Genomic DNA, 126,502 nt, shown 5'->3' with positions numbered 1-126,502 from the left:
CCAGAATAAGGTTCAAGAAGTCGCCCATGTGAAAAGTGGTCCAATTTTTTTTAACAATTTCCTTTTAATCAAATTGCAAACATCAATGTTTTTGGACCGTTTTTTGTTAGGTTTTTTGGACCATTCTGGATAAAAAAGGTCTCTTGTAATTTTTCTCTAAAGTTGATTGTTTTCAAGTTATAAACAATTTAATATTGAAAAAAACGAAAAATGGCGATTTTCAAGGCTTAATAAATTGGTTAAAAGTTATTATTATGAAAGTCAGAAAGTGACTAAATCAAAGTTTAAAGCCCCCCCCCTACAAGATTCTGCAGAAATTTTTGTCATAATTTCATTACTAAGCTGTTATTTTTAAGTAATAATAATGAGCGCCAGCACGTATTAGGCGGCCGTCTATGGTGAGTGCCGGAGAGGCCATTCCGGCAGTCCAATCGGGCATCTTATTCGCACTCACATTTACAGCCGCGTCAATACGCTCTTACGGCTTATTGTTAATAATTAAAAATAACAGCTTAGTAATAAATTGATGACACAAATTTCTTCAGGATCATGTGGGGGGGGGGGGGCTTTAAACTTTGATTTAGCCTCTTTGTGACTTTCATAATAATAATTTTTAACCGAGTTATTAAGTCTTCAAAATGGCCATTTTTGCGTTTTTCAAATTTTAAATTGCTTATAACTCCAAAACCGTCAACTTTAGAGAAAAATTACAAGAGGCCTTTTTTGTCCAGAATAGTCTAAAAAACTTAAAAAAATTGTCCAAACCACAAATAATAATTTTTGCAATTTGAAAAAAAAAATTGTTAAAAATTTGGACCACTTTTCTCGTGGACGACTTCTTGAACCTTATTCTGGGGTGTATTACAAATGTGATTATGCAAAAAAATCTCATAGGAATATTTTTTCCAACGAACCCGCCGTTTTCGCCTTGTCTAGAACTCGTTTCATTACAGTTGTCCGCGAGTCTTTACCCGTGCGTCATTAATACCTGGCGAGATAAAACACATACTTTTTATCTAGCATCATTCTCTTCCACGCATGAAACTCATGACAAACCAGCTGCCGTTTGTTATTAAGTAAAAACACATGTTATAATACTTTTATGAACCATCTACACTCAGTGCATTGAAAAGAGATAGGTACAAGAAAAGACGATTCGTTATGTTTTCATATTTTAAGCACAATTTATTTGACGTTTCTGCTTTGTTTACTTTTGTGGCTGTCAGTCAGTTAACTTTTTTGCGGTTTTTGTCAAATTTTTGCGTTTTGAAGTTTCTTTATATTACACAAACAGTTATTTTCACAACTAATTTTATATTAGGCTTTGAAATTTTAAGGTAAATAATTATATTTTGGCAATTAATATTTAAAACATACAAAGCTAATAGGTCTGGATCCCGCGTATGAAAAAAAAGTTGATTAATAGCAAGCTGAAAATTTGTTAATAGCTTAAGGGTGTCTAATCAGACAAACTTTGATATATGGGAACACGGGAACAGGGGTAGTTTTAATTGTGGAACAGGTTAAAAATTTGGAACGGTCACACCACGACAACGGCACATTCATTTTGTCCGACAGAACAAACTTAAACTCTTCGAACAGAGATTAAACTCTCATGCAAAAATCAGACCACTATTTATCACCGAATGGGCGTTTTAATGCGTGGAACATGTAGGATATTTCAAATGACAGGAATTATGACAGGTGATAAATAGCGGTCTGATTTTTGCATGAGAGTTTAATCTCTGTTCGAAGAGTTTAAGTCTGTTCTGTCGGACAAAATGAATGTGCCGTTTTCGTGGTGTGACCGTTCCAAATTTTTAACCTGTTCCACAGTTAAAACTGCCCCTGTTCCAGTTTTCCCATATATCAAAGTTTATCTGACTAGACACTCTTAAACTATTAACAAATTTTCAGCTTGCTATCAGTGGCGGCTAGTCCTATGAGGCAGGTGAGGCAGTGGCTCACCGGTATATCAATCGACTCTTTACGTTATTTCGTTATTGCATCATCAATTCTTTAAATACAATTTAACTATTTGAAATTTGCTAAATAACTTTATTTTCGTTATTTCATCATCAATTATTTAAATACAATTTAACTTTTTGAAACCTGCTAAATAACTTAATTTTTATTATAAAACTTAATAACTTTATTTTTATGATAAAAAATTAAATAGGTAGGTACGGCCCTGACCCCGTATCTTTGTAGTTAAAGGCTGATTCACATTATAGCTCAGGTCACGGTCCGCTCACGCTCAGCTCAAGGTTCGGTCAACTATTCTTACACGCATCTTAATCATGCTATCCGCACTAAACACGACGGTCAAGTTCCGTCCCTTTTTTTTGACTGCGTGGTTTCTCCGAGAGAATATTTTGATCGTGGCTTGAGCTGACCGTGAGCGGAGCGTGACCTGAGCTATTATGTGAATCAGCCTTAAGCGTTCTTCATAAATACATCGGTAGGTACCTACCCTACGTGGGAGTATATATGCGTCTCATTCTCACTTTCTCAAATTATAGCAGAAGCACTGCCTCAGATGGGTCCTTGTCTAGCATATTACGAAGCCGGCGGTGATCGGTCGGCCGCAATAAAATTTAAACTGAGAATAATTTTTGGAGCCGGGATTAAATATCCTTTCAGAGGCTGGCAAAAATATGCCTCTAGCGTGGTTTTGCAGTTTTAGTTAGGTAGTTTGTTCTGGTTACGTGTACTTGGCCTTCTTACACTCTGGTTACTTACTATTAGTATAATTAGATGTTTAGAATATGTTATCATGCTGTTGCTAGCTGTATGCCATTTTGCAAATATCAATTAAATAAGTAAATTAATAAAAAAATTAGAAATTATGATTTCTTTCCTAATAATTTTACTTTTAAGCACGCTGTTTAATAAAAAATATAAAAAGCCAAAAAAATAAAATTTAACCCTTAGTTTATTTAACATAAAAAATCAATCTTATAATATAACAGTAATTTGCTAATATAAGATTGGTTCCAAATGAAATTATCACGTGTTTGAAGGTATATTGTTTGCGCACAATAATTTCATTTTGGCAAGTGATTAATAAAAGAATCAGTCAACAGCGTAACCAGGATGATCCTAAGGGGGTATGGGTCTCTGGGGGTATGGAATTAAGGAGGATGTTAAGGGTATGGGGCGCTTATAACCCCTAAAAACCCCTGGTTACGCCACTGAAATCAGTTGTCCGTTCTTGTCATGTAGTATATAATGTAAATTTTGTTTAATATGACTGTACAACGCTGATGAGACCAAAAAATGACGAAACATATGACTCACACTGTTTTGATATGTGGTATCATATTAATTATTTTTAGCTAAAAAACAGCTAATAAGAGTATGAATGATGTTATAGACTTAGAACTTTCGACTTTCTTTTGCGAATAAAATAATTGTTATTTAATATCATTTGCAAGCCTTAAAATAAATACGGTGCCGTTTTGTGACGTTATGACGCCACAAAATCGACCCTCCGGCTATTAAACAAAAGCTAACCATAATAATACAGTAAACTCCCTCTATAACGAGAACTGAAATGGCGTACTAATTACCTCGTTATAAGCGGATCTCGTTATATCAGACAACAATATTATGTAATATATTATGTTTAGGATGTAAAAGAAGAAGACCAACGACAGACAGATGTCAGCGACGTAACGCCATCCGGATAGCGTCATGTAACTTGTAAGTTGTAGCTTCTTGATTGCTAATAAATATTTGTATGAACAATACTGTTTAATATTTGATTTACATGACGAAAGGAACTTAAAACAGTGCATATCACCACTACCGAAATGTTTTGAAGCCTCCTACATAGTTTATTAGGTGTCGATCATCGACTTCAACAATGAAACTTGGCCATCGCAAATTGTAAATTTCCTACGATATTCAATATCGGTCGACAGATAAATAGGAAGGAAGTTACAGGCGGTGGAATTTATTAAAGCACTGGACTCGGTAAGCATACAGCTGTTGGACATACCTCGTTATAAGCGAAACTTCGTAATACCCGTGTTCGTTATAGAGAGAGTCTACTGTAATATTCCTCAAGTGTAGTGTGCCTCACCATCTTGTTCTACCACGAGCCGCCCCTGCTTGCTATTAATCAACTTTTTTTTCATACGCCGGATCCAGACCTATAACGTCATTCACACAGTAAAGAAATGATTGTGTTTAGATTTCCGTCAAAGTGAATAAAATAACCCAAATAAAATATGTTATTAAATTTTTTTATAAATTGTTTATTTATTTATTAATCAATAATAATAAAAGAATTTATTAAGCTACTTCAAATGTAGCTGTAATTCTGCACAAAAATTGTGAAGCAAAACTTACATTTGACATTCTATATATTTGATAACGTCAAATTTTATAATAAAACCCGTAATCGGAACATTAGCTACTTTCTGTCAGTTGTTGTTGCGTGAAATAGATTTCCGACTTATTTCGTATGCTTTAAATGATGACGCACGGGTAAAGACTCGCGGACTCAACTGTAACTATGGGTGATTCAGTTACTCGTTTTTTATTACCTACATTCCCCGTCTCCTGAATTTTGTGTACTAACTTCAAAACATACTCCCTATGAACATGTTTATCTTTATGTCATTTATTAAATTGCTGAGCTGTCATATTGGTAAATTTATTGTTATTCAAATACAAAAAAAATTATACTCTTTCCGAAATGCATTAACCCATGGTAATAAATTTTCTACAAACTATTGCTCACAACTGATATTCACAAGATTTGCACATTTTTTTCTTATTAGATAATAATGTTCAGTTGGGTCTCGGTGAATTCGTAACTATTTTAATCCCCCATCCTAATTACAGGCCAACTCGTCTGGCGCGCAGGTAATTCTTCGATAACCCACTAACTACCGGTGAATTAGTAACTTTCATTTTTAAGTAATGTTGATAATTGAATACGGGTATTCCAGGTATGTACCTGTAAAAATTACTCTCTTTGAAGGTGGTGTAAAAGGTATTCATCATTTATGTATTGTCTCTTGGAACAGTTACTAGAGAAAATCCAAATAAATTTTGTGAAAATGACTGAAATTCTTGTAACAGATAACAGATTTCGTAATGAGTGCACGTGGGTAAGTTATTGGTGGTAAATAATTTTTAATTTCAATTAAAGAAAGTGCTAACAAGTGGAAAACATTTATGGTACTGTTCTGCATCTGGTTGCAAGGCAACCTGTTATACCGACGGAATCATACGGCCTGCTATCATACGGCCCCTATTTTCATTTTAAAAAATCATCGATTGAGTCATCACGCCCAGATGGATGACGTCACTGGTATGATATGTATACCAAAAAATTAGAATTTAAAAATAAAAATCGACTTATTTCAGGATTTATCTCCAGAGACGCCCATTCTCGAGAAAATGAATTTATTCCAACTCAAACGTCCTCATTATTTGTTTATAAGCCAAAAAATTGTTTATAACTTTAAAACAGTCCTGAGTCCTCTTAGATAATCCGATTTTAATTCTGTAAAGTGTATTAGATAGGCAGAGAGCCTCTTTATATGTGAAACAATTAGCAAACCTCTAAATGGTCTACTTTCTGTTCAGAAAGTTTTTAAAAAATTTGAACTTTTTAAAAAAATTTAGATTGCAAAATTATTATGCAAAATTTATCAGGTCGATTTTAATCAAATTTGGTGGACGATTTAAGTATATTATAAGGATTTTCTGTGCGAATTACGAAGGTTCTAAGTGCAACCAAAGTTGATGAAAAACATTGAATAAAAAGGGGCTTATTTTGCCCCCTCATTTTGTATTTATTGCTATTTTGCAGAAAGGGTAATAATTTAAGACATTTTTAACTAGTCGTATGTCATAAAAATTCAATTATCTTTATTTTAATTTGCTACGACTTTGCTCCAAAATGAATCGTTTTAAAGTTATAAGAAAAGAATATAGAAAAAAAATAATGTTTTTCGAAATTTTTAAATATTTTAATTTTTTTATTAATGTTCCGGGCATATTTGAGAAGGAGCATAAGTCAGTTATTGCTATTTTTTTATAGGTAGGTACATATAATACACAACATGTGTTTAAGCAAACCAAGAATCATTCGCTTACATAATAATATGCTATATGCCCCGTGTTGGCTTAATCCGTTACTGTTCAAATTTATTTCTTACCTTTTAACCTAACAACTATTAAACAATGGTTTCGAATTCACCTGTATAAAGTTGCGAGTTGGTCAGGTAGAAAAGATACGAATTGGCCGGTGTACATTTTGATTTAAAAAAGTTTGTCATTAAGAGTTACGAGTTGGCGCGTGTCCGTTCAGTTTTGTTTAAAAATGAGATTTCCAAAATTTCACGCTTCAAAAACTCGTAATAACTTAGAAATACATATTTAAAGTCTTCAGCGGTATAAAATAGTTCAAACGGCACGTGACGTAACATAGTTTTGCATTAGTTTTTATTATGGTTATATTTCGCTGTGTCTAGGTACACGCTAACGTGTACGCAAATAAAAAAGTTAGGTAGACGCGAATTAAACTTCATCAAGCAAGTGACGTCATTATTTAGCTTGCGCAGTGACTATATATTTTGGTACATGCTATTTTGATATGTTTAGTGTTTGTTTGATGGAAACATATTTGTTAAGGGAAGGGAAGCAGAACTATTCAGATGTTTCAAACTTAATTATAATAAATCAATGTGTATATATAAAAGTATATATTTAGGTTAGCAAAATAATTATATGTATTTAGTTGACATGACATGTAGGTACAAAATATTGTTAAAATAATTTTTATACGTAAGTGAATTATTATAATCAACTATTTTAAATGCAAAATAAGCCACAATTTAACTAAAATAATTATTTTATTAACGTTTAGACGTCCAAATCGGATGTCATTGTCAAAATACAAAAATTAGTCAGATTAAATAAATTATTAGAAACAATTTTTTACTAAGCATTTTTGTTTAATTTAATAATATTTTGTATTGTGACAACGACATCCGGTTTAGAAGTCGAAACGTTAATAAAATCAATTTTTTAGTTAAATTGTGGCTTAGTTCCCATTTAGAATAGTTGATTACAAAAATGCCACAAGGATAATAGCTTCAAAACAAGTTAATTATTATTGTGAAAGATTTGGGTCTTCCTTTTATTTTAATCTTTTACGGTAATACTATTTGATTTATAACTAAAAAAAATATATATTAATTTATAGTCTCTTATCTTTTGCGTACTGTTTTAAAATGTTCTTAAACTCATTAAAAGAACTAAATAATTGTCCGCACTCCGTAGTTAATTTAAAAACAAACACTAAACAAATAAAAAATAAGAAATCACTGACACTCTAACTTTTCTATTTGCGTACACGTTAGCGTATACCTAGACACAACCTTATATTTAGGTATATTCTTCTTCTCATTCTTTAGTTTATTAGCCTCCACCTACTTGGGTATTTGGCAAGCTCATCGTCGTGGAATAAGTCAAAAATATTTATATTCGAATGACATTTATCGTATGTCATTGTAATAATATATACCAGTTTGTTAAAATTGTAGTTTTATACTGTTTTTGAAGGAAAGGAACGAAGGTTTACTATTGAAAATAAAACCATTTTGTAAAAGTACAAATTTTCTATGAATAGGTCAAACGATCAAAAACACTTGTAACGTCACATAAATGTATTTTCTACTGACGTTTATAACGTCTAATTTAAAATTCTGTTTACTTTATTGGAAAAATGTAAATGTAAAACCAAGTGACGTCACGATGCGTTTTGGACCACCTGTTTTAATTTGAATTTTTAATCGTCTTTAGGGGCCAAACGAAAGACAAACAAAACTTTTTTATCTTTGATACATGTTGTAAATTATGTTCTGTTGTGATTTATAACATTAATAATAATAATAATAATAATAATAATAATAATAATAAGAAACTCAATAAAGAATAATAGACTCTAATAAACTCTAATAAAGAAACTCAACCTGACAATACAGAGCAGGAAAACAACGAGTTACGTGATAACCTAGTAAGCGAAATGGCACGTGCGGTACAGGAGTTTAATGGAACAAACCCACTTAGCAGACCACCGCTACCACGAATAAACTCTTGTAAGAAACTAGGTGCGCTGTTACAAATTGTGAACACTGAAGTCCTACCCAATTATGTCGCAGAAGCCCACACATTAGAATATTTGCACATGCTAATCTACTGTGCAGCAACAGCAATTGCTAATGTAATGGGCGTTAAGATCAGAACACGACGGGGTAATAATAACGAAAGAACTGGTAACAGAATTGCACCTTGGGAAAAAAGACTGCTCGGGAAGATTGAATTACTACGTAAGGATATTGGTATAGTCACAGAATACATACGAGGTGTAACAAGTAGAAAAGTCATCAGGAGAGCTGAAGAAATAATGCTGAGTACCGCAAGACACTCAAGATATGATCCAGAAAACAACACAGCCCATCAGTGTCTGGATACATTAAAACAAAAACTCTCCGTTTATTCAGGGCGACTAAGGAGGTACAAAGTTAGTAACAACCGCAAAAGCGACAATGCTCTTTTTGACAGTTCTGAGAAGGCGTTCTATCGAAAACTCAATTCCACTGTAGAACGTGTCGATAAGACTTACCCAAGCCAAGAAGAAATTCATGAGTTTTGGGGAAATCAACTTTCCACACCAGCTGCTCTTAACAACAATGCTGGATGGATAGAAGATACGACACAGAACTGCCAACACTACATTACTACCCTTTACGAACCCTTCACTACTGAAGAAGTCTCAAATATCATCAAAGAGCTTCATAACTGGAAATCTCCTGGGCCAGATGGAGTTCAAAACTTTTGGCTCAGGAAGTTTTGGAGTGTTCATGAATGCTTATCAACATTAATTAATCATGTTATTTCTAATCCGCAGGATATACCAGCATTCCTAACTCAGGGTACCACTTATTTAATACCGAAGGATCAAAATAACACCCAAGATCCAGCCAAATACCGCCCAATTACTTGTCTTCCAACTTTGTATAAATTGGTCACATCCTGTGTAGCCCAGCGTATCTACCAACACTGTGCTCTGAACAATATCATAGAGCCTCAACAGAAAGGATGCGCTAAGGGTTCCATGGGATGCAAAGAACAACTCATCATCGACTCAGTCATTTCTAACCAGGCATATTCCAAAAAGAGGAATCTTTTTACTGCCTTCATTGATTACAAGAAGGCCTTTGATTCAGTGCCGCATGAATGGCTTATAGATATATTGAGAATATATAAAGTCGATGATAATATAGTGACCTTTTTAGAGCATATAATGACGGAGTGGAAAACTAGAATTCACCTTCAAATACCTGGTGAAATTAACATCGAAACTAAAAATATCGCAATCAGCCGGGGCCTGTTTCAAGGAGATTCGTTGAGTTCTCTGTGGTTCTGTCTAGCCATGAACCCACTATCTCAGCTATTGAACTCCACAGACGCAGGTTTTAGCATCAAAAATAACAACAATGTTGTGGCGAAGCTTAATCATTTATTGTACATGGATGATTTGAAATTAATGGCGTCCACTCGAAACCAACTAGATGGGATGCTAAAAACTGTAGAAACTTTTTCTAATGATATTAGTATGCACTTCGGACTAGACAAGTGCCGTATTTTAAATATAGTCAGAGGAAAAGTACAGCCCGGAGGATTCGATATGCAGAATGGCCAGAACATCGAGGCCATGGGTGAAAACGATATGTATAAATATCTTGGAGTAAAGCAAGCGCGGAGAATTGACCATAAACAAATGAAAACAGAGATAACTACAGAGTTTATACGAAGGGTAAAACAGCTGCTTCGCTCACACCTTAACAGTAGAAATTTGTTTAAGGCACTAAACACCTACGCATGTTCCGCGCTTAGCTATTCGTTTGGCATTGTTAAGTGGACAAAAACGGACATAGAGAATCTTCAGCGAAAAGTAAGAACACACCTCACAAAGGCACAAAAACACCATCCTAAAAGTGCAGTAGAAAGAACAACATTACCACGGAATTTAGGAGGAAGAGGACTTATGGATATAGGTGAGCAATTAGATAAACAAATTGCTAATTTAAGAAATTATTTTCAGTTGCAAGCTGAGACATCTACTCTACATCGCGCTATTTGCGCAGTAGATGACACAACACCGATCAAACTGAGGGAACCAGAAATGCGCATAAACCACCTCACTAAAGACGAAAAAATGCGAACCTGGATGGGTAAACCTCTGCACGGGCGACATCCCAATGAGGTCAGCCAAGACTATGTCGACAATACAGCGTCGAACTATTGGTTGACATCAGGAAAGATGTTCCCTGAAACGGAGGGTTCATTACTGGCCATTCAGGATCAGGTTATACCAACCAGAAATTACCTGAAACATATCGTCAAAGACCCTCAGGTTCAAAACGACAGATGCCGATATGGATGTCAAGCCCAAGAAACCATCCAACATATTACAGGGGGCTGCCAGGCATTTGCTGCAACTGAATACAAGGAACGGCATGACGCAGTGGGAAAAATCCTTCATCAGGAGATAGCTATCAAGCTGGGACTTCTCCAAACGGACCATCTCCCGTATTATCAATACGTCCCTGAGAGTATGCTTGAGGATGGCAACTACAAGCTATACTGGGACCGCACTGTGCTCACAGACCAAACAGTGGCACATAATAGACCAGATCTCGTACTAGTTAATAAATCAACAAGACAAACAACACTAATTGATGTGGCGATACCTAACAACAATAATCTACGTAGTAAATTCACTGAAAAGATCGCCAAGTACAGAGATCTAGAAATTCAAATACGAAGGCAATGGAGAATGCAAAGTACCCAGACGATACCTATTGTTATATCTACTACTGGAGTCATTCCGAAGAACCTCCTCGAAAGCATAAAAAGGCTGGGTCTAAATGAACATCTTTACAAGACCATGCAGAAAACTGTACTACTCGCAACGGCCAGATGTGTACGAAAATTTTTGGGAGATACACCTGCATACCAAGTCACCTAGGGCTCGATAACACGGAAAGAGTCCCACCAGAGCTCAATCCTTTTGATACCGTAGGTATCTGGGATGAGTCAATTTTCCCCTTAGAGGGAGTGTGAGCCGTATGGCTAAATCTGGATAATAATAATAATAATAATAATGACTTTATTGCTTTTTTTCAAAAAAAAATACAAACTAGACAAACAGTATTAATTATAATAAAGCAAAAGGCGACGTTCGCTCTTAGATGATGTTCCTAGAAACACCAGCTAAAAAGCGCTCTTCCACGTAACCGCAATACAAATAATTACTATTCTAGTGTAACCTAAAGACCTTATTTACATGCTAAAATAAATTTATCGTATATGATAATAACACTAATTATCTATTTTTATTGAATAAATTTTTATTGAATAAACTTTGCAATCATTTAAACGAATGTAGCCAAATTTACTTGTTTATAATCTAAATTTTAATTTTATGCTATTATTAAATAGAGACTTTTTTACGTTGGATTTAAATTGAGAGATGGGTAAAGTTTTGAAATTTTCAGGGATCATATTGTACAGATTAGCAATATTGTAAGAGAAGCAAGATCGAAATAACGAGGTTTTATGTTTCGGTATATTAAGTTTATTTTTGAATCTGATATTAATATTATGTACTTCTGACCTTTTTTTAACTTTTTTATATAAATAATAGGGCTTTTTGGTTAGCATTATTTTATGAAATAATACTGATCCGTGAAGAATACGCCTGTTACTAACATTTAACCATCCTAGATCTGCAAGATGCTTAGAAGTTGGATTTCGACGTCTGATACCACAAATGAAACGGACACACATATTTTGAATTCGTTGCAAACGATTCTGATCTAGTTGTGTTAATGCTGGTCCATATATTACATCACAGTAATTAAACTGTGAAAGCACTAAACTATTGCAGAGCATAATTTTAGTGGTTCTATTAAACATTTGTCTATGTGAGAATAAAAGTTTTAAATTACAAAATGCTTTCTGAATTATTGATGAAATATGATTAGAGAACGTTAGGGAGTCATCTAATATGAGTCCCAGGTTTTTTTCACAATTAGATAGAATTAAATTTTCGTTATTGATTTTTAAATGTATTTTATTATTTACTCGATTTTTCTCTATTCTACGTCCAAACAGCATGGCTTTGGATTTTGAGGGATTTATGCTTAAGCAGAATTTGTTTGAAATGTCTGAAATAGATTTTAGTTCTTTATTAATTTTAGAACAAGCATTTTCAACTTCTGCTTCTTTAAACTCTAAGTACAATTGTGTGTCATCTGCATAATAATGAGATTTCATATAATTTAAATAACTTGAGAACTGGGAGGTGTATATCGAAAACAACAAAGGTCCCAATATAGAACCTTGCGGAACTCCTCGTGATAGGTATATTTTATTTGACGACTTTTTATTTAAAAACACGCTTTGAGATCTTTGATCTAAATATGACTTCAACATTTTTTGCGCTTGTTTATTAAAAGACATAAAATTACATAGTGAGAGAAGTAGAGGGTGGTTAATTTTATCAAATGCCTTCGAGTAATCTAATAAAACTAGTATTTCATTTGACACCTCATTTGTCATTCTACCTGGTATAATGGCAAAGGAGTTATATTTGCGGTCGGACGGGCCGATGGACAGACAGCCTAGGTCAAATACCTCATCTTTAGTATCATCCTTGGATTATTAGCTTTTATTTGACACCTCATTTGTCATTATACCTAGTATATTGAGGAGGAGTTATATTCGCGGTCGGACAGACTGACGGACAGACAGCCTAGGTCAAATATCTAACCCTTAGTACCATCCTCGGATTATAAGCTTTCATTTGACACCTCATTTGTCATTCTAGCTGGTTTATTGACGGAGAAGTTGTGATTACAGACAGACAGACAGACAGACAGACAGACAGACAGACAGACAAACAGACAGACAGACAGACAGACGAAGAGACGGACAGACGGACGTGGATAATTCAAAGTTTTCACATTTTTTTAAAATTGGGTGAAAACAACAATTTTAAAGGATATAAAACAAATGAATTTTAAATTTCAATCCTTTTCGAGTCGGTACCTACAATCGATTCCAAAATTCCTTTTATGCGCTTATTTATACTTCTTGTTTAAACTACACGGTGTTTCCATAGCGAAACCCCAGTGAAAAATGGAGACAAATTTCTCACGACGTCTTCAATGTTGCTTTTTCGTCATTGAAATATTTGGGAAATTGTATTTGAGTTTGAAAAATAGACGCAGGATTCATGTCGCCACATCAGGCCGTTGCGAAAATAGAGATTCGGAAACTCCAGACGACTCTATCCATGAAAGATAATGATATTGCCCATAATTTACCAGATTTTATATTCTTTAGCTAAAAATGCTTTTTATATACTTATTGGCCAGAGACGTACGTACTTCAAGGTTATCGTGAAAACAGTGAATTTTAAATAATATTATTAATTAAATGTAGTAGCAGAACACTTGTATGTATTATTTAAATACGATTTAATAAAATTACTGCACAATGCGTTATAGTAGGGGAGCAAAGTATGCTAAATATGCAGTCACTCGAGCGTTATGGGGAACTATTGGGTTGTGAAAAGTAGGTCCTAAAACCAAAAAAAGTTAAGTAAAGTTTTCCATTTTAGTGGGCGCTTGCCATTTTTTAATTTAATTTTCCATTTCCAACAATCGTTTTTTTTCCGATTATGAAGCCATCTATCCATAATTCGAAAAAATGTTTCGTATAAAAGTTACTTATTTTTACGTAAACAATCCAAATCTGCAATAAAATATGGATTTAAGATCTTAAAGTTACTGGAAATATCGCGGGATTCGTATTTAAAATATTAAATTTACCCCCCCACCCCTCTCCGTGGGACGCCGTGTTTGGTATCATCCGGTAGATTTTGAAAAAATATTGAGAACATATTTTTTAGTTTTTCGATCTGTCATTCATTTCGCGAAATATTCGCTTTTTTCTTGTGAAACTTTGGGACTCGCCATTTCCTTACGCCCGGCTCAAATCATCAGATTTTTGAAATATACACTCTTTTGTATGTACTTAACTTACCTTATCTTAATCTGACAATTTCGAGTTTTTTTAAGGATAGATTTTTTTTCGGGCCCCCCTTAACGAACTCCCCTGTGTTAAGAGCCAATATATGGTAGAGGTACATCTGCAGGGTACCAGGTTTCTCCCCATATGCTAATCTGATGCGCTCGAGTAACTGCAAAAATCCCCGCTTGCGCTCCCCTACCATTAGACTGTATTTCTAAATACTCCAAATATATGTTGTTCTGAAGCTATTTCCTTGTGGCATTTTTTATGATTAATTATTTATATGGGAAATAAGCCACAATTAAAATGAAAAAAATAATTTTATTAACGTTTCGTCTTATAAATTAATTATTAAATTTTCGTCTTCTACTTTGAAATGTATAATATATGTCTGAATTGCCAATATAAATGAGTGAGATTAAATAAATTATTAGAAGAATTTTTTTTGCTTAGCAACAACACTTTAGTTTATTTTAGTAATATTTTGTATTTTGACAACGGCACCCGATTTGGGCGTCGAAACGTTAATAAAATTATTTTTTTCATTTTAATTGTGGCTTATTTCCCATATAAATAATTAATCACTCCAAATATAGTGGAACAAACTAAATTCTCAAACAAATGTTGATATTAAAAATGTTCACGTAGATAATACCTATAAAAATAGTTAACTCGCATAGATAACATCCTCTAATTACTTAAATAGCAATGGATAATATGGATAACGTCCCTAAATTAAAGGACGTTATCCATTTGTTATGCTTAAGAGAGGTACCTCTATGAATAATTTAGAACGATCGAAAACCTCTACCAGAATAACACAATAAAAGTAAAAGTAGCAGATGAACTAGCTGAACCAATTAAAACTGGCAATGGGATAAGACAAGGGGACTCCGTGAATCCTTTATTGCTCAACCTGTTCATGAATGAAATAATAAAAAAAGTAAGAACTAAAAAAGGATACCAAATGGGTATCTTAAAATAATCTGCTATGCAGACGATGCAATACGAATCCCTCAAAGTGAAGATGATTTACAATGTATGGAGCACCAATTTAATATAACCGCCAGAAAATTCAACATGTTAATTTCCCCAAAGAACACAAAATGGGTTATAACAGCAAATCCAATAAATTGGAGCTGCATGGTCAGCTAATATAACAAGTGATGGAGTTTAAATACCTTCCTAGGCATCATACTATCTAACTACGGAAAGCTCGAAACAGAAGTGGAAGATGAAGTGAATAGAGCAAACAGAGCCGCAGGTTGCCCAAATGACACAATATGGAGAAATTAAAATATCGGAAGACAATAATGACATAAGCGGCAGAAACACGACCTGACAGAGAGGAAAAAAAGATTGCTCGAAACAGCGGAGATGAAAACCCTTCGAAAAATCCATTGTAAGTCACTATGTGACAAAGCTCGAAGTACATACATATATACGACGGAGATGCAAGGTGGAGAACATTAATAACTGGGTAAGAAACAGAAGAGTAGAATGGAATGACCAATAGAGTAGTAAAGGTAGAATTCCGCACCAAGCGACCGAGACAAGAGACCGCGACAGGCGACAGATAGGTCGCGATAGACGATAGGTCGCGATAGAGGATAGTTGGTCGCTGGTCTCGGTCTCGGGCTGCAAAACTACCCTGATATAATTGCATTGAGAGCAGTCGTGGGGAGACCTCGCCTATCTGTCGCCTGTCGCGGTCTCCTGTCTCGGTCGCTTGGTGCGGAATTCTACCTTAAGGACGGCAAGAGACGGTTCCATAATAGGAAGCCGATCAGTGGGAAGACCACTAACACGATGGAACGACAACTGACTGGAGACACATTGAAAAACAGACTCATGTCTATACAAAAAGAAGAAGGAGAAGAATTCCTTAAATAATAAATTTAATAAGAGGTAGTTTTATTATTTTGATTATTTAGTGTAATTTTTTTAACTTCATGACTGTATACAACTTGTAAATAAAAAAATAAAAACAGCAGAAACGAAACCGGTTGTGGACTCTGTCTCTTCTCGAAACATTCAGTCAGAAGGTGTTCCGAGAGAAACACACTCTTGGACAATTATGACTGATCTCCAGAACCCAGATCCGGAAAAAGGAAAAAATGCAGCTGCTATGTGAACTACACAAAAGTGATACAAAACTAGGGGTCGCCAACTTCTTAAAAATTTCAAAATCTTGTCTTGATCTTGTCTTGATTTCAAGATCAGACAAGAAGTAAATTTAGATTTCAAGACAAGACAAGAAATATTATGTCAATACCAAGATTTCTTGTCAAGAAAACAAGAAATCTTGAAATATGTTGACTAATAATAAAATCTAGATTTTATTTTCAATAACAAATTTAGCATATTTTTAAATCGGAATTGATAAACCATGAATTAAGGCAGATAACACTTTTTATGGAGTCAACGCCTAGCCGATTTCTTGGCTTTGTTATTGTTAAAGTTGCTCTTGAAAATAGCCTTTCCGCATGTACAGATGTTGCTGGCGTTCCGAGAAAATCCTTGGTTATTTTCGATAATCATGCCTATTCTGTAACTCATTTCGATAATAGAAGTCAGGAAAATCGAATAGAAGTGCTTAAGTCGAATAGAAATAGTCAAAATCGGTATTCCATAACTCCTCGGAATCTCTACAATCGGCATAGTGAATAGAAATGACTTCGGCACCATGTACCCTGTCGAAATTAGATTTCGATATCGGAATTGTGCTTGATATTACTACTTATTTATCATTATTTATAGTATTTTTACCTTTTGTATCTGCCTAATTTTTAGTCTGTGGTGTTATTTACTTAGGGAATTGTATATTTAATTTAGAGTATGCATTGAACGTAACCGTAAAATTTATTTGGCATCTGAATGCTGAATCAGCTGAATGTTTGCCAGTTACAGTGTTGCCAAACTTTTTTTGTTTATTTCTTATACAATTTCAATCAATGGCATAATGTACAAGAATAGATTGTACCAGAACGTTTAATATAAAGATAGACTTATAGTGTTGATTGATAAATATATTATACCAGTTTACTTGTATTTGTATCAATCAACGCTTATAGAAAAGAAAATAATTATAGAAATTATAGAAAAGACGCTGTTTTTGGGAAAAGTGGTTTATCAGTTATTTTAGCTGGAATCACATCTTAAGATTGTATATTAGTATTAATAACTTACATCATACATCTTATCTTCATTTATCTTTTTTATTTATCAGTTTATCTTCTTTTTTATAACAATATTAATTAACTTTGATTTAAAACCATTTATCATCTTTTGAGGTTTTTCTGTCCAATATTTACACTAATATTTTATTGTTTACTTTTCAAAACTTTCCTTTTGTGTTATTTCAATTACGATGTGAGTTACAGAATGCCAATCCAAACATGAAAATGACGCGATAGATATCAAACATTCTGATTTCGGCTAATTACGATTCGACTTGGTCATTTCTATTCGATTTGTTAAAAGTTACAGAATAGGGCTGAATGACGAGTAGATACCTATTTTCGTGTCTTCTCCACCAATCAAGTATAATATATTCTAAGAATCTTCTGACCTAGGCTCATTTAAGTATTTTTCAATTTCATACTTCCGAGATTGTAAGTTATCATTATCAGCTGTCTTAAACAGGTAAGTAAGTAATATCTAAATCAAATTCGTTATCTTCTCTTTTCAGACTAAGTACTGGCTCTAGTCAGAGGTGTAACCAGGATGATCCTAAAAGGGGTTACAACTACTTGATGGTTTCCGGTGAGTATGAAATAGTAATGGTGTTAAGCGTATAGAGCTCAAAGTACATCCAAATGGGGGGAGAGGTTATAACCCCCAAAACCCCGCCTGGTTACGCCTATGGCTCTGGTATTGGGTTCTGTAGATCATTCTGGGATTTATTAAAGTAGTCAGCTTTAAATATTTCTTAAAATTTTTGTACTGCCTCTGATTATAGAAGCTTTCCCCAAGATGAAGAGGCATATGCCTCTACTTTATGCCGAGGATTCAAAATAAGAACTACACAGTATATTAAATTAGTTTTAATATAGTGTTTCAGTATTTTCTCTCTCGCAGATTGAATGCAGTAAATTAATTGCTCGTCGGTAGCGTCTGTATCAATTTTATTATTAAGTTAATGACCCCATATTTCCAGTTTGTCTAAAACTAAATTTACTCCAATTACCACCAATGCGAGTGTGCAACATTTTTCCGCTTCGAGAATTGAAGAAAGTGTTTTAAAGCTTCTCAGATACTGACAAAATTTACTGATCAGAACCATTCTGTATCTAACATTTTGCAATTATTTAGATTTTGGTTGTTGTCGCAATATCATTAATTAAAGCATTTACACTTAAACCCCATGTTAGCATCTCGAAAATTGAATGCCATCTTGTAGGCAAATCTAATTTTGGCATAGTCATCTTACAATTTATGGCCTCGCAAGCACTGTTATGTTTAAGTTGCATTTGCCCTGAGTTTTTGATTTTTTTAACAAGGTATTTAAATTTATGTACTTACAAAAGCGTTGAGATCTAAAGTAGTATCATTTATATCATTTTCTACTTCGATCTCATCCTCCAAATAATCAAAATCCTTTTCGATGTCTAAACTGTTTCGATTTGGTTCAACAATTTTTATGAAATCCTGGACAGCTTAGTTTTGAATATGTGAGACAAATACAAAATGCTTATTTTAGATATGCAACTACACATTAATTTTGAGTTCGTCAGGAAACAAATGCAGATCGGGACTCACCAGTGGCAGTGGAGGCTGTGTTAGCACGCAACGCAATAAAAACGTTGCCGGGGAATTACTGGACCGCGTAATCAAGAAATTTCAAGATCTTGATATTTCTTGAGCCAAGACAGAATATAAGATGTAAAGAAAACGTCAAGAAAAGATTTTTTAAAAGTTCTTGATTTTTTTCTCAAGACAAGACAAGAAGTTGTTGTCAAGACAAGAATTCTTGTCTTGTCGATCCCTATACAAAGTCCAGAAGAAAAGGGCAGCACTGGTAAAACTATGGTATAAAGAGACCTCGATACAACACCAATAGTGATGTCATGAAAAAAATATTAAAAAAGAGACATTAATAGAAAACTACTTTCCTACGAAAATATGTTACTTAAAACGTAAGAGTACTAGTTAGCAACGTCACAAAAGTATTCAAGGTAGCACTAATAGACAGACTCTGTCGTGATATTCATCTAAATTAGCCTCAACCAAAGCTGATTCTGAACAAACTGAAACAAGCAGTAGATGAGGCTCCTAGAAGAATCAGATTCTACTAAAGTTCAATAAAACAGCGATTAGCACAGGGACATTGTAAATGAACTGTGATAACTAGTACACCACGAAATATACTGGAAAAAAGAACCTAGACGAAATATTGGTTAAATTTGGGAACAACCAGCATATCAAACGGTTTCTACCCAATTGGCACTGCATTATTTTGTGCAAAAAGTGCAGTACGTTTTGGAAATCCAACAGGTATACTGGATGAATTTCTTGATATAGAGAGATCATTTGAGAACACTTTCCACGACGAAAGTCCACGAAGAGCCCAGCTGAAATAAATAGACTAAAATAATATACAGTTCGGTAGACTTTATCCTGGGATGCCATGTAATTTGGGCAATATTACTGGAGAATACAGTCTTCTGCAGAGGTCGCAAAACACTGTCCGTAGAGGACGTCTTATATTCTCTCTAGTAGAATCTGGTCATAGGTGGGATGATAGCTAGCCTCATCAACGAGAGATATCATGTCCTGGGCTGTAAGAATGACTAGGTTATCTTAATAATCCAGGAGCCAAAGCTTTTCACCTCGAAATTTTGACAGAATGGATTGATTTGCTTAAAAATTTAAGAATAAGTATTGGATAGTCCAAGGATCAAAATCTATATGATGCTGAAAGGCGCTTTTACCATGGGGTGGTTGCCACCCCATCTCGGGGGTGGAAATTTTTTATTATGTTTAGACCGCAAAAGTTGGTAAAAACATTTATTCTAAGCAAAAAACGTTCTATACATTTTTTTGATCAAATTAATAGTTTTCATTTTATTCGCTATCGAAAATGTTAGTTTTATATGTATGTATTAAAAAATCAATGTTTTTCGATGGTATACTCATTTACGATTCACTCAATTATTGCCGTAGAACAAATTTTATCAAAACAAGTTCTTGGGAATTAAATTACCTACAATTTCATGTTTAAACATTTTTTTGTATCTCTGATGGTAATCTTTCTATTCTGAAGAAAATTGCATTTTTTACCAAATTTCATATATTCGTTATTCATTTTAAACTTTAATTTTTTAACCCATTAGCGCCCAGCGTCCTCCTTTGAGGACGGTTTGTTTAGGTGGGAATAAAACAATTTCTGGGTGAATATTTTGTGATTGCCTACCTCAGTGGATTAGTAGAAGCACTACCGTAAGCATAAGTGTATGTATTCATGCTTTATTTTTATTTGACGAAATACTAGCCCAAGGCGAAAAGTACGATTTTTAAGTTTACTGAACTATACTTACATCGGTGTGCATAAGTTTTTTATATACAAAGGTGAGTTCTAAAAATTTGTATTTTTTATTAGGTTAGATCCACAACTTGCACAAAAAAATACAAAAATGACTACCCAAAAAAAATGTTAAAAAAAGTATGAGTGTTACCTATGCGTTCTCAAATGAGGACGCTGGGCAAATTCATATATTTTGTGTAAAAAGTCTACATTGGCATTTTTAGTAACTAATTATTTTCTTCGCTTCTAGGATGAGACAAAAATATTTATTAGAGAAAATTATTATAGAAAACCGAACTGCAAAGTGTCCTACCCAACAATAAAAATACCTAGAACAGAAGCCTTGAGGTGCATATGACTGGTGCTTTGACAACAACAATACAGTAAATGTGTTTCTCTTGGAACCAATTATGATACAGTTTTCTCACCAACCAAGTTCAACAATGTAGTAAAATGGTAAATCTTCCTCTTGGGGTGAGTTTTACATAAAGTTTTTTTAATAATTTCTTACAGTCATTATATTCCATCCATATCTAGCTTCTTATAACATTTTTTCTAATATTTTTTATATCTAACCTTCAAATGTTCTACCATGTGTTTGGTTTCTACATTTATTTTCATCTATTAATATGCACGTGTAAATTAAATTTGAACTACTCTCCTCATCTAAATTCCATTTAATTTATTCTTGTCATCTGCTACTCTTTGAGACGATTAGAATGGCAGACGGCACAATTTGGTTATTAACTTCTTGATTGTTGATATGTGTGTTTTTATCTTATAGTTTTTGGGAATAAGATCTCCTCCTTCTGGGAGCTTCAACAACCCTCAATCGCCGGCGATGCAACAACGAGGACAAAATCATCCAGACTGCAATGAATTCCATCTAGACTGCAACCAACCAACACCTGTAGGCCTGGTGGCCCAGAACATCCACGTCGCCAGAGCCCGTTGCAGAACCAGCAGCAGTACCATACGACATCAAGAAGTTACCATCAGCTGCCAAAAGCCATAAGTATAATCCAGAATTGTTAGTTTTTGGCAAGAATTTGAATACATTTGTTAATGCAATTTACTAAGTCATATTTTTATTATATCTTTATGAACAATAAACATGATTAGTTAAAAATACTGTTTTATTTGCTTCCATTCTAAATTTTCAGAGTTCATATTTAAGGTTAGGACAAGACGAACACACACCTGACTAACTGAGCTAAGCTAAGGGTGTAACGATGGCTATCTTGGTTAGTTGAGGTAATATTTTCGAATACTGTTTCAATTAGCTGGGGTAGTCCATCGCTTACTCTTTTCATCATATCTAAAAATTGGACATGACGTAAGAATAAGCAAAGGTCGTCCATTTAGTCTTCCAAGTACATCAAGAAGCAATATCTCTGAAGACATTAGATATGATAGTAAAAACCACATTGTAGCAAAATGAGAAAAACAACGAATATATCAAAATCGAAACTGTACGTCAAAACCGCGAACATATTGCCAGAAATGTAATGTAACGCTTTGAGTGTCGCTTTGTTTTGAACAATTTCATAAAAAAATATAGGATTTATATAAACATTTTTTAGTTCCATAATATACAATATGAATATAATTTGAAAAACTACTAAATAAACTTATTTTGCTAAACTAAATTGTGTCTTTAATTTCATAGTAATTGAGCCCAGAGTCCTCAAATGAGGACAGTTGTTTTTTCAAAAATTTGAAAACAAAAAACAAAAAGTTTGATAGGACATCATTTTGTACCTCCAAATATATTACGAAACAAAAAATTACGTTAAAAATGCAAAAAATAATAATTTGGGCGTTAATGGGTTAAAAACTAATCATTCTATGCCAGTAAAACTTCTAGAATCTATTAATAATATGTGCATAAATAAAGAAGAATAAATAAGGCCAATGACTACAAACACCGCTAACATACATTATTATGCTTCCAATTGGATTTCTCCTTTTTTTACAAAAAAATATATTGATTTTTTAACCGTAACTTTTTCATTTTTTATCTTAGAAGTTTCGTTCAAAAAGAATTTTGTAGGTTTTTACAAGATCTATAAGGCTATTACTATTAAATCCTTTTATAATTCTGAGTCACAGAAAGACGTGGCATTGAAAGGATTGGTAAAGGTAGTTTTTACATATTACAAGTTTTAATTGTCAATAGCTCACTCAATTTTTGCATTAAAGAAATTTTTATAAACCAAGTTCTTGGGAATTAAATAAGCTACAATTTGATATTTAAATATTTTTTCTTATCTCTGATGCTAATTTTTCTATTCTGAAGAAATGGGCACTTTTACCAAACTGCAAAACTCGTTATTCGCTTTTACATCCGTTTTTTTAAACTAATCATTCTAAGCCAATCAAACTTCTAGAACCTATTAACAATACATAAGTCAAGAAAACCAAATCAGGTCAATGACAAATTTTAATTAGGGTGGTGATTAGGGGGTTGTTTACGATCATTTTTTTGCTGAAAAAAATAGGGAATGACATTCTTTTCATTATAAGTCACTTAATTTTTTTAACTAGAGATTTTTTTTATTTCTGGAGATACTATTTTTAAATACTTTAAATTAGTTTCAACAAGTTATCTTCGAAAAATGCATAGATTTCCCGTCCTTTGACATTGAAACTACAATATTTATTGTACAAGAAAATAAAAAAAAACGGTTTTGTTTATTTTTTCAGAAGGTATATTTTTGTTAAGTAAAGTTGTTTTAATAAAACGAAAACTTTTTGAGTTATTAGCAGAAAACTGATTAAAAACATTGATTTTTTCGATATAAAACCAACACTTTCGATAGCGAATAAATCGAAAACTATTAATTAAAAAAAATGTATACAACGTTTTTTGTTTATAATGAATGTTTTTACCAACTCAGGTTTTGTCCTATTTTAAGCTTCATTATTCATTACTTGGACTATAACTCGCAGCAAATTTAATGCGCTAATAAAAGATATAATACAAAAGATAGAATGCAGACGTCGTAAGTCAGGAAATTTACCAGAGTTACCAGATGGAAAGAATTGGAAAATCTATGCTCTCTAAACTGAATAGTACAGATTTAATTATGGTAAGTAAAGAAAGTGCCTTGGGGTAATATTAGACTCAAGGCTTACTTGAAATCGGCAGATAGGAAAGTGTTCAATCTCAAATTAATCCCTTAATTTGTAATCTCAAATTATTCTTAACTTCTTAAACTTTTATAATTTCACCGTGTATAATTGAAACATTGGGAAAATATATCGAGTAATATTTTAATTATTAGAGTCCAGTGAACATTTTGCAACGTAAATAAGTTGCCAAATCGTGGTATTTCCAATTGTACTTCCTATTACATGTTGCAATAGTTTCCTCAATAAACTGTAGTTGTAAACTTTCAAAAGATTTCAAAGTTCGTTGCAGTTGCCATGCAACTTATTGATGAATTGTATATTTTGACGAGATTATAAATTCGCCAAAGGGACTATTTTGGGTCGCAGTCTATTATAGAAAGTTACCTTTCTTCTTCTTAAGGTGCCGAGACCGCTTGTCGATCGTTGACTCTCATGTTGCCCAGCATATTAACAATCACTGTCTTATTTATAGCCGCACGAAATAGTTCAGTGCTAGTTTTCCCAAACCATTGGCGTAGGTTTCTAAGCCAAGAAGTCCCGAAGAAGAAGTTACGGCGGCCCAAACTTCTTTTTCCCATTATTTTACCTTGCATGAGAAGGTGAAGTATGTCATACTTTTCTGGATGACGCATTATATGACCAAAGTATTCCAATTTGCGCCTTTTACCGTGTTCACTACTTCGCAACTTTTATTCAAACGTTGCAAAACCCTTTCGTTTGTGACTCTTTCTACCCAACTGATCTTCAGAATACGGCGGTAGACCCACATCTCAAATGCTTCTAGGTTTTTTAAAAGCGATTCTGTCAGAGTCCATGCTTCAACCACGTAAAGTAGTACTGAAAATATATAACATCGAACCATTCTTATGCGAAGTTCCAAATTTAGAACATGACTGCAAAAGATTTTCTTAAATTTCATAAAACTTGTTCTTGCTTTGGCAATTCTACTTTTTATTTCTGTACTAGGGTTCCAGCTTCCAGCTTTCAGAAAGTTACCGGAACAACATATATAGTGTAAAACTCAGTAGCTGTCAATAAAACCATATTTTTACTCCACACTCAAACACCATCGTCGATCGAGCAGAATAGGACAAAGGGCATTAGAAAACAATTCGATCTTGATATTTACATCGAACTGTCCAAAAAGGAGTGTTGATTACTTTAATAATAGACTGACTTAATCACGAAAAAATGTGGCGTTTAAAATTATATTTAATTTATAACATGTAGGTAAACCCGAATATAACATGTGTATCAGTATTATCGGTAACAAAGGTGCCACAAAGAAAGGTCACCCTGAAATTAAACAAAATGCAAAAGACTGGCTTGCCTTGAATTTACATGGATGTTGTTTCTGACCATATGGTATCCAGATATAGCCCGAAATTGTTTTTCCAGGTCCACTAGATGGATGAGGTAGAACAAACACACGTTCCAGGCTGCAGAATTAGGATATGTAGACGGTCAGACGGTATAGACGGTAGTACTAAATCTGCAAAAGGGTTATATGTAATAGTCTAGGGTAATGACGGAAATGTTAAAAACTTCTGCTATTACTAGGAAAACTCTTTATTCCAGGTAGATATTTATGCCATCTTACATTATTCAAGATAAATTAACATAAGGGTTTTCAAACTTGAGGTCAAGTTTAGGTGTGATATAGTAATGTGTTATTACTTACTTAGCAGAAATCACTGTGTCATCAAAACATATCTCGTTTTGTACCTACATTCGCCATTAAACAATGGATCATCTGTTTTTGTTATTTTAACATTATTTTTCTACAACCGTGTTAAAAATGCAATTTTTAGCATTCCATAAGAGCGTTAAAAATGCTACTTTAAAGCACTCGTGCTTTAAAATTTTTAAGACACTGCAGTTAAAAGTGAATTGTCAAATTGTGAAACGACAAAATATTTATATTTCATTTATTAACATTAATATTAAATAGTACAACTTGCGTAATTTGAAAAAGGTGGTTTTAAAAGTTTTTTAAAATTTAATTTAAACTGTATTATTGCATTTTTAACACGTTTGTAGTAAAAACAAGTTTATGTAACGATACAATATTTTCGCTAAGAATTTTTAGACATTCCCCTCGAGTGTAGACAACCAGTTCTACATTTTACGGTTCATAGGTTTTATGGTTTCAGAAATTAACAAAAATATTGTATTTTATAAATTTATAAGGTTTGTAGAAAAAATATTGTATGATATACGTGTTAAAAAGTACATTTTTAAGGCACTCATGTGAATTGCGTGCCTTAAAACTTTCACATGCGTGCCTTAAAATTGTACTTTTAACACATATCATAAATAACTATTAAATAATGTCGCAATTAATTATTTGGTACATTAAAGGATTTTAGAATTATTACTCCAGGCTGTGGGTGAAAAATAGGTCGATTTCAGGATATAATTCAGGAATTTTTAAAACCTATCAGGTGTTGTAAAGGTCGATGCCAGGAATAACTTATACTAAAATGTGACCAAAAATATTGTGAGCTTTCTTTTATTGCGATTTTCATTTGTTAAATTTGCAATTTTTAAAGATTTTTAATTTTGCAGCTTAGGATATTGATTCTAGAGAAAAACTTTTTAATAGAAAGTTGTAGTAAATTAAAAAACCTACAATTTGAGCTCCGGTAAGTTTAATTTCGTTTATTAGTTATTGCAAAACAGCCTGCGAAATGTCCAAAATGGCCGTTTTTTACAATTGCGTTATTTATTGTACAAATATTTTTTTCTGTTTTAAAGCTTTACAATGAAGATCTTTCAATTCCAAACATAAAAAAAATTGTAAGGCCGGATTAACGAAATTGTTGCTTAGATATTATAAATTGATTATTCCAAGAGGTCAAATGTCGAAGGCTATAACTTTAAAAAAAAAAATTGTAGAGAGTTGGTGAAACATCCAATCTCCTCTTATAGAGTTATATTTTCATATTCTGATGTAAATAAATGCGTAAAACATTTTTAAACCTCTAATTTTTGGGTTTGAAAATAAGGGGGCAAATTTCGTTATAAATATTTAGAGCTGAAGCGGCCCTGTACATCCCATGAGTTTTTAAATTACAGATTATTGTTACTTAAGACGAAACGAAGATTCATAAAAAACTAAAAATTTTCTACAACCAACTGAAGCCGAGATAATTGTTTCTTTTTTCTTAAATTGTAGTGCCTTTATTTATAACAATTAAGAAATTATTTTACAGTCATTGACTAAAGAAAGACATATGTTATCTTAAAATGAAAATTATTATAAAATATAGTTACATTTAATTACTAAAAATTATTTTTAAAATCGGTGCTTTTGCGAGCGGCCGAATTTTGCAAATCACCCGGCTCGCTTCATAGTCCTGTCGCCAGGGGGGGTACAACGGCCTCCTTAATTCAGATGGACTTACCCAAGTTTTTTTTATGTATTTTGACCCGTAGAACACGAATTTTTTGGGTAACAGTTGATCCGGATGTCGATAATATTGTTATAAACAAAGAACTTGAGGAATTACATGGCAGCGATTTTTCGCAAAACAAAATATTTTTTTGTATTTTTTGGGTGATTCTCAGCAAAAAATGGTCTTACAAGTTTTTTCGTAGGACGCGTAGTTTTCGAGATAAACGCGGTTAAACTTTCAAAAAATCGAAAAAGTGCAATTTTTGAACCGGAATAACATTTGATTAAAAAATAAAATTGCAATTCTGATTACTGCATTTGAAAGTTAAAGTCAAATTCTATCGGTTTTGATTGTTTGCATTGCTAAAAAATAAGTTTTTATTTGTTAAATAAAGGTATAAACACATAGTGTTTCCCGGGCCCAATGCATGCGTTTTAATGGACGTAATGTACGTAGAAATTCTGTATGCGCGCCTACTCGTTCGATTTCAAATTAGAAATGCATTGAAAACATCATTCAATCACTGTGTGTTGATAGCTTTGTTTAACAATAAAAAAATTAATTTCTAGCAATGAAAATAATCAAAACCGATAGAATTTTACTTGAACTTTCAAATGCGGTAAGCAGAATTGCTATTTTATTTTTCAATCAAAAGTTATTCGGGTTCAAAAATTGCAATTTTTCGATTTTTTGAGAGTTCAACCCCGTTTATGCCGAAAACTATGCATCCTACCAAAAAACTTGTAAAATAATTTTTTACTTAGAATGACCCAAAGAATACAAAAACATGTTTTGTTTTGCGAAAAATCGCTGTTATGTGGTTCCTCAAGTTCTTTGTTTATAACAATCTTATCGACATCCGGATCGACTGTTACCCAAAAAATTCGTGTTCTACGGGTCAAAATACATAAAGAAAACTTGGGTAAGTCCATCTGAATTAAGGAGGCCGTTGTACCCCTACTGGCGACAGGACTATCAAATCCGCGCGCTCGGAAAATTTTTACGTAACTTGTATTAAATGTTGACCGAAAACAATGTAATAATATTACCATTATAATATACAGTCTACTTACCACTGTATTTGTTTTTCTTGATAAACTTTTATATGTGAAATCTACCTTTAATATGAAAAAACTATATTTTTAATTTTTTCATTGTTATATAAATAAAATAATAATGTTACTTCTTATTATACAATATAAAACTTTTTCTTCTTGTAGTGACTATCCGTTTTGGATGTTGGCGACCATCATGGCAATCTGTACTTGCACACTAAATCGGTACTGCTGCTCTAAAAAGATTTGTAGTTGTTGTGTTGAACGACGTACGTAAATTTTCTAGCAAGGTAATCCTTCGCCTTCCTGGTTCTCAGTTTCTAAATGGGGTTTGCCAAATTGCCATGATGGTCGCCAACATCCAAAACGTATAGTCACTACAAGAAGAAAAAGTTATATATTGTATAATAAGAAGTAACATTATTATTATTATATTTATATATAACAATGAAAAAATTAAAAATATCATGTATATGTATCATTTTTGTAATATTATTTCTTCAGAAACGAGATTTCACATATAAAAGATTATCAAGAAAAACAAATACAGTGGTAAATAGACTGTATATTATAATGGTAATATTATTAAATTGTTTTCGGTCAAAATTTAATACAAGTTACGTAAAAATTTTCCGAGCGCGCGGATTTGAAGCGAGCCGGGCGATTTGCAAAATTCGGCCGCTCGCAAAAGCACCGATTTTAAAAATAATTTTTAATAATTAAATGTTATTATATTTTATAATAATTTTTATTTTAAGATAATATAAGTCTTTCTTTAATCAATGACTGTAAAATAATTTCTTAATTGTTATAAATAAAGGCACTACGATTTAAGAAAAAAGAAACAATTATCTCGGCTTCAGTTGGTTGTAGAAATTTTTTATTTTTTAATCAATCTTCATTTTGTCTTCAACAACAATAATCTGTAAGTTAGAAACTCACAGGATGTACAGGGCCGCTTCAGCTCTAAATGTTTTTAACGAAATATGCCCCCTTATTTTCAAACCCAACATTTAGCTCGGCTTCAGTTGGTCGTAGATTTTTTTTATTTTTTTAAATCTTCGTTTCGTCTTCAGCAACAATAATCTGTAAGTTAAAAACTCATAGGATGTACAGGGCCGCTTCAGCTCTAAATGTTTTTAACGAAATTTGCCCCCTTATTTTCAAACCCAAAAATTAGAGGTTTAAAAATGTTTTACGCATTTATTTACATCAGAATATGAAAATATAACTCTTTAGAAGGAGATTGGATGTTTCACCAACTCTCTACGATTTTTTTTTTCAAAAAGTTATAGCCTTCGACATTTGAGCTCTTGGGATAAACAATTTATAATATCTAAGCAACAAATTCGTTAATCGGGCCTTACAATTTTTTTTATGTTTGGAATTGAAAGATCTTCATTTTAAAGCTTTAAAAAGTAAAAAAAATATTTGTACAATAAATACCGCAATTGTAAAAAACGGCCATTTTGGACCTTTCACAGGCTGTTTTGCAATAACCAATAAACGAAATTAAACTTACCATAGCTCAAATTATAGGTTTTTTAATTTACTACAACTTTTTTTTAAAAAGTTTTTCTCCAGAATCAATATCCTAAGCTGCAAAATTAAAAATCTTTAAAAATTGCAAATTTAACAAATGAAAATCGCAATAAAAAAAAGCTCACAATATTTTTGGTCACATTTTAGTAGAAGTTTTTAAAAATGTTTTACGCATTTATTTACATCAGAATATGAAAATATAACTCTTTAGAAGGAGATTGGATGTTTCACCAACTCTCTACAATTTTTTTTTAAAAGTTATAGCCTTCGACATTTGACCTCTTGGAATAATCAATTTATAATATCTAAGCAACAATTTCGTTAATCCGGCCTTACAATTTTTTTTATGTTTGGAATTGAAAGATCTTCATTGTAAAGCTTTAAAACAGAAAAAAATATTTGTACAATAAATAACGCAATTGTAAAAAACGGCCATTTTGGACATTTCGCAGGCTGTTTTGCAATAACCAATAAACGAAATTAAACTTACCGGAGCTCAAATTGTAGGTTTTTTAATTTACTACAACTTTCTATTAAAAAGTTTTTCTCTAGAATCAATATCCTAAGCTGCAAAATTAAAAATCTTTAAAAATTGCAAATTTAACAAATGAAAATCGCAATAAAAGAAAGCTCACAATATTTTTGGTCACATTTTAGTATAAGTTATTCCTGGCATCGACCTTTACAACACCTGATAGGTTTCAAAAATTCCTGAATTATATCACGTTTTTTCATCCACAGCCTGGGGTATATCTGAAATATATTCGTAAAATACTTCACGGTACTGCTCCCGTAGATATGTACAAGTTGTTCCTGTGCATGTTTCTAAAATTCTGGAATGGTTAACATTGAAAAATGGAAGATGTACAAAAATCTCATTGGTTGCAATACGACCGCTTTATAATAGACAGCTTCCAACAAAAACTCAATATCTGCAGTTACCACTTACTCTTCTAGTTCTAAGAAAGTAGCACCTAATAGCATTAAATTTGTGTTTTGGTTGGAATATCATTTTTTTCTAAAAGTTGTTAAAGTTAACTTAACAGACTACTGAGATAATACGTAAGAAAAAAATATTATAAAAATGCAGACAGCGTAAATTTAAAGAACAATAAAATAAAATTATTATATTTTTGTTTTCCAATACTAAGCGTGTTATAAAATTTTACAGTTGCAATTTAATATAAAGCTAGAATTTCGACGAAGAAATTGCTGGATTCGCTGCTACACAAGTATATTGTTCATTAGTTTATATAAAATGAAAGTCTAGGAACTAAATAATCCCACAGTAAAGGAAGACGTACATTCCAAATATTCGTCTATTTTGTGGTGAGAGAATTGAAACTGAATTGAAATTGAAATGTGTAATTGTTGGAGGAAACAAAGCGTAGACGGGAATTTTGCTGCTTCAAATGGTATAAGTATTATTACTCGTGGCGAATTAAAATTAAGGTATCTCGTACATTCAAATGCAAAACTGTTTCAATTTATGTACTTGAAAACAATTTGAATAATTGAAAAATAAAAAAACATAAATATAAATAATTGGACTTCGTAAGTCCAAGATTTTCACCCTGTAACGAGGTCGTTGCGTTGTTGCTCAGGTAACTAAATCAGTCGAAGAAAAGAGTTCGCTTTTTAAGACATTTTTATTTGGAATCAAAACATACAAAAGATAAGATAATAAGCCTTAATCACTCGTTAATAAAATATATTTATAATCTACTTTTAGTACTTTATAATTGCTTTTATTAATACGACATGAATGTATAAGAAAAGGGAAGAAAGGAAATCTCGCTCAGCTCGCCAGATGAAAAGACATATTAGGGACATACGATCACCGCTCGTATAAGGATAGGTAAAAGGATAGGTAAGAGGAAAACTGTCGGATTCGCTCAGCTCGCCAAAGCGACAGCGGAAAATGGTCGGGAAATACTACCTACATAAACTCACCTCTTATACCTTGCTGTTGTTTATTATTCTTCGATCAACGCTCCAAGAATATTAATCAACTGGGCTTTTCGATCCGACTTTTATATATTCCAGGACGGTACAAAACCACGTTTTACTTAATTCTTTGGCGTACTCTAGACGATAAAATTATATTATCATCACAACTCAACGTGACCGGAAGTAGAACCGGAAGTCGATATTTATACTAAAAGGAAAGATCAAGTGAAAAGAGCATTATGAAGCCAAAGACTATCGTGGCTAAGAAACATCGGGCAAGGGTCAGGGCTGAAATTTAAACAGCTAATAAGAACAGGTGAAGACTGAGAAGAGTTTGGAATTGTAGTAGCCAACTCCATCGAGAGAGGGCACCTTAAGACGAAGAAGCCGTTTCTAGGCTTTTATTTTATCTATTTTAACTCTTTCAGGGGCGACGGTACCCAAAATGTAGGTACCACAAAAAAATTCACTGAAATGGGCAATGGTACACATTTCGTACCGCATTTACATTGATTGTCTCGAATACGTCAAAATAAGGTAAAATTTGCTGTAGCATTTCTGCCCCTGAAAGAGTTAAAGATGATCAGAATAGAACTTGCACGAAAAAGCTTTATTAGCTGACGTTCTGTAGAGAATAAAGAGTAGTGAAATGCTACGTCTGGTTCATTTTGTTCTATGGTAGTGACACCTGGACAACAACAAAAAAAAAAGAATGTGTGTGTACTTTGTACGCACGTAAGAAGTTATACTTCTATTATAATATAATTTCAACGAAATAAATATATCTACTTAACAGTTACAATACAAAAAATTAACAATAATTACCAAAAATGAACCAAAACTTAAATAGCTTTAGCCAAATATTAAAAAAAAAGAAAAAATATGAATCGTCCGGGATTTGAACCCGCAATCTCGCGATTTTTTTATCTCTGGTCCAATGCTCTACCAACAAGGCCATCAAGCCGCATGCTACTTACCACTCACATATACATAATTATACATCACGGTGACAAGTGAAATATAAAAATATATGTTTTATTATTTTACGCCCAAGGACGACAAATCCAAAGACACAAAATTATAATAAAAAACCTTTTAAACCACCCTTTTCAAATTGCGCAAGTTGTATTATTAATATTAATGTTAATAAATGAAATATAAATATTTTGACGTTTCACAATTTGACAATTCACTTTTAACTGCAGTGCCTTAAAATTTTTAAAGCACTAGTGCCTTAAAGTAGCATTTTTAACGCTCCGATGGAGTCCTAAAAATTGCATTTTTAACACGTTTGTAGAAAAATATATTTAAAAACACTAATATATTCTTTCCAAACCTTTTTTGGACTGATACATACATAAATTAAAACATTTTGAAGTGTAACTTCAAAAATATAATATGAAAACTATTCAAAAAGGCAGTATAACTATTAACTAACCTTTGCTGTTTCTCTTCCCACAAATTTTAAAACGCAACAACTATACATAACCAAACCGTCAACCGTCCAAACCACAGCTGCGCTACAGCTGCCATATTGGATAATTTTTGACATGTCATTTGAACATCCAATCAGAACAAAGTTATAATGCGCATGCGCCGGGATCATAGGTTTTAACATATAAAAATTCACCCTCATATCGCGCGTAAAGAAGTATAACTTCAATAAAAAAATTTTAAACAGTTAGAAGCGTTCGAGTTGTGGTGATACCGTCGCATGCTCAGAATCCCGTGGACAGCACGCATATCTAACGAACGTGTGCTAGAGACCATGCACAAAGAACGAGAATTGATCAACATCATAAAATTGAGAAAGGTTGAATACTTCGTTAATATAATAAGAGGACCTAAATATTGCTTGCCTCTTTTAATCATTTAGGGCAAAATCGAAGGAAAACTCTGGGTTGGAAGAAAACAACTGTCCTGGCTGCGTAACATTCATTAGACAATGGACAGGTCGAACGGTCGAGGAACTTTTTCATATAGCTGCCGACAGAGAAACATTCCATCAGCTTGTTAATATAAGGATAGCCAACGCTTGAAAACAAGCACGGCACAAAAAGAAAAAGAAGATTTAAAATATTTTTGACTCTATAAAATCGAAATAATTGTATACGGTTGAACTGGTATTGAAGTGGAAAATTCAATAAAGGTACAATATATAAATATCTATCCAGACAATCCCAGAAAATCCAGAATCCCAGAAAAATTAGGGTATATGTTAACAGTGAGCCTAAAGAATACCACAGCAAAGATCAGCTTCAACGGAACAACTTCTAACGAAATCAATATAAACAAAGGCGTAAAACAAGGCGACTCTATCGCACCGTTAACCTGATGTTGGAAGTAATAATAAGGAGGACAAACTTTTCAAACAAAAACATTATTACAGTAGTCTGGGCTGATTATCGGAGAATAGGCCATTTTTGGGAAAAGTTATTTACCAGCAATTTTATTGCTGGAATCGAATCTTATGATTGTATACATTAATAACATAGGTATGCAAAGTCCGCAGATAGTGTGCTACTTTTTTATAAACAAAATGGCGCCCGAAAATCGTGTTTATTTCAATTTTTGCTCTATAACTCCAAAGATTTTAACTTAAGACCAAAAACACCCAAATAAAAATTCACCGCAATTAAATTCTGCATAGAGACGTGTTTTTTCCGATTTACTTCGACGAAAACTTTCCCTGAAAAAAGCGGGTTTTCCAACAAAATCTTTAATTTTCAACTAAATTTTTAGATAAGTAGTTGTTAATCAATAATTAAATAACTTGGTAACGTAAAAGCCCTTTCCATATATATTATAATTCCAGAAGCCGATGGAAATTGAATGAACAGTTTAGCAACAATTGAAATGTTAATTAAAAATTTACGGTCGCTATAATAACGACAGTAATTAAAATGCATAAGAATAACTATGATTTTTTCATAAAAAGACACTATACCTATCTAATGTACTTTAGTGTAGGAAACAAAGGTTGAACCTTGCAAAATGGACACAAGTCCGGTTTTATTTTTTTTCTGGTATATCAAGGGGTGCTTATTATAAGACTAACTTTTTCTGAAAAAATTTCGCCCCGGAACCTCCCTTTTCACCCCTTTAAAGGGGGTAATTTGTGGTTTTTGCGGAACGTAGCCCTTTCTGTAACTTTTACAAAAAATTTCTTTTATAGAAATATGAAGAGGACTATATTTTCTACGATTTATTTCCGACACCATCTCTCTATCATCCACCGTTTAGCGGGGGTGGCGCCCTAAATTTGACAAGTTTTTAAAAAAGATGTTTTAAAAAAAAATATGTTTTTCCCTAACTGTAACGGAAATTAAGAAGAAATCCTGCGGCAATTATTCACAAATAATTGACTGATTTTTTGGTATAGGTTTCACTTAAGGGTAATTGCTCTTTTTTTAATTACAGGGTGTTACATTTTAAAAAACCCCTTTTTATACCATCTGAACCGTTTATGCTAGAGTAAAAAGACTTTCAGCGATTACCCATGTACTGGTGCTATTTACAAATTTGTATAATGCACCCCCATTTTTTCCCCGGAACCACCCCAAAAAAAAGAAGAATTAATAAACAAATTGATTTTCTTGGAATCCTTCACACACAATGCCCTTTATTAATATGCTTCATATATCATTTTGTGCACGTTATTATTACCCATGCATGGACACCAAAAGCAATTTCCTAGTGCAACCTTTGTAGCAAAAAAAAATAAATAAAATGGGGGGTTGAAAATTTTTTTTTTGTTTTTTGCTTTTTGATCCATATGGGCATATGCTTCATCAACAGTGCTTTTCAAAAATATATATGGTTATTGCAACATCTCTGCGGAAACCACCCCTATCCTTGAAAATATACTGCAGAAACTACCCCTATCCCTTGGCGAGCATGTTTTTACGATTTTCTCATTACCTATGTATTCTTTTTAAACAAAACTTATACAAGGTTAAAGACCACTATTTACTCTAAAAATTATGTCCTATTCATTTTTTCGTATAAGCAACCGTTACGGCACAGTGGCGCCGTAAACCTCATATATGCTTTGACGGGCTCCAGTTTTTGTTTTCTTTTCGTCATCTGTTCGTTTTATTGATAAAGTACTTATGCAAAATAAAACAACATAGTGTAACCTACAAATTATGACTTATGCACATTTTACATTCTTTGCTCCCCAAAGCCACAGTGGTGGCCCAAAATAAATTTTTGCATATTTTCGCCACCTACATGCATTTTATTGCATTAATGCTACCTTAACAGCACAATATTTACCCTTAGGTGGTCGCTACGCAGTGGCGGATCCAGGGAGGGGTGATGGGGGTGATCACCTCCCCCCCCTTTCAAACCAAGTGATATTATATTCAAAGGTTATAAAAATATTCATTTATTTTTATAGAGATTTAACCAATTGGCACTCCCCTCTTAACGATTCTGGATCCGCCACTGTCGCTAAAGCATAAAAAGTCATTCTTACAAAAATAATATTAATATAATATAAGTATTTCTATAAAAATAAATGAATATTTTTATAATCTTCAAATATAATATCACTTGGTTTGAGAGGGGTGGGGGTGATCGCCCCCATCACCCCTCCCTGGATCCGCCACTGCTTAGCGACCACTTAGGGGTGAATATTGTGCTATTAAGGTAGCATTAACGCAATAAAATGTGTGTAGGTGGCAAAATATGAAAAAATTTATTTTGGGCCACCACTGTAGCTTTGGGGAGCAAAGAATGTAAAATGTGCATAGGTCATGATTTGTAGTTTACACTGTGTTGCTTTATTTTACATAAGTACTTTATCAATAAAACAAACAGATGACGAAAAAATAAACAAAAACTGGAGCCCGTCAAAGCATATATGAGGTTTACGGCGCCACTGTGCCGTAACGGTTGCTTAAACGAAAAAAATTAATAGGACCTAATTTTTAGATTAAATAGTGGTCTTTAATCTTGTGTAAGTTTTGTTTAAAAAAAATGAATAGGTAATGAGAAAATCGTAAAAACATTCTGGATAAGGTATAGGGGTAGTTTCTGCAGTATATTTTCAAGGATAGGGGTGGTTTGCGCAGGGATGTTGCAATAACCATATATATTTTTGAAAAGCACTATTGATGAAGCATATGCCCATATGGATCAAAAAGCAAAAAACAAAAAAAAAATTTCAACCCCCCATTTTATTTATTGTTTTTGGCTACAGGGGTTGTACTAGGAAATCGCTTTTAGTGTCCATGCATGGGTAATAATAACTTGCACAAAATGATATATGAAGCATATTAATGAAGGGCATTGTGTGTGAACGATTCCAAGAAAATCACTTTATTTATTAATTCTTCTTTTTTTTTTGGGTGGTTCCGGGGAAAAAATGGGGGTGCATTATACAAATTTGTAAATAACACCAGTACATGGGTAATCGCTGAAAGTCTTTTTACTCTAGCATAAACGGTTCAGATGGAATAAAAAGGGGTTTTTTAAAATGTAACACCCTGTAATTAAAAAAAGGGCAATTACCCTAAAGTGAAACCTATACCAAAAAATCAATCATCTATTTGAGAATAATTTCCGCAGCATTTCTTTTTAATTTCCGTTACAGTTAGGGAAAAATATATTTTTTTTTAAAACATATTTTTTAAAAACTTGTCAACTTTGGGGCGCCACCCTTGCTAAACGGTGGATAATAGAGAGATGCTGTCGGAAATAAATCGTAGAAAATATAGTCCTCTTCATATTTCTATAAAAGAAATTTTTTGTAAAAGGTACAGGAAGGGCTACGTTCTGCAAAAACCATAAATTACCCCCTTTAAAGGGGTGAAAAAGGGGGTTCCGGGGCGAAGTTTTTTCAGAAAAAGTTAGTCTTATAATAAGCACCCCTTGATATGCCAGAAAAAAAATAAAACCGGACTTGTGTCCATTTTGCAAGGTTCAACCTCTGTTTCCTACACTACTTTACAAAAATGAAATTGGACTATTTAAGCGGCCTCAGGAATATATTATAAACAATTTTTTGGCTTATAAACAAATAGAATATCTCGGGAAATATTAAACTAAATTAAATTGTGAAAACGGTATTCGAAAGACAGCGGCAGTACGCTTTTTTAAAAGAAAAAACGTTTAATTATGATGAGTGGTTCCTGAGATACAACCGGTCAAAATTGACAGAAATTTACGGCAAAGATATAAACAATAGGATCATAATTTTCAAACCACCACCTTTTTGTTTTTGTCCTCTTTCTCCACACCAATTTTCATATCTTTAAAATCCTCATAACATATATTATTATAATAAAAACTATCGATAATACGTGTGAAAATTGCCAAAAATAGCAAAATTTCAATCAAAAATTAGGTTGGAGAAAATGTAACCCTCAAAGTTCAAAATCGGTATACGTTAAAAAAAATGCATTTTCTCGGTTTCCCATGGAGCAAATTCCTTCATTCTTTTTTTGTTCCCAAGTAACTCGATTAGAGCCATCGAACTAACGCATTATTAAATGTGAAACTTGCTTTTGTTTTGTTATAATAAATTAATTTATTTATTATAACACAATTTTTTAATTTGTTTAAATAAAAATTGTTTAAATAATTATACAGCTTTCAAATGAAATATTTATGTTTTTAACTTTAAAAGGTACACTTGTAGTAAGTTTATCTAAAAAAAGCCTACAACTGGAAAAAATATGTAATTTTCTGTTCTTATAAATAAATTAATCTATTATAACAAAACAAAAGCAAGTTTGACATTTAATAATGCGTTAGTTCGATGGCTCTACTCGAGTTATTAGGAAAACAAAAAAAGAATGAAGGAAATTGCTCCATGGGAAGCCGAGAAAACGCATTTTGATAACGTATACCGATTTTGAACTTTGAGGGTTACATTTTCTCCAACCTAATTTTTGATTGGAATTTTGCTATTTTTGGAAATTTTCACACGTATTATCGATAGTTTTTATTATAGTAATATATGTTATGAGGATTTTAAAGATATAAAAATTGGTGTAAAGAAAGAGGACAAAAATAAAAAGGTGATGGTTTGAAAATTATGATCCTATTGTTTATATCTTTGCCGTAAATTCCGGTCAACTTTGACCGGTTGTATCTCAGGAACCACTCATCATAATTAAACGTTTTTTCTTTTAAAAAAAGCGTCCTGCCGCTGTCTTTTGAATACCGTTTTCACAATTTAATTTAGTTTAATATTTCCCGAGATATTCTATTTGGTTATAAGCCAAAAAATTGTTTATAATTTTAAAATATTCCTGAGGCCGCTTAAATAGTCCAATTTCAATTCTGTAAAGTAGATTAGATAGGTATATAGTCTTTTTATGAAAAAATCATAGTTATTCTTATGCATCATAATTATTGTCGTTATTATAGCGACCGTCAATTTTTAATTAACATTTTAATTGTTGCTAAACTGTTCATTCAATTTCCATAAACTACTGGAATTATAATACATACGAAAAGGGCTTTTACGTTACCAAGTTATTTAATTATTGATTAATAACTACTTATCTAAAAGTTTAGTTGAAAATTAAAGATTTTGTTGGAAAAAGCCGCTTTTTCCGGGGAAAGTTTTCGTCGAAGTAAATCGGAAAAAACACGTCTCTATGCAGAATTTAATTGCGGTGAATTTTTAGTTGGGTGTTTTTGGTCTAAAGTTAAAATCTTTGGAGTTATAGAGCAAAAATTGAAAAAAAAACACGATTTTCGGGCGCCATTTTGTTTATAAAAAAAGTAGCGCACTATCTGCGGACTTTTCATATCTATATTATTAATACATACAATCATGCCTATTCTGTAACTCATTTCGATGATAGAAGTCAGTAAAATCGAATAGAAGTGACCAAGTCGAATAGAAATAGTCCAAGTCCGTATTCCATAACTACTTCGGAATCTCTACAATCGTAATGTGAATAGAAATCACTTCGACAGCATTTACCCTGTCGAGATGAGATTTCGATTATCGGAATTGTGGTTGACGCAAGCGCATTTTGTTTTGTTTTGACGTTTATATTTTATATATAAAAATAATTAATTACATACTACTTATTTATAATTATTTATAGTATTTGTACCTTTTTTTAGCTGCTTAATTTTTAGTCTGTGGTGTTATTTGTTTAGAGAACTATATATATTTCATTTAGACATGTTGTACGAGTATGAATAATTGGACCTAACCTTATTTATTTGCTACTTGGCGTCTGAATGTTTCCCATTCACATTGTTGCCATATTTTGTTCGCATATTTCTTGTACAATTGCAATCAATGGTATAATGCACAAGAATAGCATACGATAGACTTCTTATGCGTTAATTGATAAATAAATATTATACCAGTATACTTGTATATTTATCAGTCAACGCTCATAGTCTGAACAAATTATAGAAAAGATGTCATTTTTGGGAAAAGCTGTTTAGCAGTTATTTCAACTGGAATCGAATCTTAAAGATTGCATATTATTAGTAATATCAATTTTAAATAATTTATTAATAATAATGAATTAATAACATCAATTTAAATATCTTTGATTTAAAAGCATTTATACTTCTTATCTTCACTTATCTTTTTTATTTATCAGTTTATCTTCTTTTTTATATCAATTTTAATTAACTTTAATTTAAAACCATTTATCCTCTTTTGAGCTTTTTGCATCCAGTATTTACACGAATATTTTATTTACTTCTCAAAACTTTGAGGATAGTATGAAGAAAGTATGAAAACATTGAGGAAATGGCAACGGTGTCATATTTCAAGTAACAAAATAGGTCACAGAACACAATTTCGCTGGTTACTGCGCGGTTGCCACCTCCTCAGAACCGCGTGAAATAGAAGTCAGAGATTTCGATTACGATATGAGTTACAGAATACCGATCCAAACACAAAAATGACGCGATAGATATCAAACATTCCGATTTTGGGTAATTACGATTCGACTTGGTCATTTCTATTCGATTTGTTAAAAGTTACAGAATAGGGCTGAATAATAAGATTCGATTCCAGCAACAAAATTGCTGGTAAATAACTTTTCCTTGTATTTTGCTAATTAGCCCAGAGTACATATCGACTTCAACTAGTAGCATATGCAGATGATCTAGTCATCATAGCGAAGACGAAGATGACACTTATAAAAGCCGTTGAAAAATTAGATAAAGAATCGGGCTACAGATAAACCAGCACAAAAAAAAATATATGACGATAGGGAAGGACGACACAACAAATCAGAAACATCTTATAACACAGAACCATAAATTTAAAACTGTATCCACCTTTAGCTACTTGGGAGCAACAATAGGGAAAACCGGAAAAGAGAGAACAGAGGAAAGAATTCTGAAAGGCAAAAAAACATATGGAATGAATGGAAATCTGCTGAGAAGCAAGACCCTAAGTAAGGGATCCAAGATGAACCTATATAAGACCTTAATTAGTTCGATTGTTACATATGGAATGGAAACAACAACGATTAATAAGAAAGTAGAAGATAGTCTTCTGAAATTTGAAAGCAAAATAATGAGAAAAATACTGGGCCACAATGCAATAATAGACGGAGAAATACGAATTAAAATAAATGCCAAAATTGAAGAAGAATTAAATAGAGAAAATATAGTCAGATACATAAAATCGCTTCGCTTAGAATGGATAGGACATATACAGAGAGGCCCACAATCAGATATGTTGAGAAGGATAACTAACTGGACACCACTATGGACCAGGTGCAGAGGAAGACCCAGAAGAAGATAACTGGATGATGTAGATAAAGACATAAGAGCAATGAATGTGACAGACTGGAAAGTTCAGTGCAAGGACAGGAAGAAATGGAAAAGAATCACGAAAACAGCAAAGACACACAGCAAGCTATAAAATGACAGAGGAGTAGTCCACCTCACCCAAAAATAGGATTATAAACGCCATGACATTAGCTATAATCCCTAGGAATTGTAATGCTTAACCTTTAACTACCCGCGCATCAAGTTATAACATAACTACACGCGTGGGGTACTTTATACGCCACAAGAAAATACACTTAAAACAGCGGATTTGTTTTTTTTTTGAAAAAATACACTTTGTTGTTTGTTATATACCTTATTCGGCATCAGTAAATACTTGGAGTTCCTTCTCAGTAAGCCAATTGGGATTTATAACTGGAATCATGGAATAACTGGATTCCATGATAAATAAAATAACTAATAAAAAAATTTTTGAAATGAGATTTTTTACAGGAGAAAAAGTATTGCTTATAAAGAAAAATATATTTTGTGCCATAATGACTAAAAAACAATTGAAATATATACATACTTATAACTTATATTAATATAATCGCGGCGTATATTGTCCACCGCCGGAAACAACAAATAATAAACTGTAAATATAAATTACGATCTTCCCAGAACTCCGATTATAACGAAACTAAAACCAAATTGTAAAGCACATTCCAGTGATAGGTTAGAGTTAGAGAGATAAACAAGGTCAAAAATTAAATTTTTAAATATATTTGCAGTAGAATTCTTATATTTGGCGTACAAAATACGCCAGCGCGTGTAGTTAAAGGTTAATGAATGAATGAATGAATATAAATATAGGGTGTTTTATTTAAAAAAAAACCTAAGTCTGCTTCTTCTTCCTGCTACATATTCCATTCCGATTCCATTTTATTTTTAGTCTTTTGGTCCACATATTTATTTCTTCTATTCCACATCTCGCTCGTATTTCCTCATTTCTTACTCTGTCTCTTAGAGTTTGGTTTGTTATTTTTCGTAAGACTTTCCTTTCTGCTTTTTTCAGCAGTCTTTGTGTTTTCGACGTATCTGCTCTTGTTTCCGCTGTGTACGTCGTTATCGGTCTTATTGTTGATTTATATATCCTGGTTGTTGATTCCGTTGTGAGGTATTTATTTCTCCTAATTGTGTTTTTGAGACATTCTGCTGCCCTATTCGCCATGTTGGCGAAAAACCTAAGTGACTACTGATATGAAAAATGGTAAATCTGGCAACATTGCAAGCATCTCTATATTCCAAAATAGGCATATCTAGGTTTTTGTACAATTGATCCCATCCATTGAAGAGATAATTAAACTTTTGGCCAACTCTGTGTATTTTTGACAACGAACAAGTCTATATTATCATATCATGTAAAATTCTCTTATTAGTCCAAGTAATGAAGCTTAAAATAGGACAAAACCTCGCAATTTTTACAGAATGGATAGATTTGCTTGAAAATTTGAGAATAAGTAGGTAGTAGATAGTCCAAGCATCAAAATCTATATGATGTCGAAAGGCGCTTTTACCACGGGAGTGGTTGCCGCCCCATCTCAGGGGTGGAAATTTTTTAATATATTTTGACCGCAAAAGTTGGTAAAAACATTCATTCTAAGCAAAAAACGTTCGATATATTTTTTTTATAAAATTAATAGTTTTCGATTTATTCGCTATCGAAAGTGTTAGTTTTATACCGAAAAAATCATGTTTTTAATAAGTTTTCTGCTAATAACTCCAAAAGTTTTCGTTTTATCAAAACAACTTTACTTGACAAAAATGTTTACTTAACAAAACCGTTTTTTTTTTAATTTTCTTTAAGACCAAGAGTAATCGAGCTATACTTTATTATATGCTAGCTCTTCTTTGTCGAATGCTAAATATTGTAGTTTCAAAGTCAAAAGACGGGAAGCATATTTACAAATGCTTCTATACTACGGCACCAGAGTGCTGAAATCGGTTAGCCATTGAAATACACTCTTACGCTACAAACCCTCATTGATTTCGGCACCTATTAAATTATAAGATATCTATTAAATTATGGTGCCTAAGTTTTTGACCCTAACCTGAGAAACAAATAAAACAAAAATTAAAACAAAAAGCGCCAATGAATAAAAAACAAATTCATATTTTTTATTTTTATTTATTTGTAAGTACAGATATAATTTTGCTCGTACCTATACAGTTCGTCCATAAAGTAACGCATAAATTCATTATTAACCAAATAAACAACATTATTAGAAATTACTGAAAGAGGTCGATTTTTGATTTTAATTTATGATTTTTGCGCATATATATCAGACTAGTGACGTTATCCGTCTGGACGTGATGACATAATCGATGATTTTTTCAATAAGGATAAGGATCGTTTGACAGCCCATTTGAAAGGCAATTTAATTCTCTATTCAGTAATATAAACATTAATATAATTAATTATACAGGGTGTCCAAAAACAATGTTTTAATTAAATTGATTGACACAAAAAGAAGACTTTGCGTAGTTTATTTAATTCAAAATACATTTTACTGCTGTCAGAAAACAAAAATAAAATCCACAAGGAAAAAGTTTTCCTGTAGTTGGCTGTATACCATGTAATACAAAAAACAGTAAAATCCTTTATTAAAGGTATATTTAAAATCCCTCAAAAGGGCTGCATCAAAATCACAACATAACTAGTTTTCGACTGGTCCACCAGTCATCATCAGTGCTTACGTGCAATGTACATGCTAACCACCAATATATTATTTAACAAAAATATGTGGGTCAAAGCCCAGTAAAAGTAGTCCGTCAAGGAAACATTGATTTAAAATGCTACATTAAGCGTGGATGTTTAAAATATTTTGCTAATCTGCCCCAGGTAACATCTGCAAGTCTTGCTGTCATACTTTCACACTGTGAACAAGTCAAAATCCACAGCTCATAAGCAGTAATGATGACTGGTGAACCAGTCGAAAACTAGTTATGTTGTGATTTTGATGTAGCCCTTTTGAGGGATTTTAAATATACCTTTTATAAAGGATTTTACTGTTTTTTTTTTAAATAAAATATTTATTTCAAATATAAACATTACTCTTTGCTTAAATGTAATGTTTAAGCTGCCACCTACCTGCCTCTTGACAGTTTAAACATTTAATTTAAGCGAAAAGAAATGTTTATTTACCAAATAAAAGTTTTATTTCTGTTTTATGACAGCAGTAAAATGTATCTTGAATGTATCTCTAAAATTTAATATAAAAAAAATTGGACACTCTGTATCAATAATTATGTCAATCTTTATATTATTGAATAGAAAATTGAATTTCCTTTCAAATGAGCTAGCACACGACTCCTATTCTCCTTTAAAAAAATCATCGATTACGTCATCACGTCCAGACGGATGACGTCAAATATATAATCCGAATATCATAAATTAAAATGAAAAGTCGACCTGTTTCGGTAATTTCTTAGAATAATGTTGTTTATTTAGCTAATAATGAATTTATGCGATACTTTACGACGCACTGTATACGAGTAATTATATATGTACCTACCTATAAATGAATAAAAATAAAAAATATTTATTTCTTTTTTATTCAATGGCGTTTTTTTTATAATTTTTGTTTTATTTGTTTCTCGGGTTAGGGTAAAAAAATACATCCTTAAATATGCTAGGTTTATTGCAGTTTAGACATTTCTATTAAAAAGTTCGACATTTCTATAAATAAAATAAAAGTAAAGCAACAGAATGTACCTATGTATCTATAAAAATAATATTGTAGTACTTATGTTATGAAATAAGAAATTTATGACTATGACTCTGCAATCAATCATAAATAAGTCTTTCTAATTGGCTCAGCCAAAGAAGAAAAGACATTTCTATTCCTGTTTTTCAAGCATAAATTGAAATATAAATATATAATACTTACAATAATATTAATTGCAATAAAAACTTAGACACCAAAATTTAATAGATGTCATATAATATAATAGGTGCCGAAATCAATGAGGGTTTGAAGCGTAATATTGTTTATCAAAGGCTAACCGATTTCAGCACTCTGGTGCCGTAGTATAGGAGCATCTGTAAATATGCAGACGGGAAAACCATGTATTTTCAAGGATAACTTGTTTAAGCTAATTTAAAGTATTTAAAAATATCTATCTCCAGAAATAAAAAAATGTCTCTAGCTCAAAAATTAAGTGACTTAAAATGAAAAGAATATCAGTCCCTATTTTTTCAGCAAACAAGTGATCAGAAGCAACCCCCTAATCACCACTCTAATTAAAATTAGTCATTGCCCTTGTTCAGTCTTCTTTATTTATGTATTATTAATAGGTTCTAGAAGTTTGACCGGCTTAAAATGATTAGTATTTAAAAAAATGGAGATAAAAGCGAATAACGAATTTTTGTGGTTTGGAAATAATGTTTTTTTCTTCAGAATAGAAAGATTACCATCACAGATACGAAAAATATTTAAATATGAAATTGTAGCTTAGTTTATTTCCAAAAACCTGATTTGCAAAAATTTTTTCTAGTGCCAAAATTGAGTGAGCTATTGACAATTAAAACTTGTAATAACATGTAAAAACCACCTTTACCAACCCTTTCAATGTCACCTCTTTTTATGACTGAGGATTTTAAAAGGATTTAATATTAACAGCCTTATAGATCTTATAAAGACCTACAAAATTCTTTTCTACTAAACTTTCTAAATTAAAAAATAAAAGTCACAGTTAAAAAATCAATATATTTTTTGAAAAAATTGGAGAAATCCAATTGGAAGCATAATAATGCAAGTTGGCGGTGTTTTTAGTCATTGACTTTATTTATTCTTCTTTATTTATGTATTGTTAATAGATTTTAGAAGCTTGACTGGCTTAGAATGATTAGTTTTCAAAAAAATGGAGTTTAAAGCGAATAATGAATTTTTGTAATTTGGTAAAAAATGCCATTCTCTTCAGAATAGAAGATTATCTTCAGAGATACGAAAAAATGTTTAAATATGAAACTGTAAGCTATTTAATTCCCAAGAACTTCGTGTGAATAAATTTTTTCTACGGCAAAAATTGAGTGAATCGTAAATGTATACAATTATATAAATGAATATGTAATTGATTTTTTATATATAAAAGTAACGCTTTGTAAAAAAATTTATAGAACGTTTTTTGCTTAGAATGAATGTTTTTATCAACTTTTGCGGTCAAAACATAATAAAAAATGTCCACCCCCGAGATGGGTTGGCAACCACCCCCATGGTAAAAGCGCCTTTCGGCATCATATAGATTTTGATCCTTGAACTATCCACTACTTATTCTCAAATTTTTCAAGTAAATCGATTCATTCAGTAAAAATTGCAAGGTGAAAAGCTTCGGTTCCTGGACTATATTGCGGATAATAAGATATTAACTTCAAAAAAGCACCAAATATTCTTTTAATACATTTGCATATCCAATTAAATCTCGACAAACTATCTCGGAATCTATTACAGAGTTCCGTTATCCGGCATTTAGCGCACTCATTCTAATTCCAACCGAAAACAGTTTTCCGTTTCAATTTAAATTCATAAAGTATTCGGTCTTAGAAAATAATGCTACCAAGATGAAGAAATATCGTTATCTGGTTACTTTTTGTTTACTATTTCCACTTTTAGATTTCGTAAACTTAGAAAGTTTGCAAAACAAACTTTTATCGCGCAGAAAAAGATATTTGACTTTTCCCGAAGGCGCTAGCGTTTCGGTAAGTTTAACCAATTTTATTAGTCTTCAGTTTATATGTAAATCAAAGAATAGGGATAACTATAGAGTGGGATGGATTTGTATTACAGGAGCGAACCGACCCATGGGAATTGTCCGGTGATAGTATGCTTGTGTGGATTGTACGTCCTGAATACAAGTTCGTTATTAGGACTTGTGGGTCAAATTAAACTACAGGGGAAAATATACATGAACAGTTTCTTTTTAAATTTCATATCAACATTCTGTTATCAATTGTCTCATAATGATAGTAACTAAGAGATTTATTTTTGGCAGCCAATACTCTTTTATATTTACATTTATGTGTTATGGTCCTTTTCATGGGCATTTTTCAGTGCGTCACAAATGATAGAAAAAAAGGTAAGTCAGTGATAATATACATTTATAACATTTATTCTAACATGACATTTTAGTTAAATCAGACAGTTGTCACATTTTATTTGCAATTTGGTATAAAAACAAATCAATTGTGTTTATTGCATTTATAAAATGGTATTTTCTTTGATTTGTATAGTCTTATAAATTGTACAGATTATATTCGTAGATACATTATATAATTCGTAAATAAATTTGTTTCGATTATAGCGCCATCTATCGACAACTAGAATAAATGTTATAAATGTCTGTAATCACAGATGTACCTTTTTTTCTTTTTCTGTCACATACAATTTAATGCGTTAGAAAGAAATCGAAAAACTGTGACGCACTGAAAGATGCCTATGAGGAAAAGAATACTATTGTTCAATTGGTTGCATGTGAGAGTTCATTTTGAATAAAGTAAAAAAACAGACTTACTCTCAATCCTTTATTGTAACTTCCGACGACCGGTTTCGCTCTCTAAAGTATGTAGATCATCTTCAGGTCAACGGTTACAAGTCACTAAAGGCTACAAATAAAAAACCAGAGTTAGAACAATGTCTGGTTTTAAAAGATGCTAAAGATCCATAAGATCAAGCCAATATTGAACAACATACATAAAAGTAGTTAGGAGAGCAGACAAATACATATGCATGTACACTCGGGGGCGGTAACAAACGTCCCCAAGCTCACAAATACATGCAGATGTATACCGACTGTAATCATGCAATGATAACGTGTCGTACTTACATTCGGTTACAAGGAGCTACTTCCTGAGTATTCATTAACATGATATCTTGCCTAAGTTATGCTAACGGGATATGGTGGAACAGACGGAAAATGTTGTAAAGGTTAACAAGTTTATGGAAATTGGAAATTCTTGAGGGTGATGAGATAGTTGGTGAAAGACAACCAACAAATCTATGCCTGTTATTTTGTTTGTGAAGTAGACTAAAGTGAATGTCATATATATAATTTTAATATGTGATGGTTTTAAATATTTTTATTTCTATTTATTAAAAGATTTTTATTTATATTTATTAAAAGACTTCTATTTATTAATGTATGTGTTAGTGTACGGTGTAAGGTGTAAGATGAAAGTTGCATTAGCACATACATTAATAAATAGAAGTCTTTTAATAAATAGAAATAATAGTTATTTATGATATAAATGTTAAAAGTACATGTTTAAGGCACGCATGTAAAAGTTTGCAGAATGAGCGATAGCGAGTTCTGCAATTCACATGAGGACATGTGAATGTCCTACAAAAACTTCTACTTGGAATTGACTGACATTCCATTTTTATATTTTTTTGACATTACATCAAAATTGCCTATACGGTCAATACGACCTGCAGTGCCTTAAAATTTTTAAAGCACTAGTGCCTTAAAGTGACATTTTTAACGCTCGTATGGAGTGCTAAACATTGCATTTTTATCACGGTTCTAGAAAAAAAATATTTAAAACCATCACATATTAAAATTGTATATATGACATTCACTTTAGTCTACTTCACAAACAAAATAACAGGCACATATTTGTTGGTTGTCTTTCACCAACTATCTCGTCACCCTCAAGAATTTCCAATTTCCATAAACTTGTTAACTTTTACAACATTTTCCGTCTGTTCCACCATATCCCGTTAGCATAACTTAAGCAAGATATCATGTTAATGAATACTCAGGAAGTAGCTCCTTGTAACCGAATGTAAGTACGACACGTTATCATTGCATGATTACGGTCGGTATACATCTGCATGTATTTGTGAGCTTGGGGAGTGTACATGCATATGTATTTGTCAGCTGTCCTAACTACTTTTATGTATGTTGTTCAATATTGGCTTGATCTTATGGATCTTTAGCATCTTTTAAGACCAGACATTGTTCTAACTCTGGTTTTTTATTTGTAGCATTTAGTGACTTGTAACCGTTGACCTGAAGATGCTCTGCATACTTTAGAGAGCGAAACAGGTCGTCGGAAGTTACAATAAATGATTGAGAGTACGTCTGTTTTTTACTTCATTCAAGAATACTATTCTTTATGTCCCCTGCTTTTAAAAGATCGTCTTTTTGTTCTTCTTCTTACTGCTTCCCTAATAGGCTCGCACCTGTTCCATCTTCGGATGCCTCCTCATCAGATAACCAAATTGTCACCCCATCTCTTCCTTGGCCTTCCAATACTCCTTCGACCGTTTGGTGATCTGTCTCGTGCTATCTTTAACAGTCTTCCTTCTCCCATTCTGCTTAACACGGCTATACCATTCTTTTTTCTTTTTCAGAATCCAGTCATTTATGTTCTCTATATTACAGCTTTGCCTGTCAGTGCTACGTTGTCTGTCCCATAATGATTTTCCTGTGATATCTTGGACTATTTTGATTTCACTCGTTTCTATCAGATGTGTTTTGCGTCAGGTAGTGTGTTTAGACATCCTGCTATTCTGTTGGCTTTGTTTATTTGTTGGACAACTTCCGCTTCTGTATCTCCATCACTGTACATTAGTATTCCCAGGTAGCTGAGACTTCTTTCTTGCTGGATTATTTTGCTGTCCACTTCCAGCTTGTACCTTATTGGATCTTTAGAGATTACCATATTTTTTGTTTTATTTGGTGATATTGTCATATTATACTTTCCTGCTGTTATATTAAATTGATATAAAAGTCTCTGAAGATCATCTTCACTCTCTGAAATAAGAATGGCATCATCTGCATAGCATACTACAGAGATAATTTCTTCACCCATTCTGTACCCTTTACTGGTTATCAATCATAATATTTTTTTTCTTCTAAATATTTTTTACTTTACATTTACTCTACTTACTACTAGTTTTGTTGATTGTTTCATTCGTGTAAGAACTTCGACATTCGAGATTTTTCCCACATATTCCTATGTTCATAGGTTTCTATCCATTCCGTGTCCTTCTATCCTTCCATCCTTTTTCGGAAACGTTTCCGCGGTTAGTACAATTAAACCTAAAACTAAGATTAATTATTTCACTACAAAAACGAACATTATAGTCTAAGAGCTAGTGAACCCTCCGACTAACGGTCGTCCTGTAAGGCTAGAAATTTTTCTAGTGATCATTCATAGCACACCGAGGCTAAAAACCATGACCTGACAGGCATCAGCGGTGCACGTGTATCTACCAGGTGAATCGAAAAGTGCAAATTTAGGTGGTAAAATAAACTTTCTCCTGTAAGGTTTAAATTTAAGTATGTGTTTGATTAAGTCATTTAGAAGAAATGTGTACAATGACAGGAGAATCTGAAGAGCATAAGACCTTGCCAGGCGAGGGGAAAGATTAGGGGTTTTTCCTAAAATTATTCTTTTTGCATCGAACAAATTTTTTTTAGGTTTTTTGAATCATTCCAAATAGAAAAGGTGTTTAGTGATTTTTCTCTTAAGTTAATAGTTTTTGTAATATAAGCGATTGAAAATTTTGAAAATTGCGAAATCGGCCATTTTTAACCCTAAATCGGACATTTATCTAAAAATTTCAAAGTTGCCAAGTAGGCTATTGATTATATTCAAAATAAGATAGCTAAAAGGAACTACAACGTTAACGGAGTTTTATTATTTCATATGGTCAATGGATATCTATATATGTCAAAACCGCGGAGTGCTACCATTTATAGGGGTGCGTTTTTGAGAAATGGGTGAATTAGTCCCTGGGCACAGGTTACATTAGGGTGAGTCCTATGCACTTTTGGTACAAACATATCCACATAAAAATTGTTCCTGGTTAAATTTGCTATCTAAATATCACTTTTTAAAGTCAATGATACGTTTTTTTACAAAAATATATTCAAAAGAAAAAGCACAAAGAAACCCAAAAGAAAGAAATTTTGTTTTTTGTCCCATAACTTTTGTCCACGAAGATATAGGTATAGACATTGCTTTACAGAACAAAAACCTACATATTTTTTCTTTAAAATGTTGTTTAGTAGAGGTAATTAGGATTTATAGTTTTCGAAATATGATTTTTCAAAATTCGCCACTCACAGCATTTTTGGGCAATTTTCCTTGTTATTTCGCAAATATTGTTCTGTAACTTTTTTCTACGTAACTTTAGGTATATGCAATGGTACACGTAATAGGAATAGAAATTAATTACCTTTAAAATGGTGTACTGTATAACGTTGTACGACTTTTTTTAATGGTTTTTCAAGGTTTTATACTTTTAACGATTTTTTATAATATAATATAAAAATAAAATAATATTATTATACATAATAATATAATATTATATTATATATTATATAATACCAAATATAAAAAAATATTATTTTCTACATTTTTTACGATTATTTTTGAAATTTCTCATTATAACTTTTTTTTTCTTGTATATGAATATACTATATATTGCTCAATAAAGAGTGCTTACTTTCTGTTCTTTAAAATGGTGTATCATCTATATTTAAATATGTAATGGAAAGAACTAATTCCTATCTTCCTACAACCGCAGTTTTTTGTACATCCTTTGATACATTATATGCTATTTTTTCAAGCAAAGCTTGTGGTGCAGGAGGTATGACAGTAAATATTGGAATTAATCCATATTTTGAAGATTGCCCGGCCGAGTCAAGTGGATCCAAAGTATTACCTATAAAAAATAAGATTCAATCATAACACACAATCACATAAAAATGCTATAATGTGGAATTTAAAAAATAATCCTAAAATCAAAAATCGTTGCAAGTACTTATTACATTTCGAAAAAGCATATTATCTTATTCAAAAATAATCCTAGAATTTTTTTAATACACCATTTTAAAGTAAACAGAATAAGCTTTCTTTTTTTATTATATAATATATACCTAAATGAAGAAAAAAAAGTTATAATGGGAAATTTAAAAAATAATCGTAAAAAAAAAAAACTCGTTAAAAGTATAAAGTCTTGAAAAAGATAACCTCTTTAAAAGAAGTCGTACATTATACAATAGAACATTTTAAAGGTAATTGATTTCTATTCATCTTACATGTACCATTGCGTATGTCTAAAGTTACGTAGAAAAAAGTAACAGAACAATATTTGCGAAATAACAAGGAAAATTGCCCAAAATTGCTGTGAGTGGCGAAATTTGAAAAATCATATTTCGAAAACCGTACATCTTAATGACCTCTACCAAACATCATTTTAAAGAGAAAATATGTAATTTTTTTTTCTGTGAAGCAATGTCTATACCTATATCCCCGTGGATAAAAGTTATGGGACAAAAAACAAAATTTCTTTCTTTTGGGTTTCTTTGTGCTTTTTCTTTTGAATATATTTTTGTAAAAAAAAGGATCTTTGGTTTTACAAAGTTATATTTAGATAGGAAATTTAACCAGGAACAATTTTTATGTAGACGTGTTTGTACCAAAAGTGCATAGAACTCACCCTAATGTAACCTGTGCCCAGGAACTAATTCACCCATTTCTCAAAAACGCACCCCTTTAAATGGTAGCACTCCGCGGTTTTTTTATATATAGAGATTCATTGACCATATGAAATAATAAAACCCCGTTAACGTTGTAGTTCCTTTCTATAGTACATAATCAATAGCCTAAAGGTAGGTAGATATTCTTTAAACATTGATTGATGAAATTCCAAAGAGTTTTTTGCAATACAATATCGGAAACGCCTTTGTTTTTTAATTGCTAATCAATCGGTCGCGATACTGTAGTATAAATGAGGACGTTTGAGTTGGCATAAATTTATTATCTCTAGAATGGGCAAATTTCAAGAGAAATCCTTAGACGATCGATTTTTATTTTTAAATTAGGACTTTTTGGCATATATATAATACTAGTGACGTCATCCATCTGAGCGTGATGACGTAATCGATGATTTTTTAAATAAGAGTAGGGGTTGTGTGATAGCTGATTTGAAAGGTTATTTAATTCTCTATTCACTAATATAAACATTAACATAATTATTTAAACAGGGTGTAGAAATTTTTTATTAAATTAACTTTGATTAAATTTGACAAATAGAAGAAATTTTTTTTTGTACATCCTGTATAAATAATTATGTTAATGTTTATATTACTGAATAGAGAATTAAATAACCTTTCAAATGAGCTATCACACAACCCCTACTCTTATTTAAAAAAATCATCGATTACGTCATCACGCCCAGATGGATGACGTCACTCACTTATACTACAGTGTCGCGCCCGCTTGATTAGCAATTAAAAAAACAAAGGGGTTTTCGATATTTTATTGCAAAAATCTCTTCGGGATTTCATCAATCAATGTTTAAAGAATATCTACGTACCTTGGCAACATTGATATTTTTAGACAAATGTCCGATTTAGGGTCAAAAATGGCCGATTTCGCAATTTTCAAAATTTTCAATCGCTTATATAACAAAAACTGTTAATTTCAGAGAAAAATCACTAAAGACCTTTTCTGTTTGGAATGATTCAAAAAACCTAAAAAAAATTGTTCGATGCAAAAAGAATAATTTTAAGAAAAACCCCTAATCTTTCCCCTCGCCTGGCAAGGTCTTATGCTCTTCAGAATCGCCTGTCATTGTAAACATTTATTCTAAATGACTTACTCAAACACATACTTAAATTTAAACCTTACAGGAGAAAGTTTATTTTACCCCCTAAATTTGCACTTTTCGATTCACTTGGTAGATACACGTGCACCGCTGATGCCTGCCAGGTCATGGTTTTTAGCCTTGGTGTGCTATGAATTATAACTAGAAAAATTTCTAGCCTTGCAGGACGACCGTTAGTCGGAGGTATCACTAGCTCTTAGACTATTATACTCACCAATCTTCCGGGTTTTTAGTCTCAGTCTACCGAGTCCGCATACACTATTACCCTCGTTAATGCTCACTGCATTTCATGCACTACACACTACACAGTGTGAGTGGGTAATAAATATACTCTTTGCTTATGCCGATCTTCTGTAAATATCCGTGTTTTGGATTACCCATTTTATTTGGCATCACAAGTAGTCCAGAAAGCCACTGCGCATCCGCTAGAGAAAATATTCTAATTCATATTTTTTGCACAATCTTACTCAAAAAGGACTTCTTTTAACAAATTTGCATGTTGCCAGGACCAAATGGTGGTCAAAAATTTTTTAAACGTTTTTTTTTTGTTTTTTTCCTAAAATTATTTTTTTTGCATGGAAAAAAGTTTTTTTAGGTTTTTTGGATCATTCCAAACAGAAAAGGTCTTTAGTAGTCCTGTCGCCAGGGGGGGTACAACGGCCTCGTTAATTCAGATGGACTTACCCAATTTTTTTTTATGTATTTTGACCCGTAGAACACGAATTTTTTGGGTAACAGTTGATCCGGATGTCGATAAGATTGTTATAGACCAAGAACTTGAGGAATCAAATAACAGCGATTTTTGGCAAAACAAAACAATATTTTGTATTTTTTGGGTCATTTTAAGCAAAAAATATTTCTACAAGTTTTTTAGTAGGATGCACAGTTTTCGAGATAAACGCGGTTGAACTTTCAAAAAATCGAAAAACTGCAATTTTTAAACCCGAATAACTTTTGATTAAAAAATAAAATAGCAATTCTGCTTAGCGCCTTTGAAAGTTCAAGTCAAATTATGTCGGTTTTGATTATTTGCATTGCTAAAAATTTATTGTGTTATTGCTAAACAAAGCTACAAACAACTAGTGCGTGAGTGATGTTTCTATGATTTCTCATTTAAAATCGAACGAGTAGGTAGAATAGGTACTAGTGCAATCAAGACTATTTCTACGTTACATGCGTTAAAACGCATGTAAAAGCACGGGAAACCCTACGTGTTTATAGCTTTGTTAAACAATAAAAAAATAAATTTTTACCAATGCAAATAATCAAAACCGATATAATTTGACTTAAACTTTCAAATGCGGTAAGCAGACTTGCTATTTTATTTTTTAATCAAAAGTTATTCGGGTTCAAAAATTGCAATTTTTCGATATTTTTAAAGTTCAACCGCGTTTATCTCGAAAACTGTGCATCCTACGAAAAAACTTGTAGAAATATTTTTTACTTAAAATGGCCCAAAAAATACAAAATATTGTTTTGTTTTGCCAAAAATCGCTGTTATTTGATTCCTCAAGTTCTTGGTCTATAACAATCTTATCGACATCCGGATCAACTGTTACCCAAAAAATTCGTGTTCTACGGGTCAAAATACATAAAAAAAACTTGAGTAAGTCCATCTGAATTAACGAGGCCGTTGTACCCCCCCTGGCGACAGGACTATAGTGACTTTTCTCTAAAAATGATAGTTTTTGACATATAAGCGAATAAAAATTGAAAAATTGCGAAATCGGCCATTTTTAGTCCTCAAATCTATGTGAAAACCTGAAAATTTGAATGTTGCCAAGGTAGGTAGATATTCTTTAAACATCGATTGATGAAATCTCTAAGAGTTTTTTGCAATATAATATTCAAAACTTCTTTGTTTTTTAATTGCTAATCAAGCGTGCGCAACACTATTTTCCACCGACAGTATGGTGCAAATGAAAGGAATAAATTCGTTATTTCGTAAACCGGCGACTTTCAGGAAAAATCCCGAAACAGGTCGATTTTTATTTTTAAGTTCTGATATTGTGGCATATATGATATATTAGTGACGTCATCCATCTGGACCTGATGACGTAATCGATGATTTTTTTAAATGAGAATAGGGGTCGTGTGCTAGCTCATTTGAAAGGTTCTTCAATTCTCTATTCAGTAATATAAACATTTACATAATTATTTATACAGGGTGTCCAAAAAAATTTTATTAAATTAAATTATTTGACAAAAAAAGAAGTAGAAGGACACCCTGTATAAATAATTATGTAAATGTTTACATTACTGAATAGAGAATTGAAGAACCTTTCAAATGAGGTACCACACGATCCCTATTCTCATTAAAAAAAATCATCGACTACGTCATCACGCCCAGACGGATGACGTCACTAGTATACCATATACGCCATAATATCATAACTTAAAAATAAAAATCGACCTGTTTTGGGATTTTTCCTTAAAGGCGCCGGTTTACGAAATAACGAATTTATTCCTTTCATTTGCACCATACTGTCGGTGGAAAATAGTGTCGAGCACGCTTGATTAGCAATTAAAAAAAATAGGAGTTTTGAATATTGTATTGCAAAAAACTCTTCGGGATTTCATCAATCGATGTTTAAAGAATATCTTCCTACCTTGGCAACATTCAAATTTTCAGTTTTTCACATAGTTTTTGAGGGTTAAAAATGGCCGATTTCGCAATTTTTCAATTTTTAATCGCTTATATGTCAAAAACTATCATTTTTAGAGAAAAGTCACTAAAAACCTTTTCTGTTTGGAATGATCCAAAAAACCTAAAAAAACTTTTTTCCATGCAAAAAAAATAATTTTAGGAAAAAAACAAAAAAAAAAACGTTTAAAAAATTTTTGACCACCTTTTGGTCCTGGCAACATGCAAATTTGTTAAAAGGAGTCCTTTTTGAGTAAGATTGTGCAAAAAATCTGAATTAGAATATTTTTCCTAGCGGATGCGCAGTGGCTTTCTGGACTAAAGGTATATGCTCTTCTTTGAATTATCTAGTATAGAGTCGGAAAAATGAAAGATTCCCCATGAACGATCACCTATTTTGTATTTTCTGTCTTTTTCATAGTATTAAGATTACTAATAATCTATCTCTCTCGTTTGTTACTTATAGAAAAGGACAGCAAAACAAAATATGTGCTTGATATGATCGTTCATGGGTAACCTTTCATTTTTCCGACTGTAAACTACTTAGAAATCAGGAATTTCTGTAGCTTGAATTATATTGAATTGAATATAATGTAGAAAGCGGTATAATACGCATGCCATTTTATATTCTAAATTTGTGCTCTGACTATTCAACAATCACTTTCTAGTTAGTTAGTCTTTAGTAGCTTGAGATTGATTGAAACACAAAATAATATCTATGTAAAATTAAAAATTAGTAAATAATTTTTGTGATATACATACTATTGGATTATTTTGGATTCCTTGGTCCCAGCCTTTAATTTTTTTTTGACTGGCTAAAAGTTGAGCTTTGTGCTTTATAATGTTGTTTTGGTGCTATTTTCTTGTGGCATTTTTTCAACTAACTAGTTTTGATGGGAAATGAGCCACAATTTTATTAAAAAAACTATTTTATTAGGGTATCGACGCCCAAATCGGGTGTTGTTGTCAAAAAACAAAAAATAGTTTTTGTATTTTGACAACGACACCCGATTTGGGCGTCGAAACGTTAATAAAATCATTTTTTTAGTAAAGTTGTGGCTTATTTCCTATAAAACTAGTAATTTTGTGCTTCATAAGTAAGGCTGCACCTACATTGGCCCCATATTTCTCCGATCCGATCTGATCCGACCCAACGTCGGATTGAAAACAAACTCAAGGTATTAACCCTTAAACGTCCAAGGTTTAGTATTATACAATGGATCCAAAAGATGGCATAACCCAGACATCCAGTGTGAAAGTTATCCTCCAACACCAAATTGTTCTATATGGTCCACATAATGTTCAGAAAAAAGTCACACCTTTTTGAGCGTCCGGTTTGGGGTGGGGGGGGGGGAGAGTGGGGAGGAATCGGTAAATTCGTAGCTTTTTACGTTTTTCGTCAATATTTCTAAAACTATGCTGTTTGGCATGAACAACCTTCAATAAAAAAATTCTCTACTTTAAATTTAAAATAAAAAAGGCCTTATGCATAATCCTTCTAAAATGAACGGTTCCAAAGTTACGGAGGTAGTATAGTAGAATTGGTCCAAAAAAGGCCTAACCCAGACATCCAAAGCAAAAGTTTTCCTCCAACACCAAATTGTTCTATATGGTCCACATATTGTTCAGTAAAAACTTACACCATTTTGAGTGTCCGGTTTGGGGGGGGGGGGGGGGGGGAGATGGGGGAGAAATCGGTAAATTAGTAGTTTTTTTACGTTTTATGTCAATATTTCTAAAACTATGCTTTAGCGTAAACAATGTTCTATACAAAATTTTCTACATACAATTTAAAACAAAAAGGTCCTATACATAATTGTTATAAAATCACCGGTTTCAGAGTTACGGATGATGAAAAGTGGAGGTTTTCGATACTTTTTATATTTTTTGGGCAATTGATGATGATTTTGGGTGGTGAGGTTGGTCGGCCTCTGAAATAGCAAATTTTGTTTACAAAAAACACAATTCTGTTAAAGAAAATTTCTTTCATCAGTAATAATATTTAAATTGCCCAAAAGATATAAAAAGTATCGAAAACCTCTACTTTTCATTCTCCATAACTCTGGAACCGTTGATTTTACAATTTTACAACAATTATGTATAAGACCTTTTTGTTTTAAATTTTATGTAGAACATTTTTGTATAGAACATTGTTTACGCTAAAGCATAGTTTTAGAAATATTGACGAAAGACGTAAAAATACTACTAATTTACCGACTTCTTCCCCATCTTCCCCCCCCCCCCCCAAACCGGACTCTCAAAATGCTGTAACTTTTTACTGAACAATATGTGGAGCATATAGAACAATTTGGTGTTGGAGGAAACTTTTATTTTGGATATATGGGTTAGGCCTTTTTTTGGACCATATACTATACTACTTCCGTAACTTTGGAATCGTTCATTTTAGAAGGATTATGCATAGGACATTTTTAATTTCAAATTTAATGTAGAACATTTTTGTATAGAATTTTGTTCATACTAAACAGCATAGTTTTAGAAATATTGACGAAAAACGTAAAAAACTACGAATTTACTAATTTCTTCCGCCTCTCCCCCCCCCCCCTCCCAAACCCGACGCTCAAAATGGTGTGACTTTTTTCTGAACATTATGTGGACCATATAGAACAATTTGGTGTTGGAGGATAACTTTCACTTTGGATGTCTGGGTTCAGGTCTAGTTATACCATACTACACAGTTGGGTAAAAATGCGTATTCCCTTGTAACATATTTATTATGTGTTCCAAAATTTTTCAAAAATTATTTATTTTTAAACAGACGGTTCTTTATCGAATAATAATTTGGTTCTACCGATATTTTGAAAATAAAGATAATATTTTGAGTTAAATATGGGTGGGCACAAAATATCCTTATGTCCACCCTTGATAAAACGTGTTACTAAAGGTTTCTTTATAATTTCTCGTTAGTAACATAATCCACATAGTCTAAGAGCTGGGAGCGGATTTTGTGCGTGATAAGTAATATGGAAAAACTATAAGGGGATATGTTGAATTAGTTGTGTACATGGCTTTCACCAACGGCCGGAAACCAGAGTTGGGGCCGAGGGTAGTTATGGTCAAAGTCGCGGTTTTTATTATTTTTTTTTATGACGCGCATGATCGAGATAGTGCACCAAAATTTGGGAATAAGTAGGTCATGAAGTACCTAAGTAAAATCTCTAGGGGCTCAACGCTGCGTGGCCGACAAAGGGGTGGGGGTAGGGGTAAATATAAAAAATATAAGGGGTTTTTTGCGACGTTCGTGCTTGAGATAGTGCACCAAAATTTGGGTATAAGTAGACCATGACATAGATAATTAAAATACCCAGAGCCGGAAACCAGAGTGGGGAAGGAAGGTAGTTATAAGGGGTCAAATTTCCGTTTTTTATTATTTTTTTTGTGACGCTCATGATCGAGATAGCGCGCCAAAATTTGGGAATAAGTAGGTCATGACGTAACTAAGTAAAATCTCCAGGAGTGGAACGCTGCCTGGCCGACAAAGGGGTGGGACAAGGGTGAATTTAAAAAAATGTAAGTGGTTTTTTGCTACGTTCGTGATTGAGATAGTGCACCAAAATTTGGAAATAAGTAGACCATGACATAACTAAGTAATATCCCCAGAGGCGGAAACCAGAGTGGCGGACGAGGGTAGTTATAAAGGGTAAAATTCGCGGTTTTTATTATTTTTTTTTGTGGCGCTCATGATGGAGATAGTGCACCAAAATTTGGGAGTAAGTAGGTTATGACGTAACTAAGTAAAATCTTCAGGGGCGGAACGCTGCTTGGGGTACAAGGGGGTGGTAGGGAGGAGTGAGTATAAAAATATATGGGGTTTTTTTTGCCGTTCGTGATCGAGATAGTGCACCAAAATTTGGAAATAAGTAGATCATGACGTAACTAAGTAAAATCTCCAGGAGTGGAACACTGCGTGGCCGACAAAAGGGTGGGGTAGGGGTGAATTTAAAGAAATGTAAGGGATTTTTTGCTACGTTAGTGATTGAGATAGTGCACCAAAATTTGGGAACAAGTAGACCATGACCTAACTAAGTAATATCCCCAGAGGCGGAAACCAGAGTGGCAGACGAGGGTAGTTATAAGGGGTAAAAGTCGTGGTTTTTATTATTTTTTTTTTGTGGCACTCATGATGGAGATAGTGCACCAAAATTTGGGAGTAAGTAGGTTATGACATTACTAAGTAAATTCTCCAGGGGCAAAACGCTGCGTGGGGGACAAATGTTGTGCAGGGTCACAAAAAAAATAATACACACTGCGACTTTGACCCCTTAAAACTACCCTCATCCCCAACTCTGGTTTCCGGCTCTGGGAATTTTACTTAGCTAAGTCATGGTCTACTTATTCCCAAATTTTGGTGCACTATCTCAATCTAGCACGTCGCAGAAAATCCCATATATTTTTTATATTCACACCTACCCCCAGCCCTTTATCGGCCACGCAGCGTTCCACCCCTGGAGATTGTACTTAGTTACCTCATGACCTACTTATTCCCAAATTTTGGTGCATTCTCTCGATCATGAGCGTTACAAAAAAAATAATAAAAACGGCGATTTTGACCCCTTATAACTACCCTCATGCCCAACTCTGGTTTCCGGCTCTGATGATTTTACTTAGTTATGTCATGGTCTACTTATTTCCAAATTTTGGTGTACTCTCTCAATCACGAACGTCGCAAAAAACCCCTTATTTTTTTTGTATTGACCCCTGCCCCACCCCTTTGTCGGCCACGCAGCGTGCCACCCCTGGAGATTTTACTTAGTTACGTCATGACCTACTTATTCCCAAATTTTGGTGCACTCTCTCGGTCATGAACGTCACAAAAAAAATAATAAAAACGTCGATTTTGATCCCTTATAACTACCCTCATCCCCAACTCTGGTTTCCGGCTCTGGGGATTTTACTTAGTAATGTCATGGTCTACTTATTCCCAAATTTTGGTCCACTATCTCAATCACGAACGTCACAAAAAACCCTTTATATTTTTTATATTCACCCCTACCCCCACCCCTTTGTCGGCTACGCAGCGTTACGCCCCTAGATATTTAACTTAGTTACGTCATGACCTACTTATTCCCAAATTTTGGTGCACTATCTCGATCATGAGCGTCATAAAAAAATAATAAAATCTGCGACTTTGACCCCTTATAACTACCCTCGGCCCCAACTCTGGTTTCCGGCCGTTGGTGAAAGTCATGTACACAACTAATTCAACATATACCCGTATCGTTTTTCCATATTACTTATCACGCACAAAATCCGCTTCTATCTCTCCGACTAATATAATTATTGACGTATTATTATATATTATAATAGTCTGGGCTGATTTATCGGAGAATAGGCCATTTTTGGGAAAAGTTATTTATCAGCAATTTTATTGCTGGAATCGAATTATAAGATTCTATATATTAATAATATAGGTATGCAAAGTCCTCAGATAGTGTGCTACTTTTTTTATAAACAAAATGGCGCCCGAAAATCGTGTTTTTTTCAATTATTGCTCTAGAACTCCGAAGATTTTAACTTTACAACAAAAACACTCAAATAAAAATTCACCGTGATTAAATTCTGCATAGAAACGTGTTTTTCCCGATCAGCTCCGATGAAAATTTTCCTCGGAAAATGCGGGTTTTCCCAACAAAATCTTTAATTTTCAAATAAAGTTTTAGATAAGTAATTATTTACCAATAATTAAATAATTTGGTGACTTAAAATCCTTTTTGGTATAGATTATAGTTCCAGAAGCTGGTGAAAATTAAACGAATATTTTAGCAACAATTCAATTGTTAATTAATAATTTACGGTCGCAATAATAACCAAAATAATTATGATGCACTGATCAAACTTTGAAATCTTATAAAGATGAGATGCCTATTTAACATTTTGTCGACAAAATATAAATTTTTTATTTTTTTGCATAATCTTTAAATGTTAAAAAAAATAGTTATAAACAAATTAACGTTTCTCAGAAAGTTTTTATTATATTATAATTTTAAAAAATATCTGAAATGCGCATTTCAAATATCTTGAAAATGAATGCTTTAAAACCTTTTGGCAACCATTTGCAAAAAAGTTATGAAACAGCAAAGTAAACATACTATTACTACGGTGTTAATAATTTTTTTTAATTCTTTCCAAGCGTAGAAGTGAGTTTAAAGTACAAGCTAATTATTTATAAAACAATATCGATAATTAGCTTAATGGTTATATTTTAATTAAAGATTATACATATATTTTTTTGTAATTTACACGCGGGAAAGTAGAACAATACAGTACCGTAGCTACCCGCCCACATACACAACTCGCGCGAGTTTAAGCGTGTCAGTCGCTTCGAGTGAACATTTTATCTCCGGCTCTGTATCAATACTACTTTCGCGCTAAAAATTACAAAACAAAGTATTTTTAATCTTTGATTAAAATATAACCATTGCACTAATTTTTGACATTCTTTGTGAGTAATTAGATTGTACCATAGACTCACTTTTAAGCTTTGAAACAATTAAAACAAATTATAAACAATGGAGATATCGTATATTTATTTTGCTGTTTCCTAACTTTTTTGCAAATGGTTGGAAAATTTTTTTAAAGCATTAATTTTCAAACCTATGAAATACGCATTTTAAGTATTTTTAAAATTAGAATATAATAAACAATTTCTAAGAAATGTTAATTTGTTTATAACAATTTTTTTACAAATTTAAAGATTATGCAAAAAAATGAAAAATTTATATTTTGTCGACAAAATATTAAATAGGCATCACACCTTTATAATCTTTCTAAGTTTGATCAATGTCTCATGATTATTTTGGTTGTTATTGCGACTGTAAATTGTTAATTAACAATTGAATTGTTGCTAAAATATTCGTTTCATTTTAACCGGCTTCTGAATTTATAATCTATACCAAGAAAGCTTTTATTTCACCAAGCTATATAATTATTGATAAATAATTACTGGCCCAAAAAATTTATTTGAAAATTCGAGATTTTGTTGGGAAAACCCACATTTTCCGGGGAAAATTTTCGTCGGAGCAAATCGGGAAGAACATGCCTCTATGTAGAATTAAAGGGGTGAATTTTTATTAGAGTATTTTTGGTGTAAAGTTAAAATCTTCGGAGTTATAAAGCAATAATTGAAAAAAATACGATTTGTCGGCGCCATTTTGTTTATAAAAAAAGTAGCACACTATCTGTGGACTTTGCATACCTATATTAATAATATATAAGATCTTATAATTCGATTAAAGCAATAAAATTGCTGGTAAATAACCTTTCTTTGTACTTTACTAATTAGACCAACGTATTATAACTATTTTTTTTTCAAAATTTAAAGATTATGCAAAAAAAAGAAAAATTTATATTTTGTCGATAAAATGTTAAACAAGCATCTCATCTTTATAATCTTTATAAGTTTGATCAATGTATCATGATTATTCTGGTTATTATTGCGATCGTAATTTGTTAATTAACAATTGAATTGTTGCTAAAATATTCGTTTAATTTTCACCGGCTTCTGGTGATGTCACTTGTTATTTAATTATTGATTAATAATTACTTACCTAAAACTTTATTTGAAAATTATAGTTTTTGTTAGGAATACCCGCATTTTCCGAGTAAAATTTTCGTCGGAGCAAATCGTGAAAAACATATCTCTATGCAGAATTTAATTGCGGTGAATTTTTATTTGGGTGTTTTTGTTGTAAAATTAAAATCTTCGGAGTTATAGAGCAATAATTGAAAAAAATACGATTTGTAGGCGCCATTTTGTTTATAAAAAAAGTAGCACACTATCTGCGGACTTTGCATACCTATATTATTAATATATAGGATCTTATAATTCGATTCCAGCAATAAAATTGCTGGTAAATAACTTTTCCATGAATTTTGCTAATTAGCCCAGAGTATAATTACATACCTAATCGGCAATCGGCATAACAACTATCCGCCACACTAAAGAGGTGGCTGAAAGGAAGAATGTGGAAAAAATCGACAAATCTGAATTACTGACTTTTGCTGGTATTTTAGTTTTGATTTACATCGTAATTATGTTGAAGGTTTGCTTGTACATTTTATATTAATATTGTAGAAAATGCTGTGTTTACTAAGCATAAGATTCTTAAGTTTAATTGATTTCTAATATTTGAAACAACTCTCAATAAATATACTAGCTATTTTCGAGGTAGACATTTTTACCCGCCCTTGGGCATACATGGAACCTACATAAGGTTGGGCGTTTAAGGGTTAAAGCGCAGTGAGTAGTATTAAGCCGGCCACTCACGATACTGCGGTGTAGTTTCGACAAAATCGTCGATGATTTCAATTCTGCAGTACTGCAGCATAGGAACCAGTTTCTCTGTGGTAAAATTGTAACGATTTTGTTGGATGCACGGTCACACAATCTCAAAGTTTTTGTCAATTAGTAGAATTCGACAAAATTGAACGACGAAGCAGTATCGTGAGTAGCACTACGCTTTAATATCTGTTTGTTTTCAATCCGACGTCGGATCGGATCGGATCAGATCTGATCGGATCGGAGAAATACGGATCCAACGTAGATGCTCATTAAGCCAACACACGTTATCGTTAATGATTTCTCTTATCTATTTGATTATTCTGCAATATTTATATTCAACCAGTTATTAAAGTAGATAACAAAACCTAAATTTTAAGCATGGCTTTAGGTGGTCGAGATCCGAAGTTAAGTTATGATTAATTTTAACTTTAATCTGACGTATCAAATACATGCATTCATTATTTAATACTCCTGAGGTGACCTTGTGTAATGAAGCATAGGGTTAATTACATGCCCAAAAAAAGAGTTTTAGAATCTTGCTAATCTTCAGTTTATATGTAAATCAAAGAATAGGAAAACTATATAGAGTGGGATGGATTTGTATTACAGGAGCGAACTGGCCCATGTGTGGATTGTACGTCCTGAATACAAGTTCGTTATTAGGACTTGTGGGTCAAATTAAACTACAGGGAAAAATATTACAGTTTTACACAACGCGTTACAACGCATTAAAGTTTTTTTTAAGTTCAACTTTTTTTGCCTCATTGTCTCATAATCGTACCTACTATCTAATTTAGAGATCTATTTTTGGCAACCAATATTTTTTATATGTATTTAAAATTATGTATATGTTATTATCAAGTTCCTTGTTTACCTCGTTTAAAAGATTATCAGTCCTAATGCTTCCAAAGATTTTTAATATAAATCATATTTGATCTACCTACTATAGTTACCAGTTTGCTTGATTTTGACGTGAGCTTAGCTCACGTATCGCAGTCGTCAGTTAAAACACATATTAAAGAGTAAAACCGTCTAGTTTCTTTGTTACTAAAGATATCAGAGTGATTGAAAATTTAAAAGGTTCACTAAATATGAGACTATGACATAGTACCGATGCATAACGACCTATTTACCTTTTTCTCCCTACAGGGTGTCTCAAACTTTTGTTTCGGTTAAAACACATGTTAAGCTACAAACCCGTCTATTTTCTTTGTTCTTCAGGATATCAGGGAGATTCAAAAAACAAAATGTTCACCAAACATAAGACTACAATACGATTCCGATGTGTACTCATTATTGTAACTCGTCCTCCCTACAGGGTGTTTCAAACTTAACATAAGAAAAATTTATTTTTTCTTCCAGCCGGTATAAGTACAAAAAAGAAAAATAAAAATGTATACCATTTTTATTCAGTTGCAATGCGAGGCCAAAAATGTCTTAATTTTTACTTAGATTAGAGAGCGCAACCAGCACTCTTATCGACGATTTCACCTCTTGTTAGAGGCTCTTCAGAGAAGGCATAGGTTGCTTTTCTCTAATCCAGTAAACTTTTCGACATATATTAGTCCCACACTGCAACTGAGGTGAATGGAGTAGGTGACTGCGTCATCTGGCAATTGAAAGATAAAGTTTTTCAATCCTAATAGCAACATTAATAATATTGAAGAATATTAAAAATATTACTAAAAGATTTTTAAATTGAAAACTTATTGGTACATTTCCCTGGTGACACCTCCAAGGCTTCTACAATTTGCAAGCCAAATGGATGCTGTAGTGAAGACAAAAGGGAAGGAATTCTACACTATGCAATTCACAACCTGATCCATTCACCTAATCCATTCACCTCAGTTGCAGTGTGGGACTAATATATGTCGAAAAATTTACTGGATTAGAGAAAAGCAACCTATGCATTCTCTGAAGAGCCTCTAACAAGAGGTGAAATCGTCGATAAGAGTGCTGGTTGCGCTCTCTAATCTAAGTAAAAATTAAGACATTTTTGGTCTCGCATTGCAACTGAATAAAAATGGTATACATTTTTATTTTAAAGTAGTATTACTCCGTGGAGTAACTAGGTGCATTTTCCGTTGATACTTTACCAAGCTGCAGACGGGGGTTGTGAATTGCATAGTGTAGAATTCCTTCCCTTTTGTCTTCACTACCAATAAGTTTTCAATTTAAAAATCTTTTAGTAATATTTTTAATATTTTTCAATATTATTAATGGTGTTATTAGGATTGAAAAACTTTATCTTACAAAAAAGAAGTTTGAGTAAATCTTTGCACATCTGTGTAAATAAAAAAGAAATATCTAAAATAATAAAAAAAATCAGCGGAATCCGTTGATCCGTTCACGAAAAAATCAACTATGAAGATGACCATAAATTTTCTATATCCCTAACTTATGCCTCGCAGTGTATACTCACATTTGAACCTTGTCTTCCCTACAAGGTGTCTCAAACTTGACATAAGAAAAACATTTCGTTTCTTCCACTCGGTATAAGTCCAGAAACAAAATTTAAGTAAACCTTTGCCTAAGTGTGTAAAAGCCAAAGAAAGATCTTCTTTTTCTTCCTTCTTGTGTGTAGGCTTTAAATACTGTTTCTTCTTCTTCAATATTAGCCTCCTAAATTGTTTAAGTTATCGCACCATCTTTTTCTTGGTCTGCCAATACTTCTTTGTGCATTTGGTGACTTATCTGATGCTATTCGTACTATCCTATCCTCTGCCATTCTACTACACCGAGAGAAAAAAAATCTTGACATAAAGAAACTTTATTAATATTTAAGAAAGATCGACTTGGCATATTGCCTAAGAAATATATCTGTATGTAAGATATAATTTTCTAAAATATTTCAAATAAATTCTACTATAGCCCAAGAAATATATTTTAAACATGATTGAACTATCACTTTCTGGCAAACTTCAAACCCATGTATCAGAAAGAAATTACACTTAATGTTAATTAATTTTATTAGTCATAAAAATATATTTTTTACACATTAAAACTATTCTTTCTGAGCAATAATATTTCTTAGTAAGGAATATTATTATTTTACTATTAATAATTAATGTATTTAATGTTAAGAAATATATTTCGCAGAGATAAACGTATATTTAGAGTTAAGTTAATATTTCTTGAAAATAAAGTGATATTACATACGGCGAAATAAATCATTGTGTTAAGGTAAAATCATTATTTATTAATAAAACAAGACATAAAACGTTATTATTACATACAAATATTTTCTTCACTCTTAAACCACTGGCTTCTACACAACAATAAAAGGATGGAGAGGCAAATCCAACTTCCTCAAATTTTCCTTCTTTTGTTAATAGCACTTTGTATATCAGCAATTTACTAAAACAAAATCGTTATGTAGAAAGAGTAAACTTAGTTTAATAAAAATTTTTTTATAAAGATATAGATATTTATTTTGAAAAATTTAGGAAATACAAAAAAAAACAAATACACGGCCCCACATAAGAACTATTAATACTAATAATAATCAATCATATTTAGTTCAAACATGGCATTATTTAACCTACACATCTTTGTTTATTTTTTTCTTTTTGTTAATGAAATATTAATTGTTTATCTGTATAATATTAAGTCACACAATAAACATTGTTTAGCTAAAACAAGAGGGAAAATACAACCAACGTAAAACATTGAAGCAGACATAATAATATGTAATTTTCTTAATTTTTATAATCTAAAAGAGACAGCATACCTAATCATTAAGAAATTTTATTACGAGAAAGTATTATTAGTTTACATCTAAGTCATTTAATACACATTAACTAATTCACGGTTATCGGCAATAACATTTCTTAACCATAAACATATATTTCTTTTAGACTAACTGATTCAGCGGCTCAGCGTTGTACCCGCCATGTTTGATATAGCGTTGTATTGTATATTTTTATAGAAGACGATACATTCAAGAAACCTATTATAGTTGATACATAAGTATTCACATTTTTAAAAAGGTACTTACATGTATGAAGTTCTACCATTTCTGGAAGGCCCCGCAGTTGGTTAATAACTCCTTTCTTAATATTGTTCTGAAGCTATATATTATATCATTCTGTCCCAGCTTTAAATTGTGACATATTTCCCAGTTCGAATAATAAGCTCCTTTATTTCAGAGTCGTCCATCATTATACCTAAAAAGCATATAAAGATACTATTATGTTTCTTTTTTAACCATTTGGATACGCAACAATATTATTATTACATCTTAAATTACTCAATTTACTTTTATTTAATACCTATATATGTACGTACCTTCAAAATATCCGTTAATTTTTAAAGAACACCACTAAATCTAAAATCCATCTATATGAACATGAACATATCACGCCATCTTGACAAACACTGACGACTAAATCATAATTAGTTAATCTGCGCAATTCTTTTGTGGAAGAAAATCTCTTTGCAAGTAACATTTCGGCATTAATGACAAAGTTTTTATTTTATAACCACAGTTACTACAGAGGGTATTTCTGAAGAATTATTTCTTGTGGTTTAAAATATTTATTTGATTGCAAGAAAATTTCTTGTTCACAAATATAAATATGGATTAACTTAACATTGTATTTCTTATACTGCAAAATATTTGTAGTTTTCAATTTAAGAAATAAAAACTTTAGGATAAGAAAATTAAATGTAACCATTAATGCATTTCTTAGTATTGAAGAAATTATCTGTAAGAAATTATTGAGTTGTGTTTAAAAAACTCGTTTCTTTGTATGTGAACCGGTATGTTTAAGTAAATAGGATATGTTAACTTTTAAGAAATATTGCTCAAAGAAATCGGTGTTTTAGGAGAAAAGAAATTGTTCTCTCGGTGTAATGTGTTCGTTCCACTCCTGTTTCCGTTGTGTCACCCATCCATTTAATGTCTTCTACATTGCATGATCTTCTTATGTGTTCGCTTCTCTCCCTATCCAACAGATTTTTCCCTGACATTCGTCGGAGTATTTTCATCTCTGTTGTTTCTAGTAGTCGTCTCGTTTTAGATGTGTCAGGTCTTGTCTCCGCTGTGTATGTCAATATAGGTCTAATTGCTGCTTTATAGATTCTTGCTTTTGTGTCTTGTCTTAGGTGTTTGTTCTTCCAGATTGTGTGATTAAAAGAAAAATCTAAAATAATAAAAAAATTAGAGGAATCCGTTAATCTGTTCATGAAAAAATCAACTATGAAAATTAGCATAATTTTAGGTGATGCATAACTTTTGAAAGTATGTTTATCAACAACGACATCCTGAACGGAGAAATTCAAACGTTACAGCTTTTGAAAAAAATTATTGAATCGTTTTGTTCACACTGACACTGAATCAGTTGCATATAAAAAAATGAGCGAGTTATAAGTGAATAAAAGGAATATGATGTACACTTAGCTACTAGTGAGGATCCCCACATCAGCACTAGTGAAATTTGACGTCAACATGACATTAACCAAACTTCGGCGGCAAAAATCCAGCGTAAACATAAAATGCATCTCTACCGCATACAATGTTACATCGAGAATTGACAGTGGATAATCATCATCGCAGATTAGCTTTTTGTCAATTATCTCCATAGCAACTGCATAGCGACCTATTGTTTTTAGGTTATGTGCCTTTTGGAGATAAGCCTACATTTAACAAAAATGGAACAATGAATCGGCATCATTTTTGAAGTTATACTTCTTTAGGCGCGTTGGGAGTAAATTTATATGTGCGCGAAATCATCAAAAGTCTTGGTCCTGAGCGCAGCTCAAACGTTATACGGGCTCTGATTGGGTAATTACAATGACCTGTCAACAATTATTTTTCAATATGTCGGTTATGGGTAAAAAAATGTGTATATTAGTTTTTATTGTTGTGAGGACAGAGAAAAAAGCAAGTTTATAATGGTAGTGACTTCTTAAATAGTTTTTAAAAACAACAGGTACGTAATTATTGTAAATGTTTCAGTATTGTAATAAAAAATTACATAGGTACTTACCTATTTGGAACATGTATGTACCTATCTAGTAGGTAATACTTTGATTTACATAAATTGATTACAAATAAAACTTTTACCAATCTTCATCTAATATATTGTTTTCTTACTCTATGTTTTGTTGTATTTTAATATTTTATTTCCACAAAAATCAAACTAAGTAGGTAATTTGATTAAATTCAGAACTGTTAAACAGTAAAACGTTCAGTTGGCCTATCTTCACACATGACAGGTACGTGTAGGCGGCAAAATGAGTAGAGGCTTCGACTTCAAATCCAAAGCACCCGAATAAACGCGGGTTCGAATCCCAATGCAAGTTTTTATTTTTTATTTTTTTTTTATTTTTTTTTATACATTTTATGATTGCAAGTATATTTGGTATATAATTTTTATTTTCAGAAAATGCGTATTTAATTAAATTTTTTTCCAACAATTATTGTTCAGAAATCATTTCTTTGTGGCATTTTTCAATGTGTTTGTGTGTGTTTTATTCTTTTATTTTTTTAATTTTTGGTCTGGTTTTAAAAAAAGTTTTTGGGAATAGTAAGTATTAAAATTAGTTTAATATTTAAATATAATATAAATAAACTGTTTAAAGTACATATTGATTTCGTTGGAATCTATAATAAAAGCATAACTTCTTACGTGCGTACAAAGTACACACACACATTCTTTTTTATTATTGTCCATAATCTTCTTCTTCTTCTTCTTCTTCTTTTATATAGGCAGTACTGCCTGTTTTTCTTCAACGGTGCCTTTCATTCTGCCCCTAAGTTGTCATTCCATCTTTTCCTTGGGCGTCCTATACTTCTCCTGCCTAACGGTGACTTGTCCCTGGCTATTCTTACTATCCTTGATTCAGACATCCTGCTTATGTGCTCATTCCACTCTTCTTTTCTGTTCTTTACCCAGGTATTTATATTGTCTACTCCACATATGCGTCTGATTTTCTCACTTCTTACCCTATCCTGTAGTCCATAATCTATTAACCAATATTAATTGAAGGATGGGAAAAGGGCATCTCAATAAATGGTCATAAAATAAACCACCGACGTTTCGCAGATGACACAGTTGCATATAGTCCAGCAGAGCTGATTAGTCTTATATGACTGGTCGAAAACAAAAGTCAAATATTTGGTATAGTCCATGTGGTGAGACCGCTCCGGTCTGGAAAAATTTCTGATTCGGTTTCTTTGTGGATTCCTATTCAAAAATGTCCCCTTTAAACAAATCTGAAGGGTACCGGGCGGAATTTTTGGGCAGAAATTGTTTAAACAATTTTTTTAAACAAATACAAAAGATCACGTTTTTTGCTCCGGAACATATATTTTTGAGTTTTGTCGGTCATTCTGAACAAGAAAAGTAACGTGTAAATTTTCTCAAAAATTGATAGTTTTCGAGTTATAAGCGATTTTAAATTTGAAAAATGCGAAAATACGCATTTTCGAGGCTTAAAAACTCAGATACATAAATTGAAGACTAAATATTCAGATTCCAGATTCTGAAGAGTGATCGCGTCTAACTTTAATTTATACCGTTGTTTTTTAATTGTTAAATATGCGTGTTTTTCCGATTTTTTTGCCGGTGCGGCCCGCTCCGTTTAAAAAATCTCCTATCTTCCTCCGAAAAATATTTTTTCTAGATTCTTTGGGACATTCTAAATAAAATAAGTTTTTAGACATTTTTCTCAAAAGTTAATAGTTTTAAAGTTATAAGCGATTTAAAATCCGAAATGCGTATTTTTGTCATTTTTCGGATTTTAAATCGCATATAACTTACAAACTATTAACTTTTGAGAAAAATGTCAAGAAACTTATTTCATTTAGAATGTCCCAAAGAATCTAGAAAAAATATTTCTCGGATGAAAATAGGAGCTTTTTGAAATCGAGCGCGCCGCACTGGCAAAAAAATCGGATAAACACGCATATTTAACAATTAAAAAAACAACGGTATAAATTAAAGTTAGACGCGATCACTCTTCGGAATCTTGAAGCTGAATATTCAGTCTTCAATCTAAATATCTGAAAACCTCAAAAATACTAATTTAAATATGAGTTTTTTAGTCTCGAAAATGCGTATTTTCGCATTTTTCAGATTTTAAATCGCCTATAACTCCAAAACTATCAATTTCTGAGAAAAATTACAAGATACCTTTCTTGTTTAGATTGACCCAAAAAATCTAAAAATATATGTTCCAGAGCAAAAAAACATGATCTTTTGTATTTGTTTAAAAAAAAATGTTTAAACAATTTCTGCTCAAAAATTCCGCCCGGCATCCTTCAGATTTGTTTAAAGGGGACATTTTTGAATAGGAATCCACAAAGAAACCGAATCAGAAATTTTTTTCAGACGGGAGCGGTCTCACCACATGGACTAGTATGCAATTAAACATATCAAAAACAAAGATCATGATAGTGTATAGACTACTAACAATCATCCACACATAACCACAATTAACCGGTTTGAGATTGTGAGCTCATACTTATATCTGGGATCATTAACCACAAACACAGGGTCACTACAGGAAGAAATAAGAAGTAGATGTGATCTAGCAAAAGTTGCCACAGCAAAAATGATCACAATATGGAAGGACTGTCAAATATAACAGCAAACATGAGGTTGATCAACTGCTTAATATTCCCAATACTAACCTACGGATGTGAATCTTCTACCCTGAGACAATAGGAAAGAAGAAAGATAAACACCACTGAAATGTTCTGTTGGAGACGAATGTTACGAATTTCTTGGACCGACCGTAAGACAAATAATTCAATTTTAACAGATCTAAAAAGTTAGCCAACGACTATACCGTAAAGTACATCTCCACCAATTAAAATACTTTTCACATTGTATGACCGCAAACACAGCAAACATGGAAAGACTCATTATACAAGGAAAGGTGGAAGGCCGAAGATCACGAGGAATATCGTCAAGATGGATCGATTAAATTACAGGAATATGCAAAAGACCCGAGACAGATATGACCCCCAGTGGCGTGCTGGCCATATAAATGAGTCGGTGCAATCACCGAGAGGCCGCGGCCTCTTGAGGCCGGTCAGATAAGTTTTTTTCACAAAAAATTTAGATGTAACAAAATTTTTTTAATTTATAATCAAATGATACTTACAAAACAATTCAAAAATATTAAATTTTTTTAAATCGTAAAAACAGTTTAAGTAAATGAATAAAACTTGATGACTGTTACAGATAATACTTATTTTCATACATAGACCACTAACCAAATATGAGGTGCAACAAGAAATTCAATATTGAAACATTAGACAAGCTCCTGGGCTGGATAAAATAACACCCAAGATGATAAAGGAACTACCAGATAAAGCAATTACACTGATAACTCTCATCTTCAATGCCATTCTACGCTCAAACTACTGGCCAAATCTCTTTAAAACCGCTGAAATAATATTAATCCCAAAAACAGGAAAAAATCTAAACGAGGTTTCATCATATAAGCAAGTAAGCCTACTACCAATCGTATCCAAAATACTTGAAAGACTACCGTTACAAAAAATGAACTCAGACCCCAACACGGAGGAATAGATACCCAACCACCAATTTGGCTTTCGAAAAAAACATTCAACGATACAGCAGGTTCATAGAATAGTACACACGATAAATTCTGCAATGGAAAGCAAACAATACTGTACGTGCACAGCTGCCTTTCTAGATGTTAGTCAAGCCTTTAACAAGGTTTGGTACACAGGCACAGGCCTGATTTTCAGAATCAAGAAATATCTTCCCATCACCTACCTGAAGCTGTTAAGATCCTATCTAAATGGGAGAGAATTTCGAACAAGAGTGAATGAAAGTTACTCCAATAATTTTCCTATAAAATCTGGTCTCCCACAATGCAGTGTTCTTGGGCCAAATTTAAACCTGCTATACATAGAAGATCTACCCTACAATAACGGAACCATCACTGGTACGTTTGCAGATGATACTGTCATCCTTGCGACCAACGAAAATACAATTAGAGCATCTAACATTCAACAGGTATAACTGAATGAAATCTAAACATGGTCAAACAAGTGGAAAATTAAAGTTAATGAAACAAAATCAGTCCAATTGACTTTTACTTTGAGAAGAGACCAGTGTCCCCCAGTTTCACTTAATAATATCCAACTTCTTTAATCCTCCGCACCGAATACCTAGGAGTACATCTTGAGTCAAAACTCAATTGGAAATTTGGAAAGAACATATTTTTAAGGACCGAAAACAAATTGACCTAAGAATGAAATATCTAAACTGGCTAATAGGTAGGAAATCGAAAATGACCCTAGAAAATAAAGTCTTTGTCTACAAAGCTGTCATAAAACCCATCTGGACGTAGGGAATCTAACTCTGGGGATGTGTACGAGCAAGTCAAATACAGCCATAATTACGATGATTAAGCGTTAAATTAATCAAGCGTAGACCATTTTGGCTGAAATTATGGAAAAACAAAAATTATCACCATTAAGGGGCTATCTTAGTGTAAAAGTACGAAATTCATATACTTACTTTTTTTGGGAATTTATAAAATAAAAAGTACTGTTCCAATTGTTTTGAAAATTTGCATGAGCATTTATTATGAAAAGAAGTATATAGATACAAAACGATTTTCATAACAAAAAACTATTGAAAATTAAATGATTTATGAGCCATCTGCTGCAACCGTGATAAAATAAAACATAGCTCTACTGCTGTAGCGATTGGAACTGAATTGGATCCTGAAACATAAAATTTCCAGATTATTATTGAAATATAATTTATTTTCTATACCATCAACTAGGGGTTTTTTGATTGGATGAAAAATGTCAATTTGGCGGTTTTTCAAACTGAGAATGTTTTAACTAATGTTAAACATTTTTTTCAACACTTCGTCATTTTTCCAAATTTTAATATATTTCAAAAATCGTAGTTGATGATTGTCCAATATCAAACATTCATTATTCATGTCCGATATTGAACAGTATATTTTTATCACCCCGTATATGACATGAGCCAATTTGTTATGGTATAATACATGTACGGGTTTCTAATTTAGTTCACGAATTGTAAACTGTAAACAATAATTCGGGCAATTGCATTATTTAATTTGATGATCAAATATATTTCTTTGTTCTCAATATTTGTAAACATGCTCAGCGCGTGGCTTGACACCAATACTAAATGCCACCGCTGAGAAAGAATACACATTTAGAATCATTCTCAAGAATCACCTCCTGCCGTCAAGATGTAACTTTAAATTCGGTAGTCATCAGTCCTCAACTAAGCGCGTACCAGTCAGTATTCAAAGTTCTCCCGGGGTAAAAATTTATCCTAGTGTCGGTCCCATAAATAAATTACCTTTATCGCTATTTGGTGTTTCCCTTATTTTATACATGGTCCTTATCGAGAAAAAAAAAGGAGACCTACAACTACAGTCCACACCAAACGAACCCAGTAGCAGATAGACGACGCTAGGCCCGGGAGAACAGAAGCAGAAACAGGAGAGCCGGACAGTTTCCAGAGCAGAATACAGAAACAGGAGAGCCGGACAGTTTCGAGAACAGAAGCAGAAACAGAAGAGCCGGACAGTTTCCAGAGCAGAATACAGAAGCAGGAGAGCCGGACAGTTTCGAGAACAGAAGCAGAAACAGGAGAGCCGGACAGTTTCGAGAACAGAAGCAGAAACAGGAGAGCCGGACAGTTTCCAGAGCAGAATACAGAAGCAGGAGAGCCGGACAGTTTCCAGAGCAGAATCCAGAAGCGGGAGAGCCGGACAGCTTCCACATCAGAAAACAGAAGCAGGAGAGCCGGACAGCATCCAGACCGAGCCACAGGGCCAACCAGACAAGAGAGCGACTCAACGCGCAGAAACGAGAAAGAAAAAAACGTAAGTTTTTGAACGAATTACATTTTTCCAACATTGCACGTATCGTATACCGAATAAATCAAAATATAAAAGTCCAGTCTATACAATATTCTTCATTTATATCTAAATTATCTTACGTTTACATAAACTATTGAACAATTATTAATAAAAGGTATTCCTCTCTAAAAAAGAGATAACGCATTCAACAAAACATAGACAATTATTAATTAACCTTGACTTAAAATCATTATATCTTTTTCGTTCGTTGCAATTCGGGACTGCACGCTGGGGTTTGTTTTGGTTGGATCAGGGAGAGCAGCATATGTGCCTCCTGATGAGAGACTAATAAGTTTCGAAACCGGTAGAGGTGCTTGCAGCACTCTCTGATTGGACTGGAATATGGTTCGGCTGTATTTTCGTTTTGCAACGAAATTGAAAATGGTTATTCATTTTTGATTTTTCATTATATCTTGTTCAGCAAAATACGATACGCATAGTTTAAAACATAAATAGACACTTGAATTAAAATAAAATACGTAAATTTTAATATTTTTAATATTTTTATAATTCTACAAAGCAATCTTATATATTATATATTTATATTTAACGTAGCTATATACATTTACCAAACATTTTAAATAATTAGACTAAAGTCGATTTAAATAGCTGCTTGAATTAAAATTCAAAATCCTTATCCATAACAGCAGACAAGATTACAATTAGGTCAGTGTCATAGGTTGTAAATAGAAAACTTGCAGATTCCATATCGTCGACAGTTTGTTCAATTACATAAGAAAATAATAAAAATAATTAGAAATGTGCGAAATGGAACAAATTTATAAATAGGAAGCAGTATAGGAGAAACAGGCGTTAGTACTACATGAGCACTACCAAAAAATACAGTTACATATACGAGGAGGGTATCGACCGAGGAAGTAACGGCCTACCCACTCAAAACACGAACCGAGGATGGATAGTGTCAGGAGCGACACAAAGAAAGGAATCCAATCCTCAACAAACAGGACATAATACGATAACTATCGTACAATACAGTACAAATACATTACTACATGGGCGAAGAGTGACTAACCTCGTCCCAACAAAACAAAAGACTCCCGCAGGTACCGAATGAGAGTAGGTATAAGGGAGCAGAAGAAGTGTACCGTACCAAACGGACACAAATACATTACTACATGGGCGAAGAGTGACTAACCTCGTCCCAACAAAACAAAAGACTCCCGCAGGTACCGAATGAGAGTAGGTATAAGGGAGCAGAAGAAGTGTACCGTACCAAACGGACACAAATACATTACTACATGGGCGAAGAGTGACTAACCTCGTCCCAACAAAACAAAAGACTCCCGCAGGTACCGAATGAGAGTAGGTATAAGGGAGCAGAAGAAGTGTACCGTACCAAACGGACACAAATACATTACTACAAGGGCGAAGAGTGACTAACCTCGTCCCAACAAAACAAAAGACTCCCGCAGGTACCGAATGATAGTAGGTATAAGGGAGCAGAAGAAGTGTACCGTACCAAACGGACACAAATACATTACTACATGGGCGAAGAGTGACTAACCTCGTCCCAACAAAACAAAAGACTCCCGCAGGTACCGAATGAGAGTAGGTATAAGGGAGCAGAAGAGGTGTACCAAACGGACACAAATACATTACTACATGGGCGAAGAGTGACAAAACCTCGTCCCAACAAAACAAAAGAGTCCCGCAGGTACCCAATGACAGTAGGTATAAGGGAGTAGAAGAGAAATATACAGAAACAAAACTGCAACAGTACTAACGCCAAGGAAAACGTGACAAAACCAACGCAAAAGAAAATAGAAGACGTGACACGAGGACGTATCGTGGTCACAGAAATAAGAAACAGAACGAACAACACTGGTCGAAGATATACCGTGAAAAACATTACGGAAAAACAAAAGAAGAAAGACGTCGTGATACAAGGACGTACCTAGATCAAACTTATAGGAAAACAAGCGAAAACAAAAAGAAAAATTACAAGAATACTAATAAATACGAAAGAGAAAATTATACGAGGAGGTATCAATATAGAAAGGATACAAATACGAAGAAACATAAAACATATGAAAGAAGGACTTATCATAAAAATAGAAAACAGAGAAACAGAGGAGCACAGCAAGCTCAACAAGGAAGAAAAAACAAAAAATGGACTCAGGTGACTTACAACCACCGTGAGCGAAGCAGAAGAAAGAAACAATGGACTCAGGTGACTTACAACCACCGTGAGCGAAGCAGAAGAAAGAAACAATGGACTCAGGTGACTTACAACCACCGTGAGCAACAAAAGAATTCGGTGCCTGATGCAAAATTTTCGGAAATAATGCAAACTAGATAGGGATTGACTTAAAGGGTTGAAAACTAAGTCGTGTCGGATGATGCTAAGAGGTAGGTCTAGGGTGGTAGTTCGAATCCCACTCGGCTAAGAGGACCTGCATATTTAACATGAAAATAGATTGTGTACATGATGAGAAATAAGCAAACGGAACTGGGAATGATGGAATTAGGATAATTTTTATTGAAATCAGCTATAACGCTGCAGTTTGAGGAATTTTTCCCTCGCCCCAAGGAATCTAATAACTATATTAGATTATTTTACAGTTTCTACAACTCCTGTATACAACTATAGGGTTGAAAACTTAATACTTCAATTATGAAAGAAGAATACTCACAAGAAGAATAATACAAAAGGGAGACCAATATAATTAATTTATACACACTTAAACACCATGCTCTAATAATAAAATCATTAAAAACGTATTTCAAAATATTTTATTTCGCGTTATAAAAACACGACATTCATTATTAACCTACATAATATATTTACTTGAGGTAATACAACACGGAGTATGTTACAAAACATAATTATCGAGATTCAGCAAGAACAATAAATCCTAGTTGCTTGGATGACTGACATTAAATACAATTTAATATATTTACGTATCTAATAATTATAGACAGAGAGCTCGTAGTACAATTTGATAATATTAATAAAATAACTAATACTACGATTATAATAATATACAATACTAATATTATTCTTAACTAACATATTGAAACATATCCCACTCAATACCTTTATAAACTTTTATTTGAATGTTTTGATTTAAATTCTGATTCAGATTTAACCTTGATTTATTACCTAAGGTGTTGCAGTTGGAAAAGTATTATTTGTTCAAAGACTAGTGTCTTTACATCACACATTTTATTAACCTATCTTGGTAACCTAATGTATCTTGATTATTGTAAACTTTGAGCACTGACTACATTCTTTATTACTTATTTCGTCGGGCAGTACTTACTTGGCCGTCCGCAGCATGTCCAATATCAAACATTCATTATTCATATCCGATATTGAACAGTACATTTTTATCACCCCGTATATGACATGAGCCAATTTGTTATGGTATAATACATGTACGGGTTTCTAATTTAGTTCACGAATTGTAAACTGTAAACAATAATTCGGTCAATTGCATTATTTAATTTGATGATCAAATATATTTCTTTGTTCTCAATATTTGTAAACATGCTCAGCGCGTGGCTTGACACCAATACTAAATGCCACCGCTGAGAAAGAATACACATTTAGAATCATTCTCAAGAATCACCTCCTGCCGTCAAGATGTAACTTTAAATTCGGTAGTCATCAGTCCTCAACTAAACGCGTACCAGTCAGTATTCAAAGTTCTCCCGGGGTAAAAATTTATCCTAGTGTCGGTTCCATCAATAAATTACCTTTATCGCTATTTGGTGTTTCCCTTATTTTATACAATGATATAGGAAATAAATTATATTTCAATAATCACTTCGAAATTTTATATTTCAGGATCTTTATTAGTCCCAATCACTGCAGCAGTGGAGCTATGTTTTTTTTATTACGGTGCCAGCAGATGGCGCATAAATCACTTAATTTTCAATATTTTTTCTAAAAATTGTTTTGCATGTTACATGTACTTCTTTTGATAGTATATGATCATGCAAATTTTCAAAACAACTGTTACAGTGCTTTTTATTTTAGAAATTCCAAAAAAAATATATGAATTTCGTACTTATTCTTACACTAGGAAGTATCCTTACACTAGGACAGTGGCGGCCCGTGAGGTAGTGCCATAGAGCCATGGCACTACCTTGCTGACTATGCAGAAACATATATTTTTATATGTATATTATATATTCTTATCTTCAAAACTTTTTAATTCCTGTTAATTTTTTTGTGTGTATTCCTTTTGATCTTCATAAATTATATAAAATATGGCAACTATGGGCGTAATACAATCCCTGCCGACAGCGGAGAGTATTCGACAGAAGAATCTCCTTCGTGCCGAAGTCAGTACTGGCACGACTAAAGAGAGAAAGATTTTACGAGCATTCTATGTAAGCGACAGAGAAAGAGCTATATTGGACTATTAGTATTCGCTCCGAGCGTTAACAAAGTGTCAAAGCAAAATCGACCGACCTGCTCATGGTGGCGGTTTTTTGAAATTTTATAAGGACGCTTTGTGTATGTGTACATGAGACATTTAAAAAAATGCCGTGTCACGCTAGTGATATTATGTATTAATATAAACAGAAAATAAAAACGCACTTAATCTGATATAAATTCTTCACTTTCCAATATTGATTATCAGTTTGATTTTGTATACATAACCTCACTATCGCAGTTTATGTCAATAAATCTTTATTAACGAAAAAGAAAATATTTTTGTTGCACTATAAATTACAGTATAAATTAATAACTAATGAATTCTAACAATTGTATTCGGTTATTATCACTACAAAATAAAATATTCAAGTTTAACAAAATAATGCCATAAGACTCAATGTTAAAACGTCCTGACAAAATCTGACAGCGTATCACGTGACTGTAAGTAGAGGGGAGACGCACGGAGCCAATACCTTAAAATTAGAATCTCTATGCCAGGCACGAGGGTATCATGCCAGGTCTATTTATTTTGAGTTTCTTTACGTGCTGGTTTGTCGCTTTTATTATGTATATTTTCTGTTAAAAAGTTTTTGTATTTATAATAATTATCTAAACTTTTAGTGCATCATGATCGTGGGTATTTTGATAATATTTTGATTATTTCTTAAGTTTAATTTATTAATTGACAATGAACAAATATTATATCTTAAAAAAATTTTTTGGTGGTTTTTCGCTAGAAAAAAAACTACAAATGTTATAAAAGGTGTTGTGGAGCTTTCGAGTTAGCTGTAAGAGGTCACAACTAAAAAGAAAATTCAGAAAATAGAGGCATATTTAAGGAGCTGGTCAATTTTAGCGCCGAATTAGACGACTTATGCCTGGTTGCACCAACAGATCTTAAGTTCCAGATTAGCTAAGCTCTACTTATAAATAGGGCCTCTTTGAGTATCACTTACCTTTAACCATAATTTTAGATTCTTACCTTATTATCAATTATATCTATTATTATATTATGGTATTCTTATTGTAATATATTATAATTATATTATATTAATTCTTATGATATTCTCGACTTAAGCTTAAGATCTGTTGGTGCAACCGGGCATTAAAGGTTCATATTATTCAAAGTACCAGACCTTTCAAAGGTCTACCTTCTCCGGACATTTAGTTGCTTCTAATTTATTTATGTCGGAGAAGTTTTCTGCTTATAAGCATAAGTTTTTCGAATCATTTCTTAATGAAACATGGAGACAATTTTAATTTTTAAGCAAAACTCGGTTTAAAACTGAATTAGAAGTAGGTATTGTATTAGCGAGACGAATTAAGTACTACCTCTGGGGCTGTTTCGCTATCGGTTTTATTGTAGAGGGAAGGTTTAAAAAGCACATTTGAAGAAACTATTAAACTTTTAAGTATTTTAGTTACCATTGCTATATCAACATCTGAAGCAGAACGCTGTTTTTCGATGTTAAAACTTTAGGTATGCTATCTGCAGAAAAGCATTTTGTAAATTGTATTGATAATTTTAATTATAAAGTCATTGAAAACTTTGCAACCAAAAAATAGAAGAATGAACTTCATATATCGTAAACTTTAAAAGTGACATTACAAAAATTTGTGCATGTGTGTGAATAATGAAATAGTATTATTTTTATAAATTGGTAAATAGAGACTAAATCGTAATAAAAATTTTCAAGCACTATCACTATCAGCAGTAAATGCTTTTAGTAGGTTAAGAGGTTTTTATTATTAATTAATTTACGGAACTGTTTTGATCAATGTTGGACAATTGCTTGGCACATCAGATCAATAAACTTAAGATACATAAGATAAAAGTATCCGCGCATTTTTTTAGTTTTTGTTGTCAGTATACCTTTTTTTGACAATATCGTAAATCCGTCACTAAAAATTTTGGCGGCTGCCCGAGTTCTGGCACTACCTTCTTAAAGTGGTACGAGTCGCCACTGCACTAGGATAGCCCCTTAACAAACTTAGTGAAGTTATATATTTATTGTATTCTTCACATTTTAGGCTGCAGCATGTATGACTGCACAACTCTGGGTGAATCCTAGAGGTATATTTACAGAAAGTATTGCTTGGGGTTTGGCGTATGACTTGCCGAACGACACGAAATCATTGAGCAGTTTCTTGGGACCAAAATTTTTAGCGAAGCGTCGACATCGAAGAGATTTGTATGGAAAAATGGAAACACTGATGGAGTCGTAAGTTTATATTTTTCTTTTTGTGTGTGTGTGTGTGAACCAAGCTAATTAAGAAATATTTTGATTTACTATTCTAATTGGGAAATAAGCCACAATTTAACTTAAAAAATGATTTTGTTGACGTTTCGACTTCCACTTCCACTTATTCGGACGTCTTTATCCAAATACAAAATTAATATAAATTAGATATTATAAAAATCATTAGATAATGTTTTGTTTTTTGATAACGACGTCTAACGTCTGAAGTGGAAGTTGAAACGTCAATAAAATAAGTTTTTCAAGTTAAATTGTGGCTTATTCCTCAATAATTATAATAATAAATTATATAAATGCCACAAAGAAATAGAATATTTTAGAAATATAAAATAAAAAACAAAAAAGATGCGATGGCCGGGAATCGAACCCGGATCAACTGCTTGGAAGGCAACTATGCTGACCATTACACCACCATCGCACATGGAAATGATTTTATTTTTTCTTATTCATCATGTTAGGTAGGTATCTCGAGAAATACGATTTTTTTGGAAAAGAGAATTTTCTGAATTCTTTTCCGACTTTGACGTTTTACCTTACGTTCTAAATAATATTTTATTCTATTTTTTAAAACTAATTGTTTGACTGTTATTCGAAAGTGCCGAAAGCGGACGTACACTAAGCAGCAAAATTAACGCACCACCTTAAAAATGAGACATTTTTAAGTGAATTTTTCATTTTTAATGAATTTCCTAAACCTCTTGTCCGATTTTAGTGTTTTTTTTTAATAAGTATGTTATAGTATAGCTATATTCTTTAACAAAATCCCTCTAATAATATTACTGCTAGACAGGTAAGTTGTCATTGTATACCGGGCAGGGACGGATTTAAGGGAGGGCAGGCTGGGCAGCTGCCCTGGGCCCCACATAATATAATAATTTTTGTTAATAAATTAACTGTGATTTTTCGTTATATGGAAGGTTTCACTGATGTTGAAAGGTTGCTCATATGCTTGCCACATCACGGTCATAAATAAAGCAGAAAATATATTTAATTCTCGAATAGACCAGTACCTAAGGATCTGTTTTTAGGTGGATGTGAGAGGTGGCATTCAGATTTTTGCGGATAAAGTTAGGTGATAACTTCGTTAATAATAATTGACTTATGCTCCTTCTCAAATATGCCCGGAACATTAATAAAAAAAATAAAATATTTAAAAATTTCAAAAAATTTCGATTTTTTTTTCTACTTTTTTTGCTTATAACTTTAAAACGATTCATTTTGGAACAAAGTCGTATAGGAATAAAACAAAGATAATTAAATTTTCTATCAGATGAGATTGGTTAAAAATGTCTTAATTTATCACCCTTGCTGCAAAATAGCAATAAATATAAAATAAGGGGGCAAAACAAGCCTGTCCTTATTCAATGATTTTCCATCACTTAGGTTACACTTGGAACCTTTTTAATTCGCTCAGAAAATTTTTGTAATGTGCTAAAACCGTACACCAAATTTCATTAAAATTGACTTACTAGATTTTGAATAATAATTTTGCAATCTAAATTTTTTTTTAAAAATTAAATTTTTTAAAATCTTGCACAACAAAAACTAGAACATACAAAGATTTGTCAATTTTTTTACATATAAAGAAGCACTCTACCTATCTAATGCACTTTACATAATTGAAATCGGATTGTTTAAGCAGCCTCAGCAATGTTTTAAAGTTATAAACATTTTTTGGCTTATAAACAAATTAGTCCTGTGGCCAGGGAGTGCTACGGGCTCCTTTATTTAGATGGACTTACTCAAGATTTTTATGTATTTTTTGACCCGTGGAACACGATTTTTTTGGGTAACAGTTGATCCGGATGTCGATAAGATTGTTATAAACAAAGAACTAGAGGAACTACATAACATCGATTTTTCGCATAATAAAACATTTTTTTGTATTTTTTGGGTTATTCTAAGCAAAAAATGTTCTTACAAGTTTTTTCGTAGGATGCATAGTTTTCGAGATAAACGCAGTGGAACTTTCAAAAATTCGAAAAATTGCAATGTTTGAACGCGAATAACTTTTGATTAAAAAATAAAATAGCAATTCACAGCATTTGAAAGTTTAAGTCAAATTATACCGGTTTTAATTATTTGCATTGCTAAAAATTAATTTTTTTATTATTAAACAAAGGTATTTGTTTATAAGCCAAAAAAATTGTTTATGAGTTTAAAACATTGCTGAGGCCCCTTAAATAATCCTTTTAAATTCTGTAAAGTGTATTAGATAGGTAGAGCACCTCTTTATATGTAAAAAAATTAGACAACTTCTAAATGGTCTACTTTTTGTTCAGAAAGATTTTAAAAAATTTGAACTTTTTTAAAAACATTTAGATTGCAAATTTATTATGCAAAATCTATTAGGTCGATTTTAATGAAATTTGGTACACGGTTTAAGTATGTTACAAAGAATTTCCTAAGCGAATTACTAAGGTTCTAAGTGCCACCAAAGTGCACTACGTGCATTATAGCCGTATTTTGCCCCCTTATTTTGTATTTATTGCTATATTGCAGAAAAGGTAATACGTTAAGACATTTCTGACTAGTCGTATATCATACAAAATTCAATAATCTTTATTTTATTTCTTTACGACTTTGTTCCAAAACGAATCGTTTTAAAGTTGTAAGCAAAGAAAGCAGAAAAAAATCGACGTTTTTCGAAATTTTTAAATATTTTAATTCTTTTATTAATGTTCCGGGCATATTTGAGAAGGAGCATAAGTCAATTACTATTACTGAAGGTGTCACCTAACTTTATCTGCAAAAATCCGAATGCCACCTTTCACATCCAAAAATAGACGTTTTTTCACAGATCCTTACTGGTCTAGAATGACATTCTAGAATGTAATTCGAGAATTAAATATATTTTGCAAATATATTTTTAGAACACTGCATGTGTTCTGCATGCTGACACCGTAGACTTCAGATGGTAAGGTTTCTTGACCTTACCATGATCAAATATTCGTTTTATTTAAGATAATTTTTCGTGTGAAAGTCCTTTGTGCTTGTAATAGATGTTTTTAACTTTTCCGACCTTAAAACAATAGCTAGGTAGTTTGAGCATTTTTCAACAATCAGACAAGGTTTTTTCCAATTTTTTCCATCAATTAAAAAAAATGCATAAAAAATAGAAGTATGTATTTTTATATCATATATGGGATCCATCTCTCTTCATAGTGGTATTTTGAACCTTTTAACCAGGGCCCCCGCTACCATATGTGCAAAGTGTGCAATGCACACGGGCGCCATCCCTTAGGGGCGCCAAAACACGGGGTCAAAAAAAAAACGAAAAACCAAAAATAATTTTAAAATAAAAGTTGAGAAATATAAATAAGATAGGTATAAATAGGAGAAAAAGAGAAGAAAAACAGAATAGGTACTTCGGCGATGTAATTAGAGAACCTAAATACATACCATCTTCTTCACCTTACAATACAAGGAAAAGGGGAGGGAAAGAGACGAAAAGAAACTTTCATGGTGGCCTAATATTAGACAATGGTGTGGAACCACAGTAGAAGAATTATTTTGCGCAGCAGCCGATAGAGAAGGGTTTCAGGAACTTTTAAACATAATAACGACCAAGCTCTGAATACGGACACGGTACCTAAATAAGAAGAACGTATAAATACACACGAAATTTTATTAGTATAATATCATCCAGTCACTGCTGACTCTGATTCTTATGCGCTAGAACATGTCAGAAGTCAGGCATTTTAATTTATGGTCGGGGAGCAAAGTATGCTAAATGTGCAGTCACTCGAGCGTTATGGGGAGCTATTGGGTTGTGAGGAGTAGGTCCTAAAACCAAAAAAAGTTAAGTAAAGTTTTCCATTTTAGTGGGGACTTTCAATTTTTTAATTTAGTTTTCGATTTCCAACAATGGTTTTTTTAGATTATAGCGTCATCTATCCATAATTCGAAAAAATGTCCCGAATAAAAGTTACTTATTTTTAAGTAAGGAATCCAAATCTGCAATAAAAAATGGAGGCTCTTATTTAAGATTTTAAAGTAACCCCCCCCCCCCCAAAATATTGACTAAGTGTATTTTTCAGTTTTTCGATCTGATGTTCATTTCGCGAAATATCGCGGGATTCGTATTTAAAATTTTTAATTTACCCCCACCTATCTCCGTGGGAAGTCGTGTTTGGTATCATTCGGTAGATTTTTGAAAAATATTGAGCACGTATTTTTTAGTTTTTCGATATGTCATTCATTTAGCGAAATATTCGCTTTTTCCTTGTGAAATTTTGGGACTCACCCATTTCCTTACGTCCTGCTCAAATCGCCAAATTTTTGAAATATACACTGTTTTGCATGTACTCAACTTATCTTAACTTAATCTGACGATTTCGAGTTTTTCTAAGGATAGATTTTGTTTTTCGGCCGCCCCTTAACGAAATCCCCTGCATTAAAAGCTAATATATGGTAGAGGGTACATTTTCAGGGTACAAGGTTTCTCCCCATGTAATAATCTGACGCGCTCGAGTAACTGCAAAAATCCCCGCTTGGGCTCCCCTACCATTATTGTTATGATTTTGTTCTGTTTGTTACATTTTGATATTTTAGTCTACAAAGAATAATCCATTTACAAACGGTTTTTGCTGTGCATTTTAACGAACCGCTTATATTGACGTGAAATTTGGCATACACATAGCTAACATGTCAATGAAAAAAAGTGATATTGCGTCGATGTGTGCTTTTCCCCCTGGGGGTGAGTTTCACCTTTCACCCCTTCTCGTTGGTTAAAAAACATAAGTTCAAAAAAACATCCGGAATTGGATAAAATGACTAATTCTACACAACTTTGGTTCTATATAGATTTTCACCAAGTCAATACTTTTCGAGTTACTTGCGAGTGAATTATATATTTTATTCATTTTTCAACAAAAACTATGATGTATATGCCAAATTTAATGTCGATCCAAGCGGTTCTTTAAAATTCGGAAGTTTTGTAATATTTTACCGTGAGTGAATGGACTATAAATATGACTTCTAAAGTTCAATTTCTTGCTTTATTTCAAGCACCTACCTACCTTCAAAAAAATGAATAAAAAAACATGATCCAAAATGCCTTAAGGAGCGCCAAAATTCTTTTTTGCACACAGGCGCCAGCAAAGGCCCCTTACGGGGGCCCTGCTTTTGACCATAGCTCTGAAGATGGCTTTATAAGCCGAAAGCGCTCAGCAAGCAAGTATTTAATTTACACACTTCAAAAGTACACTTCTCCCTATTCACCTGTATTCATAAATGTGTACAAAACTATTTCAGTCTTTACATTTTTAGATAGATTTATATTTTATTTTATTTATTTTGAACTGTACATAGATATTACTTTGTTTTAACCTGTGTTTTACTGAGTCTGTCGTCCTAAAAGAGCTACCCGTTACATCACATGTTATTTTTTCAACTGCTTAGACATACTCGTGATTAATTTTTTATTAATTTTTTAGGATGGGTTATAATGGTCGTACCTGCATTTTAAGAACTGTTTGTGAAGCGTCGCAGCGATTTCTACCTAAAGAAGATAATCTTCTGGACCATATCCTTAAATTAATATTTAAGTAAGTTAAACATTTTGATATGTAAATAAGATTTTAATATTATTAATTGCTGTCAAAGGGTAACACCCGTTAAGATCTCACAGAATTATTTTTTTTACATTGTATGGGATTAACAAATAATAGCCAGGGAGGTAGTGTCAAATTTGACCGTAGCATTTTAGCATTGCTGGTTTCTTTTTATTTAGGTAGGTGTTCCAAAGCTTATTAACAAATGGTGTGTCAGCTGGCCCAAAACCGGGGATTTTAGACAAGAAAAGGTAAAATATGAAAGTTGATGGACAAACACTACAACTTAAATATTAAATATTTATATACGTTACTCAGAACATTTTTGATAGCCTTGCTTACTTGGCTCCTACCTTTCACTCAGGAGATCCGGGTTCAAATCCTGGCGCGGAAAATTCGTTTTGTTTTCTAAATTGATATTTTATTTTGAAAAATAATTATTTTTATAATACCATGTTTTTATTATTTATACGAGACAATATAAAAAAATCTGTATGTCTTTTATAGAATCGCAAACTATGCATTTTTGGTCATAATATTATGATTAATCTTAATAAGCAAATTTGTTGTACATGAACCCCTGAAGGTTCCTGAGTTGGTAAGACCAACAATCTAAGTGAAAAGGGAGACATTATTTGTTATTTTTTTGGACAAACTGTTTTTTCTTATTTTTATATGTTGTAGAACCGAAAGATACAACCATAAATTTTCACTTTTCTCTCACCAACCCCCATTTTTTAATAGCAATCTAAATATTTCCCTATTCTCTATAATATATAAAAATGAATGTTTGTCTGTACCTATGTTCCTAATAGAATCGTAAACTATGCATTTGGTAGAAAAAAGTATAGGTACGCAATATTTTTTAGTATTTTTTGGCTTTCTGGTAATTTTTAGGTATTAAACGTTCAAACATTATTTAGTTTTAAGGCGGTACGAAGTTTGCCGGGTCAACTAGTTAATAATAGAAAAATATTCTTGGACTAGTGTGGCAAAGATTAAAAAGTATAAATCAATAATTTATGAATTTTAGATTGTAATAAAAAAGCGTCAGCTGCATCATGTACGTTGCAAAAAATGTTAGCTGGCCAAATGGACATGCCGTGGTATAATAAAAATAATTGTTTTTCAAAATAAAATGTCAATTTAAAAAACAAAAAGAATTTTCCGCGCCAGGATTTGAATCCAGATCTCCTGAGTGAAAGGTAGGAGCCAAGTAAGCAAGGTTATCAGTTATCATATGTTCTGAGTAACGTATGTAAATATTTGACATTTAAGTTGTAGCGTTTGTCCATCAACTTTCATATTTTACCTTTTCTTGTCTAAAATCCCCGGTTTTGGGCCAGCTGACACATCATTTGTTAATAAGCTTTGGAACACCTACCTAAATAACAAGAAAACAGCCATGCTAAAATGCTCCGGTCAAATTTGACACTACCTCCCTGGCTATAAGGCTCAGCGCAACTTTAACGTGCAAACCCCTTCCTCTACCGACAAAAATGTAATTTTCCTGTTTTTATTTTTTTTTTATTTGGGATGCAATATATTTAAAAATTTTAAGAAATTCACACATAGTTAAGGCTTTAATAAAATATGTCTATTTATTATACTTGTAGGTTGAGTGTACCTACATAACCTAAAAATGCTTTTTTAGAAAAGGGAGTTACTTTTTTGGAAAGTTCTAGCAGGTCTATTTTTTTTTTATATCCACAAGGAAGAATTTCCTGTAGCTGGCTGTATACGATTAATTACAAGTAAATTTAATGAAACATTTTTCTTGGTAAAAGGTATATTTATAAAAATTATCATAAATATACATTTTACCAAGAAAAAGTTTTCATTAAATTTACTTATTTTTTATCTTTTATATTTTTGTCAAAATCTATATTTCTGATTTTTTCCATATTTTTCCAATGTTTTTAGGGATTTTTGGGGATTTTATAAACTTCAAAAAAAGATCAAATCAAGGTTTTCTTTTACAGTTTTTGCGTGGTTAATTTTATTTTTTTTGATATCCATACAACCTGAGTTAATATTTTTATTTAGTAACATTTTCTGTAATTATAAAAATAAGACTGAGCACAGTTCAAATCAACCACCCCTTCCCCTACCATCAAAACCGTTATTCTTTCGTTGTTGTTGAGTGAGCATAACGTTTTTTTTTTTCGAAAAGAGCTTATAATTTTTTTTAAAGATAGTTGCATACCTATTTTTAATTAAGTGTATTTTATCAAATGCTATATTTCTGATTTTTTTCGTAAAGTGCGCCACCTTCAAAAAATCAATAAACTGGTGTTTTATGGGTGTTTGGAATTTTATAATAAAATAGATCAAATCAAAGTTTTGTAGAGGTTTTATATAATTTGATGTAACTTAGGTACTCGTTTAGGACATTCATAAACTGGACGAAACACGTTGAAATTCCCCCAAAAACATGTATTTTCAGGCTTTTAAAGTGTTTTGCCAATTTTTTCGGGGATAATATTATTTTTGAGATCGATATATCCCGAAACAATTTTTAATTTTCTTTCGTTGTACGTGAATAAAGGTTTTAAAGTGTTTATAGTTTTTGTGTTTAAAGATAATAAAAGATGAAAAAATCTAAAAAAAAAACATTATTGTAAACCGAAACCGGTTTTCTGCATAAGAGAAGATACATAGCATATAATATGTATTTTTCCACGACTGCAAAAAAAAAACATCTCATGTTTATCAAGAATATACTTTGAAACGTGCCATTTAATGGCGCATATTAGCAAAAAATATTATTTTTCTACGACCGTTGAATAATCAGAATAATATGCTCATTATTCACTATTTTTGAATAGATAATAACACCAATTACTTTATCCGCGAGTAATAGTTCATTACTAACGGGCTGAAGTTACTAACGGGTCATTATTCACGGGCTGAAGTTAGGTTCAAGTGGTGCAAGGCACTTTGAATATATGTATTATAAGCAAATAAAATTACTAAAACTTGTTTATTTAGTAAAACAATCAGTAGTAATTGTACGAGAGCTCTAAAATTATCGATTTGTTCCCCGATCAACACTTTGACAGTTTTAATTTCACGACCCGAAGGGGAGTGAAATTATGTCAAAGTGGCACGAGGGCACAGGGGCAACAAGTCGATAATAATTTTAGGGATCGAGGATAATTCGCTGAGATTATTTCATGAATAAAACTGTCTTTTTAAATAATTTTAACTAATATGTTAATGATATCTCCACCTGAATATTTGCTAAACGTGTACTATAGTCTATGTGACAAGTTGAAAATATTAATTGTTGTTAATGTCACTAAATGTTCATTTTCGCGTAGTAACTAAGGGTATCTAACGTAATGCTTGACGACGGGATATTGTCAAAAATTATCGGGTATAATATCACAAGAGAGTGAGAATAAATTGAAAATAATGTGACAGCTTTTCGAAAATTTGTTGTCTGGCAATAGACACGAGAGCCCGCAGGGCTCGAGTGGCTATTGCCCAATGACAACAAATTTGAGTAAAAATGAAGCATTATTTTCTTATTTATTCTTACTGTCGTGTGATATTCGTAAGATTATATTTTAATACGTATATTACGGATATTTTCTTAAATGTGACAGTTGTCAAAACTAGAAAACTGGTTGCCATTAAACAGAAACAATCTACTTAAAAAAATTCTATCGGTAATTTTCTACAGTAGATAATTCTCAGTATAATTTTCATCTGATTGGACAGAATTAAACACGTGATCAAATATCTTACTATACGATCGGAAGTTAAAATCACCAAAAAATAATCACTTTAATTTTTATTTCTGTAGCTTTCCATTGGTCACAATCTCCTATGAATGAAATAATCATTGTAATTTGTATCAACAATTAATATTGAAAAATGTTTAAAGGATTTATTTAGTTATTTATTTAAGGATTTAACAATAGCTCGGTATATTCCTTACGTTTAAATTTCATCATTTGACATTTTAAGATTGACTTTATTAAAAGGTAAACATAAACGACATAAACAATAAGTACTATTTCCGTAAAAGGGTTTACGGACAGAAAATTTATATCAATTGATTATGTTTTACTTGTTGATTGTACAATAGAGTTTTATTGGGAGCAAACGTTCTTTTTCATGTAATTGTCATTTAAAAATAAGACATTTAATATGTCTTATGTTTAACAGCCACCGCCATTACAGTAATGACAACTACTGTTTCATAAGCTCAAGCAGGGTAATTCTAACAGTGTTGCCATAGTTATATAAAATATACTTTTTTATGAAAAATAAAATCTTTCGATTTTAAATAATGTTAAGTTAATATTTATATTTTTCTACTAATCAAAATAAAAAAAGGTCGTAGAAAAAGTATAGTAGTCTACTCGCATGTGACTATTACTCACTCTGATGAATTACGACACTCGCCTACGGCTCGTTTCGCAAACTTTGTCATCGTGAAGAAATAATCGCCTTCATCTATTGTTATTAAATTAATAACATTTTAGAAAACATACTGTTCATTGATAAAGGAATGTAAAAACAGTTAGGTAAATTCGGTAAAAATTTCCGAGTAATCCTAGAAAAATTGGGTTTTTCTCAAAAACGATGGCTATATTTGTTTCTGAATATAATTTTTTTCAAATATTTTCTCATAATATAAATATCTATCATTAGGTATCACTTTTGTTTATTTAGGTATCCTCTAACTACTTACCAAAAATCGTTGAAGGTTCAACGAAATCGCTGGTGAAAACCTTCAGTGACTGCACTATTAAAATAGACTTTCTTTGTGGAAACCACAATCTAAAAAAACGTATCTTTACGATTCTAATGAATTTTAAAAAGATTAAATTTTATCAATTCTCCTGTTGCTTTGCTGGTAATTCTAGAATTTCATTTATATGTAGATTTTAATGGCCTTCATGTTTCAGAATAGTATATGTATAATATGTAATTAAAGTAGCGTACAGGATCTAGCGATATACGAAAATTAACAAGATTAAGATACTGCAGCCAGCGGCTGAATATAGTTTATATTTCTTGTATTTACACCCACACTGCTTTAAAATTTCTCTGGATTCGTTATACGCATTTATTCTAGAGATATAAGAATTTTTTCGGGACACTCAAAGCTATGCTAATAAAAGATTGATGACATCGAAATTACTAGACAAAAGAACGAAAATAAATTACTATCTACAGAACATTGATTAGACCCGTAGTAACCTATGGTTGTGAAACCTGAGTAATGACGAAAACAGATGAAGCCTAACTCAGAAACTTTTAGAGAAAGATACTGAGAAAAATATATGGCCCGGTACAAGAGGAAGACTGCACATTACTCCAGGGAAATAAGCTAGAAATAGACCATGTTTGGGTCAATCAAAGATCCAGGTAGCTGACTATTTTTTAGTTTTTGTAGACATATAGGAAGAAGACCTACCTGTTTCCTGCCTAGAGTTCGCGTCCGTTTTTTAATTATTAACAATTTAGTGCAAAAATCGCAATTTTTTCGATTTTTTGCATCCCATTCAAAAGCTAAATAGTTGACATAAAATTACAAAATTTAATTTTTTAGAACATTGAAAAACCTTAAAAATTCCGATTTTTTAAAGTTAAAAAGTTAATTTGTTGTTACGCAAACTGCAAAATAAGTTAAAATCGTTACTTGTTAATAACTTTTGCTAAAACTACCTTAGAACTGTAGTGTTTCACCCAAAGTTGGGTATTATTGGGGTACATAACAAACCCAAAAATTTGAGACATATCCATTAATTAGTTTAAAAGTCCTTCTATTTGTTTATCACAGAGACCTTTATTTTGCAATAACATAAGACAGAAAATAATGAAGATAGGGTAATTCTGAGTATGCCAAATGAAAGTAGATACTATCAAAATGTACTAAAAAATTATCAAATATAGTCAAAAATCTTAATGCCAAATTTTTGAAATTTTGTAGTTTATAAACATTTAGAACTTATTTATCGTCCGTAAAAAAATCATTTTACATATTCACAATACTGGTATTTTACACAATTTTTTAAAAATGTAGTTCAATTGGTGACTAGTCGTAGTAAGTGAAGGGGAACTGGGAGCCGACAAATGCACGAGTTCAAAAACTAAAAAAGGCAATTTAAATCAATCATCATTTTCCATATCTCGGGATCTACTGAATATATTTTGATCTTTCTTTTTTTAATTTGTATGTAATTTTTCTGTACATTACAAATATTCAATTTGTCTAGACATTTATTAATTAATAAACAGTCTAATTCGTTTAAAGAATTTTTAAAAAAATAATTTTTTTCAAAAATCCATGTTTTTAATCATACTATCATCATTAATCATAGAAAAAGTTAAAGTACACTTTTATAAAAAAATTATCTTCAATAAATAATTATCTAATAAAAATAATTTATTTATTAAAGTGTACTTTAACTTTTTCTATGATCATTGATATACAGTAGCACCCCGATAAGTCGGCCTCCGATAACCCGGAAGTCCGGCTAACCCGGACTGATTTTCATCAAACAAAAGAAACATTTTTTCAGTTTGACTGAGTTTTTTAGCAAAAAATGAACAATACATACTGTATACAACTGTACGTAATTTAGATGTACTGTGCATATATTTCATGTTTTTGCAATTATAATGAAGTTTATCTGTAAGTATAGGTACTGGTTCTTATTAATTTTTACCATATTCTCCGGCTAACCTGGATTTTCGATAACCCGGATAGGTCGCAGTCCCGATTAATCCGACTTATCGAGGTTCCACTGTACTATCATTAAAAAAATAGATTTTTGTAAAAAAAAATATTTTTTCAAGAATTGTTTAAACAAATTAGATTGTTTATTAGTTAATACATTTATAAACAAATTGCATATTTGTAATGTACGTAGAAATTACATACACATTAAAAAAAGAAAGATCAAAATCCATTGAGTTGATCCGGAGATACAGAAAATTATATTAGTTTGAAATTGCTTTTTTGGTATTTTAACTCGGTGGATTTGTAGGTTCCCCCTAGTAACCGTTTGAACTACATTTTTGAAAAACGTAAAGTGTGCTGTGAAGGTACAATGTTTGTGCAAATTTTTTAACAAAAAATACAAATCCCATTCATAGCATAAATTAGATTCCTTAATTATTATAAACAAATTAGCTGTGAATTAAAAAAAGCACATTCTAACTTTGTCCCAAATGAACCCAGGCTAATTTTTTTTATTTGAAAATTCGTGTTGAAATACTAGCTTCTCGAATATATAAAAATATTTTTTCTACAGATAATATTTTTAAAGTGATTCTAAATGTTTATAATCTAGAAAATTTCAACAATTTGGCGTTAGGATTTTTGGCTATATTAATTATTTTTTTATCATTTTTTAATACATTTTGATACTACCAATCATTTCATTTATTTTTCAATTTGCGAAGCAACAAATTTACTTTTTAACATTAAAAATCGGCATTTTGAAGCTTTTTTAATGTTCTAAAAATTAAAATTTTGTAATTTTATGTCAACTATTTAGCTTTTTAATCCATCCATCCAATGGCACTACAGCCCAAATCGAGCCTTGGCCTCCTTCAATAAGCTTCTCCAATCATTTCAATTTACCGCTGTTCTTTTCCACGAACGCGTTCCCAGGAAGTTCCTGGCATCCTCATCGACTTCGTCTTCCCATCTCTTTTTAGGTCTTCCAACAGGTCTTCTTCCCTGCATTCTTGCATTCAGCAATTTTCTGGGGATTCTATTCTCATGCATGCGGACCACGTGCCCTGCCCACCGTAATCTCTGCAGTTTAGTGTGTTGTGCTAGAGTTGGTTCGCTATATTGCTCGTATATTTCTCTATTATACCTAATTCGCCAGTTGTTATTTTCACTTATTGGGCCCAGTATCCTACGTAATACTTTTCTTTCAAACCCATCTAATGCATTGGCAGATTTCTGTGTCACCACCCATGTTTCGCAGCCATAACTTACTATGGGCCTGATTATTGTTTTATATACCCGGAGTTTTGTTTTCCGGTGTACGTCTCGCGATTTGAATTATTAGCTTTTTAATGGGGTACAAAAAATCGAAAATATCGCGTTTTTTGCACTAAATTGTTAATAATTAAAAAACGGACGCGAATTCTAGACAGGAAACAGGTAGGTTTTCTTCCTATAGGTCTACAATAACTAAAAAAGTAGTCAGCTACCTGGATCTTTGAGTGTCCTGAGAAAAACCTTATTTCTCTGGACTACATGGAGAATCAGGAGAAACAACGAGGTTAATGAACTGAATGTAGGGTATGATATTGTAAGATTTGTAAAAAATGAAAAACTAGCATGGCTGGGACATTTCCAAAGATAAGAAGATACAAAAACAACAAAGAAAATATTAAAATGGAAGGCGTTAGGAAAGCGAAAAAAAGAAAGCCTAGAACGAGATGGTTGGATGACGTGGAAGACGGAAGTTTAGCGAGATGAATGTAGTATTTTTTAAGTAAAAATATTAAGAGAATGTTTGATTCAAAAAGTGTATAGAGTGGGGAATAATAAAATTGAATGTATTAAATGACCGCTGAAATACGTTTGTGGCGCCTTCTAGGTAATATATCATTTTTCGTGGTGAATTTAGATTTATCGTCCCAAAAAACCCCTGCTTACCAAACCCCGTATTGTTATCCCATGCCTCTCAGGAAATATTCAAGAATAAATAAAATAAAAGCTTAACGTTGACACCCTGTATTTCAGTTATTATCAACTTTCGTACTAAAGTAAGTAAGCTTAAATCGACCTATTTTAACCTCAGGAATCTAAGGTTAAGCTATGGCTCACTAGTTACCAAACACCCTGTATACTGGACAATATTTTTATATCTAAAGGTGGCACCTGTCCTCATCTATTATGCTCATTCACAAAAAAGGGGCAGTCAATCAAAACATAAGCGATGTGGCGATAGTATCTTCGTCACAAATTCTTCACATACGAGGACTGTCCCTGGGGAGTGTTATGATTTTCCCAAGACACTGTTTGATACGGGTGTCTAACAACTGCTTTTGGTAAACTTGGTGATAATAATATTATATAATAAACAAATTATGCAAAAGATTAAACGTCCTTTTTTACTAAGTAACAATATATAAACAATGTAAGATCGCTATTTAATTTTAAATAATAAAGATGATGACCGGTAAATTATTTGAAAAGTGGAACAATTTTACTGCCAAAGCGTAGAAAAGCATTTAAAATGACAATTTGCAAAGTTAATCTTGTTAATTTGTTGCTGAATTATTGCAAAACTAGCTTCAAACTTCTTGAAATTTTTATAATAGCTGAACACCTATGATATTGTCCTTATTGTCACACGATGTTAAAGTTGTTTGTGCATTTTAAAGCTACCATTTTTGAAGCTATTTTGCAATAATTCAGCAACAAATTAACAAAATTAAATGAATAAAAAGAGAGACACTCATATTAATTTATTGTAATACTCCGATGACCGGTTTCGCTGTCTAAAGTTTGCACAGCATCTTCAGGTCCCGATAACAGTAAAACTACACGATGTCGTTATAGTTACGTTAGTTTTACTGTAACCGGGACATGAACATGCTGTGCAAATTTTAGATAGCTAAACCGATCGTCGGAGTATTACAATACATGATTATGAGTACGTCCCTCTTTCTATTCATTTACCATGAACTCACATTTGCAACCCATTGAACATTTAATAAAATTAAAATAATTATACACCCCATGAAATAGTATATAGGTAACACACATATATACAGGGTGTTTCATTAGTAATTGTCCATATAGTAACTGGAGAAACCTTAGCACAAAATATAGAGATTTAACCTAAAACACTTAAGGGGATAGGTACGTATTTTCGGCTAAATTCAAATGAGGATCCATTTTTTTTAATCCTGAGAAAACTAATAAGTATTTTTGAAAAATTTAAACGCAGAATGAAAGATTACGTTATTATCGAGGGCCGAAAGTCCCTGAGAACTTCTATAATGTTTATTTTAATAAATTACAGGGATGAAAAACTTAGAGAAAATTTAGTGTGATTTTTAATTTCAAATATCTCATTCCAAATAAACTTTTTATTTATTCTAAGGGACTTTCGGCCCTCGGTACTAATTTAGCCTTTCTTCATTCTGCGTTTATATTTTTCAAAAATATTTATTGGTTTTTTCAGGATTCGAAAAAAATGAACACAATGTCCGTGGTAATATTTTCCAAATCTATCTTTGTCTTACAACGCACTCAGTCGAATAGAATATTGTCAGCATATTGTCAGTCAGACAGTGACAATCAGTGACAATTTTAAATATTTGACATTTTTTTTTTTTATTTAATGTTGTAATATTTACAATCTGTCCTCAACTGAGAACAATAGGTAAATTATTTGACAAAAATTGAAAATTTGACCTGTAGAGGGAGATCCAGTAATCACCCTCTTTACATAAATTAAATTAAAACAAATTAAAATAAGTTTAGTTATCACAGATTATTCGAATCTTCTTGCTAGATCCACTACTTTGAATCTCTTCAGGCGTCGTACATCATTGTGGTCATCAGTAAGGTTGCTGGCTAACTCATTTGGATGAGATTCTAGTCTCTTGGAATATTTTTTGTAATATTCCGTTATTACTGTTTTTATGGATGGCACATTGAGGTCTTGCTCTATCACATAGTTTGGCACGTACCAAGGGGCATTCAGCATTGTTCTAAGGACTTTGTTCTGGAATCTCTGCAATATTTCTAGGTTAGTTTGACTGGCTGTCCCCCAAAGTTGGATACCATAGGTCCACACTGGTTTTAATATAGTTTTATATATCAGCAGTTTGTTTTCAAGTGATAGTTGAGATTTACGACCGATGATCCAGTACATTTCTCGAAATTTTATTCCTAGTTGTTTTCTTTTTGTAAAAATGTGTTTTTGCCAAGTTAATCTCCTATCAAGATGGATTCCTAGGTACTTGACAGTATCGGTTTGTGGGAGTTGAGTTTCATTTAGTGTTACAGATGGACATGTTTGTCTTCTCATGGTGAAGGTTACATGGATGGATTTACTCTCATTCGCCTTTATCTTCCATTTTTTAAGCCATATTTGTATATTATTAAGGTCTTTCTGAAGGGTTCTGGATGCTGTATTTGGATCATGGTGAGAGGCTAGTACAGCAGTGTCATCAGCAAAAGTTGCACACGTTGTTTTGTTACTTGTGGGTAGGTCAGCAGTGTAGAGCAAGTACAATATCGGTCCCAAGACACTTCCTTGTGGTACTCCGGCTTTTATTGGTCTTAGGCTTGTGTATTCATTATCCTGCTTGACTAGGAAATGTCGGTTGGAAATATAGCTTTTTAGGATTTGATAAAAAGGATGAGGAAGGTTTTTCTTTAGTTTAAAGAGCATACCAGCATGCCATACCTTGTCGAAGGCCTGACCAATGTCCAGGAATGCAGCAGAACAATACCTTTTATTTTCTAGATCACTTCTGATGTGTTTTACCAGTCTATGTACCTGTTCTATCGTTCCGTGTTGTGTTCTGAACCCAAATTGGTGTTGGGGAATTAGTTTCCTTTCTTCTATAACTGGGGATAATTGTTTAAGGAGAAGTTTTTCCAAAATTTTTGATAGAACAGGTAGCAGGCTTATTGGTCTGTATGAAGTCACCTGAGTTTTATTTTTCCCTGGCTTAGGTATGAGAATAATTTGAGCAACTTTCCATTGTTCTGGGTAGTAACCTAGCCTAAATATTGCATTAAATACTTGCGTTATCATTTTCAGACCTTTGCATGTCAATTGCTGCAGTACTTTCCCGTTGATCAGGTCATACCCTGGAGCTTTTTTTGGACTGATTTCATGCTGGATCATATTTCTAACTTCTTTAGTGGTGATTTTTTGTATAGGTAAATCCATCTGGTAGGGCGATTCCAGGAAGTCATTTATTTCTTCCTCTGTGTCACCATCTTCCATGGGATGTGGCTGGAATACATTAGTGAGGTGATTTGCAAATGCTTCGGCTTTTTCCTTATTATTTCTACACCAGTTTCCCTCTTGGTTTCGTATTGGTGGTATTTGTTGTTTCGGGTGTTTGATTTTTCTCGTGGCCTTCCAAAGGGTATATTCACTATCTGCGTTTGCTGATAAACCTGTAAGATATTCTTGTATTTTGTTATTTTTGATATTATGCAATTGTAGTTTAATTTCCTTGGTGATTTTATTTAATTTCGCCTTGTTCTCATGTGTTCTTTTTCTTCGCCACTCTTCCTTTATTTTTCTCTTTCTAGCAATCATTTCCTTTATTACAGTTGGGCAATTCTCTTTCAATTCTGTTTGGTAGCAGTCAGGGGTAGCATACCAAGCAGCTTCTTGTATAGATTTCTGAAGATTTTCTACTGCTGCGTAGATGTCACTTTCTGTTTTCAATGGGATGTTTATGTCAATTAGTTCATCTAGTTTAGTCTTGAAAATGCTCCAGTCTGTTTTGTTACTGTATAGTGATGGTTGTTTAGTACTGTTTGTTATTTGTGCATACCATGTCGCGATTACGCTAGAGTGGTCAGAGGGTAGATCGTAACAAGATTCTACTTTTGCCAATTTAACATTAATTCCTTTAACAATATAAAAGTCGAGTAGATCAGGTATTTTTGCATTGTCGGTAGGCCAGTAAGTTGGTTCCCTTGTGGTGAGGTAATTTGCATTGGTCGCATTTATAGCTTTAAGAAGTTCTCTGCCTTTTGTGGTAATAATTCTGGATCCCCAGGTAGTATGCTTAGAATTAAAATCTCCTCCTGCTATAAATCTATTTCCTAATGTTTTAAAGAAATTTTCAAACTGTTCCGTTTTGTTATTGTGCTTTGGCGGACAGTATATAGCTGATACTGTTAGTGGGCCTAGTTGATCTTCCACAACAATGCTGGTGGCCTGTAGATAGTCGCATTCATGTTTTTGTATTTCGTAGTGCTTTAGTTTATTACTAACTATTATTGCAGTGCCTCCATGTGCTTTTTCGTTGGGATGTTGCGTATGATAAGTTGTAAATCGTGGAATATTGATGTGGTTTTTGGATGTAAAATGAGTTTCTGTAATCAGCATTATGTCAATTTTTTGTGTGTTAATAAATAGTTTTAATTCTTCTACATGTTGACTTAAGCCATTGGCGTTCCATAATACTAGCTTTAGTAACTGAGTCATTTCTGGTTGAGAATCATGGTCAGGAGGTTGAGCATAGTGCTCATTTGTTCCGTCAGTTTTTTTAACATGTCTTTCAGTTCTGACATGTCTGTGTGGTTATTAGTTTGATTTGGTATATGTTGTGTAGTAGTTTGGTTGGAGGCTTGCTGGTTAACTGCTTGCGTTGCTTGTGCGTATGTTATTCCAGGTTGCACATAGTTGACTGTTGTAGTTCTATCTTGGTTTGTCCTCGCGTTGTGTCGTCTCAAGTTAGGGAATTTAAGTTTTTGTAATTGTTTGTGAACTTCACACCCTCTATAATTTGCGGGGTGATTTTCACCACAGTTAGCACATTTAACATTACTGTCTCTGGTTTTCCTTGGACATTCTTTAGTGTAATGAGGTTCTGCGCATTTGACACAGCACGGTTGTTTATTGCAGAAGTTTTTTGTGTGGTTGTATTTTTGACATCTACTACATTGCGGAATTATTCTCTTGACATGCGGTGCTTCGAATTCTACTATGGAATGCATTACTTGTTTAATGTTATAGATGTCCTTGTTATTATCTTTTGTTTCTAGATCAATGTAGAACATAGGCAGCGATTTTTTAGTTTGGTTGTGTAGTATATTCCATATATTTATAACATTATGGTTTTTGGTTTTAAGATCTTCTTTTATCTCTTCTAAATTTGTCGTGGGGTGCATGCCTTTAAGAACCACTCGGTAGTGTCTTTCACTTTTAGGTTTATAAGTGTGGAAGTCCGTGTTTTTTGTTTTTAGAGCATTTATTATGGCGGTGTATGCTTTGTCTGATTTTGGTTGAATTTTTATTTGTTCGCTGTTGATAGCTTTAGTGATAAAATCATTTTCTGCTACTTGTTGCAATAGATCGATAAGAGGCTTGCAGATCTGCACGCCTGATACAAATATTGGAGGTGGTTTTGGTTTTGCATCTGTATTTTTAACTGTGTCTTCCAAATTGTCACTTTCATCTATTGAACTTAGTGCTTCAAATTGATTTTGTGTTGTTATAGGTTTACTTAACCAGTACTCACCAAGTTTTGTTTGTCTTTTGTTACTTCTAGGCATTTCTGGACTGCTTCTTAATCTTTTTCCGGTAACCTCATTCCATTGCTGTTCTTCAATACTGGCTGTTTGTTCATTTGTTTGGTTTATTTGTAGTGAATCATTAGGTTGTTGGGAACAAGTGGGAATTTGTATAGGATTTTGGATCATTGGAGCCATGGTTTTTACATTTTGTTCATAATTTGGTTGGGAATAAAAGCCTGTTGAAAAGTTGTTCATGTTACCTGCTCGGTTGATACGCCACTGGAATCATTGCTGACGATAACTCGCTGCTAACAGCTTTCAATGAGCCAATGTTCTTTTACTTATTAACGTTAAAAATTAAAATGTTATCAATAAAATATAAACACTCGTAAAATCCGCAATAACTAATTGCTTTGTTTAAAAACTTTAAATACATTCACGAATTTTTAGACACAATAAAATAATTGTTTTGTTTTGTTGTCGTTTCGAATAACTCATTAGCGAAACCGGGTTTGTTTTATCACAGCTTTTTCGTACATAGACAACCGTTCGCTTTGGCTGCTCATTGACGACTATAAATATTTGACATGGCATCGGGAATATTTTGAGTTGTTGATTAAATAATATTGATATACAGGGTGATTGATTAGTAGGGTAAAGCTCAATAGCTCCGCTGTAGTAATAGATAGCAATAAAAGTTAATAACAAAAATTTTAGCCACCTTTGCGCTTTACAAAATTAGTTAGAATGTTACAGGGTGTTCGATAACACAGTGGCAGACCAAACTTATGTTTTTTTAAATGAAACACCCTATATTTTATTTTAAATTCGAAATCCTGTTAACTTCTTCATCACAAAAATATAAAGGTTTGTTATGTTATACAGGGTATTTACAAAGTTATAACCAATTTTATATGAAAATCGTAACAAGTTCAACTCCCTGTATAAATAAAAATAAGCAAAACAACAATGGTTTGTTAATGCCATATTTTTTAACGTATTGTCAAAATTTTCAAGAATGGTCGATATTGCTAATTTTCTTTATATCAAATACAGGGTGAGTCAAAAGGCAAAAAAGTACCATTACCGTACTTTAATTTTTAGATAACATTCGCTATGTCTAAATTTATTAGTTTTCGAGATATTTTCATTTTTCAATGGACCAGTAGCGTGGCCACCCAAATCACCAGAATTTAATAAACTAGACTGATTTTTTTGGGGGTACGTTAATAATGAAGTTTATAAAATACCTTTAACAACAAGGGATGAGATGAAAAATAGAATACAAAGTGTATTTCGACGTGTTAATTTACAAATTATCCGTAGAGTAAGTAGCTCATTCAATGATCGTTTTTAGGCGTACATAAATGTGTTAGGAGATAATTTTGAACACCTTATGTAATTAAATATTAAAAATATTTTATTAAAAGTAGCTTCTAATTTTTTCAAACATGTTTTTTTGCAAAATGTATTACTGATAAATTATATTTCGTTCTTTATTTGTTACATTGTTACATTTACATACAAAAGTAGTGTTTAATTGTCTTCACAAAATATTGTATTTTGTGTTTGTTGCATTTACATAAAAAGATAGTTTTTAAATGTTTCAAAAATGTTGCATGTAGTGGTTGTGTTTTTGTTTGTAAAATGTATTACTAATAAATTATTTTTATTTCTTTATTTGCTACAGTGTTACATTGATTACCGGATTGATAATCGGTAATCTTCAATTGTCAATTCAGTCATGGCTTACTTAAAATTTAGATAAATTTAAACACCTAAAATAATTTGCTCTGAAAAATGAAAATATCTCGAAAACTAATAAATTTGGGCATAGGGAATGTTATATAAAAATTAAAGTACGTTAATGATATTTTCAATAATGATATAAAATACAGGGTGTTCCATTTAACATTACTGAGAAAATAATGTACTTGCGTTTTGACCCACCCTGTATTTGATATAAAGAAAATTAGCAATATCAATAATTCTTAAAAATTTTGACAATAAACAAAAAAATATGGCATTAATAAACCATTGCTGTTGTGCTTATTCTTATTTATACAGGGAGTTGAACTTGTTCATACAAAATTGGTTATAACTTTGTAAATACCCTGTATAACATTACAAACCTTTATATTTTTGTGATGGAGAAGTTACCAGGATTTCGAATATAAAATGAAGTATGGAGTGTTCCATTTAAAAAAACATAAGTTAGGTCTGCCACTGTGTTATTGAACACCCTGTAACATTCTAACTAATTTTGTAATGTGAAGCTCAAAGGTGGCTAAAATTTTTGTTATTAACTTTTATTGCTATCTATTACTATAGCGGAGCTATTGAGCTTTACCCTACTAATCAATCACCCTGTATAGTGTATTTGATAAATAATTGATTTAAGACGTGAACTTAATAAAAAGTTATTTATTGTGTATTATTTGTGGAAGATGCAAGCAGTGAATACATCAGGATAATATATTCTGTGATCCAAGTATTTTGTTGTTAAAGATGTTCAAAATTGTAAGCGTTCCATAGTAACAATATATTATTAAAAACTCACTTTAACACTTTTCCTCTTTTCTCGATTGAGTCTTAGTTTTTGTTGTACATATAAATTATTACAATCACTGAATACAAAGTTAGTGAAAAAATTATCAAATTTATTAACTGAATTAATAATTTGCAATTATACAAATAACAGTGATTCAAGAACATTCAAAAGCCATCTCTTTAAAGTTTATGATGACATTGTCAAGTAGAATGACATTCTAGTAATGTTTACATATCCATACCAGTGTGAATTTTACTACACGTAATTTGCCGTGTAAAGACAGAAAAAGTAGGGAGAGCCGTGAAATATTTGCGAATTATGTACCGACGGCGTTAAATAAAATATTCCTCCTGACGAAATACAAATCATACATACAATGTACGTATGTTTCCTGACGAGATACATTACAAGTATCCTAAAATGATTTTAGCTCATTGTTTTAACACCTTCCAGTATTTTTTGTTCAAATTTGACAAACGGTTTACACATTATAATACTTTAACTAGTGTTAAAAGATAGTTTTCCGCTGTTACCAGAGGGGTACTGTAGGGATATATACTTAATTTTCCCCCGTTTCCCCCAAAATCTACGCCACTGTCGTAATAATCATTTCAGCATGTTTTTTGATTCTTTGTTACTTTTTACAGAAATATCATCTTTTTGTCTCAATGCGATAGAGTGAGTAGTTTTGAAGTTATTTGCGTTTAAAGGTAATGGATTCAATAAGATTATGACGTATTTTAAACATTAAATCAGATTATTTGTTTAAAATACACATAATCTTATTGAATCCTTTACCTTTAAACAACTTTGTTCGACAACAATAAAACACTCTATATCTCGATAAGGAGGAATATTTTATTTAAGTGTTTTTGGTTAAATCTCTATATGTTGTGCTCCAAAGGCGTATTATAAGGTTTCTCCAGTTACTATATAGAAAATTATTACTAATGTAACACCCTGTATATTTACACACTCTGAGGATCTCTAATGGGAGTAAAACGTACCTAAGGGCGTTTATGACGCGTTCTGAATGAACTGAATTATAAGACTCTTGATTTCGTTTTGCAGCGTAATATTTTGTATTATTTTTACTACTAACTGAGGAGTATCAAGTCCAAATTCTCGTTGGAATTTGGCCATGATGAAAGACAGGTAGTAAGGTGCAATTTTTAGACTTCTCCGTGTCTTCTTTTAGTTATCATTCGCTTGGTTTTCAAGTAATAGAAACCACGAAGGCGTAACCAGAAACTTTATCTGATTAGTGGTTTTATTTCTCCGGAAATAAAAATTCGAATTGTAACAAAATTAAATTTGCAAACTGTCAATTTAAAGGCTGTTCTGTTAGTATGGGATCCGAATATAGGCTGACCTGCACCCATCTGCTTGCCGGATGAAATATTTTTTTTTTATTAAATTTCATACATAGACAAATATAGACCAGGGCCCATCTGTAAAAATATTAGTACATTTGGACGTTGAGAGGTGACTCAAATTTTTTTGCAGAAATTGCTTGAAAATGTCTCAAATAATAATATTTGAGTTATCCTCCCTCTCAAAAAGGTCCGGAACATTGTTTAAATAATCAAAATGTCAATAAATTAAGGAAACATTCGATTTTTTTCTTCGTTTTTTAAATATAACTTTAAAAGTTTTCATTTACGAGAAAATTGTATCAACGTAAAAGTTGTGTAGAATTGGTTGCAAATTTAAAAAATAGTCACCCTTGTTGCCAAATAGCAATAATTGCAAAAAAACCATACAAAAACAAGTATTTGCATTTTACGTTTTTCAACCATTTATGCTACACTTAGGACCTTCATATTTCACACTGAAAAACTTTATGATACAGTAAAACAATACTGTAAATTTCATTAAGATCGGTTCAAAAGATTTTGCAAAATAAATTTTGCAATCCAGCTTTCGCAAAAAAAATTCATTTTTTCAAAATGTTACAGGACTGAAAATAAAGCAGATATCAAGTTAAATTTTTTTTTTGCATATAGAATTGTACTGTACCTTTCATCTGCCTTTTGCAAAATTAAAATGGATTAACTACAACGGCGTCAGGATTTTTTTTAAATAAACATTAATTATTGGTGCTACGCGCAGGACAGCGGATAGTTTGCTCTGATTGGGCATTCCAATGACCTTTGATAATAATTGATACATTTTAATTTTTATTACATTTCGGTATAAATAAATAAATTTGTTTATTGCAAAATAAAAACACATACTCTATCCTTTGAACTAACACTTTTTTTAGCAAAAACTTTCTTTGTTCATATATTTTAACTTAGAGAATAAAAGTTTATTATTTTTAAATATATGCAATTGTTTAAACAATATTTCACAAACAATAATAAAATTAGTTTGATTTTTGTGGAATTAAAATATTAAAATACAACAAAATATAGAGTAAGAAAATATTATATTAGATAAAGATTAGAAGAAATTTTGGTGGAAATCAACTTATGTGAATCGAACACCACTGTCCTGCACGTATCACCAAAAATTACTGTTTATTTAAAAAAATTTCTGGCGCCGTGGTAATTAATCAATTTTAATTTTGCAAATTGCAAATGAAAGGCACAGTACACTTCTATAAGCCAAAAAAAATTTAACTTGCTCTCTGCTTTATTTTCAGTCTTGCGACATAAAAAAAAATGAATTTTTTTTGCGAAAGCTGGATTGCAAAATTTATTTTGCAAAATCTATTAAACCGATCTTAATGAAATTTACAGTGTTATTTTACTATATCATAAAGTTTTTCTGGGTAAAATATAAAGGTCCTAAATGTAGCATAGATGGTTGAAAAACGTTAAATGCGAATACTTGTTTTGTATGTTTTTTTTTTCGCAATTATTGCTATTTTGCAACAAGGGTGACTATTTTTTAAACTTTTAACTAATTCTATAAGATAGGAAATTTAATTACGCAACTTTTATGTTAGTACAACTTTTCTCGTAAATAAATAGTTTTAAAGTTATAATCAAAAAACCAATAAAAAAATCGAATTTTTCCTTCATATTTTGACATTTTGATTATTTAAACAATGTTCCGGACCATTTTTAGTGTGAGGATAACTCAAATATTATTATTTGAGTTTATTTCAAGCAATTTCTGCAAAAAAATTTGAGTCACCTCTCAACGTCCATCTCAAAACAGATGCGCCCTGGACTAATATTTCTAGCATGGATTGCCTATCAAAATCGTGTCATAGCTACCTTTAAGGGGGGATCGAAGGGGTTGAAATCAGTAAGTATGGTAGAATTATTTTATTTTTAAGTTAAACAGGCATATTCAGTACAATTCATAGATTATTCAAGAAAAAATACTGAAAAATAAGCTAAAGGTGGCAAATTTTTAAAAGACCCCTAAAAATATAATGAATTTTGCGGTGGACATCGCAACTCATCATTGGACCATGGTAAACAAAAATTTCAAAAAGATTTTATTAGCTTATGAGTTTCTCGAGGTAACGCTGTCGAGTTTTTTAGTTTTATTTAATTTTGACTTTTTGATATCACTCAGTCTAAACAATGAATTTTTTGGCAAAAAGGGTGAAAATGAACATATTTATTATTGTTAAACAAAAAATAAGCACAAAACAAAAAATACCTCGACAGCGTTACCTCAAGGAATGTCTAAAGAAAATATATTATACAAAATTTCAGGTCAGTTGGTCAAGTAGTTTTTGAGTTACAATGTTTACGGCCTGAAAAAAAAAAGATTTTGAGAAAATCGCGTTTAAAATATTGTCAACTTGTATTTTCAATTTCTTTTTTGTCTGTCAAATGTTAAAGTGATGCAAACCGGAATATGTTTTTAAATCGCTGAGTAATTTACAAAAGAAAATAAGAACAGCTGTTGACCGTTTCTCACTGCGCTCAAGCGCGCTGACGCGAACTTGCTGCAAAGTGAGTCGAAGGTAGGGAGGTAGGGAGATAGTGTCGCATAGCCCTACCTTTGACTCGATTGAGTTCGTGCCAGCGCGCTTGAGCGTAGTGAGAAACGGTCAACAGCTATTCTTATTTTCTTTTGTAAATTATTCCGCGATTAAAAAAGATATTCCGGTGTGCATCATTTTACGATTTGAGAGACAAAAAAAAAACTGAAAATAAAAGTTGACAATACTTTAAACGCGTTTTCCTCAAAACTGATTTCAAAGGCTCTAGACATTGTAACTCAAAAACTACTTGAAGGACCCACCTGGAATTTTGTAATATTTTCTTTAGACATTCCTTGAGATAACTCTATCGAGATATTTTTTGTTGTATGCTTATTTTTTGTTTAACAATAATAAATGTGTTATTTTCACACTTTTCTGCAAAAAAATCGTTGTTTTGATTTCTGAGTGATATCAAAAAGTCAAAATTAGACAAAACTAAAAAAAGTCGACAGTGTTACCTCGAGAAACTCGTAAGCTAATAAAATATTTCTGAATCTTTTGTTTACCATGATCCAATGATGAGGTCTGATGTTCACCGCAAAATTCATTATATTTTGAGGTGTCTTTTAAAAATTTGACACCGTTGGCTTATTTTTTAGTATTTTTCCTTGAATTTTTTCTTCAGTAATCTATGAATTGTACTGTAGACTACCGGCCCATGTCCAAAAATGGATGGGTCATATGAACCACCAGGTGACGTATATAGGACGATATAAGAGCATAAAATAATAATATTCAGCACTATGCCGTCACTTGTAACAGTCCAACTGAGTGCTGGTGAGAATTTAAAAGTGCAGGTAGAGTGGGTACATTTTGGTCATATATTTTTGTACGGCATTTTTGCCATCAATAGACCCATGAAAAATAATAAGAAAGCGCCCAATGCCGTACAAAAATGGTGAGCAAAAAAGTTGGTATTTTTTTTATTTTCTGACAATTTCCAGGGTAAATTTGGTCATTTCATTCTGTACGGCATTAGTTTCATACTGTTTCAATACAACTTCTAATCCATTATTCCGCAACGCCGTACAAAAATCATGCGACAAGGGGAAAAATCGAGGGTTGCAATCCCCTCTCTTTCCGTGGTCCGGGGGGTGATTTGAAACAACATAAAATTAATTTATTTTGAAAGTATTTTATGCATAGATAACATTATTTTGCATGCTATATTAGTATTATTATTTATTTTATGCTCTTATATCGTCCTATATACGTCACCTGGTGGTTCATATGACCCATCCGTTTTTGGACATGGGCCTGTAGTCTACTGAAAATGCCTATTTAATTTAAAAATAAAATAATTCTACCATACTTTAAAAAAAATGTGTTTGGAATATTGATTTCAACCCTTTCAGCCTCCCCCCTAAGGATAGCTATGACACGATTTTGATAGGCAATCCATGCTAGAAATATTTGTCTACGTATGAAATTTAATAAAAAAAAAAATGTTTCATCCGGCAAGCAGATGGGTGCAGGTCGACCTATATTCGAATCTTAGACTATATGATTTTTCATTAAAATTGTGTCACTTTTGCAAACAATTTACCGGTCTTCATCTTTAGTATTTAAAATCAAATACCTATCTTACATTGTGTTTTATACAGACTTACAGAATGAGGTTTATGTATGGAACGCCTCGATTATCTCGGAAACGGCTTGAACAATTTTTATAGATTTTGTTGATAGGGTCTTCTAATGTAGCCGATATTACAATGGCTTTTACATTGTTGTCAAATATTCCATTTTTCTGGAAATCTAATGACTTTCTTATTTGAAATGGAATACAATGTATATTTTTGGCGTTTTGGAGTCGTTCAAAAATACTGATTATTTTTTATGTGCCTAAATGCCGTAATTTCATTTAAAAAAAAAATTAAAACAAATTATAGAAAATCAATTGTTTTGTTCAGGGCAGATACTATTTTAGGTTCTTTGGATCATTGGGAACAAAAAAGGCCTTTTATAATAATTTTTCTGTGAAGTTAATCGTTTTCGAGTTATAAACAATTTAAACTGAAAATAGAAACGAAAATTAACTATTTTCAAGGCTTAAAAACATAAGTAAAAATATTATTTTAAAATTACGAAGTGCCTAAAGTCAAGACTAAACCTTAATTATCAGTTGCCGATAAGTAGTTTTTCTACGAGGTTGCAAAAATTTCTACTTTCGCGCACGCGTCTTAGTTTAGAAAGTTTTACTTTTCCGCACGCGTGTTACTTTTCCGCACGCGTTTTACTTTTCCGCACGCGTTTTACTTTTCCGCACGCGTTTTACTTTTCCGCACGCGTGTTAATTTAGATATGTTAATATGGCCTTAAAGTAATTATAATACACGCAATAAACTAATATTTAGATATTATTTACCAATTTATTTCAAATATATCTTATTGTGTTCATGTTTTAATGAAATTAACGCGAGAATTCGATGAAATTTTGACATAATATTTGAAAGTCAAATCAGTAGACAATAACAGTGGTTTTTTAATGTTGTTCTGAAGCTATTTCCTTGTGACATTTTTATAATTAACTATTTTCTATGGGAAATAAGCCATAATAAATTTACTCTGAAATCTCTAACGCGAGAATTTTACTGTCATCATTGCATTTGGTTGTCTTTTTAAAGACAGATCACATGTTATGATTTTTTTGCGACGGATATTCTTGAGTTGGGATTGATTTCATGTAATCGAATGAACTATCTTTTAGTAAAGTCGTCCCAGGAACGCAACTCATAAATATTGGTGATATCATTTTAAAGTATTCTACTTTAAAATGTATAATATACGTCTGAATTGCTAATATAAATGAGTCAGATTAAATAAATTATTAGAAGAATTTTTTTACTTAGCAACAACATTTTTGTTTATTTTAGAAGTATTTTGTATTTTGACAACGAAACCCGATTTGGGCTTCGAAACGTTAATAAATTCATTTTTTTAGTAAAATTGTGGCTTATTTCCCATAGAAAATATTTAACAGTGGTTTTGAATCGTCGTCATGGAAACCAAGATCGTCGTCATGCTAACCAATTATGCTGCAAGTTTGGTTTTGACAACGTTGTCAAAGAATTAATTTGTGTATGTATTTTCATATTAATTAAATTAATTGATTAAGATTTGGTAATTTTTTAAAGACTCGTAGAAAAAATATTGTTCCTAACGCTTGCAGAAAGTCTCTTTTCCGCACTCGACTGCTTGCCGAACTATCGCTTCGCGTCGTTCGGCAAACTGCAGTCGCGTGCGGAAAAGTATGACTTTCTGCACTTGTTAGGAAAATAATTATTGGGGTTATTTTTATTGTAAAAAATTATTTTTAGTTGTTTACTTGATCGCCCGTCCTCTCTTAAGCCCTTCATTAACAATTAAAAACCATGTTTAGGATAATATTAGAGAGCTAATAGAAGAAGGTTTTTTAACTTGAATTTAGGAACTTTTTTTTGGAAAACAATTGTGTTTTTAGTTGTGTTTTTGAGCCTTGAAAATCGTCATTTTTCGTTTTTTTTTTCAGTTTTAAATTGTCTATCGTAAACTCGCAAACGATCAACTATAGAGACAATTAATTACACAAGACAATTTTGTTCCAATAATCTAAAAAACCTGAAAAAATTGATTTTCATAAAATCTTAAATTTTTTTATAAATGAATATAGTAATAACTCCGAAATTACGGCATTTAAGTATAGAGTATAGGGAATATTACATAAAAAATAATCAGTATTTAATAAGGAGTTCAAAAGGAAAAAATTATATAGGATATACCCCTTGAAATAAGAACGTTCATGAGATTTCCAGAAAAATCAAATATCTGACAACAATGCAAATACCATCATAATATCGGTCGCATCACAAGACTCTTAAGCGCTGGTTTCCTCGAAAGCGGTGCCGACAACGTCCGATCGTAACACTGCGATGAATGACATCATAAAAAACTGTACCATGCAAAATAATAGCGTTGGTTTCCAAGGATGCGTTGGAAGCCACCGCTTGCTGAGCTTGCACATGCCATTGCCCCAGTGAAGAACCTTGAATTTTTCACCGTAATCTGACGTAATTCATCGCAGTGCTACGGTGGCTGTTTGTCGGTGCCGCTTTCGAGGAAACCCAGGCTTTAGTAAAATCTATAAAAATCATGCAGGCCGATTCCGAGATAATTGAGGCGTTCCATACATAAAATTCACTCTGTATTTTTTATAAAAAATTATAAGTAAAAAATGACGTTTAAGTTTTGCATATTTTGTTGGTTATACAGGGTGTCCCAAAAGTAGCGGAACGGTCGAATATTTCGCAAACAGAACATCGGATCGAAAAACCGAAAAATACGTGTACAATAATTTTCAAAAATCTATCGAATGACACCAAACACGACCCCTATTCCACCCGCTGGAGGTGGGGTGGGGCGTAACTTTAAAATTTTAAATGGAAACCCCCAGTTTTTATTGAAAATTTGGATTCCTTACCTAAAAGTAAGCAACATGTATTCAAGACATTTTTTCGGATTGTAGATAGATGGCTCTATAATTGGAAAAAACGATTTATCGTGATACCATAGATAAATTATAAAACGGTCTAAAATCTCGAGAAATACACTTCCAAATGAAAAACCAAAAAATATATTTTAATATTTTTTAAAAACCTATCGAATAACAACAAACATGACTCTTCAGCCCACCCCGTGGAAGTGGGATGGGGGGTAACTTTAAAATCTTAAATTGGAACCCTGATTTTTTATTGCATATTTTGATTCCTCATGAAAAAATTATTAAAATTTATTAGAAATTTTTTTTAGAATTGTCCGAATAAATGTTACTTATTCTTTTATAAGTAATACAAACCTTCAATAAAAAAGGGGGGTTCCTATTTAATATTTTAGGGTTACCCCCACCCCACCAGTGCGGAGTGGGAGGGGGTCGCGTTTGCTGTCATCTGATAGGTTTTTGAAAAATATTAAACTCGTGTTTTTTGGCGTTTCATTTGAAAGTGTATTGAGATATTTGACCGTTTCTATAATTATTTACCTATGGTATTACGATAAATTGTTTTTTGCGACTATAGCGTCATCTATCCACAATTAGAAAAAATGTCTAGAATAAAAGTTGCTCACTTTTACGTGGGGAATCCAAATATGTGATAAAAACCTGGGGGTCTCCATTTTAAAGTTATCCCCCACCCCACCTCCAGGGGATGGAGTAGTGGGTCGTGCTTGATGACATTCGATAGATTTTTTAAAATTATTCAATACGTATTTTTCACTTTTTCGATACGATGTTCATTTCGCGAAATATTGGTTCCGCTACTTTTGGGACACCCTATATGTTGTTATCACCATATTCATTTAAAGCAATTGCTAGATACCTGTATTAAAGAGTGTCACGAAAAAGGCTTTTTATTTGCTAATTTCTCTGGTTTAAACAAGGAACGTGTGAGTGCGTTAATCTCGTGTCTAATTCGTTGATGAGCAATAATAATAATTATTATGATTTTGTCTAATCTAATTTATCTAATTAGCCTTCTTCGGTCCATCGTTGGACATAGGCCTCCCCAATCCTTTTCCATTCTTCTCTGTCTGTCGCTACAGTTATCCACCTAGAGCCCACGTGCTTCTTGATATCATTTGCTAATCTTATTTGGGAACTTCCTCTGCTTCGTTTATATTCCCACGGTCTCCAATTTATGAGAATTTTGTCCCAGCGGCATTCTTTATATCTTATAGTGTGCCCGGAAAATCTTTATTTCAATTTTGCAACTTCTTGTCTAACATCCCTAACTTTGGTTTTCTCTCTTATCCACTCGTTTCTCTTTTTATCGATTAGTCTTATGTGCAAAATTTGCCTATCCATTGCTCTTTGCGTTTTTATGATTTTGTCCATGTTTGATTTTGTAAACGTCCACGTCTGGGAACCATAAGTGGGACCAGGGAGTAGGCATTAATTATATACCTTTGTCTTAAGATGTTGTGGATATCTTTTCTTTTTCAGGTTGTAGCTTAGTTTGACAAATGCCGCCTATGCCAGTCTAACTCGTCTTTTGATGATTTTGATCTCTGCTGTTTGGTTTTCCTTGTTAAGTTTTATAATTTGACCCAGACATACATAATCGTGAACATGTTCTATTTCATCTTGTCCGATCCTCATTGTGATCCTCACCTGTATTTGTTATGGTTTTGGTCTTGCTTTAATTCATATTAAGGCCTATTTTTCCGGCTTCTATGTCCAGTTCTTTAATCATTTTAAAGAATTCTTTTTTTTTATGGGTTATCAATACGATGTCATCAGCGTATCTTAGTGGTTCAAGCGTTGTCCACAAATTTTTATTCCTTTTTCTTCCCATTCTAATATTTTAAAAATATCTTCCAGAACCTGATTGAAAAGTTTCGGTGATATTGTGTCACCCTATCTCACACCTCTATTTATTTGTATTGTTTGTTTTGGCTGCCTTATATAATTGGCTCTCAGGTGTGTATATCTTTGGTCAATTCTGCTGTTAATCAAAGAACTTTTCACTGCCCAACGTTCGACAGTGTCGAAAGACTTTTCGAAATCTATAAACGCTATATAGAGGAATGTGGTATTCATTTCCTCGTTATATAGTACGTAAATCGTTCAGCTGGACATAGGGACTATACATTGAGAGAATTGTGGCAACTGCGGTAACCTGTGTTAGTTGAAGCTTCTGTTCGAGTACGAGTTTTTGGTGCGATAGAGCTGTTAGAACGAATAGAATGAGTTAATTTTGAAGCCAGGCTGTTCATAAATAAATCAAAAAGGATTTTCATACTTAATAAATAAATGGTCACTTGTGCTAAATCCCTTTCTAAAACTAGCTTGTTCTTTCGACTGGTATCCGTCTAATGTTGTCGTCAATATATTGATTAAAATTTTTGTTAGGAGTTTATACATTTTTCTACGACCGTTTAATAACATGCTCATTATTCGCTATTTTTTCATAGATAATAGCACCCATTACTGTACCCGTGAGTAATAATTCATTACTCACGGGTCATTACTCACGGGCTGAAGTTAGATTCAAGTGGCGCATGCCACTTTTAATATTAATACTATATAAACTGCAAATAAAATTACTTAAACTTGTTTATTTAATACAATAATTATTGTAATTTATACCAATAATTAACTTCGAAAAATTTTTAAAGGAATTTTACTGTAACAATGTCAGTATATTTTGTACGTTTATATCTTGTTTACTAAAAATTTTGACGTTTATCATTTAATTTAGTGACAGTGACATTAGCGCATTTTGTTTATGTTAATTGGAATTTATAACTAATATTGTGTTTGTTTTTCAAGTTACATTGTGTTAAATATGTTATAATAATATATTATGTATAGTTATATATTATTGTATTATATATAGTTAAATGTAAATATACATTATAACTATATATTATGAAATACGTCCACCGACAACAGCCATTTCCTATTTATTAGATTCACTGACAGTAGGTACAAATTTAAGCGTATAATTTTTCGGAAAAGAATAGAACTTATATTGACTAGTTCTAGTTGTCTTTTTACAATAAATAAGAATTTAGTAATAGTAGGCAACCAATTATTCAGCCAAGTACTAGGGGTCAATAGCATTTAGGTATTTCTATAAATTATTATAATTTAAATCTCGAGTAGTTGATAATTAAATTTTTTACTAATTAAAATAAAAAAAGTCGTAGAAAAAGTATAGTATTCTACTCGCATGTAATGGCTATTACTCACTCTGATGAATTACGACACTCGCCTACGGCTCGTGTCGCAAACTTCATCATCGTGAGTAATAGCCATCATTATATGCTCCTTGAATAATATACTATTAATTGAGGAGTGTTATAGGACGGTATTTTTTTATATCTGCTTTGTCCCTTTTTGTGTGTAGGATAATGGTTACGGATTCCTTCCAGTTCTTTGGGATTCTTGTTTCTTTTAATATTTTGTTAAAAAGGGAATAGAGCGTATTAATTACCACTTTTCCACTATATTTCAGCAGTTATTCCGTCTTTTCCAGACGATTTGTTGTTTTTCATTTCTTTCAATGTCTTCTTTATTCCTGATTTGCTTATTTCTGGCTGTAGCTTTGATGGTTCCTTTTTTGTTTTATATAACTCTGAGTAGAAATGGTGGATTATATTTATGATGTCGTTTTTAATGTTTGTTTCTACTCCTTTTACGTCTTTTATTCTGTTTATTTCAAATCTGCCTAGTTTCCGTCGTGAGCATGTCATATTCTTGTTGTTCTGTATCATTTTGCTTATTTTTTTATTGATTTCTACATATTCTATAGATTTCCTTTTGCCCTATTCGATCAGCTTTCTTCTTTTATCGATCAGCTTCTTTATTTCTTTTAAGTTTACTCTTTAGTTGTCCTTTTTTACATCCTTTTTTGCTATTTCTTTTCCTGATGTAACCATCGTTGCTGTAAGTATTTTGTCTGTTTCGTCTATATCTTTATCATCGCTGTCTAATTTTTGGGTAAGTTGTTCTTTTAACAGGTCTTTGTATTTCTCTTTATATTGCCCTAGAGTGATTCTATCTGCTAGATCTCAGTTTCTTATTATTTTTCTTTTCATCTCACAGTTACCGTCTATACTAATTTTTTCTCTGACCATCCTGTGATCGCTACCTGTTGTGAATTTGTTAAGAACTGTTACGTCTTTAAGGATATATCGTTCCGTGGACCGTATGTAGTCGATCTCATTTTTTGTGGATCAATTAGGGCTGATCCAAGTCCATTTTTTTGGGGCTTCTTTTTGTACAAGGAGTTCATTGCGTATAGACGTTTTTGTACCTTTGTAGATGGTTTTGCACCTTTCAGTTATTAGTGGTAGTTTTTAAGGAATAAATATTTTTTTATTTCCTTATAGTAAACTACGAATGTTACTACTTCTACTCCTGACACTATTTATGCAAAATTGAGTTTTAATTTTAAAAAGGATTTTAATTGGATTAATTTTATATTACTCGATGTGTTTCTGTATGTGTTTATTATTTGCTCAGTTTTGAATACATGCTGATAATTGTGTCAACATTGTCCAACAAATTGGTTGAATTGACGACATATTGTCTGTCAACAATAATTGTTTACGCTAAATCTAAATCCGACAGTTGATTAGAATTGGTTCACCAACCCAATAATTAAAGGGTTGCGAAATTTATTTCTGTTTATAATTTTAATTATTTTACTCTGTAAGAAATTGTTTTTGTTTATATAAATACACTCAGGTGCAAAACATTCGATCCACGCCCATTTTATGGAGAAGATATATTTTGGAGATGCCAGTTATACAGTGGTGAACTTTAAATTTGAAGTCCACTTTAACTTTATTATGAAATCGGGTGTAACTCATTATAGTCTAGGCGCCAAATAGAGGTCACCGTGTCCTTTTCAATTCTGATGGACAAACTCAACGGTTTCTTATGGATTTTTGGCTGCTGATTGCGAATTTTGAGGGTGGAATTCGATCCGAGTGGTCGAAAAATTGTTATAAACAATTTAATTGTTTATAAATTGTTTATAAAGCTCTGGCTCATAAACTAAAAGAGATAAAAAATAATATTTCAAATAAAATTTGTTTGTTATTAAAATACAAAGAAAAAAACGTTTACTAAACTTGAATCCAACAATTAGAACTCAAGATATTGTAAAATTAGTGCACAATGCAAATTGCAAATTGCAAAATAAGTATTTTTCGAAGCTTTATCGATCGTAACTCGGCTTCTACGCACCCAAATGAGCCTTAGAAAGTCTTATTTTAAAGATTAATGAATATACTTCCAAACAAAGTTTATTAAATTACTTTTTCTGCATTTGTTTTAAAGTTATATCCGTTTGAATTAAAATTTTCTTAAAAAAATTGTACATTAATTTGTTTACAAGGGTTTCAAGCAAATTTGAGCTATAAACATTTATACTTTAATTAACAATAATGATAGAAGAACTCAATAGGAACATTTTAAGCTTAAGAAAATGTTCGTATGTTTATTTTTGGCCAAGATATCGATATTTTAATAGCGCGCTCTTAGGCGCGAGATTGGCTCACCGCGTGAAGGTTCACGTGCTAACTTCTCGATGCAAATTATAATTTTATATGTATATAGGTTATCTTCATTTTTCATTTTTGAAGATCCCAATAAAATTTTATTATATAATTCATATAATTAAATCATCATACTGTACCTCGTATCACATTTCATTCTATTTATTTTGTCTTCTATTTTTTGTACTAAATGAGAAAAAAAATTAAAAACTGATATTTCAGAAATATTACTAAAAAGTAAGTTGATATTATATATTAATACTATTTTTACAAACATTATCTTTCATGCATCTGCATCGAGATATACAGAGAATATCAGCTTTTTACATCTGCATAAGTTCTTAGAGCAATTTTTACAGTTACATGGTGGTACTAAGTCTGTTCTTGTAGGCAGTAAAACTAAAACTTTCTGGGGCTTCAGTCTAATTATCTATATGATGTGGACTAACCACATAAAAAGTGGATCTAGTTCTTTTGCAACATCATCAAGGCACGTCAATTGTGTGTATGCCGCCACAACATAAATGCTCGTTTTATATGCAATGATGATGCTGTAAAAGAACTCGATCCATTTTTATATGGATATCACATATTTGCTCATTTGCATGCGTAGAAGCCGAGTTATGATCGATAAAGCGTCGAAAAATACTTACATACTGACTGTGAGCCGATTTTGCGCCTCATAGCGCGCCATTAAAATATCGATATATTGACCAAAAATAAACTTACGAACATTTTAAAAAGCTGAAAATGTTCCTTTTGAATTTTTCTATCATTATTAGTAATTATAGTATAAATGTTTACAGCTTAAATTTACTTGAAACCCTTATAAACAAATTATTGTACAATTTTTTCAAGAAAATTATAAATTCAAACGGGTATAACTTTAAAACAAATGAAGATAAAATAATTTAACAAACTTTGTTTGGAAGCCTATTAATATAGCTTTAAAATGAGATCATCTAAGGCTCATTTGCATGCGCAGAAGCTGAGTTACTAACGATAAAGCTTCGAAAAATACTTATTTTGCAATTTTAAATTTGCATTGTGCACTAATTTTACAATATCTTGAGTTCTAACTGTTGGACTTAAGTTTAGTAAACGGTTTTTCCTTCGTTCTTTATTAACGAACAAATTTTATTTAAAACATTATTTTTTATTTCTTTTAGTTTATGAGCCAGAGCCTTATAAACAATTTATAAACAATTAAATTGTTTATAACAATTTTTTGACCACTCGGATCGAAATCCACCCTTGAAATTCGTAATCAGCAGACAAAAATCCATAAGAAATCGTTGAGTTTGTCCATCAGAATTAAAATGGACACGGTGACCCCTCTGGCGCCTAGACTATTAATCATAATCTTAATGTCATATCGTCGTACGTATGACTAAAGTCAACTAGTCCTTAGCTAATGTCTAAAGGTGAAAAACTATCGTGAGAACTATGTTTTATAGGTCAATACCGATAATTTGATACCCGATAATTTGTGTAATATACGCTCAACTTTGCAGACGATCAAGTAATAATGACTCAAGATTATGACTATCTAAACTATATGGCATGAAAATTAATTGAAGAGTATACAGGGTGTTTCAATAATAATTATCCATATAGTAACTGCAGAAACCTTAGCGCAAAATACGAAGATTTAGCCTAAAACACTTATGTGTGAACCAAATAAAATATGGTTCCTTACTGAGTTACAGGGTGTTTTATCTAAAAATTTAAAAAATATTTTTGCTCAGCATTTTAAAAATATTCGACGTATCCTTTTCATAATTGGCAGGAAGTATAGGTACTGTACAAAATACTAAATTATGTTAAACAAATATTTCTGTCTATTACCAGAGGCGTACGACGGGAGAAAGTGAAAGGTTGACCCTTTCCAAATTCTACGCCACTGGCGGAATTGCTATTTTAGTTCAATTTTTGGATTCTGCAATACTGTCTATGAAAATAATATACTCTTCATTCGTAACGATAAAGTCATTAGTTTTTGAGATTTTTGAAGTTAAAAATGAAACGACACGGTCATTTTGATTAATGTATTGTGTCGCTTCATTTTTAATTTTAAATATCTCGAAAACTAATAATTTTATCGTTACGAATGAAGAGTATATTATTTACATAAAAAGTACTGAAACCTCAAAAATTACACTAAAATAGCAATTTCGTCAGTGGCGTAGAATTTGGGAAGTGTCAACCAGCCACTATCCCTTGTCGTAAGCCTCTGGTAATAGACAGAAACGTTTGTTTAACATAATTTAGTAGTTTGTACAGTACCTATACTTCCTGCCGAGTATGATAAGGATACGCCAAATAGTTTTAAAGCACTGGGTACAAATAATTTTTAAATTTTAATCAAATGAATCATATCATAAATTAATCAAAATAACGGTGCCGTTTCATATTTAACTTCAAATATCTCGAAAACTAATGACTTTATCGTTATCAATGAGGAGTATATTATTTACGTAGAAAGTATAGGAGAATCTAAAAATGGCACTAAAATAGTAATTCCTCTAGGGCGTAGAATTTCAGAAGGGTCAACCACTTACTATCCCCTGTCGTACACCCCTAGTAGTAGCTAGAAACGTTTGTTTATCATAATTTAGTAGGGTGTATAGTAGTCGCACTTTCTGCCAAGTATGAAAATGATACGTCAAATAGTTTTAAAATACTGAGCAAAAATAGTCTTTAAATTTTTAGATAAAACACCCTGTAACTCAGTAAGGAACCATATTTTATTTAAGTGTTTTAGGTTAAATCTTCGTATTTTGTGCTAAGGTTTCTCCAGATACTATATGGAAAATTATTAATGAAACACCCTGTATATGGGGTTTAGAAGTAAATAAAATGAAAACCGAATACTTGTGCATTGATTAATATCGACCCCTGTATCGAATAACGCTGTAACTAACATTTTTCGCGATTTTGAGTTACAGTTTTCTTCTTGCACAACTTTTTATGCTCTATCTGCCAATTTGCTTTGTGTGGCTGTAACTGCGTTTATAATAAAGATTCCGAATGGAGTAATACCGTAACTACTGTAAAAAATATTTAAATTATTTGTAGAATAAACAGAGTAACTAGAGTTATTACAATTTTATTCGCCGCATAAAACTGTTGTTAGGTACAATTTTATTCGCCGCACTGGCTGTTAACTTCCGACAATATTGTGCAGGTGGATATTACATGTGATAAGAACATCGCAAGTGCAGTTACAAGATTATTCGATAAATTTTATATTTTATTAAAAACTGTATTTACCACAGTTCAAAAACCTATCCTGTAATCGAAAACGTAGACCTTATTCTAAAAGAGGAGTTTAACATTATATTACTTACTTTTTACATTGAAAAAATGTCACATGCACACAAAAAAAGAAATCAAAGAAATTTTTACCTTTTTTATCATTTAAAATAATATCAGAAATGCTGGTTACAACATTATTCTCTGCAGGGGTCGATATAGACTTTTTAAATTCTTCTGTGAAATAAATAAAAGTTGCTTCTGAAACAAATTTCTAGTCTACAAAAATTTTTGTCGTAAAACTTTATGTAGATGTATGTATAGTGTTTTTTTTACTTGTTTTTACTTGTTTTATTCTGTCTAGGTTCAGTTTTTAATATAGGTTATTATTTTTTAGCAGTAGTAAGCACTCCTTTAATGTAATAACAATCATTTTGTGTTTTAAAGGAGGTTTAATAAATAAATAAATAATACTCTTCATTCGTACCGATAAAATCATTAGTGTTCGAGATACTTGAAGTTAAAAATGAAAGGGCCCAATACATTAATCAAAATAGCTGTGCTGTTTCATTTTCAACTTCAAATATCTCGAAAACTAATGATTTTAACGTTACGAATGAAGAATTTCTATTATTTACATAGAAAGTATTGGGGAATCGAAATGTTGGGCTAAAATAACAGTTCCGCCAATGGCGTAGAATTTGGGAAGGGTTAATCATTCACTGTCCCCTGTCTTACGCCTCTTGTAGTAGCCAGAAACGTTTGTTTGTCATAATTTAGTAGGATGTACAGTACCTTTATTTTCTGCCAAGTATGCTAAGGATATGTTAAATTGTTTTAATGCACTGGGTATAATTAGTTACTAAATCTTTAAATAAAATACCCTGTAACTCAGTAACAAGGCCTATTTTATTTAAATGATTTTCGTTAAATCTTAATATTTTAAGGTCTATAATCTACAACTCAGAGATTGGACATTCTTAATTAATCACCTTGTATATATCTACCTATATTTACTATAATTAAAAATAAACTTTTGTTATATTTCAGTTACCCCTCCGAGCGTATTTTGGCTTCTGAACCCGACGAACATCGAATTTACCACTTCGCGGGACAAATGGGAAGGGAGCAACGAGACTGTACTGAAATATTTAATTGTCCTTTCTCATTAATTGATGTCGCTCTGGGACGCTACTCAGATTATTTGCAGTAAATTAAATTTTTTTAGATCTTATAAATTTTTCTTTTTTTTTTCTTCTTTAATTAGTGTCTGGAAGTTATCAAGACTTAATATAAAGTTATATAACTACACTGCTCGTCAGAGAAAACGGGCACCCCAAAAAATGGGTCATTTTTGATGTCTCCAATTTCCTAAACCTGTTGTCTGATTTAAGTGATTTTTTTAATATGTTATAGTCTTATTATTTAACAATATCGCTGTAATAATACTTGCCTGCAAAGGTAAAATAGTATATGTGAAAAAAGTGAGTTTTGAGATAATTGACTTTTTATTCCTTTACTGTGCCATTTTGTCATTTATAAAGTTAGACAAATGAAATTTGTAATATAAAAAAAGTATATTATAATAATTATTACAACAGCAAATAGGTGTAATTTTTTCAAATGTGCTCGTAAAGTGACATATACTGTTTTACCATTTTTCCAGTATACCCAAAGAGTATATATAGAAGACTTTATACATACATATATACCGTCCGAGGAGATAAAAATTTCCAGTGATCATACTATGGTAAAAGAGTATATGAAATGTTATACTATTTTACCATTGGAATTGGGACACCTTTTTTTTATGAAATATTGTATTTATTTATCGTATGGCAATTACAACACATTTAGAACAAAATTACAAACACTATTTATGAAAGATGAAGTTTTTCAATCCTAAAAGCAACATTAATAATATTGAAATAAATATTAAAAATATTACTAAAAGATTTTTAAATTGAAAAACTTATTGGTACATTTACCTGGTGACACCTCCAATGCTTCTACAATTTGCAAGCCAAATGGATGCTGCAGTGAAGACTTATATGAATAATAAAAATGGTATACATTTTTATTTTACTATTTATGAACTATGTTACCGTATAACAGCATATACCATATATATCCTGTTTTACAAGTAGAGTTTCAAAAAATAGATATAACATAATACCAGGGATAAACACTGTAAGACGATGTATACTATTCTGCCTTTGTAGAGTTTGCCGAATATACTATTTTACCATAGCAGAGACGCAAATACACGTACTCATATACTGTTTTACCAGTGTCACATTTTGAGAACTAAATGAGATAGAAATAAACTAAAAATTGCATAAGAAAGAGCGGGAAAAATAACCCAGTTTCGGCGGAAAATTCAAAAATAGATTTTTTGCAGGCAAGAATATTGTTGCTAGTCAGGTAGATTGTAATTGTATACCGGGTGTACCAATCAAACTGTGTTTTTTTCTCAATGTTCACAACCCCATGTGGAATATTCTATCCTTTTTAAAATACTGAAATTAAAACCCAACTATAGTCTCAGGATTTCTTAACATTCTGTTTTTGAAGTTATACTTCTTTAGGCGCGATGGGAGTGAATTTTACATCAAAATCCTTAATGCTGGACTCACGCGCGTTATACCTTTGCTCTGATTGGGTGTTCAAATGACATGTCAAAAATTATCCAATATGGCGGATGTAGCACAGCTGTGGTTGTTGTGTTATAAAATTTGTGAGAAGAGAAACAACAGACAAAAGTTAGTTATAATGCCTTTTTAAATAGTTTTCGTATAAATTTTTGGACTTATTAACATAGAAAAGATGCCAGGTGTGGCAGCCCATCAAACAGAGGAGTGGAGTTTTATTCTGTGACTGCCGTTTTCAATCACAAAATTACTGATAAAAACCGATTATCTCGAAGGTGTAGAGATCTTTGGATAATATCAATCAAGCGGGACAATCTCATACAAAAACTAAAGAATCAGAGAGTCGAGTATATTTTATTGCTGGTAAGCTTTTTAAAAATAGTTATCTTATGTTTTTCAAGTGGATATAACAATTAAAAAATAAATAATGAAGAATCTTGGCAAATTTGTATAGAAATAACAAATTTTTGAGTGATTTAACCAATTTTAAAAGCAGACATCTCTTCCCCGTTATAACATATAAGCCATTAAAATAATATATTAGTGTTTTTTAGTAAATGTATTATTTATTATAATTTTTGTGTCTCTTTGGATTTGTCTTCCTTGGTCGTAAAATAATAAAATATATCTATTTTTATATTTCACTTG

General features: G+C 32.2%; 1 protein-coding gene and 1 non-coding gene across 2 annotated transcripts; one reads left to right on the top strand and one right to left on the bottom strand.

Moving 5' to 3' along the window:
* Positions 1–46,980: 46,980 nt before the first annotated feature.
* On the top strand, positions 46,981–124,435 carry LOC114339932 (uncharacterized). The gene is made up of 4 exons (XM_028290616.2): positions 46,981–47,205; positions 83,408–83,598; positions 89,073–89,183; positions 124,254–124,435. The coding sequence occupies exons 1-4, from the start codon at positions 47,068–47,070 to the stop codon at positions 124,414–124,416; spliced, it is 603 nt and encodes a 200-aa protein (XP_028146417.1). The 5' UTR covers positions 46,981–47,067; the 3' UTR covers positions 124,417–124,435.
* On the bottom strand, positions 83,981–84,052 carry Trnag-ucc (transfer RNA glycine (anticodon UCC)). The gene has a single exon. It is a non-coding gene; the product is annotated as a tRNA-Gly (tRNA).
* Positions 124,436–126,502: the final 2,067 nt, after the last annotated feature.

Source organism: Diabrotica virgifera, chromosome 7 (assembly GCF_917563875.1).
Source record: "Diabrotica virgifera virgifera chromosome 7, PGI_DIABVI_V3a".
Lineage (NCBI taxonomy): Eukaryota > Metazoa > Arthropoda > Insecta > Coleoptera > Chrysomelidae > Diabrotica > Diabrotica virgifera.
This window is presented reverse-complemented; position numbering and strand designations above follow the sequence as displayed.

What these genes read in the sequence shown, in the direction of transcription:
- LOC114339932 (XM_028290616.2), top strand. Translation starts at nt 47,068, where the DNA reads ATGAAGAAATATCGTTATCTGGTTACTTTTTGTTTACTATTTCCACTT. An exon ending in CCGAAGGCGCTAGCGTTTCG is followed by an intron (nt 47,206 to 83,407) that starts GTAAGTTTAACC and finishes TTCACATTTTAG; the next exon opens with GCTGCAGCATGTATGACTGC. An exon ending in ATCCTTAAATTAATATTTAA is followed by an intron (nt 89,184 to 124,253) that starts GTAAGTTAAACA and finishes GTTATATTTCAG; the next exon opens with TTACCCCTCCGAGCGTATTT.